This window comes from Limanda limanda, chromosome 22, assembly GCF_963576545.1.
Source record: "Limanda limanda chromosome 22, fLimLim1.1, whole genome shotgun sequence".
Classification (NCBI taxonomy): Eukaryota; Metazoa; Chordata; class Actinopteri; order Pleuronectiformes; family Pleuronectidae; genus Limanda; species Limanda limanda.
Window position 1 is genome coordinate 15,869,201 of NC_083657.1, and position 144,179 is coordinate 16,013,379.

At 41.4% G+C, this 144,179-nt stretch overlaps 1 protein-coding gene across 1 annotated transcript; it reads right to left on the reverse strand.

Moving 5' to 3' along the window:
- Positions 1–4,580: 4,580 nt before the first annotated feature.
- ank2b (ankyrin 2b, neuronal) lies at positions 4,581–90,968 on the reverse strand. The gene is made up of 54 exons (XM_061095885.1): positions 90,840–90,968; positions 68,839–68,940; positions 63,163–63,261; positions 61,633–61,731; positions 61,390–61,488; positions 60,846–61,031; positions 56,566–56,589; positions 55,071–55,079; positions 54,382–54,480; positions 53,092–53,190; positions 52,356–52,454; positions 51,411–51,608; positions 51,145–51,243; positions 50,711–50,809; positions 50,473–50,571; positions 50,164–50,361; positions 47,715–47,813; positions 47,128–47,226; positions 45,870–46,067; positions 45,364–45,462; positions 45,147–45,245; positions 44,529–44,627; positions 44,336–44,434; positions 44,048–44,120; positions 43,774–43,827; positions 41,996–42,137; positions 41,641–41,652; positions 40,884–40,971; positions 40,183–40,286; positions 39,313–39,351; positions 37,814–38,038; positions 35,936–36,034; positions 34,294–34,448; positions 33,980–34,191; positions 33,520–33,724; positions 33,329–33,425; positions 32,989–33,217; positions 32,664–32,789; positions 32,451–32,573; positions 31,574–31,606; positions 31,231–31,252; positions 24,257–28,834; positions 23,679–23,756; positions 23,395–23,526; positions 23,158–23,307; positions 22,785–23,019; positions 21,908–22,364; positions 8,786–9,742; positions 7,843–7,935; positions 7,175–7,258; positions 6,918–7,082; positions 6,159–6,347; positions 5,903–5,994; positions 4,581–4,800 (listed from the first exon to the last, which is right to left on the reverse strand). The coding sequence occupies exons 1-54, from the start codon at positions 90,966–90,968 to the stop codon at positions 4,581–4,583; spliced, it is 11,997 nt and encodes a 3,998-aa protein (XP_060951868.1).
- Positions 90,969–144,179: the final 53,211 nt, after the last annotated feature.

Below are 144,179 nucleotides of genomic sequence, written 5' to 3' on the forward strand. Positions count from 1 at the left end.
GTTTCCATTGTTCTGGCTGCTTTGCATTGTAAATCCAATGGCATGAGTTCTTTGTATTCACTCATCTCCCTCAGGGTTATTTGATGTCATCAAACTCTGTATTATATCTGTCCTGGGTCTATGAATGTGTTTCCGGGTGGACCTCAGGTAATCAAATGATCCTTGAAGTGAATATTTGTGTTGGATGTAACAAAATTAACATTAAACATTCAACCTTAGACCAACATGTCTTTCAGTGTGGTCACTTCTGGCTGAATATGTCTGTCAGGTAATGTTCAAGACCTGTCACACTGTCCAGAAGAGAAAAGGAATGAGTTAAATATTGAGGACAAGCTAGCTTGGGGGATTGTTCTCCAGAGGCTGGTGAAGTATTTTCATAAATCAGGGGCCACAATTTACACAGAGGGGCCAATGATATATCAAACATCCATGTCCAATTCCTGATTCAGTAAGATGCACATTTAAAGATACAGTGTGTAGAATTTGGGGACATCTCGTGGTGAAGTTGCATATTGCAGCTGAGTTCCCCTCACAGCTCGCTCCCCTCCCAGACCTGTTCCCTATGTATAAATAAAGTATTTAAATATAAGGGGCTCATTTTTGGGTAAAAAAAACACAGTAGTGAAAAAATCACTAGGATTATTTCATATTCAATTTCTGCCAATAGATCCTTTCACCTAAATCTTACCTTAGCTCTATAGCTTTAAACACACACCATAAAATATATTGAGAATTTTTTTTGTCGTTCAAGCACATTGTGTTCTTCCAAAAAAAATGGGGAAAAAAAAGCTATAAGTTTATTTAGACAACTGACAGGACATTAACTCAAGGATAAGGCAGCTGAACTGGGTGAATTGTGTGATGCAACAATATAATTTATATTTAAATTCCCATATATTAGTCTTCACTATACCTGACATTCATGGTCTCTATAGCTGCTTCTTTCTGATATCTCTCTCCCAGCTACTATAATGGGGGAAGGTTACAGATGCTCACAGAGGAATCAGGGCTCCTCCTTGGTTTTCACATCTTGTCAATTTTATGCATAAAGCACATTTAAAACCACAAAGTGCCTCACTGGTATAAGATACAACAAGAAGACAGCCACAAATACGGGGAATTGCAGTCGTCCAGATGAGAGGTTTGAAGGCATGGATAACCCTCTCTAGATCTCTTTGTGGGAGATAGGCTTTTACCTCGGCTATAAATCTCAGCTGAAACCGAACAATGGAGGAAATGTCCTTGTCAAATTTATAAACCCTTTGAGAAGGAACCCCAAGACTCTTCACAGAGGAGTCAATATAGATATATTATATAGCTCCTATATATTGATATATACGAGCTAGAGTGTATCCAGATATTTCTTACTCCGGTTCAGTTGCTTGTATTTAGTATTGTTTGGGATTATATGATAATGATAATCGTGGGTGCAGACAATCGTGGATGATTATTATTACAGTTAGATTGAGATTTGTGTTAAACAAATTAAATTGAATTAACTCACTACCCAATTGCATATCCTCAGGCTGTTACCCCACTGGATATTGAAGCCTGCCTTCAGGTATCCAGTATCTTTACAACATGGATGTGTTCATGGAGACACAATTTGCACCACATGTCTCAGATCCAGTCCTTCTAGGCCCGAGCACCAACTCAGCCCCAGCATGTCGTGTGTTTCCTGATCTCAACCAAAAACAGAAGCTCTACAGCAGCAATGCCTGGAAAAATTATTAAAATATTCCAAGGAGTCAACATGATAACTCTTCTTTCCATTGTTCTGGCTGCTTTGCATTGTAAAAACTCTCTGGCAGGAGTTCTTTGTATTCACTCATCTCCCTCAGGGTTATTTGATGTCATCAAACTCTGTATTATATCTGTCCTGGGTCTATGAATGTGTTTCAGGGTGGATTTTGGAAACTTGCTGATTTCAGAATGTCTGCTTTCACAGCAGGGTCCTTCAGGTCCAGATGAGTCCTGCAGCTTCGCTTAAAGAACAAGGAGAGAAAGAAAACAGTGGTACTAGCTTTGTGAAGAAGTACTTGGATCTTTTATTCACCCTGTAAATTGAATAATTTGACGGTATCACAATATCATAACCAGTATATTGATGCTTTGCTGCAGACTGGTGAGATGTGGTCTGAATGGGGACAGTGCAGTGAATCTCATTGGCTTCCTTGTAAATTAGCCGGTGACCTTTTGTCAGCAGCAGTTCGAACAAAGTGCTTTCACCACCTGAAAGAATGACATCACTTCTCAGTTGACATGTACAGTTTTATTGTTCTGCCTTGTACACACTGCAGCTGCTAGGCCTTGTTTAGCGTTTCAGGTTTATTTTTTTGTAATAATTTGTCACACATGCCTGTGTAGATATTTGCACTGTTAATACGTATATATTGTTATCACAATGGACACAAGATGCTCATTTATCGAATCAATGGTCTCTTTTTGGACACCGTTCTTTTATTCTTCCAATGGATCACACTCAAATTACATGGCAACATGAGGATCGTATCTTTACACGGTTCAATTTCCGACTGTAGATCAACACCAAACATACTTTGTCAGTCTCAAAGCAACTTTCAATTCAACAAATCTGTTTATCAATGATGGGGGGGGGGGGGAATCTTTATTTGTCTTTACCGTTAGCTTTAGAATACATTCAAACACACACACACACATACACACACACACACACACCACTCTCAGCTTCAACTGCTGGAGTTCTCTGTACAGGGATCATAAATGGAGGGCAATAAATAATTAAGGAAGTACAGAAATGATAACGGACGGCAAAAGGAAGTCTGTGTTTCCTCGGGTTTCGGGACAATCGGTTGATTCCTTCGAGAGCAGTGATAACAAGAAAAGTCCAATCCACATCAGCAGTTAATGCAAAGCATTTATACGTAAAGTGTGATGACTAAATTCTAAAAGGACATGTCTGGTGTCCGTCTATGTTTTATTAGTGTCAACAAATCTCTTCACAAAACCAAAAGCAACAATGGGACAGTCCGTTTGACCCCCCCCCCACTTTGACTGGGACTCTCAGCTCCCAGTTAAAAACCAACCCACCCACTCACACACACACACGTCCTTTCTGTTTGCAGCCGTTTCCTAAAAACAGCTGCTCAATCAGGATTTTAATGAACGTTACACAAAAAGGAGAAATAGTGCATTTGTTGGGGTCTCACTAAATCTAAAGTCTTCTGCTCAACAGTGATCAGACGTGACAGAATAGTAATTATACGTATATACAATTTAAATGTGACAATTGCTTAAAAACAGATATATAAATAAAAAAACAAAAACCTTGTGTGCGTGTGTTAGTGTTTATGACTCGATGGTGATGGTTCATCAAAGAGACGCTAAGATATCTTGACCTTTAGTATGGGTCATAAAAATGCTCTTGTTCCTCCTACACTTCCCATGATGCAATCTGATTCCATCTTTCGTTAGACCCTCTGGTTCACGCCCCCTGCAGGTCCTTACACAGACTATGATTTCACAGTTTCTGAATTTCACATGTGAAATAAGGTGAAATGCGCCTTTGAACAAAATGAATGAGAGAAAATCAAATCTAAAGATTAGGACTAATATTACATTTAATGTTCTTTTAATTGTTGATGACAGTGTAACACGTGCCTTTAATAGTTTGATTCAACAAGGAAATAAGATTGATCAGGTTTTGATACACACACACACACACACACAACACTCGTTATCATTGTTGTTTCGGGCTCCTTTGTGGGATTTGCTGACAATAAGAAAAAAAAGAACCAGACTCCTCCTGGACAAGGCTTCATAGAGGACGGCAACATGAGGAGAACATCCACTCCTCATCACTGCTCTCTCTCTCTCTCTCTCTCTCTCTCTCTCTCTCTCTGACTCTCTCTCGATAGACACACCGTATATATACACACACAGAGGTGGCAGCTCTGTAAAAGATAGAATGTGAAATGCACGACACACGTTAGGACGGACACGTGAAAAAAAACAAAAGGGGGGGCAGATGCATCATGGGAAGACAAAAGGTGTGTTCACACAGCCATTGTAAACACGTCAGCAGGTTGATGTTTTGCTGTATAAAGAGTCCATGATGATACACTTTCACTCGTCCCAGTTCATTAACATTAATCTCATCTGTACAGGGGCCATTCTCCAGCTGAATCGGTGCATGTATTGTACAGCAGGTTCGGGCGGGCTAACGTATTAAATGCTTAGATTTGTTTTCCTTCCCGGTCCAAGCACGATCTTTTCGTCACCTCTATATACAAATGTTTTACAAGAGTTCTTCGAGAAGAGGCGCGTGAGGCGAAACCTTTGGTGCGTCGTACTTTGGCCACACCGCAGCAGCCGAGAGGTAAAAAGACGTGAAACAGAAAAAAAAGATTCCAACAAAAAAACGGGAGCTATCTTTGGTTACAAAAAGAGCGAAACAACAATGGGGGGAGGGGGGACGTTCAAGCACAAAATACTGTTCCATTGACAAAAAGAAGAGAAACAGGAAGGGGATGTGTTCCATCTTGATCAGCACCAAAGACTTCAGTGGGAGACGCAGGGAGAGGATCAGTGGAAGCAGCTGCTCAGTCTAAGCTCTCCTTCTCCTCCTCCTCCTCCTCCTCCTCCTTCTCCTCCTCCCTGTTGTCCTCACAGTAGTGCTGGAGCAGTCGGTGCAGGTGCTGCTGCAAGGAGTCGGGCTTCTGGGCGTCGGGGGTGTCATCCAACCGCTCCAGGTGCACGTGCTTCTCCCGGGCGTCCCTCACCACAGTCCTCTTCTGGGTTCTCGACTTACGCATGTGGCTTCTGCAAAAAGGAAAAAGGAAAAGCTGACGGCTCATCCAAGCTCACAGAGACTGTTCAGAGCAGCAGACTGAACTCTGGGCTCATTTAAGAATTACCGGGGACGCAAATATCTGCATTTTAATCTGACTGTGGAGATCCAAGCCCGACTATATTAACATGAGATATTTCTATCAAATTAAAATTCTGTAAATTCTATTTGTGCGCACATGATGTGGGGTAGAAGCAAATGACAAAAATAATTTACCGTTTGAAAATGCATATTTGCTGTCAGAGTGACATAAAACGAAAATAATTTTTGGTTTTGTGCTTCATTAGATTCTCCAAATCAAGATGAAAACAGGAAAACACATATTATAATTTTTTGGTGGTCAGAAATAGATATTAAATAGATGAAAATATATGTTATAAACAACTAATCAAGTTTTTGAATTCAAAATATTTAAAACATTCATGAAACAATACTATTTTAATTGCTTAATAACTTCGTTATTTTAATTTAGAAACAAAATCAATTTCTGTTCATTTTGTTCCTTTGTTCCTTTTGGATAGTTGTTAATTTATTTGAAATATTTTATTCTATTGTAATGCGTTCAAAATGATTATATTTATACTTAAGTCAACTTCAAACAACTAATATAATAAGATCTTAACCCTATAGTTTAAGTGTAGGTTTTCCTGAATTTCATTTTTAAATGCAAGTTTTAATTTATCAAGATAAACAGGTTTCAGTCTTTCCGTTGATTTCACAGTTTGTTTCATAATCAGACCACAAACTAAACTGATATTAACATGAGACTATAAATCCAATGAGCAGAGTGAACAGCCTCTGAACACACATCATGCAGAACATGACCAGGAAGTGGAGCTACAGTATCTGATACAACTTATTCATGTGTGAGTGAGTGAGGCTGTTAGTTATCTGAGACTTTGAAAGCCACTTTCTGAAAATTCAACCAGTGTAACACCAACAAAACACCCTGCAAAGTCAAATGTTAAACGTTAGTAGAAGGAAATCCCACCATGCTTCCCTTTTAAACTGGGATAAATTCCCTCTTAATCAACTTCAGTGTCATTTCTACACATTCCCATGCTGCAGTCCGACCTTCTAACCACAGAACCGTCGTCCTGCACAAACTCCCTCTCTACTACATGAGGCAGGAGCTGTTTCCCAAAGCCTCCAGCATAACGCAAAGCCTGGGGGGGAGAATGAAGGAGGAGAGAGGGATCAGAAGGAGGACGGAGGAAAGACAAACGCTGGGAACCCAACAAGGACCTGCTCAACATTTCAAATCCTCAAACTACCTGCTCAATGTGTGATATCAGCTCAGTGGATTCTCTCTCCTATCGGACACACTGACCTTCTCAAAGTCCTCTCTGGCTGAGGGGAGGTCCGCAGCCAGCGAGGCGTCCCCCGTCTGCTTCTCCATCCTCTTGCCTTTCACCACCGTTGTCTTGACAACCTTGCTGACCTTTCGACCCTGCACTGGCTCCATCTCAAACTCGGATGCGGTGGCAGCGCCCGGGGCCCGGGGCTCGGAGAATGTCAGCTGGAGGCAGATGAGAAAATGTCAAGGCACAAGCGGTTATTTCCTGCGAGTTTTGTACTCGGCTGTCGGTTCTCTGCCTCGCTACGAATTGTCGGAACACCAGCAGGTGGACCAGGTTTGAGCAGCTTCTGTACATACTGACATTTGTAATTCTCCTTGGGAGGAATCTGAACCTTCAAACTTATTCAGGCAAACACACTGGATCGTGACCAAACACCAATTTCTTAGTCCAGTTAAATACATGCAATCCTATTATTACTGCGTCTGATCTTGATGGTGGATCATGATCGTGGTGGCTGCTGACCATGGACTATCATTACAACAAGACTGCTTGATATAAAATCTCTTAATACTCTCATTTTATATCAAATTATATGTTTCTATGGATACCGGAGGATAGATGGATGGATGTGTATATATAGATGTAGCTGGGATATCTGGAAAACTAAGCTCAGGTCAGAATTCTGAAAAATCAAATCTAGAAACAGCACAAAAACAATAAAACAAATGCTAATACAGTAATTTAGTCATAAGTAAAGTGCTTCTGATTGCTCTGTAGATGACACTGACCTCTTTCTGATCCCCCTCACTGTGAAGCACAGTTCTCTTCACCACTCTGGACACGGTGTCTCCCTCCTCGATCTGCACCGTCTCCTGGTGAGAGCCCTCGATGGTCACTTCCTGTGACTCCATGCCGTCCGCAGACACGTACTTACGAATCACCTTCCGTGTGATCTGGTGAGGACAGAGAGAATCACATCCCTGTAAAAAAAAACCTGCCATCTGAAAATAAAGATTTGAATGTGCAGTGTGTCAGACATGCTCACCTTCCTAGTCACCATGTTCCCTTGCTCGTCTGTGTACTTCTCCTCTGTGACAGTCTGTGGTGGGATGTCTGGCAGGTTGTCAGCCTGTAGGAACACAGACCACATGCTGTGAGTTCAGACGTATCACAGTCCGGTACATGAGGGTGATGTCGAAGCACATGTTGTCCACATCAAAGAAAGTGTATCAAGCCACATACGCCTCCCAACATTGGTAAATAATGACCAATCATCAAATCTAAAGGCGATTCTAAAGCCCCTATGTGAAGATATGATTACAGCACATTCAAATCATCCTGGAAACTGTTGGCCTGCATCACTGTCTCCCACACAGACAGGGGAGACCAAAGGTGCAAGTCAAATAATTCTTTACGTTGGTGCTTTACATCTTAAACATTTCTATAATAACTCAACGAAGCATGAAAAAAGCCCAAAGAGAGAAAGGAAGACACAAACAACAAAGCAGTGTTTTTCAGAGGTCCTGCAGCACACAAATCATTTCCCGTCTGCAATGCAAGGAAACTATAAAATAACATAAGTATGTTCTGTAGGATGTAATTACCCTGATAGGCTGAGTCCATAAAACAAATGCATACTACAGCTCCTTTTATGCACTAACCCTGCATCACTCCAGTGCACTGGAGCTGCACAGCCACATCATGCTTGTTTACCTGAATGATAACTCTGCGTCGGACCACCCTGGTGGTCAGCACCTCCTCTTCTGAGCTATCAGAGGACAGCATCCCTAGTTCCTCTGCTATCTCCTGGGAGACAGCACACAGCCAGCACAGGTCAATATAACAGGTTCTACACCCCGAGTCACCACAGCACACTCGTCTGGCTCGTCCTCCTTTTCTCTTAACCTCACTCTTATGTTTGCTTGCCCCAAAAGGTTGTCATACGAATGAGATGAAATGAGAGAAAGACAAATCGAATTGTTTGGCTGTACACAAAATGGAATGTGAGATGAAGAGAAGGACCAGTAATGCAACAACTGAAATCAACGTGCAAAAATGGGAACCACCAGTGCACGAAATATGAGGGATCTTGCACAGAAGATTTAAAATGCAAATACAAATCAAAGAATTAAGGTTTATCACAACAGATGTTATATGTGTGTCCTGTATATTACACTGATGTATTCATTTGTGGTGTAGTAATAAAAAAAAACGTCTGTAAAGAGGATAATCATTCAGGTTTTTTCTTGAATTATTAGTTTGTAGTGTTTTAAGTAGACCTGATCTGCACAGGACCCCCAGACTGAGTGAGAGTATTTCTCACACTGATTGGAAAGAACAAGCACAACTCAAAGGATGCAGACAGGGTGAGATGGGAAATAATAATTACATGTTATTGAATCTGTTCTTTTAAACAGCGCATAGATGCCGTCAATAGTCCACCAGTAGCAGCAACAGCTCTTTCAGTCACTAGCAACGCAAAACTCATCACAATTAGGATTTTGATCTTCTCTAAGGTTGAGGTACCCATGCACACAAAAGCACTGCAGATTTGTGTGTTAATTCTCCTCAGTCTTGAATGCAGCACCACAGCAACCAAGCCAAACCAGGCAGGACCCCAGCCAGTGCAGCGTCACGCTCATGCTCAACCTCTTACCCTTCCCAGGAAGTCGTCATCATCGTAATACCCTGCCTGATCTCTTGAAGGAAGTTCCTCACATGCGGGTAGGTCGCCCTCTGTTCGAGAACCCTCAGAGTCGTAGGCAAATTCCCCAAGGCTTTCGCTGCCTGAGGAGAAGCGCTTATAATCTTCCACTCGGAGCAAAGGACGAGAAGTGTACTGAGGGCTCCCCTTGAGGAAAGCAATATCAGGGCTAGTCCCAGGCATTGGGGAAGGTGGCTCTGAGATATGATAGCCTATCTTGTGGTCCAGTTTCATATCTTCTGATTCAGAGTCGTCAGAGAGGGCTTGTCTGCAGTCAAAGAATTCCACATCAGAGTCAGAGAGCTGCGGAGACTTAGAGCCCATTCGAGGTGTGAGGTCTGTTTGTGGCACCTTAGGTTCTTCTGATTCCAGTTCTGACACCATTTTCTCAAATTCTGAGAGGACTCTGTTAAAGCCTGGGGAAAACTCCACGTCTTGATCAGTTTCTGAACCTCTCTTGGTGGCGACTTCAGTCCCAACCTGAGCCGAGTCGCTGAACACTGGAGACGCTGGACTCAAATCGTTCAAGGAGTCTCGGGTACATTCAGAAACTCTCAAGGTTTGATGTCCTGAGAATACTGCTTCATAATCTGGTGTCACCAGAAACTTGCTTGACATGGGTGAGAAAAGCTGACTGGACTGTGCCTCCTCTGTGGACAACTCCCAGTCTGGGTACTCGTTCAATCTGTCTGACTTCACACAGAACGTCTTCTCGGATGAAGGTAGAACTGGAGTGACAGTCCTGTGGGTTGTGTTTGAGCTCTGAGCAGGGAGCTGTAGTTGGATCGATTCCATTGGTGTCTCCTCAGTGAGCAGCACACCTATGTCCCTGATGTCTTGTGCTGCTAATGCGCTTTGCACCTCATCGTCCGTTAGAAACTTTGTGTCTTCCGGTGTCTGAGGAGGAGCCTGTAAGTGAACGTCAACATGATATGTCCACTTTAATCAGTGTAAAGGTTGGTTTGCACCAATGAGATCACATCAACATTTCACCCAGTTAATGTCACTTCACACAGAGGTTATTTTTCAAAAAGCCAAAACGTGCAACCTTAAAAGAATTTCATCACCTGACAGACAAGAGTCAGAATTGGAGGAGGAATGATTAGTGGTATTAAAATTCTATATTTCACATTCTGCTCACTTCCACACATTGTGGACAAATTCTCAACATTAACACCCCTCTTTTTTGTTATCACTTCTTTAAGACATATCCTTGTGTTTCACACGGTGTTATCGCTTCATCCAACTTGCATGTTAATGAGTTTTGTTCAACTTGCTGGATGGTCATGCTCTCACTCTTACCCTCTGATTGGCCGTCTTGCTCTTTACTTCTCCAGAACGAAGGTCAAGCACCTCCTCTTTCTTTCTTTGAACATCTTCAGCTGGTGAGGACTTCACAGCAAACTCTCTTCTCACATCTTCCGCACACACATTATTTTGTAAAGTTGACATACTTTCAGCCTCTGATCCGAGCTGTTTCCGTTCATCCTGTGACAACGTTCTTGTGTCTGATTCTGTCCACATTTGTCCGTCAGGATTAGCAGGTTCTTCCTTAGACATGGTCTCACTAATTTGAATTACTAATGGTGACACAGCCATCTGATTTCTGTTGGCTAAGGGTGAATACTGCTCGGGTAATAAAGTGGATGTCACACAACTCAAAAGTTTTGGTTCAGTATCCTCACAGCAGAAACCTAATTCCTCCTCTGATCCAGCAGCAAGTGGACTCAGTGGCCTCGGGCAATCGTCAATCCAACACTCAGTTGGTAGATCATCAAACTCTAAGTCGGATGAAAAAGACACTGGCGAGTATGATCTATTAAAGTGGGTTGCATCCATAAAGTATGAGGACAATATCCTCATAAACTCAGGTACTGGAGAGTCAGGCAATAGCCGTCTGAACTCATTGATAGAAGAAACAGAGTCAGGTGAGGACGGCCTCTCAGTCTCAGCAGTTGTTGAGGATGTGACCATAAACTCAGAGTATGACTCTGAACACACAGATTCAGGGGACGATGATCTATGTGTAGCTGTGTACTCCTCCAATGACGCAACAAACTGAGGGATGGGGGAGTCCGGAGAGAGACACCTGTACTCGCTGAACTCGGGCATGGATTCTGGAGATGATGCTCTTTGCTCAGCTGTTTCTGCGGCTGATTCAAGAGACATCGTTATGGATTCTGCAAACTGAGTGTCCGAATACAGAGGCACATCATCTATATCTGATGCTACAGTTTCAGGTGAGGAGGATGCTGATCTCAGGAATGCTGCACTTTCTGGTAATGCTAATGTAAATTCGGGTAAGGGGGAATCTGGTGAGAGAGGTCGACTCTCATCAACTGACGTTACAGATTCGGGTGAAGATGCTCTTGATTCTAACAACGTGGCGGATTTAGTGGAAATGGGTCTGTAGTCTATCAAGGATTCTGGGGAATAACGTCGATCATCACCCTCTGTGTCAGACACAGATACAACCAGCCGTTCATCATCAGAATCTGTGGTTGCCTCGAGGGGAGGTACTTCGAATGTGTATTTGGACTCTCTGTATGGAGCTGCTCGTGAAGACATCATATGTTCAATCCTTAGTGGAGGTGATTCTGAAACAGGTATGTCAGACTTGACTTGTGCACTTAAGGTGCAAAGAAAGCCCTGATCTGCGCTGGTGGCATCTGTTGTGGTAAATGCTTCTGTCTCTTCTGAATGTGGTCCTTTGGCAGTTTGATCATTTTCATCTATTATTTTATCCTGGTCATCCTCTGAAACACTACTTCCATATTCTATTGTGCTGCCAATAAATTGCATAAACCCTGTTTTACTGCTGAAAGTTTCTCCAGCATACTGAGAATCACGTACTTCAGAAATCAGCTTCCGTAACTCAGCATCATGAATGAGATTATACTCAGCTACCACAACGTCTGATTTCTCAAGTGAGGTAGGCACTTTGGTTGTTGATAAAACATTGCTATCAATGGATGCTTCAGTGGCAGTTGGGTCTTTTAATTCAGCTATTGATGATTTAGTTGCCAATCGTAATTCCTCTTTATCCGATTCTGCAGTCCTGTCTTCTGCATTAAACAGGTCTAAAGTTTGTGACAAATCATCTGAATCTGAAAATTCCGTTGGTGATTTGTCTCTTACAGTCATGTCATCTTTTACAGCAGTCTTTGTCAAATCTGATATTGGTGAGTCAGGTGACAGGTCTATACATTCTACATCTGATCTCTCAGACTGAGGTGATAGTGTTCTCATGTCAGTGACTTCTACGTCAAATGAAGCTGAACATGACAGATTAAATTCAGCTTCTGAAAATATTGATTCAGGGGACAAACCCTCATAGTATGTTTCTGCTGACCTGGTCTCAAGAACATCTTGAGCAAATGAAGGAAGAGGTGAGTCAGGAGACATGGGATCGTAGTCTGTAATAGATTGGAGTGACGGAGGCCTCACTTCTAAGCTTCCAGATTGAGGAGAATCATGTCTAGTCCCATCACAATAATTTGTGGACATCAAAAAGTCATTCAAAGCATACTCAATGTCTGATTCAATGGATTCAGGGGAGGTAGATCTATACCCGATATTCACAATACCTTGTTCAAGCATTGCTGGTCTGTATTCAGGTATGGGAGAGTCTGGTGACAGAGCCTGGTATTCATCTACAGATGCTCCTGAGCCAGGTGAAGACGCTCTATTGTCATAAACTAGTGATCCTAGGCTAAAAACAATGTATTCTACATCTGAACATGCTGACTCTGGGGATGTTGACCTGCGTCCAAAATTACTATCAGATAATTCAAACACCAGTGGCATGAAGTAAGGTACTGGCGAATCAGGAGAAAGCCTGAGTGATGCTTGAGATTCAGGAGATAGAGGTCTGCTCTCTGAGAATATTGGAAGAGGCAACTCCATTTCCAAATCTGACAACACTGAGTCCGGTGAAGTGGACCTTGAGTTCATGTGACAAACAGTGGATATATGCAGGGCCTGTGCAAACTGAAGTAGAGGCGAGTCTGGAGAGAGAGGTTTAAACTCATCTATGGATGTAGTTGATTCAGGAGATACTGCTCTATCCTCGAAAAGCCAGGGGATACATAGATCTCTCTCTAAATCCCAATCTGAATCTACTGATTCAGGTGATGATGACCTTCTACCTTTAAACCCAGGATAAGTCTCTGATGAAACCTGTCCAAAGTCAGGTACAGGTGAATCAGGAGAAAGTCTTCTGTATTTACTGAGAGACACTAAAGACTCAGGAGATGAAGGTCGGTCTTCTATAACCATTGGGAGTGATAATTGCATTTCCAAATCTGAAAACACTGATTCAGGCGAAGAGGACCTTGAGTCCATGTGTGTTGTGAAGGACTCTTGCAAAGACTGTGTAAACTGAGGTATGGGTGAGTCTGGAGAAAGAGGTTTAAATTCATCTATTGATGTTGTTGAATCAGGAGATACTGCTCTATCCTCGAAAAGCCAGGGGAGACATGAATCTAATTCTAAATCCCAATCTGAATCTACCGATTCAGGGGATGTGGATCTGTATCGTACTCTTGCTAAAGTAGGTGCACTTACTGTGAACTGAGGTATGGGAGAGTCCAGATACAAAAATCTAACGTCAGATTCAAAGATCGCTGACTGACAGGATTCTGCTCTGTCGTCAAAATCAAACAACTGTGAATTCACAGAATCATACTCTTTTTCTGAAGCCTCTGATTCAGGTGATGATGACCTTCTACCTTTAAACCCAGGATACGTCTCTAGTGACACCTGTCCAAAGTCAGGTACAGGTGAATCAGGAGAAAGTCTTCTGTATTTACTGAGAGACGCTAAGGACTCAGGAGATGAAGGTCGGTCTTCTATAGCCATGGGGAATGATAACTCCATTTCCAAATCTGACAACACTGATTCAGGGGAAGAGGACCTTGAGTCCATGTGTGTTGTGAAAGATGCTTGCAAAGACTGTGTAAACTGGGGTATGGGTGAGTCTGGTGAAAGCGGTTTAAATTCATCAATGGATGTTGTTGAATCAGGAGATACTGCCCTATCCTCAAAAAGCCAGGGGATACATAAATCCCTCTCTAAATCCCAATCTGAATTTACTGATTCAGGTGATGGTGACCTTCTACCTTTAAACCCAGGATAAGTCTCTAGTGACACCTGTCCAATGTCAGGTACAGGTGAAACAGAAGAAAGTCTTCTGTATTTACTGAGAGATGCTAAAGACTCAGGAGATGAAGGTCGGTCTTCTATAACCATTGGGAATGATAACTCCATTTCCAAATCTGACAACAGTGACTCAGACGAAGAGGACCTTGAGTCCATGTGTGTTGTGAAGGACTTTTGCAAAGACTGTGTGAACTGGGGTATGGGTGAGTCTGGTGAAAGCGGTTTAAATTCATCAATGGATGTAGTTGAATCAGGAGATACTGCTCTATCCTCAAAAAGCCAGGGAATACATAAATCTTGCTCTAAATCCCAAACTGAAGCCTCTGATTCAGGTGATGATGACCTTCTACCTTTAAACCCAGGATACGTCTCTAGTGAAACCTGTCCAAAGTCAGGTACAGGTGAATCAGGTGAAAGTCTTCTGTATTTACTGAGAGACGCTAAAGACTCAGGAGATGAAGGTCGGTCTTCTATAACCATTGGGAGTGATAATTGCATTTCCAAATCTGAAAACACTGATTCAGGCGAAGAGGACCTTGAGTCCTTGTGTGTTGTGAAGGACTCTTGCAAAGACTGTGTAAACTGAGGTATGGGTGAGTCTGGAGAAAGAGGTTTAAATTCATCTATTGATGTTGTTGAATCAGGAGATACTGCTCTGTCCTCGAAAAGCCAGGGGAGACATGAATCTAATTCTAAATCCCAATCTGAATCTACCGATTCAGGGGATGTGGATCTGTATCGTACTCTTGCTAAAGTAGGTGCACTTACTGTGAACTGAGGTACTGGAGAGTCAAGAGACAAACATCTCATGTCAGATTCAAACATCTCTGACTGACAGGATTCTGCTCTGTTGTCAAAATCAAACAACTGTGAATTCACAGAATCATACTCTTTTTCTGAAGCCTCTGATTCAGGTGATGATGACCTTCTACCTTTAAACCCAGGATAAGTCTCTAGTGGCACCTGTCCAAAGTCAGGTACAGGTGAATCAGGAGAAAGTCTTCTGTATTTACTGAGAGACGCTAAAGACTCAGGAGATGAAGGTCGGTTTTCTATAACCATTGGGAATGATAACTCCATTTCCAAATCGGAAAACAGTGATTCAGGCGAAGAGGACCTTGAGTCCATGTGTGTTGTGAAGGACTCTTGCAAAGACTGTGTAAATTCAGGAATGGGTGAGTCTGGAGAGAGAGGTTTAAACTCATCTATGGATGTAGTAGAATCAGGAGATACTGCTCTATCCTCGAAAAGCCAAGGAATACATAAATCTCGCTCTAAATTCCAATCTGAAGCCTCTGATTCAGGTGATGATGACCTTCTACCTTTAAACCCAGGAAAAGTCTCTAGTGAAACCTGTCCAAAGTCAGGTACAGGTGAATCAGGGGAAAGTCTTCTGTATTTACTGAGAGACGCTAAAGACTCAGGAGATGAAGGTTGGTCTTCTATAGCCATGGGGAATGATAACTCCATTTCCAAATCTAACAACACTGATTCAGGCGAAGAGGACCTTGAGTCCATGTGTGTTGTGAAAGACGCTTGCAAAGACTGTGTAAACTGGGGTATGGGTGAGTCTGGTGAAAGCGGTTTAAATTCATCAATGGATGTTGTTGAATCAGGAGATACTGCCCTATCCTCAAAAAGCCAGGGGATACATAAATCCCTCTCTAAATCCCAATCTGAATTTACTGATTCAGGTGATGGTGACCTTCTACCTTTAAACCCAGGATAAGTCTCTAGTGACACCTGTCCAATGTCAGGTACAGGTGAAACAGAAGAAAGTCTTCTGTATTTACTGAGAGATGCTAAAGACTCAGGAGATGAAGGTCGGTCTTCTATAACCATTGGGAATGATAACTCCATTTCCAAATCTGACAACAGTGACTCAGACGAAGAGGACCTTGAGTCCATGTGTGTTGTGAAGGACTTTTGCAAAGACTGTGTGAACTGGGGTATGGGTGAGTCTGGTGAAAGCGGTTTAAATTCATCAATGGATGTAGTTGAATCAGGAGATACTGCTCTATCCTCAAAAAGCCAGGGAATACATAAATCTTGCTCTAAATCACAAACTGAAGCCTCTGATTCAGGTGATGATGACCTTCTACCTTTAAACCCAGGATACGTCTCTAGTGAAACCTGTCCAAAGTCAGGTACAGGTGAATCAGGGGAAAGTCTTCTGTATTTACTGAGAGACGCTAAAGACTCAGGAGATGAAGGTCGGTCTTCTATAACCATTGGGAGTGATAATTGCATTTCCAAATCTGACAACACTGATTCAGGCGAAGAGGACCTTGAGTCCTTGTGTGTTGTGAAGGAATCTTGAAAATACTGTGTAAACTGAGGTATGGGTGAGTCTGGAGAAAGAGGTTTAAATTCATCTATTGATGTTGTTGAATCAGGAGATACTGCTCTATCCTCGAAAAGCCAGGGATTATACATATCAGTCTCCAAATCCTCATTTGAACACAGTGACTCAGGTGATGTAGATCGATAACTTGCTGTTAATGTGAGAATGCGGGTAAAATGAGGTATCGGAGAGTCTGGTGACAAACGCTGGTATTCAGAAAAAGACAAGACTGAATGTGGAGATTCTGGTCTCTCTTCGGCTTCAAACAGCTGCAACATCAGTGGAGCAAATTCTACATCTGATGCAACTGTTTCAGTGGATGCTGACCTGTAACTACCAGCATATTGAACTGCAGGAGCTTGTGTAAAATCAAGTATTGGAGAATCGGATGAAAGTCGTCTGTATTCACATACTGACGCATACGACTCAGGAGATGAAGGTCTGTCCTCATATAACACTGAGTAAGGTAATTCCAGTTCCACTTCAAAATCTGACAACACTGACTCAGGTGAGGAGGACCTATAGTCTGTGTATGTGATTAAGGACTCCTGTCTTAAGTCTGGAATGGGGGAGTCTGGAGAAAGAGCTCTAAATTGATTTGGAGAGCCAATTGATTCAGGAGAGGATGATCTGAAATTAGAAGTCAACGTCAGTGATGAAGGTGATAACGGTCTATATTCTGATTCAGAATCAGGTGACAGAGGTGTCTTTTCAACTTCTGATTCTAATGACTCTGGAGAATGTGGTCTTTTTTCTCTATCAACGGGGGAATAAAAGAAAGCTGCACGCTCAACATCTGATTGAGTTGCTTTAGTGGTTGTGGACCTAAACCCGACAAATGATGGAAAACGTTCAACTACTCTTGCCGTGAATTGGGGTAAAGTTGATTCTGGTGACAGGTCATGGCTTTCATCTCTGGATGCCACTGAATCAGGTGACTGAGGTCGATGCTCATCAGATACTGGTGGAAATGATCCATCTTCACACTCTATGACTGAATAGCAAACTGACCAAGGGGAAGTTGATCTGCATTCAGCAGTTAAAACAGTTGGGTTTATTATAGGCTGTCTGAAGTCAGGTATGGGTGAATCAGGTGAAAGTGCCCTTAGCTCATTTTCAGAATCGGATGTGAAAGATCTCCGTCGGGTCTCTATTGATGTCATGTCCTGAACATCAATTTCTGTCTCTGACATTATCGATAAAGGTGTTGATGACCTGTGGCCTGCGACTAACACAACTGATTCTATATGTTGGTTAAGTTGTGGTAAAATATAATCTGACAATAAGGTCTGGAACTTGTTACCCGATGTTGAATCAGGAAACAATGTCTCCTCTGCATCTGAATCCAGGAGAACATGTTCTTTACTGGTATAAACATATTCAAGCACTTCAGTTGTGCTGACATGAGCTTCCTCTACATACTGAGGGTCGTACAGTTGACGTATAAGCTGGTTTGGTCTGAATGTTGCACCGGCAGTTGATAGCTTTTCTTCAAGTACGAACGCAGTTGACTCGGTTGAGTCTGCTCTCTGAGCTGTCAAATCATCTGAAGTGGAAAACTGACATTCAATGTCTGAATGTGCTGATTCTGGTGAAGAGGATCTGTAACCAACAGAGGCTGTAACAGATTCATGCACCGCAGGTGTAAAGTCCAGTAAAGGTGAGTCGATTGGAAATGCTGGAGAACTAGGGGTAGAATGTTGAGTTTCATTGAATAAACATGGGTTGCTTAGGTCTGGTAAATATGGCAGAGGCTGTGAAATGGTAGCAAAGTCAACAGAAAGCTGTGAAACAGGGGAGTCTGGAGAATCAGACCTGAGTGTACTTGTTAATGTCCATTCCCTATCTGATAAATGCTTGTAATCTGACTCAGAATTAGGTAGCACTGACATCTCCTCCCCCTCAATCTTTGCTTGCACTGCACTCAGAACATCTGCATCAGCTGGATCTGCAATATCAAACTTCACGTCGTCCTCTGACTCTCCCTCTTTGACACCAGAATCCTCTGGAACATACTCACTTCTTGTTCCAGCATACTTAAAAATCCCTGTTTTACTGCAAAATGTCTCTCCAGCATAGTGGGGATCACATATTTGAGAAATGAGCTTTCGAAGTTCAGCATCATAAACAAGTTTATAGACTGGCACCTGGATTGCCTTTAGCGTTTGACCACTAACTACCAGTACTCTCTCTGTGGTCTCTGACAGTTGGGATGCTGGGGATTCAGGTCTCTGTTGGAAGGAAACTCTGTCTTCACTTGATCGTACACATTCAACACCAGAAATCACTGACTTAGGAGATGACGATATATGGGCACAAACTGTGACTGATTCAGTAAGTGATACTGCTTTGAATTTGAGCATCGGCAAGTCACCTCTGTAGTGATCCCCAGGATCTACCGAATCTTGTGATGAAGGTGCCACTTCAGAGCAGCGTCGTGACAAAGACAAAGCCCCGTGATCTAGATCTGAACAACCTGAAAAAGATGGCAAGGATATTTCCAGTGTGCTCAAATCAGAAACTTCTGGTGAAGAATCCGGGGAAGACAGTCGGCTCTCAGAAAATAATGACGAAAAACAGACAGTCTCACCCTCTAGATCTGAGGTTATTGATTCAGGTGATGAAGACCAATCCAATCTAGCATGGAAAAGGGATTCTGGCAGAGACTGTTTAAACTGAGGAATAGGTGAGTCTGCTGATAGTGCCCTGTTTATGTTTATAGATGATACTGAATCAGGGGATGCTGGTCTGTCCTCAAAAACAGAGGCAATGTTTGAATTGGTCTCCAGTTCCAGGTCTGACAATGATGACTCTGACGACACTGATCTGTGATAAATTTGAGTGGGTCCAGAGAAAGAGATGAAGTACTGAGGAACAGGGGAATCTGGTGATAAAGCTCGCCAACTATCTACAGATCTCTCAGAATGGGAGGAATCTGGTCTGAATGATTCCAGCACCCTGAGTGATTCTAGGGACATGGGTCTATATTCGGCTTCAGAATCAGGTGAAAGTGCTCTTTGGTAATTTTCTGATCGCAAAGCAGCAGTTTCATGTTCAACTATCTCATCTGACGGTGTCTGACTGGAGGTTTTTCCTACATATTGTGGGTCACGGATCGGAGAGATAAGCTTCCAAAGTCCTGCATCATACGATAAACTACAGACTGGCGCTGAACATTCGGTAAAAGATAAAGGCTCATGATGCTGAGGTGCAGACACCGAAGACTCTCTGAGGTTTTTCTGATCTCGAGGGAAAACTGTAGTAAATGTGGATGGCACTGGTAGATCATCACATGCAGTCTCCTGTGGCATAGCTTGATTGGATTCCACTGTGTCTTTCTGTGTTGTTGTGAACTCAGATGATTCATTTTGATGTTTTGTAATATTCTGCACGGCTTCACAATCAGATTTGATTGATTTCTTAGATTTTCTCTTTTTAGAAGATTTCTTCTTCTTAGTCACTTCCTCCTTTGGTCTTTCTTCATCAAACAACACAAGAGATAATTCCTCTGTAATTACATCAGTTGAAAAGTCCACAGCTGCTTTTATATCAGATTGACAAACATCAGCCACTACTGATTGTATCTTGTGAGCTTCAGTTTTACTCTGTTCCTGGGGATTTTCTTCTAAAGATGTTGACAGGACACAGTTTTTGCTTTTTTCTTCATTATTTACCTCACCCTCATAATCGGTATCTGACAACACGACTTCTTTCAAAGGTTCTGATTTAGGATTACATGCTGTAATAAGGAACTTGGTTGACTGTGGAGAAACTGGTCTGTGTTCAGACACTGGCTCTGGAGTGACTGAACATTTCTCAATATCAGAAAGACATATAATAACCCAGTCGTCATCATTGTCTGATACTAATTCCACCGGTGTTGGTGGCTTGTTCTTAACCTCCAACACTAATGTTTCAGGTGATTTTGGTGTATGATCAACAGATATGGAATCATACATTATTTGGGAGGATTCAACTGATTCAGTGGAGGTAACTCTAGATCCAGCGACGGGCAAAACACATTCAGATTCATCTCTGGATTCTACTGAGGCAGGTGATGAAGCTCTATTGTCATGGCTAAGTGATGCTGGAGACATGGAGCCATATTCTACATCTGAGCATACTGATTCAGGTGAACTGAATCGCTCCCCTATCATTACAGTAGCTGTGTCAGGACAATTGGGACTGAATTGAGGTAAAGGTGAATCAGGTGACAATGCTTTATTTTCATTTAAAGACACTACAGATTCTGGGGATGAGGGTCTGTCTTCAAAAGCTGTTATTAAGAAAGGTCTGCTTTCAAAGACCATATCTGATGACTCTGACTCGGAAGAGGATGATCTACATTCACAGGTTTTGACAGACTTAGGGACAGCATGTCTAAAGTCTGGTATGGGGGCGTCTGGTTGAAGCAGACAATGTGCAGTGATCGACATTACGGATTCAGGAGATGATGATCTCGCTGTTACATTCTCACAAGATGTAAAAAGCCACTGCTCAGTTTCTAAAATGACGGACTCGGGAGAGGATGTTCTGTCTCCCATGCCAAAAGTTAAAGACTGAGGTGAGATGGGTCTCTCACTGCTATAGTCACTCCTCAGCGATACTGGCCTTCCAAATGGTCTTTTGTTTGAAACCATTGGTGTTAACGGCCTCTCCTCTGCTTGTGAAAACAGGAGCATAGAAATGCCTTCAGGTCGTCTCAGTAATGACTGTTCCTGAGCAGATGCACTTTCACTGGTTTCCCATAGAAAAACAGGGGGTGGCAGGGGAGACAAGGGTCTAGACTGAGGTACTGCAGGATCAGGTGCAAGGAAATTCAGCTCATTTAGCAAGAATTCTGAATCTGGTGTTGATGCCCTACTCTCTGTCTGTGATATTGTATCAATCACATACTCAGGGGAGCATGATCTGTAATCTGCAGAACTTTGAGGTTCACCAAAGGTTTCAGGGAAGGATTCTGGGGAACAGGATCTATATCTGGATGCGTCAGTGTCTGGCAAAGACTCTACTGAAAACACAACCTCGCTTTCAGGTAGATTTGATCTGAACATTTTCTCACAACTTGAGTCATGTGACAACTGAAAGAAGCCGACTGAGCTCATGACTTCTGCTTTTTGAGATGTTAAACCCAGAAGAGTGTGACTGACATTGGAAGAACCTGCTAATTCTTGAGTGGTTGTATCCTGGTTTTGATTTATGCTGTCGTTGGATTTGACATCAAGGCCACCGGAACATGTGGCCTCATAATCATAAATCTCATGCTCAGAATTTGAAACCTCTTCACTTATCTTTGTGTGTCTGGCAGTTGCCTCGCGTTCATCCTTGTTGACTCCAGCTGGAATTGCCTCTTCAACCTCAGTATCTGAATCTATCAACTCAAAATCGTATCCGTACAGGACTTGATATAGTCGACGGGAAACTTCATCCATGTGTCTTGAAGCCATATGCTTGGACTGTACAGGTTGTGTCGATGCAGTGAGAGAAACAGGAGGCCCAGCAGGAGGCGAGGCAGAAGGGAGCAGCTGTTGACTTTTTGGTCCTTGTATAAAGCCTATCTTTTCACCGACCTCACCGGGTTCTGTGAGCTCCGCAGACAGCGTCCTGAAGTCTTGGTCAGCCTGTTCACACTCAATCAAGCTATCTCCAAAATCAGTCAAAGACAATGGTCGACTCTCGCACACACCTGTTCGAGAGCTGATGGACGACTCTCGCCAACGGGACAGTGACAAATAATCAACATCGTATTCAGCAGGGGAAGTTTGTAGACACTCCAAGCTCCATTCCTCTCCCCCTTCAGCCCCCTCACACCCAGCTGCCCCCTCATCATCGCATGGATCAACGGAGGGGTAGGCAGGGAGGGCAATGTGGGGACCTAACTTGGGTTCCCCTTTGTACACAGGGTCAATCACATGGGATCGAAGGTTGTAGGGAGAGGTGCGGTACAATGTGAAGAAAGGACTTACTTGTTTAAAACCGCCTGTGTGTACCGAGTCCTTCATTTCCTCATATATTCTTTGTGATGAGCTGCAAATAAAAAACATTTTCAGTGTGTAAATTGGTGTTGTGTCTAATTTAAAAACTCACTCATATTTTCAGATGTTTTGTCATAATGTATAAAACAATATATTGCATATAAAAGTAGTTTAAGCGACAGAGAGCTAAGCAGTAAGGAAAGTTAAGGCGTTCCCTCTTTTAGTCAGTAATCAGTGTCGCACTAATTGTCGAATGTATGCCTATCAAATATCAGTTAAGCTCAATGTGCTACAGTTCTTTAGCTATTCACCTTCATACAGTAGCAAACTTAAGTTAGCAGTTAACTGGATATTTTTTAGCGCATTAAGCAAGTTGAGCTGCAGTGCAACACATGAATATGATTTTTGATTATATGAAAACAGCAAAGACAAAATATGTAAGTGTGGTCATTCAACTTTCATGATAACTTACTATTTAATTTCCATTTCTTTTTGTAATTTCTCCTTCCGGGCATTTCTAAGAAGGCCTGTTGCTGTGGAGTCTGTCTCCGAGCGTCCTGTCGTCTCAGGAAGTGATGACATACTGGAGGACAGGTCCTCTGCTGTCACCATGGGTACCTCCTGTCCTGAGCCTGGACTCCTACTTGCTGTCCCTGTGCGCCTGCCTGGCCGAGGGCTGTCAATGTCTTCATGAAGGGCAGAGAAACCTGACAAAGAGTACAGTGCAGATATTTAGTATAGGAAGAGTAAATATACATTACTGCATTTAGCCAGTCAATAATCAATTAGAGCATTATACATACACATAACAACAACTAAATCATCAGCTCATTAGTATTGTTCACCTTCACTATGATCCAGTGCTATTGTCCTCTCAATTTCTGCATAGGTGTGTGATGACGTCTCCTCCTGAGAGGACTTGATAAACTTGGTTTCAATGAGGTGAACAATGTCCATTCGGTTGATCTTTGTCAGTCTTTCGATCAGTGTTGATTCTGTTGAGACAAATAACAATCCAAAAAGTTCCACCTTAAATTCTAAGAAGACCTTTTTTTACGATGACACATCATTAAATCACAAACCTGTGGCGTGCTTCCCCTCCCTCTCTTCCCAGAGTTTCAAAAGAGCATGGCTTTGGTCTTGTAGGGAGTTGGGGTTTTCAATCCTTATCAGGTTTATCCTCTCCTCACTGAACTCCACTTCTCGTGCCAACTCTAAATGGAGAGAATAAGATATAATAATTTTTATAATCAAAATGAACTCAAAATCTTTTGAAATTATGTTTCTTGGGAGCCAGACAAAATTTAAGTAACAATCTATATTTTGAGCACAAGAGTTTGATGACTGTTACCAAGGTGCGACTCACCCGTCCAGCTGAAGCCCAAGTGGTCAGCTATAATGGCCAATCGTTGCTCTTTTCTCTCTGCTTCATCCTGTGGGTCTACTGCAAATACCCCCCGACAGCCATGAGCGGACAGAGATGACATACCAGATCAAAAACAATCTAACCCCCCCAAGAATACAAGCAATATCTGAAATAAATGTTCACTGGCTTTCTTGTTTCTCTGCTATTGTCTCATTGGTTAGTTCCTAGAAATCTGATTCAGTAGCTGTAAACGATAATTTCAAAAAATACATTTCAATCGTTCGAAAATGATTGACGATACATGTGATTGTTCAAGTAATTATTTACACTTTCATCTTTAAATGTTTTAGTTGCTAAATTCCATGAAGCCTTTAAGTCAATCTTGAGAGTTTCTGCACACATAGAAGGAAAGAGAGACGCTGTTACAAACACAGACACAGCTCAAGCGAGACAGCAACATGGATTCTTCGACTATAATGGGACTTAACTACAAGAGACAGAGAGGCAGCATCTTTACAGCTAATATGTGCTAATGAGGCAGAAGAGATATAGAATAGCCCCTTATACTGGGGGGATACCTTGACTTTGGACTTTATCATCTGGAATTCGCTGCATCTGTGTCTCCACAGGGTCGTCCCACAGTGGTCTAATAGGAAAGACGTCTCCTGAAGGAGGGAACTGCATCTCAGAGAAAGTTTCCGTTTCTATGATTGATGGATCAATGAGACTGCTCTCATCATCCGAGTTGGCGGCTGCAGCCTCTTGTTCTCTCTCTTTCTCTGCCTGTGCCAACCTTGCGACGAGTTTCGCCGCCTCATCGCTTATCTCCTCAAAGAACTCAATGGACTTTTTGCGGGGCATACATTTCTCTTTAGTGGGTGCTGGGGAATGAGATGACTGACCACTTTTGCCCCGGACTGGCAATTTGGATTGGAAGCCTTTCGATTTTTTTGTACTAGGCCCCTTAGACTCCCCCTCACAGAAGCTCTTTGCTTTGGAAGATGTTGCCTTGGTTTTGACATCCACAGAGGGACCTGCGTCTGTCTCAGATTTTCTCCTGGAATCCTTTTTTACTGGGACTTTAAGCTTTTTGTCTTGGGTCGATTCTACACGTTTGACAGAAGAATCAGGCTTGATGGTGCTCGACTTAATGGGAATTTTAGATTTAGATTCAGATGTGAAGGAGGCCTCTTTTTTAATAGAGGTTGAAGAGGAAGTTGTATTAGATGGAGAGTGGGTTGTGGATTTACCCTTAGCTTGAGGAGCAGACTTAGCTTGTGTCTTGCCTGGAGTCTTTTTAACACTACTGGAGGCATTTTGTTTAGGTTTGCCTATCGGTTTGGGGGCTTCTATCACTGACTGCGGTTCCTCTGGAGAGGAGTCAGAGGACTCTTGGCCTTGCTCAGAGTAAACAGATCTTGTAACTGTAGTTTCTGCTGTTTGTATCATTTGGTCAGATACACTTGTGTCTACATCCAAGGATGCTTCATTTAGATGTTTGTCTGTTTTAATATCTACACCTTCAGGGGATGTCTGATCTTTCTTTGTAGGTTTGGCTGAAGCTGAAATGCCCATTTTAGGGATTTTAGATTTGGAGGCATCAGCCTTTGAGGCTGTCTGATCACCTTGTGGCGGGGATTGAAGCTGAGAATCAGATGTTTCTTTAGATTTTTCAGGTTCCTCAGTCTTAACCTCTAGTGTAAGATTGAGGCCAACTTCAGGTTCTGCTGCTGATCTATTACCTTCTTGCCTGGCCTCTTCTAAGAGAGGCTCCTCTAGTGGCGGTTCACATATCTGGAAAAAGGCAAAGCCACCCCCCTCTTCCTCATAGCTTCTCTTAGTCATGTCAATAGCACCACTTCGGGTCATCTCAAAGAGCTTCCCTTCTTGGAACAGAAAAGGGTTGGGTTCACTGGTAGGAGAGCTCTCTTCCGTTGGTGTTCTACCAGGTGTTGTGTCTGGAGTTGCTTGACGAGACTGACGGTCCACCACTAAATTCAGTATCTTTTGTTCCTCCTCTTTGACTCGAGCTGCAAAAGTATCATCGTCCTCCCGCATGGCAGACCATGAGTCAGTGTCTGCCTTTGCAGTTACACCTTTGGACTCAGTTCTGGGAGGTTCCAATGCCTCATCCTCTTCCTCTGTGTCATCGTAGATGCAGACCTCAGGTTTGAACATTTCCTTTGTTTGATCTGGGGCAACAGTTGGACCCAGTGTAGCTTCTGGAACTGCTGTATGCTCCCCTGGATCTCCTTTGACTTCATCTGTTACATTGCCACCTGGTTTTACTGTACCAGTCTGTAGCCTGCAGACCCCTAACTCTTGACCATTTGTGTTGTCTCCTTTGCATTCTGTTGACTTCCTTAAGCATTCTTCCTTTTGTTCATCAGTCCTGTTTTCACTGAATGATGTTTCAGCAGACTTTTTGTCTGTGTCACATTTTACAGATGGTGAGAGACTTTGTTCCTGTGAGGTGTCGAGTTCGGTGTTTGAATGATTCTGGTCTGAGACAGGGTTAGGCCCCTCTGAAGTGACACTGGTTGTTGTTGTTGTTGTGTCCTTGACCTCTTTGCTGTGGTATCCATCATGCAAACCTGCTGAAAGAGGAGAGGGAGGGTTCACTTTAATATGGCGATCAACAAAAAGAGCTAACTTTGAATCTTCTGTGGGTTTATCGAGCCCACATTCACTTTGCGAAAGCTTCTCACTTGTGGGCTCTAACGTTTCATAGCTGTCATCCCCTATTTTGGCATCTGCTGAGGAAAACAAATCTTTTCTAGATTTCTTTTTGCTCTTCGCGTCTTGGTCCATTTCATCAAATGTTTTTATTTTGGCTGCCATCTTAAACATTTCCTCCTCTGGAGTGATTTTTCTTTTAGTTTCATAACTGTCTGATGTATCCTCTTCTTCTGGGTCTTCAGGGATGACAGCCGGTGGGGATGGAACAGAGAGGAATGTATGGTCAGGGGGCTTGGGGTTTACCTCATAACTTACCTCTTCAGAACTGGGAGTATCGGGGGAGAGGGGACTCTTACCGGAACTTGTCATCTGAGATGTCTGCTCACAACTGTCATCATCAGCACTAGCCTCATGGTCTCGAAGCAGCCTACCACGCAAAGCATCATGCAGGAATTCTGTGGTATTGATTGGCTCAGGTTGGCTAGAGGATTTACTAGGTGGACCTAGTGCTGATGGGAAGGGAAGGTGGCTTTTTGGCTCTACCGGGCTGCTCTCCAAGGAGTCATGAGGAGGGTATTCCTTGGTTGGGCTAGGTTCAATGGAGTCTGGGGACTTATGCGAGGAATTTTCTTCCATAAGACTACCATCAAGAGAGTCTCTGTGGCTTATTGTCAAAGAGTCATCAGCTAATGGACTGAGAGCATCTGAGTCTTGTTTTAAAGGCAGCTCTAAGCTTTGTTGACACTGAGACAAGGATCTAGAGGCTGGAGAACCGATTAAAGCCAACTCTAACTGACGATCAGGGCTCTCATCATCGCTAAGAAAAGTTTCTACTGTCTCTGAATTTCTCTTTGCAAGCTTTTGAGGTCTAGATGGCTTAGACTCACTCCTCCTAACAGATGTGGACTCACTTGTAATGTGGTCATCAGGAGCCTCGCTGGAAGAAACAGGGAGGGACAATTCTGTTGATAGTTGTTCACCAGTGGCCCCTAAACCAGAGTCTCCAGACTTCTCGCTGTCTTTATTTTGTTTTTTGACTGTTGTGGTAGCTGGTGATGAAGTTGCGTGCTGTCCAGATTTGGGAGAAAGTGACAGACTTTCAGGGCTTGTGCCTGGTGTGGCTAAACCCTCATGTTTATAGCTGTCCTCAGAGCTTGGATGAGTTCCATCTCCAGAGCTAGCACTTAGTGAATCTGCCACCCCCTCATGTTTTGAGCTGTCCGAGCTGTCATCAAGGCCACAATTTCCAAAGTCTACAGTTTCAGTCAGCTCTGAATGGGCAGGAGCAACTGACTTGTTTTCATTCTCTCTCTCTTGCTGAGTCGTGTCCTTCTTGCAGGGTTTTGAGTCCAAAGATAGTTCTCGCTCTTGAGAAACACATGATTTTATTGCTTTGATCATGGATTTTGATGGGACGGTTTCTGATTTTGAGGTTTTCTCTGATCTTGATGTTGTGGATGTTTTGAGCTCAAACAGCCCAGACTTTCTCTTTGAGGGGTCCAGCCCCGTCTGGAATGCTTGCATCAGTTCTTTAACTGACATGGTCTCCTCAAGTTTTTCAGATTCAGATTTAGGGGATTTAGGGGAACCCGATTTAGGGCTTTCTTTGGCTTTGGGAGAGGATTTGCCCTTAACAGGCAATTGTGAAGGCTTGCTTCCAGTGACCTTTTTGATCTTTTGCTCTGCCTCAACTTTCTGTTGTAAAGCTTTGACTTTGTCCTTTATTGACCCTATGGGAGTTTCTTCAACCACTGGGGATACAGGCGATACTGGAGTGGGGGCTGTTGACACACTTAAGAGACCACCTGTCTCTGTTGATTCTTCTGACTGGCCCTGGTCTTTCCCCTTTCTTCTGACTGGTTTTTTAACATCACCAGGAGTTGTTTTTACTTGCACTTTGGTTGGAGTGGTTGTTTTTGCACCTTTACGCAGAACAACATCAGTGAATTTTTCTTGGGTGACTGGCTCTTTCTTCGCTTTTACTTTGGAGATTGGTGCATCCAGGAGGTATTCTTTAAGGTCACCACTGTCCTTTATGGCTTTAGGTCTGGGAGCCCCTCTGTTAGATCTACTTTCCCGTAAAACAGGCTCCTGAATTTCCAAAGCCGCCATATTTTTGGCCTCTTCTATCTCACTGTCTGAAAGGAGAACCCACTCGTCTGACATTCTAGCTGCTTGTGTTGCCTCCTCTGCCAACTCGCCCTCATATGTTCCACTCCTTAGTATCTCACTGACTTTCTCTAGGTCCTCTTTGACTTTTTCTAAGTCCATCTCCATTATTTCTAACGGTTCTCCAGAAATGTCCTCCGCTCCTTTCTCTAGACCACACCCTCCTAAGGTAGGGGATTTCTCTGTAGAATCTGCAGTCAAGATGGCAGTCATTTTGATCAAATCTTGTTTCATCTCTGACACGTCGGATAGGAGGTCGGGCTCTCGAATCAGCTCTGATTTCAGGACTGATGTCTCCCGCTCTTCATCTTCCATTTGGAAGAATAACAAGTAAGGAGTAAAGAAAATCAAAAATTCAAATGAAAGGAGACAGACATTGGAAAATGTGGTCAGGACAAGATCGGAGCACACTGCAGGGGTCATAGGTCAACAGAATCACAACGGGTTCTACATCAGGGTATCAGAGGAACTGGGCTTATACTTTCATAAGTCTCTGGAGAATTGTGGTAAAGCAAAGACTACATAAAACCGATGGGAAAGGACATGGGCAGGAAATAACTTGCTTATACACTCAGCCGACCCACACTCACAAGACAAAACTGTAAAACGGAACTGATATACGTGAAAAAAAGACCATAAACCAACAATGAATGAAACTAGGTGACCAAGAAACCAACATGTATGATGGAAAAAGGGACAACACAGAAAACAAAGAAAGAAACATCTCAAGATTGCTCGGATGTATGACAAATGTCAATGGGATGAGAGGCAAAATGGCTAAAAACATTTGAAAATGTTAATTGTCTATCAAAGAAAGCCAGTGATAACGTAATGAAAATAATATGATTTGCAATGGTTTTCATATAGCAAAAAGCAGATCATTTGTTCTCACAAATTCTAAAGTAGAAAGAGGAGCTCAGGAATACCAGCGAGCAACATCTTACAAGGAGGGAGCGAATTTTAATTCCCTTGACCTTCCGGTTTGCTTTTTGCCTAATTTCACCTTTGAAATATAAATGAAATGAAAACTGAAATAACAGAAACAAAAACAGTGCACAAAACCAAACAAATGGTGTTGTGAGGGGACAAAATCAAAGCAAACCAACAGGGGAAGATATGAACTGTCATTAACAAGCCATTACAAATAGTCATACAGACACACAAGCACACGCATACACATGTATGTAAGGCAAGTTATTTCCATGCAAAGCAAAGGGAGGTGCTGATGGAGAGGATGTGGTGAGGAGAGAATGGTGTCAATAAAAGTTGGAGGAAATGAGGTGCTCCTGTTCGAGAGCTGCCTGTTAATACAGTATGGCCAATCAATAATGTCTAATATCTGTATCATCTAGGAATACATAAATACTGTAATGTATAAGTATTTTTGAAACACATACATGCACTTTTAATCAATATTATTTCATTAATGCATGTACATTGTCTCATGTTAGTGTGTATTATAAGATTAAATAAAAATGTTTAGGCTTTGCCTTTTTTATGTATGTCATTTTGACAATGCTACATGAAGAAGGCATAGGGTTGGGAGACTCAGAGCAGGTAGGGATGTTGACTCGTTTTGCTTTACCATTACACTAGAGGACAACAGGGGGAGGAAGACTAGTGTTGTGGCCTCTAATTTCCTTGAACTGGGTGCTAGCGCGATCATTATTTTCCAGTTTCAGGAACTGAGTGCAAGAGTGTAGGAGCGAGCAACACATTTTTCACATATTTGGTGCAGCAAGGCACAAACTGAGGAAGAGAACAGTATCAGCAGGTGGAGTCCATGTGTGCGACCATGTACCTGTACTTTATGTTATGGCTACTGTTTTTTAAATCACTGCATGGGATTGGAACTAATACATCACATAGGAAGTTGTGAAAAGCTTTCTTAGTAATTGTGTCTGATTATTATATTATCAAAAGTTTTACTTAAAAGTAGAAATTGAAATTGAAATATGTGAGGGTATTTTTATATTGTTCTAGCTATAGTGGTGTGAGGTGATAAAAATGCTTGTACTTTTATGCCTAAATAAATAGCTTAAGTAAAGCTGCATCGCCACGGCAGTGTTAATATAACTTACTTGCTTCGCTCAATCAATCTCAACACAACTGAGGTGGTTTGGGGTAAGCACAAAAAAGAGATGATGAAAATGGCAGGACCGCTGCCTGTCAGGCCGCCAGCGTCAAATTAGAGGCCACTGTGACATTAACATCATCACCCATGAGTATAATGCTGGTGTACATACGCAGAGGGGAGTGTTTAACTCTTTCTCCGTAAGTCCGGTCTCAAATTATGAGGGGAAAGAGTAAAATTGGAGAAATGGATGTGGATGTAAAATCAGAAAAAAAGGAATAAAAAGTAAGAAGTGAAGTTAAGCCTCAGAGGGAACATAACATTGACATGGGGAGGTCTGGGTTTGGCTTTGTTTGTGTGACAAGACAAAAATACACAAAGCTTAAAGGACTTTGGTGATATGGACTGTCTGAAATAAAGCTATGGTGGAGCTAGGTGTGCCAGTGTATCAGTCTGGTTAATCCTATGCACTCTACTGTATGTTCAACTACATTAGTCTGCAACATTAGTGCTTCTCCTATATTAGTTCGATTAATACAAACATGCTTTATTACTACGTAGAGGTAACGATTTTAGTAATGACGATTAAAGGTTATATCAAATATTTGAAAGGAATAAAATCAATCTTACATTTCTCTTGCGTTCTGCTGGTCTGGAAAAATGTGGAAAAGAGGATAACAGTTAGTCTCATGTTCTCTGTTGCATGGACCAAACATTTAAAACCTACTTTAACAGTACAACTTCTACCACATGGAAAAGAAGACACAGGACATATCTAAAAACACCAAATCATGGGATACACACCACTGACAAATCACAATATAATCTACTAAGGCAAACACAACTCTAAAAATCTAAGAGTTTAGAGCTTTGTACATGTGCTTTATTTAGTTCTGGTGGTAAGACAGTGGACAGGAAAGATAGGCAGAGCTAATTAGTGGGTGATGCAGTGGGAAGCGGTGGCTGCTTTTACCTCTTCCTCTTGCTCTTGGTCGGAATCGGACTCCTTTTGGGAGCAAGAAGCAGCGAGAAGCAGAAAGATGTACAGATAGAGGTGGGGACATTAAAGTGGGGGGAAAAGACAAGGGACAACGTGTTGGTTACCACAGCAACAAAGACAACAGGTCAGTGGGATTGTGTGGGGAAGCCAAAGTGGTCTCAGAAGCTGTATAAGGCAAAAAGCTTGAATTTAAAAATGTACATCCATCTTAAATCATGTTAGCCTGAATCTTACTTAGATCTTTTTGTTTCTTGCAGAGGTGGTAGAAGTACACACATTCTTTCAGTCGAAGTACAGATACTTAAAGTAAAAGTATAAGTACTTATTCAAACTCTTAACTCAAGTAAAAGAATAAAAGTACAGGTTCTGAAATGCACTCAAAGCATGAAAGTTAAACATTTTCTTCCTCCTGTATCTGTGAAAAGCAAACAAACAGTAACAAGCTTGTTTTGAAAATGTAAGGAGCGGAAAGCACAGGTATTTGTGCAAAAATGTAGGGAGTAAAAGTACAAATCTGAATTATTGATCCTTTGGCAGATAGCATTTGAAATCCATTATAATGATTTTTTAGCTGGTTGTAGGGTATCACCGTGAAATGTTGCTGAGTACATACCCTGATGTTGGTTCCACAGTAAAGAATATATAACATAAATATAAAGCAATAATGTTGGCAGCTCATTTGCCTCAAACCTTTAATATGAGGTGATAGGCAGGTGATGAGTACTATTACGGAGGTTGCAGTATGGTCCAGCTCACAAGCAACCAGAGCACTTCATTTTGGTGCAACAGCCAGTTTCACTTAAAAGAACTAAGCTACAGAAAGGCTTCTCCTCTGTTGTAGGGTCCTCACCTTACAGTATGATGGGAGGTTGATGTTGAGGTTGCATATAGCATTCTGGGTGATTGACCTGTAGTTCCTGGGTTCTTTCATAAAGGACAAACGGCCACACGGCTCCTGAGTGTTGTCTCTTATCTGCAACAGCAAAACAGTGCAGCAGGGGTCAGTCATTCAAGGTGTCAGCTTGTTTCCGTGTAAAATAAACTAATTAGGAATGGCGCTCACTTTGATGAAGAGCGCTAGACGATTCTCTTTAAAGGCGAAGAAGCTGAAGAGGTGATGTTGGCCACTTTTGGTGAGAGGCACAAGGTTTCCAAAACAGTCTGCATAGATTGGTTTTCCTTCCAGGACCTTTGGAAAATCACAGGGAGTTAAGCACAGTCGCTAAATAACAACTTATAACCAAAAAGAACACTCAGCTGTTCCTCTTCACTTTTTGTTTGAACCCCAACATTTCTCTTTTTCAACTCCCTGCAGCACTGCAACTATTTCTCAAGACACCCTTGCACACCGCCTTTAAATCTGCTCGATCTCGGTCGAGGATTCTCACCTCTACGTCTCGGCTACGGGCCACCTCAGTGAAGTTCTCCTGCTGCTCCAGGGTTTTATCAATCTTGTCGTCCGTCATGCAGAAGCAGCGCAAGCGGGCCTCGATGGGGTCGTGGGTCTTGGCAAAGATGACGAACTTGGCCATGTAAGGGACGCAGATGATCTCTCGGTACACCTGGGTGGAGAAGTTGACAGATTCCAGGACTTGCCGACAGTCTATGAGCCAGAACCTAGAAATCAAAAGGGGGTTTGAAAGGACCAGTGGGGTTAGGCGCTTGCCACATGTGAGTCACTTTACAACAGCTGTGCAGTAAATAAACAGTAAATCGTTTTTGGGTTACCTAGCAGACACATTGGTGGTAAAGGAGACACAGTCATTGATAAATGTTAACGGAGTGGTTCCTGTTATATCCTCCCATTGGGCCGGCGTTGTTCCACCTGCACATGGACACAAATGCGAGATTGAATATTAGCATGTGAGCATGTGTCTGCGGTTGATCTATTCACGTGTGAGTCATGCGGTTTCTCTAACCAGTGATACTGCAGAGCAGGCGTAAGGTGGGTGTGTCCCCTCCAAACCCGTTAAGGACTGGGTCTGAGTTGCTCTTGGGAACAGGGATGGTCATGGTGATGGGTTTATGGAACTTCCTCCTGCGGGGCTCCAGGGTGACAATCGGGCTGAAGGTTGCCTTGTTTCCTAAGTTCTTCCTCACTACATCTATATTCACTGGCTGGGCCTGGGAGAGCAGAAAGCATAAGCAATGACTTAACCTTGTGCTACAGATAAAGAGGGTCTGAGCTTAGTTCATGCACTGGAAATGGGCTCCTGACTGAAATATTGGCTGCATTGAACTTTGCACCAGAGCTGTGCCAGATTGTATAGAATCTATAAAACACAACAACCACCTACAACCATATACATCTTGCCCACTTTGATCACTTACATACACAAGCTAAGAAATATTTTATACAGTGAATCTTTTGCCGATTACCTGCAGTCCGACCCTGATCCTCTTGGTGAGGGCTCCCTCAGGAAAAACTGCCTGCACCTGGGGCACAACTGTGCTGCTCAGGATGCCTCCCTCAGGGCCAATCAGATTACTGTCCTGCTTGATGCGTGACACCACAGCAAAGTATTGTGGGAAATCTCTGCTGATGATGCGGCAAAGGCGCTTCTTCTCCAGCTCCTCCGGTGTGTCCAACTCTGGAGGAGGGAAATAAAGGATGGCTGTTAGGGACATTCAAAACTGGAATGATTTTTGTCCAGATCATGGTGCAGTCTACGAATATCCCATCAGAGACTGACCCTCATCCATGCCATTGAGTATCTGGTTGAGTTCTTCCTGGGTGTGTTCACAGTGATGCTCCTTCCAGCTTTCTCCTGTCTCACTCCTCAGTATCACCAGCTCCCTCTCCTTCCCCCGCAGGGCGGCAAAGTGGGGGATCTCCACGATCACAGGACTGGAGAGGTAGAGCACATGTGAGCTTGCATCACAGGGGAATTTAACAGGGTTGTCATACTTGAGTTTTGGGACACCTTCAAACATGATATTTACTTGAACTTGGACTTAATAATTATTCATGTTCACTTTAGATTTCCTTTCCAAAAAATGTTGAAATAGTTTTTTCCTGACAATGTTGATGGCTTGCAACATAACTACACCTGTGACTGGAAGACACTAGACAAGTAATAAAGAAACCTGACATTGAGGAGATGTCTATTTCTCGTCTTCTCTCATTTCCACACGTTATGTATCTAGATAGCATAGCTTTCACTTCCTGTCATAGTCGGCTGTAAAGTTACTGTTCATCTCTTTCGTGCAATGTATCTATAAATCGTTGATTCATTATTATTTATCGTTGTATCATTAGTTTCTCTGCAAACTGCTGTTTTGCACGAGCTGAAAAAACAACAGTAGCACGTCGTTTAGCAGCACGTTGCTGATATGAAGAAGTGCTAAGTTAGTAATGGATTATGTTAATTATAATGTCTTCCATGTCAATATTTAGGACATTTTTGAGATTTGTACACTGAGCTTTGATCACTCAACACAAAAAAAGTATTTTTTTCCTGCAGCTATTTAGAAGTGAAATATCTTGGATGAGTAAGTGATCAGTGGATTGTCTATATTTACTAATATTACTTACCTGTCATGCATGATCACAACAAGCTAGGTACAACACATATCTATCAGAAACATGCTACATTTCAGAACAATCCAACATGAGACAAAGACACTTCTGAACTTTTCGTGTGATATTTAGATGGTTCTTTGGCCTAAGTACAAGTTAATAATATAGTATTTTAAAGCAAGCACTTGGCAGCTTTGTACTTGCCCCAAATGCTGGCAGGGGAAATTCCAATATATATAAAATTTACATGTAGTTTTGTAAAGCTTTGTAATGGGCTTTGATATTGTGCTTATGCAGCTAAAAGCTGAGAGAATTCTGAGAAAACTGATCAGAATTGTGAGTGGGCAAGACTATCCTGCATTCCAAAATTGTGATTATCATCTTTTAACATTTGAATTTCAGGAAATTAGTATTCAGTTAACATTTACAAGACTGTAGGGGGAAAAAATGGGCTGACCATCAAACCACAACACGCAATGCATTTCACCAAGTTACTCATAGGCCACTCAACCACTTAAATTTCACACCAAAAACAAAAAAAGACACATCTATCAAGAAAATAGGCAGAAAAAAAGTAACTCAGAATTGGAAATGGCTAAGCAGAAAAACAGCTGCAAAGAAAAGTAACAGCAGTGTGATGTCTAGAGGGGATTAAGTATATGGCATAAAGACGGGTGCAAGACAACAGAACAAGCAGGTCAACACAATAGAGTATGGATAAAATAACACTGGATGGGAGGGTTTTAACGGAAAACATTGAGACGAGCATCCATGAATTGTTTCATATGCAAACTGGTGGGTTTTTTTCTCCCTACCCGAGGAATTTTGTCCCCGGTGGACCGAGTTGGAGGATTCTGCTAACCAAACTCTCCCCCTCGTTTAGAGGTGGAGGGGCAGTGGGGAGGTGAAGTTTACTGTGTGAGCAACCAAGCGTCCATATGCAGCAGTGAGGAAGAAAGAGCACACACAATGTTTCGGGTGGGTGCAGAATAGAAACCTTGGGGTCTGATTTGCAATTCTTGAGTGAGGTTATTACACTTTGTAGTCGTGTGTGTAAGGAGGCCCAAAGTGTCCAAAATCAAATAAAGAAATGAGATTCAAAAAAACAATAAAACTGAAAAAAAACAGTAGTTTGCTTTGAATTGTTATTTCATCCTGTTTTAGTTAAAATAAAGTTTAGTTTCATTTCCTTCTAGAATGTTAATCACTTAAATAACCAAATTAAGACAAACAGGGTAGAGCCAATGATTGGCTAGTTTCTATTTCATTCCATTATTGTGAAAATAAACAATTCACAATAATGGGTAAAAGTTTTATACATTTATTAAATGTTTCCAAATGTAATTTACGTAATTTAATCAATTTTGAACACACTGGATCTCTACATAAGCTAAAATATTCTAAGTTGAGAAACGACATTTCTGCAGGTGTGACTATACAGTAGGTACGGTCACGCTCTTGCCAAAAAAGACCATTTACATTCTAAGGAGGGCCAATCATCATTAGGTAAAGTGAGCATGTTTTTATCTAACTTTTTATTTAACAGTTTTATGGACTGCACTGAGCAAATCCTCTGACATAACATATACATATATCCTATGTACACAATAATATCTCTAATATTATCAGCAGAGGGCAGAATTTGTGGCAACATATCAAATCAATCATGGTGCAATATAGTGGAGGTGGAGTTAATTAGAAAGGCTTTTGCTTTATGGGATAAGGCTGAAACGAGTTAGACTGCAGCTGTAATGAAAGAAAATAGGACATGCGGAAGAGCAAAGATTAACCGATTCCTGGCGCTGGGAGAAAGCAAGAGCAGATACAGAGACAGTTTTAGTAAGGCAGACGCAGGGGGAGTAAATTAATCTGAAAGAAAAAGGGCAGCACATTGAAAGCTTCTTATTTAACAGGACACAGCTCAATCAACGGCCTGAAGGTAGTAGGTAGTAGTGACTTTAACTAGTAACTAAACATCTCTCTTACACCGGACATGCATGTCCTACTAATATAAATACTATATTCATTTAATTTGACTATTTCCATCGTTGTCCAGACATAAAAAAATTAAACAGTGTAGATGCATTGATTTTTCCAAAAATATCACAAATTAATCCTGATATGATGCTACATCTTTTTTTTTGTTGCTTTTCTATATGTATATGAACATGGCCCAAATATATAAATAACACATTCTTTTTTATCAGGTTTCTGTATTATACATTTGTAAATGAAACAACATTGCAAACTGAATTAAAACATACTAGAGATTCACTTCTTGACCTGCAGAATATACAATACGACATGTATTAAAATATGAAAAGGCTCTTGATATTATCTAAATTGTACCTGATCTGATGCAAAATATAAAACAAAAATCCAATTAATGTAAATGCTGGTCATATCAGTGTAATATACTTAATCCTTTCCTTGTTAAATATATAATAACTTATATCAATCCAATCATCAGCTGTAGGTATTTCTGCTTTTAACCACTTGCTAGTAATGGCTTTCCTTCCAGCTGCACTCAGAATTCGAAATAAATATCCAACCCTTGAAGTGACGCTAACTCCTCCCGTAGAATCATTCTATTTAACTGCTGCTGTCTACAAATTTGATATTTTCAGTTTAACCAACTCTCTTCAACTTCATCCTTTTGATGGAATGAATGAACGCGTCAACTGTAGCCTTACCCGAGGAATTGGGCTCCGGAGGGCCCCACCTCGATGAGCCTGCTGGCCAGGCCTTCACCCTCAACCATCGGGGGCATGGTGGCCAAACGGTGCCTCTTCACCAGCCGGCACGTCACCCGTGTGGGCGCGCTGCACTTCCTGGGCGGGATGATGATGCGCAGGCCATTATGTCGGCAGCCGCGCATAGCTCCCCCCCTGGCATCGACCATGAAGCTGACCAGGAAGCTGCGGTGGAACAGGAAGTATTTCCACAAATTGAAAAAAAATATTATAATGCCCATGAAGTGATGAGAAAGTAGACACTAAAGCTGTATTGGTTGATTGCACTGGCAGCATCACAAAAGGAAAAGGTGTGAGGGATAAATGTGCCTGAGGTGGTTAAGTAAAAAGTGAATGTTAAGTTATCTGCTGTTACAATACAAATGTGTTCTGCTATTGAAGATGGTGCCACACAGTTGGACGGCCCATTAAAAGTAAATGGTTGGACTTTAAAACTCTCCTGGCAACATCAGGTTTATAGGTTTTTTAAATATGTTGGTGTCTGTTTTCTCAACACTGATTGGACAAGACAATCTAACTGCATTCCATTTTTTTCGATTCATAGCTTGAGACTCCACTCTCCATGCAAAAAGGCGAATACTGTATGCACATGGATCTGAGTGGAGGGAGTGTGGGTGTGATGAGGATTGCATTCCAGTGTGATACCAAACTGTGTCTTCATTTCAATGGCCAATTGGCTTCAATCAAGCAAACATAACAATGATTTTAAACACAAAAGTGACATGAAACACACATAAGTGACAAACGTGTTATTGAATTCAGCAACACAACCAGTAAAAGTGTTAGGAGACAAAGGCAGTTGTCCTCCTCTGCTGTGCTTTCAGTGATTATCTTGCATGGTGAGGAAATAAGAAAATAAAATGAACTTTTCCTCCGTTTAATGAGGTGATTGTCCTGTTTTTGGCACAATAAGCTGAATGTCACTCAACGCCTGGTAGGTATGTTAGTGGAAATATACAATTCACAAGAGACTGAGTGAAATTAAAGGTGCTATACGTAAGTTTTCTCTGCCGCTGTACCGGGTTTCTTTCTGGTAACGTTGCGTTTACAAGACAGGAAGTTATAAAAAGCCTTCCAAGGGGCAGACTGGACATTAACTAGGGATCAGAAAGTAGTAAAACAGACCGCCCAGTTGTGAAGGAGTGGGTGATTTCAGACACAGCATGGCTCTAGAAAGGGGGCATTCAGCATATTCAGTACTTTGAAAGTTCACCAATAGATGTCGCTAATTCCTACAGGTGGACCTTAAACTTGCCATATTCCATAAATGATACATGTTTGGCTGGCTGAACCCAATCAAAAGACATACAAGGCAGGATCGGTTAAGGACAGTAACACACATAAACACCTCTCCACCAGGAGAGCACACTGTGAGGGGAGGAAGAGAATGATGAAGATGAGGAGGAGGACAATGATATAACCAAGGTGCAGAAGGTCACCTGCTGTGGTCTCCATGATCATGGCACGGAGAGGAGTGGCTAAAAACAACAACCAGATCAGACAGAGAGGAATAAAAAGTTAGCCAGAAAGAAGCAGAGAGAGAGAGAGGACCCCGGAGAGGAAAAACAGAACAGACATGACACAGTCAGAATAAAAAAAAAAGGAATTTCGAGCCTGAGATAATAACCTATGCCGCCAATGTTAAACTTGTATTGACCATTTCTACAACGTATGATTAGCAAGAACCACAAAACCATTATTGTAAAGTTGTGAGCTAATTTAACTGATGTGTGATTTGTTCTCGATGCGTTATTTTTGTAAACATTTACAATATATCATGTTTCACTTGGTTACATAAACAATAGATTGATATCCAATAGTTTGGATGTAATAAGGCGAGCTTATTATAATGACGATACACGGGAAACCTAGTCTTTCTTGTCATTTCCTCACTGATGTTTACAGATTTATAAAAAACAGACCATAATCAAAAGATCTCATGCAGATTAAAAATAAAATAACAAAAGTCAGGACTCATTACGCAATAGAAGTATGATAATATCTTGACTGCAGTCGTTCCAACAGCTGCCAAGTGAGAGAAGAGCTTCCGTTCATAAAACACAACTGAAATTGTAATTTCCCAATTAAGAAAATTACTGTTATCAAACGTGATTAAACACTAGAAACATACAAGCAGATCTTCTATCAGGACTCATCAGGACTCTTGGATTCATTGTTTATTCCTATTCAGGAATGTTTCAGGATCCTAATTGGCCTCACTTGACACATTTCATCCACTGACCACATACTTCAATATGTGAGAAGATCAGATTTGTATTATTTGGTTTCTCCAGTCTGACTGTACCTACCCAGAATGAATGGGGCTGGAGGATAACGCCACATTGTCCAGGTTCTCTGTTCCCCAGCTCAGTCTGTATGAATCCTTGTCATTCTCCCTGGCAAGTGATGTAACCTGGAATCCAACAAATACAAATTAGAAATATTGTAGAAATATTAACCGAAAACAATAACCTCAAAGTTTGACCTTTTAAGAGGAAAATTCTCAGTCAATCAGGTGAAGCCCTACGTCAAAGGCAGGTGAGGGAACCACTTTATTATAAATCACATTAGTTCTAAACCAAGAGTAAAACCTATTCAATCTCTGGCGTCTTTCACAACTTAATGCTAATCAAGTAAACTAAAGTATTACAATTCATATAATATACTCAAGTAAGTGTATTAATACCGCAACAAAAATACTCCATGATAAGAAAATCTTAGGTACAGAATTGTTAACAAAATATAAAAAAGTATCAAAGTAGCAGTATATTCTTAAACAAGCAGTAGCAGTAGGTAGTTTTATCTAAAACAGAATGTTGTATTTTATAAACCAGTTATACGTTTTGTATTAAAAAGTATAATATTTCCCTCTGAACTGTAATATAGTTATGCAATACACAAGTGTAAATTGGTAAGATTTAAGCACAGTACTTGATAAAATATAATTTCCATCACTGATTCAAACAGCATAATGTCAGAGAGCTGACATGTCACGATTGTGACACTGTACCTGGTGGCTTGTGAGCATATCCTCCATAATGCCTTCATGTTTAGGGGAGTAGTAGCTTTGGTGGGTGGGGGTGAAGGACCTGTCTGAACTGCAGCAGAGAAGAAGAAGAAGAAGAAGAAGAAAGCAGTGAAGCCACTGACTCTCGGTGGTCGTGACATTAAAAGAGATCCCAGCAGGACAGGAAAGTAATGTGGCATCTATTGCACTTCTGAGGGATCCCTGGCATGTGGCTCTCTTTGGTAGCTTGTCCTGACTCTTGTTAAGGGTTAAGGGCAGAGGATGTCACCCTATGAGACAAATTGTGATTTGTGAATATGGACTATTCAAATAAAACTTGATTGATTGCTTCACAGTACACTCTGAAAATCATTTACAGTTTAAGAAAAAATTATACATGTCCATAGGGGGAAAAACCCGACCAACAGACGAGTTACTTTCCTGCCCTGGGTCTCATAACATGAATGAATGTCACTTTTGGAAACAAAGAGTGATTAAATGAGAGGATTCATTACAAATTAATTGGTTTAGGGCTGGGTATTGTTCAAGAAATGGAACATTGCAGATGCAGAAATGAAGGAGGCTAGGGGAGACATTCAAATATTAAGATTAACAAGGAAATATGACTTAAAGAGAATAAACAAGAAACTAGAAATCCCTCTGAGGTCAATACCCAGCCCCGGAAAGAGGGTTAAACTAGTTACTACCCTAGTGCTGAGGATTTCTCAAGGCCAGATATGAGGCCAGTGTCAGCACATACCTTTGAATTCGACTATGGAGGCATGACAGGGGACACCAACGATGAAGTATGAGCAGGAGAGGTTTGCATAACACACACACAGACACACACATACACATACAGACAGTTAGTTGTTAGGTTCAGTACACTATGATACACACACACACTGATTCCTGATAAAGTTAGAAACAGCATCCATAGTAATTAGACAGGAACAGATATGTTGTTCATATGTTGGGAAAAAATTAACAACCAACAACAGCCGGCATGGAAACACACAACACAATTAATTGTTACACGGAGCAGAGGAAAATCAAACTGGATTATTACGCTTGGTTGTATGAGCCCAGTTTAAGGTGCTGGTGTCATTTGGTACCTGTCTGTGCGCCCTCCCTCCAGGCTGAAGCGGAGGTAGTTCATCCCATCAAGGTACTGCCCGGGAAGGGAGTCGTCTCCGAGCTCCCTGAGGTCCTCGGCCCTCAGGTACTCTCCTCCATCGCCTGTCATCGTGTCGTCGCCTTGGGACAGAGGGGGACAAGCTCATTAGGGGAACATATGAAAACACTTTAGCTTAGAAAGAGCTGAGACAAAATAGGATGCTAGCGATGACTAAAACATAGGGAGCTTGTCAGAACTGCAGCTATATGTCATCCCCTCTTAAATGAGAGAGTGCTCTTTATCTATATACACGTTTCACCTCTTACGTCAAACAGTTGCGTGTAAAAGTTCATCTTAAACTTACAATCTGAAAAACTAACCTAAAGTCAACGTCAACTAACAAGCTTTAATTGCACGCATTGCAACACATGGGGTCTGCTAAGTTGATCAAACTAAGTTCTTCAAATGCAATGAACCCCTTCGTATCATACTTTGTTTAATGACAGTTTAACATCACTGCTGAGTGAACCTTCTAGGCTATGTATCATTTAGCTTATAATATTTTGGATAATGATGCAGCCAGGATTACAATGATTTACTATTGTCACACGTTTTCATTCTAGTTTGTGCATATTAACAGGAAATTGCATTTTCCCCCGTTGTTTACCTTCTGTCGTCTCACACTAAGCAGATGCATGTTAGGGAAAAATCCTCTATGGCCTTGTATCCTAGTGATACTGTAAAAGCTCTACTGCTGAACTGCATTTCAACTACTGTACAGCAGGGGGCAGCATCACTATATGCTGCAGGTTTGCCTGGGCCAAAACACTCAAGTTGCATCAACATGTGGGCATCTACTCAAATGAAGACTTCCACTATCAGACCACGTGCTACAAAAATCTAAACAACTTTTTGGTATACAAAAATTTATAGCGTGTTGTAAACGTTAAAGTAATATACTACTATATTTAAATTAAATTAATATACAATATATTTCAATGTGATTATCTCACCACCAGCAATTGGCTATATTAACTTTTTACCAATTTTACAATTTCAATAAAATCCAAAACACAATGAGATTAATATTAAACACACTTTTAGTTATTGATTCCTTCATGTCTAAAAGCCCATGCATATCATATTATAATGTGCCACTACCTGTAGTAACTGATCAAAAATAATTATAGGATAATGATTTGATGAAACTTGATTTTATTAATGTTGATGGTGGTGTGGCGTCAAAGGCCTGAGAGGTGGAAGCCATGTGATACTATAGAAAATGCAGGGATTGTTGCTGACTTCAGACTTTTGTTCTGATGCCAAAAATATACATTCTACCAGGAGTGAGAATAGTGTAAGAAGGAGATACGGCAAGTTTCTAAATAAAAGATATAATTCATTGAATTATCATGGAGTATTTCAGCTGAATGCAGCAAGCAGAAAATCTGACGTTTCACCCTGACTGAGCTTCACAGCTGCCCCCCCCCCACCCCCACCCCCTGAAGTAGGTCACTGTTGTATTCTACATTCAAGAAAAGCATAATCTGCCATTAAAATACCCCAATTACAAATTCGCCACATTTGTTGAAATAAAAATCTGCCAAAGACACTCAAAGCCAAAACTCAATACCATGGAATATTAGCAGTTAGTATTGTTGTATCCAGAAAAATAGAAGTTACTAAAGGCTCATTCTTCATGCACAACACATTACTCCCAGTCCTCAGTAAAATGGCCACAGCAAGTCCTCACACACAAAGCACCGTGCCGTATACCTTCAAAATCCATGGGGTCGTCTGACATATCATCATCATCAATGGTTTTCAAAGCTGAAGGTGGACAGCACAGTCACTCACTACCTTCAGAAATCTCAACCTTACAAAGCTGTATTTTCAAATGCATAAGGACATCACCCAATGAGAAGATTCACTCTCTTCTTACTCTGTCCTGGTATCTACCTGCTGCAAACTCTCCTTGTTAACTTCAGTGTCTATGTCCACCACTGGGCAAGTAGTGTCAAGTGTTAGCAACGTGTGCAACAGGACTCACCCTCTTCATCGGAGACGTCCAGCACTTCAGTCATGGTCTCTGGCACGTTCAGCTTGTGTTTCTCTGTCACCGTCTGGCAGCGGGAAAACAGGTCCCATTAGCCACAGCTCATACCATCTCCCTCAATTTATCATTATTCACAGATTTACAGTTTCAAAGTATATAGTTTGAAAAGCGTTGTTCAGTGAGAGATCCTTCCATTGACGGAGCATCATTGAATGAGGACGAAGAGATAAAATCTAACTCTAGTTTGAGGTCAGTTGATTATGGTGGTAGTGTGCAACGTACCGTGGTGGTGGTGATGATCTCCTCTGTGACCACCCTCAGCGTGTCCACTACAGAGATGTAGCCCAGCCTCCGAGCAATACCCAGAGCAGTGTTACCATTCTTGACAGAACAAAACAAAAACAAATGAGATGTGTGGACCTGTAGTAACTGTGTGTGTGTGTGTGTGTGTTTGCATGGACGAGTGTTTACGTACCACAGTAATAGCGTTGGGCTTGGCGCCGTGCTGCAGCAGAACGTTGATGATGTGTGTGTTGCCTTGCTGGGCCGCCTGGTGAAGGGGAGTGTATCCATTCTGGGAGGGAACAAAAAGAACAATGTCAAAATGTAAAAAAAATAAAGAAAGACATTAAAAATACATTATGTCCATTATTTATGCACAACTGAAGTTATGTCCCTAACATCCGCTGGTGGCCGCTAACACATGCTAACATCTACTGGTACCATCTTGTCCTATATTCTAAAATAAAATGCACAAAAGGCTTCAGTAAAAAGTGAAGATAGACGTACCTGATGAATAAAACAGAAATTAATGCAATCTTTTTTTTCAATATGATTGCACCAACCCTTTAATAAAATAGGTGAGTATACTTAATTACACCAATAAGATCGCAATGCATGTGCTAGTTATCGTAGAAGACCAATACACAGATCCTGCTTCAATTAGATTCTTTACATTTACATTTTACTATAATTGTTGAATAACCCAAATTTTTGTGATACTTCTAGAAAGTCAGTATTTAGTTATGAATGGTAAACTGCCACATATGAAGCTGCTACATCTACTGCAACCATCTGATTCTGGCTTCAGTACCTTGGTCTTGGCGTTAACACCGGCTCCATTCTGCAGCAGGAAGTTGACCATCTTGACGTTACCATAGTGACACGCTACAATCAGCGGTGTGTATCCCAACTGCAAAACAACAGCAAATCTGATTAAAGCAACCAACCAGCAATGACTCACAACCCAACACTGTCAGTGAAGGTGATGATTACGTGCAGAACATGAATAACAGTATGATTGTTCATACTTTGGTCTGCTGGTCAAGGTTGGCGCTGTTTTTGGCAAGGATCTCGGCAACAGCCACTTTGTCTTCCTGGGCTGCCAGATGGAGGGCAGTCAGGCCGCTCTGCATGAGGAACACACACACACACACACACACACACACACACACAACCGTTAATATGTTTACAGTCCACCATGTCCTCTCCATCCTTTCTTGTCCATGTAGTATTTTTGACATTTAGGGAAACAGGTTAGGTTAATCTGTTGAAGCTGTAAGTGTATCAAAAGTACTGTAATGTATAGTCTGTGAATGTTATGATTGTAGTATTCAGACATACTGTAGCTTTAACAGCAGTAAGGCCTCATAACATATTGTGGGTGAAACACGTTCATACTTTGTCATACAAGCAGAATAAATAATATTAATGCAACTTCGCCCAAAACACTTGCTTGGCATAGTTGATTATTTCTGCAATGTTGACACATTACTGACATATTATTATTATAAACCAACCCAGGTTGCTACAATACCTTGGTGGCAACGTTGACCGTAGCTCCCTTGCTCATGAGCAAGGCGGCCATGCCGGCGTGGCCCTCCTGGGAGGCCAGATGGAGCGGGGTGACGCCCTGCTTGGTCAGGATGTTGGTCTCTGCGCCGTACTGCAGCAGAACTGTGGCGATTTCCATCTGGTTCTTCTTGGCAGCGATGTGGAGAGGAGTGTAGCCGTTCTGAATCAGGAGGACAAGAGACAGGAAGCGATGTCACGGCTAAACGTCTAACAGGACTGCTGGTTGTTAAAGCAGCCTTTGTTTTACTTAAGGTTCTCCAATGACTTTATTAAACTATTCTTATAATCTGCAAATGTGGCTCTATTTTCCCTGTGAGCAAATCCTGTCTGTAGACCCAAAACCAGCACAGAATGTTTCCTGTTTACAAGTGCTGTGTCTCCGAGCCATAGACCTCAACCATAGTGTGAAAACTATTGAAGCAAATCAATGAGCCGCACCGTTGTTCTGGGTGAAATGTTCCTTTATTAGATTCCTTTAGGTTCATCTATTCCCATCAGAGAACAAAAGATGGATTAATCTGCCACTGCAGTCTCTAATAAAGATGTTTGATGAAAAAATTGTCTTACAGTTTGGTATAGAGTAAAAAAAAGTTAATTCTTTCATTGAATACAATAAAATAAACTATACAAATAAAAAATAAACCATAACATGGCTTTTTATGGAGCTTTCAACTGTATGTCAAATTTTAACTCTGCAATCTCAGTTGTCATCACTTGAGCTAAATAAAGTTTTGGCAGAGTTTACAATTCAGTCATTTATAATTCCATGTACTGTAAATAAGATTTATAATATTGAATCAGATCAAATCAAACGATAAAGATAACATCAGCTTTGTGTTTGAAGCCCTTGTTTAGAAAAAGAAGAGCAGGAAGACTCAGATTAAATTCTCTCTGGTCCAGGTGGAAATTAATAATGGAAATAGAACAGAGGGATTTCACACAAAGAAAAAAACAAGTCAGAATATCTCATTGGGAGGTATTTGATTACTTTATATCCAAAGTTGTTGTTAATGTGTATATCAAACCTAACAAAATCTGTTTGTTTACATTTAAAAAAGTCTCTTTGCAATAAAGAGGCAGGGAGAGTGTAAAGCTCAAACTACAAGGAACATATATGATCTGTTAGGATGGGACATTTTTCAGCACATTTTCCCATCCAATCCATTTTCACTCCAGACACTAGCTCTCAGATCTCAGCGGAGTTTACAGTGGGCTCTCACCTTAGCCATTGTGATGGGGGACGCTCCTTTGTCCAAAAGCAGGAGTGCAACCTTTTGGTTATCGTAGTGTGCGGCGACGTGGAGCGGGGTGAGGCCGTTCTGTGAGGGATGGACAGTGAGCACACATAAATTAAACAGCAATCAGCACTGCATGAAGACATTAATACCATACGCACAAACAAAGAGTTAAAAGTATGTGTTAAAGGGGATACGACTGCAGGTTGGGATGAATTAGAGTTATGTCAAACAGCAAAAGCTGGAAGGATCACTTGGTGGGTTCTTAATATGACGCGAAGAAGGCTTCTGTTATCTGTTTTTTCTGGGATAGTAATCGTAGTTAATCCAAACAAAGGAAACGGCTAATTTAAGTCAAACTAGGCTTACCGGTATTCTTGTAGCCAACTTAACCTCAATACAGAAAAACAGTAACAAACCACTTAAATGAACAGGTTCTCTACATTTACAGAAGATGCAGGAAGGCACATTAGCACATTTGGCACACAATAAATAAAAGTAGCACTTGATTCCAAAGTAAAAACGATATGAATAAATACAAATGGTTGTTCATTTAATAGATTTAAGCCTACCTTTCCAGCAGAATCAGGTGGAGCTTGACGCTGGAGCAGAAGTTTGGTCACATCCAGGCTTCCGTACTTGGAGGCCACATGCAGGGGGGTAAAACCTTTCTGTGGAGGGAAACAACCAAAGCTGGGAGATTAAGAAATGCCTTCAAAGACAGTGAAAGGATGGTATCTACACAGAAGTTTCAGCTTCAGGAGAGACTTTAAATGTTAACGAATTTTTTTTCTTCTGTGTACAGATATAGAAGAGGGATTGTGCCCTGAGCAAGTATGAAGTCACATGTTTGATTTTGTGGTGAGGCAGATCACATTCTCATATTAGTGAATCACTGATTCATCATGGTGTGAAAATGACTGTTATCACTTTCCAGAATTCCTTGATTTAACAGGAGAATTCCTTCAATATATCATTTTGTCTTGATGCTCAAAGGAACAAAAAGTCATCACACAGGAATCTCGGAAGTCTGACAGTCAGTGGCAAAAAAAACAACAATTAAGAACCTCCACCTTTCTGACAAGCTGATGCAATTCTAGGTAACCTTAAACCACAAAATATGAAATACAGTTATTTAAGTGTCCATTTCACAATGATGCCAGCAGGGGGAGCGCTTTGCCTGTCTTTATTCACTGAACCACTATAAATCTGACAGAAACCACATGACCAGTTTATGGCCCAGCCCTGCCCATGGAGGCAGCAGTCCTTTGTTTGTCATGCTGGATTATATCTGATGTAATGGGTGTTTGGATAAAACGGGAATAACGACGGAGGAGAGAGTAAGGAAGGGAGGAGGGGGTGAAGGGTTCTGATGGATGGATTTAAAAAAAAAAAATCAAAACATCTGTTATGAGCGTGTTTGTGTGGACAGACGGTGGTACTCTTGCGTGACAACAACTTTCCCTGATTTGGTTTCTGTAGCAACAGCCACACCCTTCCTCCCCGGAGAGTTACCAGCGAGAGAGAGACATCAAGTGGAGGAGAGAACAGAAGCATTGGACCCTGACGTGCACTGCATCACACCGTGCTCCGTCTCCCCATTCGTGCTGTATGAATAAATTAAAGGATTGATGCTAAGGACCGTGGCTGCCTCCCCTGGTAAACACCTCCACAGTGCTGACGATAAATCAGCTGATTGTGCTCGCGCACGATTCAGAGGACTAGCAGCAGCTTTAGCATTTCATCAGCCATTTATGAAAACTGGGTCAAACAGCCAGAGACCTGCTGTTGCCTCTTTATGTCTGGCTTCAAGAGTGGTCACCATAGGGCAATGACATACACCATAAATACACTTTAAGACCTATTTTTAAAGAGCAGCTACACTGGTTTTTGAACATCATTTTCAGTTCAACCATCAAAAATCCTGTGGCGTGCAGATTGAAATAATTGCACCACAAAAGGGTACATTGTATTTTGAGACTCTATCCTTGCTGAGGTGTGAAGAGAACTAAAATATTTATCTGAACATTTTAGATACATTCAGCTTTTATTTTGACCTTTCTTTCTCTCTCAAGCACAATATGTAAAATGTTCTTAGTGTAGCCAAACACAATCAACTGAAGGCAAACACATGAAGGACCTTCTTAAAAGGATTTTTTTTTATTTATTGAATTCACCAATTTCTCCATTTGGTGAAAAACACATTGAAGAGAACATCAGCTCCAATTGTTATAACTAACTGGCCCTTACAGTAACACTGTAGTTCAGTGATTGTTTTCTTATGTTCTAAAATGCGGCTTCTGGCTTTTTCCCACCTGAAAGTCCAGACCATGTTACGAATTAAGGTTCATGTCTTATTGTCTTGTTTACCTTTGATCCTGTTAGTTTTGGTTTCACATTTTACTTTAGGGAGCGCATTAAAAAAATGTCCTGTCATCACCTACGTGCGCTGCGTCTACCTTGACTTGACATTGCTTTGTTTTTAGATGGGTGCGCGTCAGACATTGGCGTGTTGTCAGTTTAGCAAACTTTGTTTTGCATAGTGCGTAGGAAAAAGGTGGCCTTTTTATTTGAACAGAGCAAATAAATAAACCACTTCACATAGTCAATATGACACTGTAATCATTACAGTATTTATTACCAGCAAAGTTATTTTCAAGCCTATCATCGGAGGAAAGCAATCCCGTGAAAGGCTTCCTATTATTATTATTCTTCTATTGATTAATGATGTCTCAGCTTCCAGCGATTGTTCCAAACTATCCAAAAAAAAGGGCTTCCACACTGCAACAAACCATGTTTCGTTTGACTGGGACCCAATGTTAGCTATGTAGCAATACCAAAACGTACAGGTAGCCCCTTTAAAGTGTATATGAGAGGGTTGAGTAGGAAAATACATTTCTCTCCACCGATCATCAAAACATCAACCTCTGAACACTGACTTAGGAGTTAGGTGGTGGAAAAATAGACAAATGTAAAAGATGAAGCAGAACATTGAGACAAATACACGGCTCATCCACCCACCTTGGTGGCCAGGGAATGAGAAGCCCCAGCCTCCAGCAGCACAGAGGCCGTCTCCACCTGCCCCTCCCTGGCGGAGATGTGGAGGGGGGTGTAGCCGTTGTTTGTGGCAGCATCAGGATGTGCCATGTGCTGGAGCAGCAGCTGGACAATCTCAGTTTTTCCCAAACGGGAAGCAATATGTAGGGGAGTCTGGTCCTCCTACATATGATAAAGTGAAAAGACAATGAACACTTTGTATTAAATAACAGGGGCTTATCCTGGATTGTGGGAAAAAAATGTAAAAAAAGGATTCCTAGTGTGTAGTCTTACCCGAGCCCTGGCGTCCACGATTGCTCCGTTCCTCAGCAAACATCGAACCACCTCCACCTGACCTGCCCTGGCTGCCATGTGTAACGCGGTTTCTCCACGCTGTACACACAAAATGCATCATCGTATCGGGCAGAAACAGCTCTATACATCTTACGTATGACATCTAAAATTAACTAAATTGGTTTGGGAATTAACTATAGTCATCTGCACTCAGAGTCGGTTGTTTCTCATTACTCACAATGTTGCTGACGTCCGGCGAAGCTCCGTTCTGCAGCAGCAGCAGAACAATGTTCAGGTGACCCATGAAGGCCGCGACGTGGATGGGAGTCAAACCAGACTGCAACAAACGGAAGATAGAAGAGAGAGCACAGGAAAAAATCTGTCATTTCAAACTCTTATGAGCTCATTAACTGTTGCTGATCAATAATATGAAACAAACTAAAATATGTTCTCAGGTAATTACTCATTAAAATCGTATGCATATACACGAATATAGACACTTTTACATGAAAGCAACTTTGGCTAATTTACAATGTACAAATAATTTCTTTAACCTTTATGCCAATGATCCTATAGTCAGGCGACTTCTGATCTGGATCTAGATTACTCTGTGGTAACACAAGTCCAAAGAACATTTCTGCCGATTTGGTTTCATTCATGTGTGTGAAGTACCTCCGTGATGGCCTGGATAGAGGCTCCATACTTGACCAGCAGCTCCATCACCTTTACGCGGTTCTTCTTACAGGCTATGTGCAGTGGAGTGAAGCCATTCTGTACAGGGAACACGGCACACACATAGAGTAAAGGATGTAGTTTACATAGGTAGATTTTAGTTACAAAATGCGATGACATTTTCTTATAAATTGTTGTTAAACTTCTGTTTTGTTTTTTGTCCAATTTCCAAGAGGAAATGATTGCATGGGATTTCTTTAACGTACCAGAGCCCTGGCGTTGGGGTTGGCCCTCTTGTCCAGCAGCAGTTTCGTGACTCTGTAATGACCACAGTGCGCCGCCACATGGAGCGCTGTCAGGTAGTCCAATGTGACATCATCAACAGGCGCCGTGTGCTGCAGAAGATGTTTGACGCAGTCGACGTGATCCCCTTGCGCTGCCATGTGCAGAGGAGACAGTCCGTTCTAAAAGTGAAAGAAGTAAAAACATTGCTTTAATGTGTACAACACCATGTAAAACCCTCCCAGGGTTAAATGTTTAACTGGGCCTATTAAAGCTGCACAATCCATGCTTTAACATTATCATCAAGTTAGCAATTAGCTGGGGAAGAACACTGCTGGTGGAGGCCAAAACAGTGCTAAAATGAAAGTTGGAGTTTTTTTTGATTTGTAAATTCATTTGACTGCTTAAAGTCTTTTTAAACCCATTAAATAATATGTTAACATGTTTCAAATGTTGAAAATAGGTGAAGGAAACCTCAAAGTGTTCTACTATACTGTTAACATGGAGCATGTTATACTTCCTTAACCAGAATCAGATGAGGACATTGATGTAACCCAGAGATACACTGGGTATTGGCTAAAGTTAAGCACATAGACAGGAAGAATGGGAACTAAGGGGAGCTCTACTGTATTTTCAATGTATAAAAAAAAGCTTTCCACGATCTCCAAAGTTTTGGATGTATTGGATCAATATATACAATAGTAACTTGAGATTAGTTAAATGTAGGGTTCCAAAGTAAACTGATTTTTAAATGCATGATTACATATTTACCTCAATAACAACTGTCTACGGCCACGTCTTGTTTGTCACATATAATCTTGATATTATAATCAGTAACGAGGGCAACATTGCCAACAAATGCATTTCCCAAAATGGCAGCTTCAAGGTGGAACAGAATCCTCTTTCAGGTGATTGGACATGTAACTCACCTTGGTTCTGGCCAATAAGGGTGCTCCTCTCTCCAGCAGCACCTCCACAGCTGGATCATGTCCACTCCGAGCCGCACAGTGGAGGGGCGTGAGACCATCCTACAGAGCACATACACACTTAAGTCCATGAATAACACTCTTCTACATTTTAACCAACCAATCACATCCACCCATTCACACACTCTATAACCCAACATATATTAGCCACCATCAGTTCCGTTTTCCCTCTCCACCTCATGAGGCGCCCCATTATGGCAATCACGTTAGGGGATAGTGGCTTAAAATCAACCTCCAGCCCCCCAACAGGTGCTGTAACATGTGCATATATTGACATGCAGATGCAGCCAGACTAATCCAGGCTGGACCTTGTTTACATGGGTCTGAATCAAATATGGCTAATAACACATGTTCTTTTAGCCACGGCACAGCAACATAACACCAAGCAGATGTCAGGGAAATCCAGTGCGGTACAACTGAATTTAATCCACTGAGCCACTGAAGTCCAGCTCAACTGCAAAGAGCAGTTACCTCCTCTGTTGGAGTTGATGGCAAAGTGACGGCCATTGTGTTCCTTCAGGAATAAGTGTGGAGAAATGGGGCCTGGCCAAGTGAGGTGGAGGGAGGAGAATATGCATTAAGTGTTTATATAAGATTTCCTTTCATATGACGTCAAGTCCAGAGTTTAGACCCGAGATACTTCATCTTTATCTTGACTCTGTTCTTACTTGGTACTTACCCTCGTTTTAGCATCAATCTGTGACCCACGGTCTGATAACAGACGAACCATGTTGGTGTTGCCACGCTTGGAGGCCACGTGTAGCGGAGTAATGCCATTCTGCAGACAGGACGAAAATACATGCATGAAACCTTATGCATTTTAAGGTTACAGAATAATTACAAAATAAAATATTATTCATTTAATAAAATAAATCATTCATTTTCAAATTTTGAAAAATACATATAAAATGATGTGTGTCTCATTGCCATAGAGCCAACAGCAATAATGACCTTACTGAATAAGTCACTTTCCATGGACTTTGGACAAATACTTCGGCATGCTGTGAGATTGGGTGACTTGTTCCATACAGACAGAGAGAGAACACATTGTCTTGCCATGACACTTAGCATTTTGGACTGGGGAAGAGGGGTAGGTGGTGGTGTCTACAGTTAATGTCTGTCATTTTCAAAGACCCTCGCCTCAGTTAAAAGCACTCTGTCTGTATTGTGTCTTGAGTCATGAAAAGAGGAGGCACCCATCTGAAGAGGCCTTTCTTTGTGTGTGTGTGTGTGTGAGTGCTTGTAGAGCTTGAGCCAAAGCTCAGGAGAAGAGGATGACGACAGGGCGGGGGTGCGGGCTGAGGGGGTCAAGAACTGAGAAAGTCTGACAGTGCAATTTAGCACGTTATAGTACATGTAGCTGAACTGTTCAGATGACAGCGAGAGCCTGAAACAGTCGCTAGTGTTACATTACATGAACATACATAAAAAACAGGCAAAATATATAAATTGCCTCAAGTTTTACTCAACCCATGCAAAGTTGTCAGAAATATTGAACAGTTGTAGTTCTTCCATATGCTGCCTCAAACTAGTGAATGCATTCCTCAGTCTACCAGTGTTTCACTTATTTTGATGGTAAAAGCAGAGCGTGGTTTAAGGATTAGACACCTATGGTATCAGGAACAAATCTGGGAGATCCGAGACAAACAATTTTAGAGCCACTTAAGCTGGTACTACTGCAAACAGGATTCACAATGAAGATGGTCATGGTGAGGAGGGACTGAGAGCCGGAAGTCAACACACAATTTGTCCTAGATATGGATTATGGACTGTGGATCATCAGAGATAAATCGAGTAAACAATTCATAGGTATACAGGGCTAAAATACTATAGTGACTAGAGACATAAGACTTGATTCAGGGTTATGTTTTGGTTACGTGCGTGTGTGTGTGTGTGTGTGTGTGTGTGTGTGTGTGTGTGTGTGTGTGTGTGTGTGTGTGTGTGTGTGTGTTTGTGTGTAGTGTCCTACCCTCGCAGTGAAGTCGACAGCTGCCCCTCGGTTCAGCAGGAGCGTGGCCACATTGACGTTCCCATAGTGGGCGGCGATATGCAGGGGAGTGAATCCACTCTGAAAGACAGACAGGAAAGAGACAGACACACAGAAAAGGTCAGAGATTTACTTCATGTCCTTGAATTCAGACCTCTGCCTCTTGATCGAGTCTTCCCAGCATGCAGCAGTCGCACCAAGCATCACAGGTGAACAAAATAATCAGAAAACAAGAAAGATTAAAAAAGAAACTAGGGTAAAGTAAAACAAAAGTATGAAACTAGTAGTCATTGTTTACAAAACCTGAACCCACAAACCCCAAAACACGCTCAGACTTCCATGCAGCTTTTCAACCACGAAAAAAATTAAAACAAAAAAAAGCAAACTTTTCTTTGGCTTCAAGAACCAGTTTAAAAAGAGAAAGACATAAACAAAAGCAGAACAAAGACACACAGATCACAGAGACCGTCATTGAGATTGACATGAAGATGGACGAACAACATTATCTACTGAAAATCAAATTATAGTGAAATCATAACGAGTGGAGGAACATTTCCCACCACCAAAGTGCACTATGTTAACTGTGTAAGTGTTAGAGTGAGCAATGAGAAATACATGAAAGAAGTTAGAGATCAGAGCATTTTGGATTAGATGTGAAATTCTTGCCTTACCTTGCCATTCTGTAAGTGTGGTCCGATTTAACGTGAAAAAGTTGTTTACAAAAGTGTGAAGAACACAGTGACTAACGTGATGGTTTAAAACTTTACACAGTCCAAAGCTTAGAATGGTGCAAATTAAAGTAGTGTGGATGCAACATGCTATGTAATATGCCAGGTCTTTGGCCAAGCAGGTAATATTCCAAAGCAATATGAGCGTCTAATGCCTTTACTGATTAGCATTAATTGTAGTTTTAGAAAGTTACATGTCAGTATGTTAAATACCTTTCATAGAAATGCATGCGTTTGAAATACTTGACTGGGAAGCTGTTAAGTGTGGAAAGCCAGGAATGCCAAAATTAAAAGAAAACCATTTGATTCATTTAAATCTCCCATTAGTGCAAATTACGTATGGCAGAAAAGCATTGCTATTGCCAAAAAGAAAAAGAAAATGTAGTATTCATTTTAAACTTTCTAAATGGCAAACTGTGTTCAATCAAAACATGAAAAATACATTGAATTGTTTCAATTCAAGCTAAAGTCTTGTAAAACTTAAATGAGTATTGTTGGTTTTAATAACCATTTTAAAATAGAATCTTTCTCCCAGGCCAAAGTCAACCATCAACACCTTTTGGAGAAATGTAAAAAACCAGGTCACCATTTCAGTTATTTCAACTATGCAGGTTGTACATTGTACATTGCTGCTTTGAAAATTAAAATATAAAATTTTGATATCATTATGCTAGTGCTATACTTTGGAGAACAATGAAAATTGTATGACAACAATCAGAAATAATGCATTTTTGTCATATAAATTAAAGTCAAACATTTCATTTGAAAATTTCAATGGGATTTAATGTTTTAATTTTTCTCTCGGCATTACTGGGCTTCCACATATGACAAACAGCATTTTGTCCTATTTACGGTCATTTAAACAATGTTAATACCAGGTACTTCGTAGTGCGTCTCTAGAAATCATGCAGCACAACATGAACAGACAGAAGTACGAGACACACTGATAGACAATACACATTCACAGCTGTCCCAAAAAATGCATCGGCACAGTATCCATCAAATCAAAACATGAGAGGAAATAAATGTCTTGCTTAAAATATAATCTTAATAATGATGTAGTTAGAAAGATATTTCTAAACATGAAAAAAGGGGGGGCTCTTTGAGCTTTTCATGTAAACCGAAAAAAGGAAATGAAATACACACGCACATATATATGCACATAAATAGTATGAATAAAAACAGACTGTGTACGGTGCTTGAGTGCAGGACAAATAGGCAGTCGCTTGCCCATCCTTATCAGCCGTGCATGGTGGAGTCTTAGTCTACCAAACACAAACTGTGAGAAATGTAAAATTATGCCAAATTCATTGACACCATGCAGTGCTGCGGAAGTGACAGAAATGAATGGTGGAAGAAAAAAAAGGAATAGTGGAAAAAAACAAAGGGATGAGGCTGTACAGTGAATCTGTGGAGAGTTGAAGGAGGACGTGTATACCTCAGTTGTCCTATTAACCATCATCTGGAGCAGGAGGAATGAGGAAGGGAAACATCAGTTCAGTTAGACTTGTATGAAAATGAATCGCAGTCGGATGCACAGCGGTGACGTGGCTGGTGGGGGGGTCACTCCTGTGCAATGTTCATTGCAAAGGCAGCGATCTCTAGTTCACACAGATCAGTCTAAGAATCCGGTATTAGGTCTACAACTAATAGTTGTTTTTTTTTACTTTGAATTTATCTTTTATTTGTTTATGCAATTAATTATCTGGTAATGGTGAAAAAATACTTATTACAGTTTCCCAGAATCAAAGAAGAAAGGTAATGTTTCTTAGGATTTTCCAACCATCAATAATCAATACATTTTATTAAAATCATCGACAAATTCCGTCAAGTAGTGTCAAGGATTTAGGGGCATACTTGAAAGGTTAAAAGTATAGATACGTCTCTGAAAGAACAATCTACTTAGTCAAAGCTGTTTTGGTAAGAATGTTACATAACTCTTAATTTGTTCAGTTAAATATATAACTGAGTTTTGCTGCTTTTCTTGATCCGGTATGATCAGTATGTGACCACTAGTAGCATGCTAGTGATAAACATTTAATTTGGAGAATCAACCTGCCATTATCTTGTAATTGTCACCTTTTAAGCAAAATTTAGAGATTTTGACTTGAAAGGCAAATTCTGCTTTGATCACAATTTTGGACTCATTACACTGCTATGGTCATCAGTTTTTAATAGATACTACATCGAGTACATCCAAGATTAAAGGTAATAACTGAATTGTTAACCACATTTTATCTTTCAAATATAAACTAGGGGGTTTGTTTACAACTTCTCTATGTGTATGAGATTTATAATTTGTTGTATGTGTTATGTTGTCTAATACAAACAAGAAAAATAGGAACCTGGCTGTAATATATTAATCACAATTAAGTTTGTTTAACAGTGTCTCAATTGACCACAAGGTATCCCACTGACAGCTGCAGCCTTTTATAAGAACCTTGGTTTGGTGAACTGATGTGTGAGCGGACCACTTTAGATGTCACTGGACCTTTGTCTCAAAGTATTTGATAAGAACGGTGCCCGTGTGTGAGAACACTTTGTGTTTTTATCTGTATATATGTGTGTGAGTGTGACTGAACATGCTGCCATTTTGGGCCACTCTCCCGTGGGGCCTTCCTCATGACTCATAAAGAGGAGGGCTGCATCTCAACAGCTGAACAAATGTGGCATTATTCTACATTCAATGCAGATACCCTGTGTTTTGTTAAACAACAACATAATTGCAGCTACTGTATCCTCAACATTCAGGACTGCGTAATGCAGTAAATAGTTTTTTCATTTTAGCACCTTCACTCCAGCCACGTCACTTTAATCCACTATCCGGTATAAGACAAACAGTCACAACGGAAATATTTCGCTTCAATATTGTTCGTTAACTGTTTGTTCTAACCAATACCGGATCGTCACCTAGAACCCTTGCCCTCCCAACAACCATCAAACAATATTAGAAACAACCCCCGGCCCACTGGTTGACATGCAGCCTTAGATATCGCCACCATACAACCTGCAGACAGTGGCACACTCCATGCAGTGGACAGTGCTACACTTAGACACCGGTGCAGCAATGTGGGAAGGGGTGATGGGGGAGAAGTGTGTGAGTGGTAGTTGCATTTTTGAGAAAGAAAGGACAAGAGAGGGAGAAACCCAGTTAGTGGCAGGACCAGGAGTGACGTGGCAGGCACACGCACACCGGATGAGAGAGAGAAGTACAGGAAGAAAGACACACAGAGATGCACAGACAGACTTATGGATACACAAAGGCAACTTCATGGGAAACAGAAACCACAACAAGTAAGTGTCTTCTGTCAAACACTACATCATAGACATATCTTTTCTGCAACCGTACTTACACCTGCTGTAATTGGTTTGCTTTGTATCTGGATATTTTATCCGGACAAGAAAAAACTTGATCTGGATAAGAAAACAACTTTCTATCATGATATCCATTATAGCGCAATCACAATAGCTTTTCGAAGGATGAAGACAAGAGGCAACTTCCCATCCTCTAATGGCTGATGCCTCTGGTTTTTCTCCATCTCTCCCAGACCCAACTAAAACAGTTGTTGCCATGATTTAAGCTTTGATGCTCTGTCTGTTAACTTTCCATCATTAAGTCAAGTGCTGTGTCACAACTGAGCTGCCAATACCTTCTATAAACAGTTAGGTGAGCTGCATGAGTTAATGCAACAGATTCCATCAGTGATTGTCACAGATAGGCCTGTCGCGATATGCAATAAATCAATTAATTGCGCGATAAATTAAAATGAGCGATAATTTTTTGCCGGCTGCAATAAATTCAGGGATTAAAGTTTTCCGTCGCTATGACGGATTTCCGTCAACTCCGCTCGCATAAGGCTAAAAATGAGATCGATGCAGATCCCATCCGGCAGTCGGCCGCGGCTGCCGGTGGACAGACTCTTGTCTCCGCGCTGCCCACGCCCCGCGTGCGTCAGGGCTCCCGTGCAGGTGTGGGAGGATCTCCTCGCGAGCCCTCTCCCAAGCGCTGGCTGGCCCCCGCCGGGTGCATTTCCTCCGTGGTGCGCCGCGCGGCTTGGAAAGGCTCGGGGCGGGAGGACAGCCCCAGCCGCGGAGACACGGGGGTCTCCGAGCGGTCTGACACAGGGGTCTCCGCGGAGACACGGGGTCTCAATTGGCTCAGGCACCAAAGTCAGAGTCACGAGTCAGAGTGTGTCTGTTTTGTATTTATTTTTATTTATTTAAGTATAGTGTAAACTTTTGTTAACAGTTCATATATTATTCATAGTTTTAAGTTAAAAAGTTTTTGTATTTATTTATATTTATAATCTACTTTAAACAGTTCATATATTTGGCAATAAAAAAAGTCTTTCTTAAATGTCTTCCAGATGTCCAGTTCCAGTGTTCTTTAAAAATAAAAGTTTATTGATCTTCGAAAGGGTGTACTTGCATTATTATGCCATTATCATTATATAAGTTAAAAATGGTGTCAAAACGGCAATATTATCGCTTATCGCAATAATTTCTGGGGCAATTAATCGCACAGAAAAATGTGTTATCGTGACAGGCCTAGTCACAGATCTACATTTAGCTCAGTTAGCTCAGGTTGAATATTCCCATTCAGCCTTAAAGATTTATTCAAACACATACTAAATTACCTCTTCCTCTAAGACGTTTTGTAGCTCTCTAACATCATCCCACTACTTCTTTCTCTGACCCTGTCTTTATTTGCTACTAGGCCACAAGAAGCTGCTTTCCAGGAAACCCATACATCTTGATCCTTTGATTTGCAGTGCTACCATGCTTCCATCTTAAACTCCTTTAGGGTAAAAATAAAGATATAAAATGGGGAAAAAGCAACATTGAGCGAAGCTGTGCTAATCTGGATCTGACATGTCAAAAAATGACACGAAATGATGGGTGGCATCCAGCACATAGATTAGTTACATTCCTCTGAATGCTGTCTTATTCTGCGAGCTGTTATTTCTGTTCTATCTAGATCCTGATGACACACTATGACCCAGGAGATTACCAGTCAGTTGTTAAGTATCAAATGGGTGACTGGAATTGTGGGCAAAAGGTGTATCTCTGTGTGTACGCATATTATCTATGACGTTAGAATCATGGTACCAGCAATAGTGACCTTAACAATTCAGATAGAAAGATACAAAGAAATGTCCCCAATGTTATGAGGACTATCTTTCTGCTATGGGTAGACATTTTTGTTGTGAACATAAACATCAAGACCATGGGCAGGAAGGATCATCATCCTTTTGGGCTGGCAGATCATCATGATCGGTACAAACTTATATTACTAGCAGTAATGTGGTTATTACAACTTTTGTCTATTGTCCACCAACTCACCTACTTTGCATGGTGAAATAAAATGAGACCCTGCTACTGTTAAAGATCGTTTTCAATGGGAAAAAACATCAACAGATTGCAGATCAAGAGGATAATGTATCCAGATACAAATCAGATTTTAACAGCAGATGTAAACAAGGTGTTTCCAGTCAAAGTCTCATATAGGACAATTGGGTGAACCCCATTGCTTTCAAGCCATAGCCATTAAAACCAAGGAAGCCTGACTGGTTTTCCAGACTTCTCAATTCTGTACCTCAAATTTCACCAGTGGGACACTCCTTCAGTATGGACACACCGGCAAAAACATGTAAAATCACGTTAGCTGGACTCCCACACATACGAGCTCTTTTGAGTCAAGCAGTGATTCAGACATACCTTGGACTGGACATCAGCGTTGTGGTCGTTCTGGAGGAGCAGGGCCGCCGACTTGGTATCATCCTTGCGAGCGGCAATATGCAAGGCAGGCAGGCGGACCTTGCCTTTAGTATCGTTCTCCAGTAAGACAGAAACCACCTGGTTGTGGCCCTGCTGGAGGGCGATGGCCAGAGGGGTGAAGCCGTCCTGGATGAGGGAGGACAGGGAAGAAAAGGACAAAAAGGGGATTACCAAGATCCCATTTTTTAACAACTACTTATTTTGGGAATCTTTAGTAAACGTACGCTTTTATTTTGCTCACTAATGAGCCAAGGTGAATGGAACTGCATGTTTGCCAGAATAGAGTTTCTTTTTAGCCTATGGTCAAAACAATGCTTTTTAGCTTCGGTTATCTCATTACTTTTCATTGACTATGATTCTCAATATTATTAAAATAACATCAGCCTATTTACACCACGCTGTGCTTAGTGCCTAATTATTTGGCAGTGATGCAGTTTACTGTAGCAGGATGAGATTATCAAAAAAAAATACACAGTACACTCACCTCTGTAGCAGTGCTCTGGTTTCCTCCATTTTCCAGAAGGTATCGCACCACATCCATGTGATTCTCCTGAGCGGCCATGTACAAGGGAGTGAATCCATTCTACAGCACACAGACAAGTACGTCAGGTTAACAAATATACTAGAAGTTAAAATAAATCTCACACATAATCAACAAAACACGGCCCAAAATAAAGCCATGGCTCTTTAACATGATACCAATAATACCATGACTGCAGAGGCTCACCTGAGATTGAGAGTTGATGTCCGCTCCTCGTTTGATCAGGATCTTCACTACTTCAACCTGACCAGCGAGAGAGGCTATGTGAAGTGCTGTGTTTCCTTTCTGGATAAACAGAAAACAAGAAGGAACAGTTACTACAGGCACTGCATGTCATATCCACAGTTCTTCAGTATAACCTTATTAAAATATCATTATTACTGTAAATATAACCTTATTAAAGGTAAAAAGAAAGGGCTGAAAATATATCTCTGTCCAAAGGCATTTGTTAGTTTATGACTCTAACCAAGTCACACACACATATCTTTTTAATAACTAATGTAATGTCATATTTTTAAATTAAATTCCCTGAGTGTCTCCTGAAAATATTCAAAGCCCTACTGAAAACCCCACAACTCTGCACTTGCCTAACTGCAGCGTGGTACATGTTGCATTTTGGAGCAACACCAACATTCAAAGCACTGGAACCCCTTCTAGTAATGATTCGACCTTCTCTAATTGCAGGTGTCGCAATGATTGGCATTTTTTAAGCACCAATCCTCTATGTTTACAACTCCACTCTACATATCACTTTCCTTCACGGCTCCACTTTCTAAATCCCTTCGATCTAAATCATCTAGAAGCTTGTTTTTCTCAATGATTGATGTCAGTTCTAAAGTTGGACCTGATCTGCACAAAAAGGTCATGCTGCCTTCAGCCTATGAAATTATTTCCAAATATGTTTGATGACAAAATCATCATCATTATATTCTCAATATCTGCAATTATTATACAAAGCACAGAACACCCACATTGAGTAGGAGCTCAGAAAGTCCAAATGATTTCCTTTCCTAATCACTATTCCTTGACCCCAATAAGTTACATTACGAGAAGCAGCAAGGAGCTAGGAAAGGAGAACCACGGAGAAGATCAACTTTTTTTTCTATATGCACAAAATGTACAGTAGGCGGTGTTGTAGGTGTTGTAGGCTGTGCGCTGACTGTTATAATATAGTCTCTTGACCAAAACAGAAAGATAATTTTATTTCATACAAAGGAAACATTTATTTATCCGTATCTTACAGAAATAACAACATAGATTTTTTTGAAAATTTTAATAACACAAAAAAAAAGATAATGTGAGGGATATAAGTTTTTGTACAGTGGCACAGCATCTAGATGCATTTTCCATGTGTACATACAGTCATTGGCTGTGACCATTCACTATCCTCAATAACACAGATACACAGTAGCTTCTCTTGTAAGCAGACGTTGGGATCATCAACACTTTGTGTCACCTGACATGACTTTTAGTGACCTAGAACTTATTATTGTTGTTATCCTTTCCTCATTAATGTGCAGATCAATCACAAGTCCGGCCTTTTTCTTTATCAATCATCTAAATAGATTTATTTTTCATCAGCTATGCTTCCAGCTATAACTCGTCAGCTTGTAGCAAAAAAACTAAAAAGGTTGATTTACACTTACACACATATGAAGCAATTTCTTTACAGGTGCTAAAGTTTCCTCAGTGGGAAGCTGAAATACTGTATCTTACCTTAGTGGCTGAATCGACCGCTGCACCTCTGTCCAGCAGTTCCTGGACCAGATCCACATGGCCCTCCTTGGCTGCCAGATGCAGTGCATTAAGACCATTCTGGAAAAAGAGGAGTGACAAAAGGTTAATCTTAAAAAGAAAGGTCCTGAACGACAAAGAACAAAGGAAAATCCGGGTGGAATGACAAAGGTTTACCTCCCTCTCTAGGTCCATAACTATCTGAGCCTGCCTTTATTTCTGTTTATGTCAATCTTCTCCATCTTTTGACCATGTGAGCTGCTGTCCTTCTCTCTTAGTGAAGGGACGGATTGAAATATCAAAGCTGGATATCAAAGTTGGGTGAGATGTTGTGCCATGTTATGTTGTTATGGAGCAGAGCCGGTCCTGGGTTTGAAGTTATAAATAGTTGTGTGTGTGCGCGTGTGTGTGTTGTCAGGTCAAACAAACATCCACCTGTTTCCCCCCAAAGGTGCAGTGCTCTGAGCTTAAACATCACTGTTTCATTTATTTAGGGCAGAACCAATAAATAAATATGAAGGATATGATCTGAAATGCCACAAGAACCAGACAAATATTGTGACAAATATTAGTTGGGTTTTTGGGTTAATACAGATACTATCAACAAATGAAAAACTACCTGATATGAAAATGGTTTCATAGTGGTACAGAGATGTTTGAAGTAAGAGGCTTTAAAACACTTATTAATATCTGCATTAGGCTCATCAGTGTCATGTACTGATTGGTTGGCAGGGAGTAGGGAGGGTGGGGGTTGCCCTGCTGAGAGACAAGAAGCTAGAAAACTGAACGAATGCAACACTGAAACTGTAAATGGTCTTTATATAGTGCTTTTCTAGTCTTGATGACAAACAGTTAACAATGCACGTGTGTATGAAGATTATGCATCACAAGCAATTCCAGTTGCCTGTTTATGGGAAGGGTTTGATAAAGTTCACTTTAACAAACAATGTCGACAGTAGCAATATTGTTAATGCATAGTTTTTTTCTTTGCCACTTGAGAGCAAAGAAAGAAGAAGAAGAAGCTGAAAATCCAACATTTATCGCGTGATCTTACTGACTTCTGAAAGCCAAACAAAGTCCCTTTCAGCCCCCTGCCTTTATGAGGAGTTGGATGCAGCTGCAAAGTGCTAATGCCAAGTGACCAAATAACCTTTCAGTAGTCAAAAGCATTAGGCAGCAGTTTAAACAGAGCTGCTGAACTGATATGTAATTTCCTCCTGGACTGACAGAATAACACTCATCACACAGCACCCTGGGGCCGTGATCCCACAGGACTCCCACGGTCCCTACAGAGGCATCCTGTGGGATCCCAGAGATACTGAATATCATCAGACTGCATTTGAGTTTTCACAGCCTTGAAGTATTCCACAGCTGGCAGGAGGCATCTGTTCAGCAGCAGAGCAGAATATATGTTCCAGCTAAGTCCTGCTGTTTTTGGATCAGTTGACATGCTCCCCAACTTCTTGCTTTCAGCTGGCCTCATGTACAACTTAGCTATACTGGGCTGGTACAACTACTGGACTTCAATATTAGTTCAAAGAACAGAAGAAGAAAGAAATGAGCGCATTGTGCTTACTGAACCTGCCCTGTGTTCTATTTTCAGTGGGGAATTGGAAAAGGGGAAAAGCATGGATTTACAGTCTATTTTGTACGAAGAAGTTCTATCCTAGATGTATCATAATGTGTTATGAATAAGTTGTGAATGAATGACATTTACAAAATAGTTATTTTTCAATATGTATTTGCAGCCAAGTATCTCTACAAATACATTAAAATGAGCTTACATATAGCACTGTAGCTATAATTACTAAAAAAATATGTTTATATATTTTTGACCACCCTATAGTAATTTTCAAACTAATGGATTCTCTGTATGGAGAAACCGGCAGATGGGTAACAAATGAGAGGAAACACAAAAATACTAAAATACCACCACCACCACCACAGGCTGCCAGAACAACTTTAATGTGTATTGGCACTCTTATTTTACAATTTGAACTCGACTGAAGGGATGTAACAACATTCTTCCAAAACACATTCTCTCGTTCTGTGTTTGGATGATGGTGGAGGAGGGCGCTGTTAAACACGTCCACAATTTCACATTGGTGATCATTTGGTTTGAGGTATGGTGAACGCAAAGGCCAAGACATATGATCCACATTACTTATACACATCAAACCATTAAGTGACCACCATCTGCCTCATGGATGGGGACACTGTCAACCTAATTTTTCAGTTTTTTCCCTTTCATTTGCCACCCATCTGTAGTGTTTAACATATTAAGACACTTCTGAACACACATAACCCTAAGGGTCCTATTTATCTTTGTACAACCCCTCTGCTGCGACCTCCATTCCCCACAAGCCCCTTTATCATGCACCCTACCCCTGTCCACCCACTCCTCCATCCAATATATCTGTTACCTCATTCTGTCAGCCCTCATGTGAGCTCAATCACTCAGGAGACGTTTCCAAATTATCTGTTACATCCAACCCACCAGTAATTTTCACGAAATTGCCAATGTGATGCGGTGAAAATTGACTTAAACAGCGGCGGAGTCGTGTCAGGGAGTGACGAGGTTATAGTGAGCAACTACCTGCTCATTGGCACAATAATACATTCATACACATTACAAAGTTCAGAATCTCTTTCACAAGATCTGAAAATTAAGTTTTAGTTGAAAATGTTGTTTATATAAGGGTGACTACTTTAAACGGCTACTTTCCTTGATTCCCAGAAACTCCAGTAATATAGGATTATGTCATATTGTTAGCTAACGCTTTGGACCGTTAACAAGCAAACAGTCGCTACAAACACACATTTAAAGAGAAAATTTATTATTTTATTTTTTGTATTCTCTTGCTTGAGGCCAAATAAAGTCTGCTTCACAACATTAATCAGCCAACAAAATGTTGCTAAAGTTAATGTATTAGGGAAAAACTTTCTAGTTAAACATCCCAAAAAATTAGAAACAGTCCCTGCATAGACTAGCGGGCTGGTTAACTGCTTGACCAGCATAATATAAATGATTGTTACTAGCAATACAAAAATACGCTGTGTTTTGGTGCAGGTCACATGGGATGGGATAATGGTGAAACATCTTAAAAATCAAGACAATACCGTTGGACCAGCTACATTTGCAGGTAGACCAGCACAGTTATGGTGGTCCAACAGCTAAACCAGCACCAAACCAGTCCTACCCAGCTAAGATCAGCATGGAAACAATAATGATATATGTTGGTTTTCAGCAGGGTTAGCATCTACGTTGAGAGACATTTTTGTCCTTAAGCTTAAGTCTAAAAGTCATAATGTCAGTATGTTTATCAGAGATTCATTTTTTTAAATGAACAGCGCTGCACTGCTGGAAACAATGTTGTAAAACATTGAATTTATGGTCCAGTAAACCAAAAAAATCCAAAATATATGTTAAAACACATAATGGGACTGGGGGGGATCTACAGAGTTGAGTTACATATACCTCATGGGCATTGGAAAACTAAATTAGAAGAGCTTTAAGTTAGATTTCACCCTGGAGGGTGTTTTATCTCTGCACAAAGTTAAATGGTATGGTGTGAGTCCAAAATACAAAAGCTTATCGCTTGCTGGATATATTACAGCAGTGAAACAGGAGTGTTCCCTGGGTGTCAAAAAGCATTTACTAGTCAGACAAGTACTTCATCACTGTAATGGAGTCATTTAGGTCCCTTTGGGGTCAACCTGCATGCTAGGCATCCTGCAAGTTTTGACTGATGTTGCATGATCTTTTTTGTCATATATGTTTGCTCATATATGTGTTTAGGTAAGACGAGAATCTCAAGGTGTTCTCATGGTCAAACATCAGTCACTCTGTAACCACCAGTCTGATATTGCTCTGTTCAGAAGCGGCTTTTTAGTAATAATAAAAACTACATTTCTCATCTTGATGGATGGCCTGCCCAACTTTTAATGTGCCCACAACAACATTGGCTATCATCACTGATCACTGAAGTCCACAAGGAAATCCTGTTCATGCCACAGTTTCATTTTAAAATCATGTGATTTATGCAAATGCCATTTTTCTACGTGCATATTTTTCCATAGAGATTTATCAGAAGGAAGTGGGAAGAGTTGCTTTAAATACTCCCTTGATGATTGTATCACTGATTACCTTTGTTCAATAACATTATATGAAAGTTTTGTTACTGAGGAATATCACATGCTATGGATGTGTCATTGCTGATGTTCTAACGTGGGGTTAAAATATTCTGCCTTTAGTGATCTCAACAAATTAAAAGCATCCAAAGGGACCTGTTCATACCTCAGGACTCAATGAGGTCAGACTGTACATGAATGTGGAGTAAAATCTTCTTCTCCACTGATGTCCACTCTGTACGCTGTCATTCACATTCTCATATTGCACAAGCTGACTTCATCAATGACGTTTGAAAAGTCCTGTAGAGATCATCTTGGGGATATGTGTTGACTCAGAGATGGAGAGAGATAGACCCAGGCTGTATAGTTTTTGATTTCTTATCAGCCAAACAGGAAGTGCATTTGAGTAAATTCTTAAAGAAGATTTTTGGCGATTGTTATTGCGTTTTTTCGCTTACACCAAGTAACACCCCATAGTTTAGACTTTCAAAACTTTTACTAAAATGTTCTTGTCAGTGGGACGGAGACGTAGCTTGAGAAAAATACAAAAACACTGGTGCCCAAAATATCTTCAAGGGCACAAGCAATCAGGGCACATCAAGTGACAACAACTACGTCTCCACGCAACACAGAGCCACGAGCAAATGTCAGATTTCCACCCCATGTGACATTTGTTTACAGGGCTATTCACTGTGACTGTTGCCAGCACAGGACTGCTAACATCCTATCAGCTTTCAATCGCTTGAATGTTAATGGGCTTAGAGGAGACAAGATAATGACTAGAACTAAATAAAGAAACTCCCATGGATCCAACAATCCCCTACAGGAATAGAGCCAGTTTTTTAATAAAACAATTATAATAATATGTGTTTCCGTGTAGATTCGAAAGGGGCAACATACGCACATTAGCAATAATACGTGCTGTGATGTGTTAGGGAATATAGTGAAATTATCTTTTTTCTAATAAAGCATTCATGTTTTTCAGTTATGTACATAACGTTTTATATATGAAGCACTATTCTCTATGAGAAGCGGCAAATTGGGGTTCAGTACCCAGCCCAAGGACACTTTGGCTCCTATAGGAAGCAGTTTGCGAACATAATGATAGGTAATGTGTCAAATGTTGTTTTTCTAGCTGATTCTTCTGGCCAGTCTTGGCCAAAAAGTCAGTATGTCCACTTTTAAGGAAGTCACAACAAGCAGTGGTAGAAATGTAATTGAAGAAGTTAATGTGTGCACCTTAAGCTTTCTCTGTACTCGCCCCTTTTCCCAAAACTGAAAAAATCATCACATTTGAACTTTGACTAGCAAGAAACTTGGATTCTGATTCTATTCAAGTGAGAGAGAAGGATAAATGTTGTAGGATTTCTATTGAAGTCAATTTTCATAGAATAGTGTGCTGATGTAAGGATGCCTTACAGCATGCAAGTACAATTTCCTTAAAGTTGCTAGTGTTTTTTCTTCATATTGTACAATCCTTACTTTGTGATATGTGAGTGTAAGTTGTGTTGTACTGTGGTCTCCTACCTGATTGGACGTACTGATGTCCACTCCTCCTTTCAGGTATTCCAAAACTTTGTCGATGTTCCCTGCTCTTGCTGCTCGCAGGAAACTGGTGTTACTGTCCGACTGGAAGAGAGAAAGAGATCAATTATATTTTCATCTTTTTAATACACAAAACACATTTACATTTTCTCATTGGTTGTCATTTATAGACAAGGAATGGTTAACCGCACTGTGCCTAAATAAGTCAGTTTATCCTCCCCACAGATATTTTCTTGACTTGGTAGTGGAAACCATTAACATAACATCAAATCAAACCCAAGAAGGCAAAATCTTATTTAAAACAATAGCAAAACCTCAACAAGAGAGGGGTGTTTTGTGAACAGTGAAAATGATCTGCTCTTATAAAGTGAGTTAATCTCTCTGAAAGACACAAGTCAATCCTCAAGCTTGTCATATAAGTAGTTATTTTGGCTCCTGGTATTGTCAATGCAGAAGTTCACAGTTTCTTCTGGTGATTTAACCTCAAGCAAATGGTGACTGTGTCCCACAAGGATGCATTTCCGGTCCTTTTTAGTTTCATATGCTTCATGTATGTTCAATCACAAACAACACAGCATTGCAAATGACACCCAATCGTACCAAATTCTGCATAATAGTTTCTCCCAAAGGCACAAGTACTGAATTCTACACTGTTCACTGTTCAATCTCAAATTCAAAAGATCCCAAATTGCGTGTCATAAAACATCTTTGTACTCATGCTTCAGTTCGTATTTAGAATATTCACTTTTAGGATAGAATATAAAGCCTTTATTGTAATTTTATGGTGATACAACAAAATATAAAGAAAATATCTACAGTGCAGTATGTACAGTTATGCAACCAAATGTTATAACTTAACTATAGAGACGACTGTTTTGGAATATTAGAATATTATCAGCAGAAATTGTGAATTGATGATTAAATATAGCTTTTTCTAAGTGCACAATAATGTGTTTGTCCCTCAGTGGGGAAGGACTTGTCCCTTGTCTGTGTTTGCATGCTGAGTGAGCTGGAGTTGGAACCAGACCAGGACTGCAAGGAGGTAGAATGATTCAGCATTTTCCTCTTGGTGCCTTCACTAAAGCTAAATCCTGGCTCACACACAGCTTGTTCAAAGCTCCCAGCTCTGTGCTCTTGCTGTGGAAAAACACTGTGTGATGCTTATTTTAACTTCAGTCAGACTGCGCTATGGAGAGGTCAGAGGTCAGACACAGAAATACTGCAGCACCACACTGGACCTGATGGGGACTCACTGTCTTGCTCATGGAAACTTCAGCAAAGTCAGTTATTCAGCTGAGGAACGGTCTCTCATTGGCTCTCAAGGTCATGGTTTGTTTCAGAAATTACATTTTAACTTTGGTCTGCCTTTATGTTAATCCTCTGTAAACCTGCACCCATTTCGTCAGAGATCAGAGAAGAAGATGCAGCAACGATGATGTACAAAACTACTAAGCACTAACACTGCGGCACTGATGTCTTTTCAGAAACATAAGAATAAAACTGGTCCGATGTCTGTGGCCGCAGTCAAGGCTGCTCACTGATTGCTGCAGAGAACTGCACTGCATCACTCCCAGTCACACTCAGCTACAGGAGTCTGCAGCACTGACACAATCACCTCAAAGGCCCATGCTGCTTTTGGATTATTTCAGACCAAGAGTGTGTAGGTTTAGAGTAAGAAAGTACCTGATCAGCATGGCAGTTTAGTTTCAATGAAGCTAGGCTACTTTTATTTATGTGCTAAGTGTAGCTCAACGCACATGCCTAGTGCCTGCTGGCAGAAGAACAACTCTGATATCTACGGTGGCCCGCATGCAAGTAGACAAAACACAAGCAAAGTAAGAAAACTTCTTCATCAATTTCAAAACACAACACAACACAACACATTACATAAACGTGCTGCAATAAAAGAAAAAAACAACAGAAGTGTTTCCAGGGGACAACTGAAAGTGATGGACAGGTCCGGTTGTTTAATTGAGTGTATTTCTTTGTATTTCGTATTTTTGAATAGGCAAGTAAGCACAATGTTAATGCTCAGTTAACATTAGACATCTGCAGTTATATCTTAATCCTGGCATCACTATGTTAAAATAAACCATTTAACAACTCCACACTGCGACAGCAACAACAACCGGACGTTTCCGTCACTTTTAGGTGTCCCCTAGAAACACTTCCGTTGTCGTTTTCTGTATTTGCAGCGCGTTTCTGTAAAGTGTAGTCTTGTGTGTAATGTGTTGTGTTGTGTTGTCAAATTGATGAAGATGTTTTCTTACTTGTGTTTTGTCTACTACCATGTGTTTTCTCAAGTTGCAGTGCGTTGAGCTGTCAGGGCCACTGTAGATACCAGTCTGTCTTTCTGACCGGTGGGTTACACAGGAAACAAAATACTATTTTTTTCAAAATATCAGAGTGCTATTTAAATGCAGCGATAACACTAAAAGGTCTGATCACTTGAACTGAAAGAGCATGAGTCATAACTCTAAAGGGCACTGAACACCAACAGCGTCAACTGTCAACAGTCAACGATAAACCACAGTTGTGGTTGGACTGAAAAGCTCTACAGAAAAAGCCATGTTTGCTTTTCCGTGTCAGAGGAGCCGTCAGCTGAATGGGTGATTTGATTTTTTATATTCCATGAAATAATATTCAGTACCGTTCATTTTATCTTTCTGTCACATTGCAGTTTAAAAAGTGTGAAAGGTATAGCGATAACGATTGTCCAATAGTTTTCAAAACTTAACTAGTAATAGTAACGATTCCAAATAATTTAATCTGATGCTAGATACATTCAAAAAGTAGCAGTAGTAGTCTGAGGTATTAGAAGAACATTATTTTGTTATTCATCGCATTATTTTTCTTACATCATTATATAATGCTAATATGACTAACACGTTATTATTATAGATTTATATAACACTCTGTGGCATGGTTCAAGCTTATGGGGAGGCGTGTCTTTCCTCTCAAGCTCGTGTCGTCTACCAGGGGCCAGGGAGTTTGAGGGTTCTGTGCAGTATATTAGCTGTTCCTAGGACTGCACTTTCCTGCACAGATGTTTCAGATGGGTCACGGCCCCTTATGCTTATCTGTTCTAGATGCTCTTTTGCTACATCTCAATCTTTTTATGCTCCCTTGTCCTGATGTTACTGTCCGTTGCCACATCTATATATAGATGGCCTATATTGACATATTTATATAGCTATGCATACATGCATATTTGCATTTTTTTTTTACAATTTAGAAATACTATTGAATGCAGGCATTCCTTATATACTACAAATATGTAATATATAACAATATAAACTTAAATTAATGTTTAAACTGTACTCACACATCTACCTTTATTCAACATATAGTGCACATACCTTGGCCAGTGGAGTTCTGCAGTCTATCATAAAGTAGGTATTTTATTTGGCTTTTAAAGCTGTATTCAGCAGGCTATTTTATTTGTCATTTACTTCATTAAATTTGCCCCTGACTGTCGTCCTCCCTCCCAGCTTGCCCTCTTTGTTCCTGCAACTTGTAAATTACCCCTCATGGTAGTTTGTCAAGGCTGAAATAGAGAAAGAAACCAGCCATCTCCCGCTCAATTAAAAAGAAAATAAAAATGCTGTGAAGTCCTGGAGAGACTTGCTCATGCCGCCTCGTACATGTTCTCACAGAGTTGGCATTGTCCTACAGCAGAACTGCACAAAGCAGCCATTACCACGATCAAGCTGTCTGACAGTATCCTCACATTGCCCTCCGAGCCGCCAAGTCACATTATGCAAGACCTTGCCTGAATCATCCTTTAGCAACTGGCAGGTTGCTATAGTGACACTTGGACCAACAGGACTCTCAGACAAGTGGAGCTTTTGAATGGGCAGAGAAGAAGTTAACATTGGAGAGAAAGGGAAGATTGAGGCGGCGAGCTTCCTACAGAAATAGTTTCAACTCCTGGTTTATAAGCAGCTTAGTCTGTTTGTCTCTCCTTGATGAATGTGCACTTCACATGAAGGTCGTGTTCGAGTGAGTTGGCGAGAAATGGAGGAAGAAATAAAAAAATAAAACGTAAATAAAGGAACCGTACAGGGATGAAGGTTATTGCGTTTTTACTTCACAATTAAAAAGGAATGTTTCAGAATGCGGTCGTAATCAATGAAACGAAAAATGGGGCTGATAAAAGGGACTGTTAAACATCAACCACATATAATGGTATCATATGAGCCCCTTCTATTACAATCTGTTCCTGCTGGTGTCTAGACTTCAAGACTTGATCAAACCTGCCAGGCGTGACAAAGCACCACCCTAAAGCTCCCCCGCCAACACATTTACATCAAACATTAATTTACTACGTCACTGTCTTCATCTGTGGAGTGAGAGGAGTGGTATCAATAATGCACAACCATCCCCAAAATCATCCCTTACACACACACACACACTCTGTAAGGGACAGGTCCCCATGCAGACTGAGAGCATCCTCGCCCCTCCCAGTTACCACAGAGACAAGCACTGCCCTCTCTGGAGGTAGCCATGACAACATGCTCTTCTGTCTTGCAAAGTAGGCACAGAAAATACAATGGGTTTGGACTCATGAAGCATTGCCTGTAAGGGATATGATCAGCGTGGAACTCATGTGTAAGATACACAGTTACAAGTGTTTTGCGTCATTTTAAAAATATGAAAGTTTAAGTTCATTCTTGACCATGTAAACAGAAATAATTATGAATGGTCAACGAAGGCAATGAGATGCATTTAGCTGATAGAAGCCATATTTACTGCTTATCCTTTATGGGTAGTGGTACCCTTCCCCACAATTATATGAATATTCTACTTACAGACATTTCAAACTGTGTTTATAGAGCTTGTATCTTACACGGACATATCTGGAACTACAGTTCAGTGAATCTTGATACATTCACTGCACTCACCCTCCCTGTGATTCCGTCGCCTTCATTAACATTACGATCAATGTCAGCTGACCTGCATACAGCAGCACCAGCCCTTGGAGGACAACTAAGGGAAATGGTCTGTTTCAAGCCAATCAGAGCTCTCCTTGAGGACCTATCAGCAGAGGGTCCATCAGTGCAAGATGTGGAGGATTATTTCATTCAGCTAAATTTAGAAGATAAAGTACGATGGGGAAACATACAAGCTTTTATAAACCTTTCCCTATAGCTGCACCATATGCTGTATGTGGGCTGTAAAACGTTCAGTACATATACATTATGTAAGGATTATTATGTAAGGAACAAACTCCTTTCGTACTCAGTAAAATGTTGTTTTTTTTTACAGTATTCTGCAAAGGACACATTTTTAAGAAACATCCTGCTCGGACATATGACAACGCTTAAAAAAAATAATCCACTTCAAAACTGATTAAAGCTTTTATTACTTTATTTGAAGTATTAACTCAATCAAGATGAGGTAAAATCTAAATATGTTGTATTTATCACTTTTAAGCAGGGTATTGGAAGTACTGTAAAGCTGCATGTGACCAACTCAGTGACAGAAGGGGTCAAAGGTCCCAGGTCAGGACATGGAGCTCTTCAAAATATGCCATGTCTAAAAACGGAAGGCGTGTGGGATGTGTCTTAGAGAAGGAAGATTTTCACGAGTAAAATAATCATGAAAAGTAACACGAAATAGTCAAATCAACTAAATTCCCAGTGAAGAAATGAGGGAGATGGTAAGGTGTCAGTGGTGATGGCAAACAAAATTAACTACTGGCACGGCCGTGATTTGTTTCCCTCTTCAGCGAGGCTCATCAATAAACGGCAGTTAATTAATTTAATAATCCGTCAGTATAGGAGACAGGATAATGGTAATAACTGCGTTAAAGAGATCAATACGTCTGACCACATCACACACACTCGGAAACAATCTTTGCACACCTCAGCCCCTTTTCTCACTACGTTTGTCGTTTTACAGATATGTCTCTGTTTCTCCTGAAATCCCCCTTTCAGAGAACAGATGTTTTTCGCTGGAACAGGAGATTACCACAGAGGGACAGGTCACTGCCTCCTCCTCCTTTACGATGAGAGCCGCCTGGACCCACATGCTAAAGTCACCGGCTTACACCTATGAAATATACGCTGCGACTTTCTCAGTTCTTAATGTTGATAAAGTTACATATGAAAACAAGTTCACTTTTAGTTGAACTTTACTCGTTTCAAATTTAACTTAACCCTGGGTCCTACAGCTATACATGTATAACTAATTATCATGAGTCTGTATATTTCCTTCACCGTTGACCATTTTAAAAGGACAATCATACATTTTTGCATCTAGTCCTTATCCTCCAGGCTTTAAAGTGTTATGATGTCATTAAATGATGTCAAAAAATGGGTTGACTGATAAGATCACTAGGGCAGAAATAATACCTCCTGAACTTGCAGTGGACCAGGGAGCACTGGAATGATAGGTGACATCTGAGAATGTGGCAAAAAATGGCTGCTCCTCTTCACCATGGATATTGTTAACTATGCAGCTTTTATAGCAACAAGAAGAGTGATCATCATGGAGGCACCAAGTCAGCAGTATACGCACCCCCGTCACTAAACTGAGGAAGTTGATGGAGGTGTACAGCTTGGACGTAGGAGGTGTTAGAAAGATGTAAGGCAGAAAACTGCAACCCAACCTGGACATATTGGCGTCCATGTACCCTCCAGGGTTATTTGTGTCTGTGTGTGTCTAGAACGTGTTGCCTTTACTTTGACATCTCCAATCTGTTGATGTGATTTGACACTTTTATGAGTGTAAAACCTTTTCATTGTGCCCTAATATAACTGCTGCTTTAAATGAGAACTACAAAACAGACAGTATTTGTGCTGCGGCTCAATTGCAATTGATGGCTATGAAGAAACAATCTCCAGGACAGGCATACACTAAATATTGTTGGCCAGCTGAGATATATTTTTATACAGTAGTAAAAGTAAGACATTAAGACTCAGGAGCAGACTAAATGAGGGATATGTTTCGATTTGTATTCCCAGTAGAAGTACAGCAGCAGCATGCTGCTAAAGTCATTACATTGCTTTCAAATTAGACACAAGAGTCCACACGCTGCTGTGCAGAGACACTTTAGGAACAAAAATGTCGCACTGGCCTTTAAAGGGAGAGAGGAGTGAGCCACGTGACCCCTTGACACATATTTACACACCAATACACACACTCTGATGAAGAGAAGAAACCCTAAACACCTTGAAAATGTGTCAGATTAACACGTACTGCAAAGTAGAAATACTGAGTAAGAAGTTACACAATTCAGTTCAATGTAGTGCTGTTTGCTCTGAGAGCAGGAAAATGTATCACCTCCATGCGAAGGCGGTTACTATGAAAAGGAACAAAATACGCTCAAGTTGAGCAGCTTGTTAGTGACAGCTACACAGAACCCTGTCATCGAGGCTGTGACCAAAATAAAAAATAACTCAAGATTTGAAAGCGACACCTGACACTGTCTTCCGAGTGCATCGAGCTTCCAGCTGAAAAAAAGTCACTCAAACTCGTCTCATCTCTACAAATCTCCTAAAATACCCCAAGTAGAGCCAGTCAGGAGCGTCCCAGTTGCCTGAAATTGCACAGTCTGCTCTGCACCTGCCAGTACTGGTTCTTACCCCCGTCAGTGGAGGCTGCTCAGGATAATGCTCCACACAGTAGTATTCTGGGGCAGGGTTCTGGTCCAGGTTGGATTGGCTCCCTGTCGTCCTCAGGCCCTTGTCCGAGCCGCACACCTTACACAGGGCCGTGTTGCCCATGATGCAAGGTATCCAGGTCTATCCCATCAGAGAGCGTAAGGAATCTAAGTGAGCATTTAATGAGTCTGATAATCCACTTCCCCAACCCTCCCCCTCAAGACCTTCCAGGCTACCATGCGCAGGGGGGGGGGGTCCCCTCAGTCCCATCCAAACCTCACTCTTCCCTAAACCCTCAGCACAGCTCAGGTCCCTCTTTGCCACTTGACTGGACTTGTGTCCTGTTACTACTGGCAGCACGGCGCTAGAGCTTCCACGTTGCTAATTCCAACTCCCTGACCATTGACTAACATCTCCCCCCCCCCACTCCACCGCCCCCCCATCCCAGCTATTTTTACACCCACCAGCCCAGCAATGCATGCAGGGAGAGAGGAGAGAGGGTGGGCGGCATAGGGGTGGCATGCCAAAACAGGAAGGGGGAGGGGCCATCGTGGACACTACAAGCATGGACTGATATGAGAACAATCTTTTCCAGCTCATATGCAAGGTCACAAATTAAACCTGTGCTCCGAAAGATTCTTTAAAAAGACACTTCAACTATTCACTGAAACCAAAGATTGAAATAAAAACCCTGCGCAGACGTGAAGAAGGTCACTTTGAGGCCTCTGCTAATGGCCAACCTTTATGCTTCATGAAGACCCAGTGAAGAAAGGTTTATTTTAATTATTTCCGAAGCAAATCATTGTGTATCTGAGTGTCTTGCAGTTGTTTTTGTTTTTGTCTTTGTTGCAAATATATTCAGTATTCCTTGTTTGTTTCAAGATAGAGATGCACCAGGGCAGATCACATTCGTTATTACCTGCATTTTAATTAGGCCCAGTTGTCATGGAGACGCTCCTGTTAGCACACACCCACTTTTATAACTTTGCATCCGTTTTCGGATGTTGTTTAAAGGCTGGGGCAGTTGGAATGACTCCTTTCAGGTTACGTATTCAGCAAGTGTAACCTGCCTCCATGTGACCTTTTCCTAAATGTCTCCCCCCCACCACTAAAGACCAAGCCCTGATTTTTGGTGCATGCTTCCTTAAAACATGCTAAGGAGCTGCGAGAACACTACAACTTAACTTGTCACTATCTTAACGTCTTAGATATTGCCACAACAGAGGCTACTTAAATCTACAAATTAGCTTAAGCTGCAGGTTGCTATGATTTGATGTGACCCCTTCTGGTGACAGGCATATAATAGTATCAGCATACCAAGTTTTTCGAGCTAATCCATCTCCCAAGGTGACTTTTCTTTTTGTCTTGTTATCACTTCCCCTCATGTCATGGACTGTTTAATGGAAGCAGGCATTGTTCTTTGCTAATGCAGATCTGTGTCAGACTGTAGCCCAGAGCAGGGCTGTATTGATTCCGCTGGACTGAATGCAAATTAAAGTCACAGAGACCTTTTCACTGCAATTGATTGGCCCCCCGGATTAATGGAATGCTGAGGAACATCAGCTTCCGCCATCAGGTTCGCCACTTCTGCCGTTCATCTCAGTGTCTGTCTATCTGTTTATATTTGCTCTGCATAATCACATGAGTTTCAATGCCTGTTGACATCAGGGAGGTTAATGTCCCCGTTCTCATTGCAGTCTGCTCTAGGTCAAAACTTACACAATGCTCGTACTGTCGGAAATATCACCAAAACAATTCTCATTCAGTGAGCATGGCAGCGTAGGGAGAAAGAATTCTCATTATTGAGAGCATCACAGCAACCACATGACAAAGCAGCTTTGGTGTTTTCTATGAATGAGATGAATATAAACTGAGTGAGCAAGCACAAGATATTTCTGACAAAATCACCAGTTTTTAGAAAGAACTGAAACCATGTTAAGTCACAGGCAATGAAATCCAGAAGAGAAGGATCAAATCTTTCTTGAATGACTTCTTGCGAATTAAAATACAAGCTGCAAATCAGTTGCATACCAATAAATCCATCATTCACTTGTATTCACTGGTTTCTGGAGTAATTCGAGCAAAAGATTAGTGCACTGTCATGCATGTATATCAGGATAAAAATTGTAATATGATTAGTAATAAAAAAGATCCATAACAACACTTTAAACGGTTTGCTTTCCCTAAGTAAGCCTGTTTTAGGTTTAATTGGACTTAAAAAATGTCTTTCTTAAAATATGGTCAAGGAACAGTCTAGTCTTTATAGAAAATGATGGGAGCAAGTGTGGAACCCTGTTGAACAGCATATGACAAGTAATAACAAATACTTTAAATCAACCTGTCATCCTACCAGTGTTTAATAGTTTTCTATCTTTAGGTTGCGTAAGATGTTCACTATCATTTAGCCATCTGCTGGAACATTTACTGTTTCTAACTATATAATTACTGTCAAATTTCATTTCATTTCCATCTAATAAAGGTCCTCATAATTATGAATGCTGTGGACTTGGAATTTTAAAGGAATTAAAGTATAATATATCTTAGAATACATGACTGAGGTTAGACAGATACAGCACCAAACTGATTTAATATAGTGGGTTAGGTTTTCTGCTGCAGAAAAATGACCTGCTTCTCCTATAACAGGTCGTCTGAACTGTGGTGGGGCTGCAAGTCTCATGTTCCATAGCAGGATCACACACACACACACACACACACACACACACACACACACACACACACACACACACACACACACACACACACACACACACACACACACACACAGATGGGGTTCGTTGAGCTGTACTTTGGTTTAAAACAGGTAACATATCATTCTACATACAGAATGTAACATTTTAACTGCAAATAACCGTAAACATGTTTTGGTGGGGGGTGTCCCATATGTGACTTCACCAAAGGTGGTTGCTAACAAGTGGCTAAATGAGAGTACCAAGGTTATAGGGGAACACAAATCATCACACTGAACATGAAAACCCATCTACTCAGCAGTATGCCTTGAAGGCCTTATTGTGTTTAACTTGTTTTTTTGCTAGAAAGCAATAATTCAAATTACAAGTTGGAAGCGGTGGTTACACACATATAATAACCCTGTGTTTGTCACAGCTTAGTTCAGGCAGCCAATGAAAAGTGTGCTTTCTTTTAAGGAAACCAGTGTGATGCTAACTGCTATGTTAGCCTACAGAAAATACTACATCATGCTTGCAGCCCTCCACTGCCAAGGGACACAACTTGTGTTATGTCTCCTTGCAAGTTTCAATAGTCTGCTTTTAGAAAAAAGTTGTTTTTACATCTTCCGTTCACTTTTGCTCCTTTTCCACCAAAACACACACAATGAGACGTGGCATTCCACTTCTCTGTCACCTTACAGGCTAGTTTCATTAACCTTCTCCATGGTGTAATTTACTTAACGTCTTGTCCAATCTCCTCAATCAAGAGCTGTCAACACACTTATCCAATTAGGGTAGCCAATAGATTAGGGCATGGCTGTATATGTAAAGACGGAAAATTTAAGACCTGAACCCGTCCAAGCAGACTACACAGTTCCCCTAAAATGATCAAGCATAGAAGTCACTTTTCTTCGGTATCTGCATCGGCCACAAAAATCTCCGCCCTCACGTCCAGTCCTACACAAACACGCCCCCCCCCCCCCCCCCCCCGCTCTGCACTCCCTCTGTTGGGTAGTAATCCACGGGGCGGGGCAGGCGTTGACAACAAATGCTTTTAATCTGAGCTCACCATATGGCTCGCTGGCTGCGGGAGGGAGGGGGTTGTTAGGTAAAGCCACTTGTTTATGTTCCTGCTGTTGGGGGGGAAGAGTGCACGAAAGGCTTTATTATAGAAGGGAAAGGTAGGAGAGATGTTTTAATTTTGGCGGTTGAGGGACCTGTACTGGAGCAGCTACATTCCAGTGGTTAGTCATCCAGGCAAACACAAATCTGGGATTTAATATATAAAATACTCCATCGAGTACATCAATGCTACATGTAGGCATTAATCAGTATTAAACATATAAGAACAAATCAGAGATTTATCTATAAATAAGCAACCGATTCCACTATAACACCACAGCCATGGAAGAGGAAAACATGAATTATAGAAGTTGGAGGCTAGCCGTTGCTATGGAAACAAAGATTTGGAAAAGGTTTATGCATGGGTTTTTGCAGAAAATGGCATCTTCTGCCTCCAGGTGGGTCTTGATTCCTTATTATCTCTGGCACTGTGAAACAGTTCAGAAACTTGGATGAGATAAAGCCTATCAGGAGCCTTCCCTGTAAAACATCCAGATTTCTCAAAACTGAGAGACTCCGAAACGTCGTAACCAACCAATGTGCAAGTAAACAGCCTTATGTTAACACGTACTTCTTTCATTAGGGAAAAACACAGGTCAGGAGGGACACCACATAATACGGCACTACACTAAGTTGTTGGTACTGGATAGAACTCTAGGCCAGATGTTAGAGATTTAAGCAACAGTTGTCGTCCTGCAGCCTCTGTAAAGCCTGTGTGTCCAGTCAGAGATGATTGCTGGGGACTCCCTGCTGACAAACAACTGCACAGCTGCCCGTCTAGCACACAGGCCTGTACCCACTGTACATACTGTATGTTGCACAGATAGGCACAGAGTTTAGAGTTACATTCCTCTCACGCATGACACAGATTCGCGGTGCCATAGAAATACCAAACTCTTTTATTTCTATCTATTCATATATGTGATAATAGTATGCATACTGTATTTTTCATTAAACATGTTCTCAGCCTGCTCTCAAATTATTTTACTGTTAGGCTGTAATTTGACCAATTCTTTCTCCTTATGTGTCCTAGTTTCTCCAGATGCAACATTAAATTCCACTGAGGACAGACATACAGTTATAATAATAATAGTAATAATAATAATAATAATACATATAATAATATTTTTTTAAAACTAGTTTTTCCCTTCTTTTTTTATGAATTCATTTGAAAGTCAACAGAAGAAATATGTAGTCAATAACAAATGTTATGGTTATTTTAAGTTTAATCGATCAAATATCTATAAATAAAAATATCTATAAAATATAAATATTGCATGTGTTTAAAAGAGGCTGGGGCAGTGTTAAGAAAAATGCTATCAAGTTGCATGGTGGGAAATGGAGGATCTAATTTGAAGACTAAGCTCACTAACTGTCAGCTGCATGAACCTTTCGACCCTTTTTCCTCAATAAATGATTTACAAATCCTGCAACTTAATGCTAGAGTAACACTACATGGCTGGAGGTTTATAATATTTCAGATCAAATTTAAACATTTAAACAACTTCTTTGTTGCTCATTCAAGTAGATTGAAACGTGTGAAAAGCGTGCTTCTGAAATATACTGCTTCAATGGAATTGCTGCAGTAGAAGTTTTGGTCTTCGCTCACTTCAAGTGAGCAAATATTTGTCATGGAGCAAAGTATGGGGGAAAACAGAAATGAAGGACAAACTGTGAGTAATCAGAAAACACAAACACACACTAGGTAACAACGTTGGTGCCTGGCCCGGATCCAGTGGGGCAAATTAATCTCAGTGAGCCTCTACCCCAGCTCTGTTTAATTGCGTTGGTGTCACTACAACAATGATTTAAGCCCGACAACGAAGCACGACATCCCAAAAAAAACACACACACATAGTGAAGAAGCGAGTGTGTGGAGGGATGATGAACCTGCCTAAAATAGGCGGCCGTACACCCACAGAGCTGCATGAGAGATGAAGAGAGGAAGAGGAAGAAGGAACATCCACATATCGGAAGAATGATAAGGATGGAGACAAATGTGTTTAAACTCACACACCCACACACACAAACAGTCTCCAGGTAGTAGCAGTAATATCACACCTCTTGGCCCCCCCTTGCTGAGTCAGGAGTTACAGGAGTTTGGTACTTTTCAGGCTTGACGTTAAATTCAAATTATCGCCTTTCACACCCCCATAATTGCCTCACTCCATCTTTGCTGATTTCCACCCATCCTGTCATTCTTTGCTATCAAATTTCCAGAAGTCTTTGGTGTCTATATAGTGTGTCTTTGCTGCAGTAAGCAATGATTGCATTTACCTCGGCCGTTTTGTTGTTTGTTGGTTTGTTTGCTCCAAAAGTAAAGGGATGGGACATGGCTCAGGGACAAACCCACTAAATCAAGGTCTGGATAAGATGACAGGGGCGGATTGAAGTTTTTCTTTTCTGACTATCCATAACAGTGAGACAGAGGGTCAAAGACAACTTGTACTTATATGCAACTTGAAGAGACAGATCCACACCGCTATGGAGTTTTTAGCAAGACAGACAAATTTAACAATTAGCTGGTAAACAAAACTCAGGAGGTGGTGGAGACCAAAACTAGAGTTAAAATGAGAGTGTATTTTGGACACACATTAGATTAATGCAATGTTGCTCTGTGTTAGTTCATAGCGTCAATATGGGAATGTTTGCATGCTTGGCACGTCAACTTTAAGAGACACGTTACTTATTTATTGTAGTTAGTTGCAAATACTTTGTCTAGTATTTTCTGTTTATCTAAAAAATGTCCAGTAGTTTCATATTGGCTTCCGTGAAAAAGATGTTGAGTCATTTCCCATGAGTTCTCTCTTGGACAAAGCTCCTTTGGGTGATCTTTCCCCCTTGCATAACTAAGCCACACAATCATCCGCCATACTGCACTAGCGACCAACTTTCAACTATATCAGTGTGACAACAGTGTCTAATGCATGTCGAGCATTTATTTGACGAGATTACTTATACTGATGGATTATTAAAAGTGTGTTCACAAATGCAACACCTTCATGAGTAATGCAACAACCAGCTCTCCTCTCTACATCTATGACTAACACTAATACGGTGCTATTAACCACTCTGTCTCCGCACTTCCAGGGTGGATCCTGCTGCTCTACTCCCTGTAGTGGATTCTCCCTCGCTCGGTTGCCATGACGATAGGATTGGTATCCCTCCTGAGCTGCAGTATAACATAGTGCCACAGCAACCAGATTATGAACGCTCTAATCCAGGATTTTGCCAATCCCAGTTCAGCATCAAACGGTGGTGCCTGGTCAACATCCAAGTACCATCAGCAGGGTGTGTGTGTGTGTGTGTGTGTGTGTGTGTGTGTGTGTGTGTGTGTGTGTGAGTGTGTGTGTGTGTGTGTGTATGTGTGTGTGTGTGTGTGTGTGTGTGTGTGTGTGTGTGTGTGTGTGTGTGTGTGTGTGTGTGTGTGTGTGTGTTTGTGTGTGTGTGTGTGTGTGGTTGGTTGGGGATATTGAAGTGGGGGCATCATGGAGCCACAGTGAAAAACATTTTCCGTAACGTAAATTATGGACAAATATTTTTGGGCTGTACTATTCCATGAGTAGACCTCTATAGGTCATTCACATACATCATTAGTTTATCTCTACTATACAAAAAAAACGTATAATTTATTGCTATGACTCAGTATACCTCCAGAATACCTGACAACAAGAAAACGTTGCAGTAATAGATTAAACCATATGAACTTGTGAACTTTATCCAAAAAAGGTAACCATAGTGGAATGACTAAAATACAGTAACACACTGTGAAGACGATGTACAGACATTCATACAACATAATCCAGCACATCAGAAGAGAGAAGGTGAAAGGGGGGGTGGAGGCAGAGATTAACATCTCCGCCACAAACATTTCCACCTAAATTGCATCAGCTGAGCATCCAGCTGTGGCCTGAGATTAGATGTAAAAACAAACAGGGAGATGGCTTTGCAAGCAGGGCAGCTAAATAATGTAATGCTCCGGGACTTGCACTGGGGCTTGGTGGCAAAAGGAAAGCCTGCTTTTTGCCCAAAAATGTTATACCACTGGTGATATAATGAAACTAGCAGTATGCAATACTTTGGCTTTCCTTCATGCAGGCTTTGTAACAAATAATTAAAGCTTTAAAAGAAAAGACAAGAGAGGAAGTGACACTTATGAGTGCTGTAGAAGTTAAAATCTGTGGTCTAGAGCTCAGTGCTTTGAGTTTGTGTCCAAATCCACTTTAGCTAGTTTAATGGCTTCTCACACCTTGCAATGAAAGCAGTGCGTGTTTTGAAATCTGCATTCAATTTTGGAAGCTCCTTTATGGTCAGACAAACCACACGGATCTAATGAATCAGCAGCATTTTCAGTCCACACTGGAGCTGCGGAGGTGGGCAGTTGTCAAAACTGAGGTGTGTTGGAATTTGGAGATGTGGCTGCTGATTCAGGCGTCTGCAACGTGGTTTATCAGAAGGTTTTTAAATTGAATTTGCTACTGTTGGTTATGGTCCCAACAGACCTCAAGAATTTACAGAAAGCAGGACAAGCTTTTCTTTCAGACCTTGATGCTGTTAACAAGGATTTGCTGTTGTATAATGGTTTCCACTTTTAGACGCTCAGTTTCCTCTGATACAATATGTCAGTACAGAGCCCAATCCAGCGGCCCAGGCGATGGGAAGTGATTAATAACAGTGGTACCAAAAAGGAAAACATTTGCATGAAATGCTTGTGGCTAGCAGAGTTTTAGATGTATATGTTCCTCTCAGGCAGTGCTGCCCACATACCTGAAAGAGCTAAAAAAGGTAGAGTACCCACTTGGACCATCGCAGCTGTTCCTATGAGTCACACAAACACAGAGTCAGTCAGTCTTATGTACAGTAGGATTTTGCACCTGGTTTTAACTGAGTGATTAAAATGTCCTTGGAGTGAATATTGTCTACAAACACTCAACATGATGCTCTTGCTAAGCTCAATGTGCTCAGAACCCGACAACTAATGAAAGGTTAAGACTGAAATGCACGGTGTACAACGGCTACGGCCGCCAAAACAACCCTGACAGAAATGGCAGATGCATCTGAGCCCTGCAGGGGATTATTATTAACAGACCATCAGTCTGCTATATTTCAAAGATAGAGACAAAAACAAAAAGAAAGAGCCTGAGAAGAGAAAGACCGCAGGGACGATTAAGAGAATAATGATGTAACCGTTCAATTCCTTTCAATTAAGCTCTGGTAGGAACTTTGTGTCAACTCCTCTGGGTGAGTCGATCAAATAATTAAGTTTGAAATGTGAGAGCCAAACAAGTTTGCAAGATACATTTCCAGTTCAATAGCTGGCACTGTAGTCAAGGCAACTGCTTCTCCTCTGCAGTCATTTATACTGTCTTTTCAAGTACAAAGAGAAGCAGCAATTCTGGACTGCAGATGGTGGAATACCTGCTTGATTGTACTGCACATAAACACAAATATGTTTTTTTAGTTTTCTACAGAAAAAGCCCACCTCTTAACCAGGATACACAGACAACTAGGTATATAACCTGTATCTTGGGGTATCTCTGGGTCAACTTCACAAGTAAGGGGAGGATGATCCAACCTTAAGGATGGCAACATTCTGCATTTGTCTTTTTCTCCAAACCTTGTCCTGGCTCAGTTTATTTAAAGACATCATAATTGAGCATCCTGAGTGGTCTCTGTTTACTTTACTTTACTTGTTTTAATTTTACAGTGAAATCATAGGAATGCCAATGTCGTGGCATTCCGAAAGACACGCTGGGGTCCCATTTGCTTTGGTCACTTTCAGGACGGATAAAAGGTGAGTGTGCATTTCACTCTAATGCAGACGTAGACAGAGCAGGAAGAGAGAGGACAGGAGGAGACAGGAAGAAAGAGGAAGGGCATATGGAAAGGAAGGGAGGTCTGTCAGAGAAACCGTCTGAGAGAAGGAGAAAACAACCCAGGAGCAGCCTCTCTGATTGTATTATACCTGCAAGGGAGATGGGTGCACTTGTCAGGATTGCACTGCAGTGCCTGAGCAAGTACATGGGATGACAAAGCAGAGAGAGAGAGAGAGAGAGAGAGAGAGAGAGAGAGAGAGAGAGAGAGAGAGAGAGAGAGAGAGAGAGAGAGAGAGAGAGAGAGAGAGAGAGAGAGAGGTAGAAAGTAAACAATCTCAAGGAGAGCCCTAATTCCTCATTGGAATGCATGAATCAGAGTCTGTTAGATAACAAGAAGCTTGTGAGGTGAGTTACTGAGCTATAATAAAAGGAGACAGACAGGATTTGGGCAATAGGGGAATCAAAGTAGGGCTACAAAGATCAAACCCTCATGTAAAAAGGTACCACACCTCTGCAGGGATACAACACAGCAAAGCATCAGCTGTTTCATGCTGTCCCGTGATCGTACAGGTTGGCCTCTGCACAAAAGCACAGACTGAGACAGGAACTACTCCAGTGAGACTTTTTCTCCGACGACTCACATGAACAAGCTACCATTTACATCTTTTAACTCTAGAGTGGAGAGAGAGTACTTGTGTGACAACTGCATTGCAAACACGCCTCTGAGGATAAAGTGCTTTGGCTCAAAGAAACAAACACTCTAGGGGCAAAACTACATTGCTAAATCGTGTTCTGTAACACGCTAAAAATGAACTTGATTCCAATTTGAATGTAACACAGTGAGCTTGACCTTAGCCCTAGCATCTACCCCAAAATCACACTAAACTGAGAAGTAAGCAAGGTTAAAAGTAACCAATAGTGTTAGCATTGAAAAAAACCAGCAGGCTAATTTAACGAGGCAGCTCAGTTATTCGTCTAGCTAGCTGGAACACAAACCACCAAAATGTTAATTTGTAGTTATTTAATTATATAAAAAATTATATAAATATACAAATTCAAATAAACCGAACAAAAAGAAAACTCGTAGAAGACACTGACGAAAAACATCAGGAGAGCTTTAAGTGATAAGAGCCGATGCAAATGTGTTACATCCTGCCCCTGTCAGCTGCACCACTCCTCGCCCGAACGCTCCAGATATTACTGTGATCTCGTGTATGTGTCTGAGCGGAGAATATCCTGCTGCGTTAAACGTGTGTGAAAGAAAAAAACTCCAGAGATAGTCTAGACCCAATTGGTCTGAAAATGGCTCAACTGTTTGTAACACACGTTTTCATCTCGGTGGGATATAATGTGTGTTTAGCTGACAGGGAAATATTAAAGTATATTGTGCAATACCCTTTACATTATTACATATTTATATACAGTAGAACAAACACATTAACTGTATTCATCAGTACATACTTACACATATGTGTGCCAATTCAATTATCTCTCTCAGGACACCATTTTACGCTGAGAAAAGTGGATTCATGTACATAACATGAATGGTATTTTAACTGAGTGCCTATTAACTCACTTGTGTTTAATGCCACCACTCATTGTCACAGTGACTGGTAAAATGTGCATGCACATGCTTAGATGTGTCGTAAACTCCATGAGAGCGTTTGTTATGAATTTCCGTGTTGTCCTCACTCTGATGAGCGGCTGTGATTCCTCTATGGAATGAGTAAGTTGTCCATGTTTGCATGAAACCTGACATGTTTTATTTATTTATGTAAGTATAGTTCCGTTACTCTGTGTTTCCATCCTCACAATAGTGTTTACTCTTTCATAAGGCTTTTCCCAGGACCCTGAAATAGATTCCGTACATACAATTGACTTTTAAAAGTTACTCTATATCCCATGGGACCACTCAAATTTTATATTGGCGGGGTATTCTAACATAGTTAATACATCTGTCAATAGAAGAAGTACTGGTATTCTGTCTATTTCTGACACTAGCTCTGAATTTTTTTTTAACATTTAAAATAATTGAAATTTAACAGATTCATCGCCAATCTGCGGCTTTGTTCTTCGCTTGTATAACATATAAATTGTTCCAGTCTCTTCTACTTGGTTATTTTTTGGAGCAAATGAATGAAGCGCAACACTTCCTGCATGTGTGTTGGAATAAAGGAGTGCCAGGAACAGGAGGGATTAAGCGATTCATTAAGGGTGAGCTTAACTGCAATCAAATAAAAAGGAAAAGTCAGAGCAGCAGAGTTATGAGGATATTATTTTTCTTATATTGCTATGGAAAATGTACATCCGAGTAATTTTATCGACAGGTAAACATCGTAGTGTTGAGTTTGCAGGAACAGATACAATAGCTGTGAGACATTAGAAGGGGTGCAAGCTGGAAAACATTGACTTAACTATGATAAAGACACCACATTAACATAAGCCTGATTCAATACATTTCTATTAAGGCATCAGAGGTTCTGCGGTTGATTCAGCCTTGCTCATAAAAAAATACTGTGTGACCAGCCATCACTGTGGAGCAGCACTGAAGTGAAAATCCTCCTCTACTGCAGATGAAGGAGTTAAAGTCTGGGCTTGGGTCACCAGATGATCCCCTCCGCATGTCTGTTGCATTCAAAGTGACGCACCGTGTTTAGGATGCATTTCCCCTTGCTCTGTTATATAATTGGTCATGCCTGCACAATTGTGAATCCATGCTGACGCATTTCACAGCAAAATCCAATATAACATCCAGGAGGAGTTGCAGCATTTCATGTCAACATGCTTTCAGACATGCACTGTCCAGGCCAGGCCCTCTGATGCCCACTAAGTACTGTTTACACAGGGTTAATTGTTTTCCAGCGGGAGCAGCGATTTGACAGCAATGTGTCTCTGATGTTAATGTCTCCCCCTTGGGCACTCGGTGGACAATCTACAAAATTGAATCTATTAATCACTTTTAGGTGTGTGTGTGTGTGTATGTGTGTGTGCGCACCAATAATCCCATGTGATAATCTGCCTTGCAGTTTGGTCAATAATAACAGTGAGAGGTGAAGGGGACAGAGAAAACACAGCAGTTCCTGGTCCTCAGGGACACAAAGGTCACGACTGGGCCTTTGCTTCCAAAGATACTATTTTGATGCCGACCGACAGTTCTGTATCAGAACGTTACCGTGACTCGTGGGAACAGAGAATGAGTGAAAGGACAGCCTGACACGTAAAATGCAACATTACACACCTCAGTTTAAATAACGATCCCACTTTATGTCATTCTCTCTTTGCCTTTTGTACACTACTCACATGAATCAAACTGGAACTGTGTCTCCTCCAAATTATTTTTTTCTTTTAATATCACCAGTTCCAATGTGACATTCCTATCCATTGACTCCATACAGACATTTTAATGTCACCCTCCATTTCTCTTTCAAAATTTCCTGGAGATTACTCCATCAAACTGACACACCTCAGCAATTAATCTAAAAGGACGTTATTTATGTCTGCTTCACGCCCTGGCCACTGAGACATCTGGATTCTGATTGGCAGTTTAACAGTTGGTAACCGGATAGTTAAACCAACACCCCTTGACACACAGTTACTGTTTGGTTTGCCTTATACCAACTGTTATATACAACATTTTAAGATATTCATTTACATCCGCAAACAACCATTTTACTGCCTAACTCCCGACTCTCGTTTGCTATGTATCATGCAGTGATTCAATCCAACACCTCCAATTGGTTAATTATCACGTTTATTGTAGTTTTTCTTTAAATATCACAAGTTTCCCCATTTGCCCCAATTTGACGTCCCCAATCAAACTGTCATGTCATTGTCATTGATTAGTCGTGTCTGTTGTTTTTTTGCTTTACTCACATCAGGATGAATCATGATCAGTGAGACATAATGTTCCTTCCAGTGCAATTCAAATCCTGTGTGTATCCAGTGTCTACAAAGGTACGAACAGTAACCCTGACCCTGACACTGACCACAAAGACAGAATATCTCAGCAGTACACATCAATAGAGCCTCAGCCGGAGCCTTTTGTGTGTGATGAGAGAATGCAGAAACTGTCCATGAGAAAACACTATGAACACACACCGCAAAGCCTTGCAGTACGCCAGGGAGCGATCTGCGTAGTTACGTCTGCAGGGAGACAGCCGGAGTATTTTCACTGTACACAGAGTGTGTTGGTGTGATGCTGCCCACCCAAGGTACGGCTGGAGGCGTGAGACAGCCACAGCGATTTAGACTGCTGGATGATTTGTGCCGTCTTCATATTGCTGTGGTGGGTACATGATGACATACAGTGGAGTGGAATGAAGGATGGGTGGATCAAGCGGGGACAGCGGCAGGGATCACGCAGAGTGCAACCACGATGTTCTGTTGGAATCCTAGCCTACTGTGATTGGTTCCTCATGTAGCTTGGTGGGCGACAATGGACTGATGACACTGACATGGATCTTGGGTTTGATGCAATAGAGCATGTAATACTTTGATGGTGCCACTGAAAATGGTGATGAGGGTGGAGGTAATGAAGTCATGGGTGAATGATTCCTGTCCTCTAAACTCTTCCGCAGTCTGATAACAGATTGACAAAGTCTTCTTCAGTAAAGGTATTGCGACACTTAGATGATGATGGTGTGAAGGGATGACTGGAAGTGGGATGAAGTAACCATGGCACTTAAAAAAACACTGATTGGTCACATAAAGGGATGAAGAGGTGCATGATTTCCATTGAGTCTGCCCTGTACCTTGCGCTTGCGTTCAGCCCGTTCCCGGGAACGCCTCCTCCTCTCTTTGGCTTTCTCCAGAGCCTTCAGGTCCGGAGGTTGGTCCATCTCGGACCTGGCCTTTTTAATGTGTGCTGCGGCATGAGCCATGGCTGCTCTCTCACCGTTCCCACACGAAAGAAAACTAAAAAGATCTCAGATCACTTTCAGAAGTCCCGTCGTGAAGCCTGCCTCACTGGCGAATAAGCCAGTCATCCAAGAAAATAAGCCCACCTCACCAGGTAACTCTCCTCTTAAGCCCAAGGGCAAATTGTCACTAGATGATGAATATCGGGAGAGGATAGAGGTAGTTCTGGTGTCCTCTAGTCGTCTAAACCACCCGCTCTCTTCACCCATGCAGAGAGTGTGAGTGTCTGTTGCAAGCCTCCCACCATGCTGCCTGGATAACTGCATCTGAGACAGGGATAGAAAAAGACGAGGGGAGGGCCGGTGCATGCCACCAAGAGGTAAGCTAGAAGACCAATGGAGAGGCAGAGATGCCAGAAAGAGGCAGGGAGATAGGAAGAGAGCTCCACCCCTCCCTGTACCACTCTGGCTGCGGAGGGAGCGGCAGATGCTCTGGGAACCTGGGAACCCACCGATCTGGACTCTCCATGTACATGACTTCCCCCGCTCATCGGGAAGGGGGTGGCAGGGGAAGTGGGGGAGTGGGGATAATAGAAACCGATTTGAGGGAGGAGTTAAAGGAGAAAATATGTGGGAGGGGACGCCGGACACGGAAGCATCAGTCTGTGTCCTTTTGGAAAAAAAAGAGCAAGGAAGGTACCACCTCTACTGCATCCAGAGGGGGATACTAACTTTGACTGTAGTATCTTCACACCTCCCCCTATTACCAAGACTGATGTGGTACAGTCTGCCTCTGTGATTGGGAGATTTCAAGGCAAACACATACATAAATTCACACCTTAAAAACACAAATCTGTTTGTTTTCTTAACACCTTTTTAACTTGTAGAAATAAAAATGGAAAAAACTGGACATGTGTGGGAGGGTTGCCTCATTATATTTTTGTATCCGACTGCAGCAGCAAACACACAACACCTCCAAACGCTAACCATCGCTTTTGTACAGTACGATCGAGCATTTGTACATCAGCTATACAATATCTGGATTCCATTGCACAGGCAGTGCACGGCAGCTACAGCATGGCCTGTAACCAAATGTACCACAACCTCACTTCTACAGATCACATCATGTTGTGGTGAGGAAGAGACAGAAGCAGTGAGTGGCACCGAGAGCTCACTAAGGACAAAAACACAGCCTGCAGTGGAAGTGAGTGGACTGTGCATCGTTTCACACATCCCCTGTCCATGGTGCTGAAATCCCAACGCATGTGTTGTAAGAGCCACTGAAGGACAGCAAAGGTACAAATCTGTCCAGTACTATCAGCAAGTGTATATAAATATATAAATATGTGAATATTTTCGGTTAAGAAGCACTATAGAGACGTGCAGTTTGAATACATACAGTGGAATTATTTGCACCAATGTCTTGGTTCATAACGTCTTTAAGAAAGCCAGCTCACATTAAATAAGAACACCTTTATATGCACCAAATAGTGATTTTTCATTTACAATATACAGGTCCTAGCTTAACACTCCATGAACACATCGACTGCATCTTTTCTAAGGCCTCACCCATCTTGCTTTTTGATACCATGGCACCACCCCATGGCCGGACACGGCACTACAACTGAGAAAACCTGAGTAGTGAGAGTGTTCAGTCCTCGAAGAGTTCACAAACAAGCTCCCAGCCGATTAGGTGATGCAAAAACGAAGAGAGGTAGAAAAATGACAGCTCCATTTAAAATTTGGGGGTTTTCAAACAAGCTCTCAGCATTTCAAACAGGCTCAACTTTTGATCAGGTGACACAGACTATGATTTCCCTTTTGATGCCTTAAGAAGTTGAAATTATTTGGTGATTTTTTAATGCATCTCTTTGGTTATGTTCATGTTTCTGCTTTTTCTTCCCAACGGAAGACGAAAACGTTTAAAAAAGAATGGGAAGGTTGAAAAAATACATTTCAATATGTGGACTACCTCTCCTCGACATTACTTTATTACCACAAAGTATTTTTAATTAACAATAATACAAGGCTTATCAATACAACTATTTCAAATGTCCTGGGGCCATATGACACAGATAAATAGATCTTTGTCATTGGAAAATCACGCAGGATTTCCTTCCTTCCTCTTGAGAAATACTAATTTAGGGTATCAGGAGATTATTTAAAAATATAAAAAACATAAATTTCAGAACTCTTAATGTTTCTATACAATTATCTCTGCACTTGTATAAATGAGGACCTTATACAAAACAGCTTATGTTATATTAACAATATATTGTCTTATATATTGAGTGTATACAAACCTCTATTTTTCTCAGTTGAAAGCAAAGAGTCACGAGCAAATATGTTGTTCAAGTAGTAGTTTCAAGTAGTAGTTGTGTGTTTTGTGCTTTGTCCTGGTTTAATCTACAGTAGAAGTACTAGAGAAGGGATGGCTGTGGTAATTCTGCCCGGTTACTAATCTTGTCCAGATCTTCACTAACAGAGAGCGACTGTATTATATCAGTAATCTGCTGAGGGTCTCAGAGATTAGACAACCTCCAGCTGCTCCTGTCTTCCCTGCAATCCTCAATAATGGGCCTTTACAACCTGCACCAAATGCAGACCTCTCTTCTTCCTCAGCCTGACTAGCCTGACAGAGCCTTGACCTATGAGCCTGGTGAGCTCAGGAGTAGTTAGGTCAGGTAATTGGTTCAGAGAAGGCGGCTGCAGTGAGGTTGATAGTCAAGACAATCAGGGGGGACAATGTGGCATTGTGTTGTCAGGTCAAAGAGATCGGAGCAATTACCCACACTGCAGACTTTGAACTGTACAACTTGAGATTTTAGACTATAGAGCGTGGGTCAGCATTACTGCATACAAGCCTTGGTCAATGCTAACGTGAGAAGAAACACATTGACAGGTAGGTGTGTGTGATGAAGACTGTAATGGATTAACAAACAAACAGGAGCCATCTGGCTGCAAGAACTATGCAGACCCCAAATAAAGACACACACACACACAGGTTAGACCACTCAGCTGAAGATGTGCTTATCCAAGCAGAGACAACATGAGGGAGCAGGAGCGTCCTGCAGTCTGAAGGAACGGCTCGACTGTGGCCACAGCACTACAAGGTTTTGAGTTCAGAGTCAATCCACGTCCATGTCAACTTACCTAGAAGAAAAAACACAGAGAGGACTGGGTTAGTATCAGTTGCATTGCTTCGTTACTGTGCATGCACAACACACACATATTAGTGTGAAACAACAGAAATAACGGCAAAACAAGAACAAGTGTTATTTTGATGTCATCATGAAATAAGTGTGTCGCTGGGGAAACGATCACAACTAAAGCACAGCTAACAACCCAAATTTTTTAGTTTCAATAAATAATAAAATTCTGAAACCACAACGCACCATCAACAAACCACAAAACCTTAAGATCTACGCCAGTCAACCTAAAGACAGGAAACCCCGTGGCATTGGTGAATGACTTAATCGTGAAATCAAATGTGACAGCTAAGGGAAGCTAGTTTGAAGTTGGTGCGACAAGAGAGTCAGTGAACAACCGTTTGCCATTTCCCCGTGTACAAAACTGCCTGCTGTCACATGAGCCAAATTTCTCAAATCAGGTGAAGACTAAACAATCTCCATGACAACCGAGTGACTCTGTTTGTTCGTTAATCGCTGAGAGATGTGATTACAGGACTTATTTCTACGATGGAGTGCTGTGATGGAGCCATGTTGAAGAAAAACATTCTGAGATTTCGAGAATAAAGTCGAAATAGTACAAGAATAAAGTTGGAAGTTAGAAGAAATTTGTAATATAATGATAATAAAATCCTAATATATTTAGAAAAAAAGTGAAATCTATTTTACTTCAACGTGACCTTAATACTCGCATATTGCCCTCCATGAACGGAAAAATAATCATCTTGAACAAATACATTTCAATCAATTCACTTGTGATATTTATCTCCATGTATCTACACAGATTTTCTGTCACAGTCCTGCATCCTTGTTTCAAAGATATGGAGCTTGTTGACATGTTTTGAGATGTTTACTCATCTTCACACCTTAGATGAAGTCATGTGCCAGACATGGAGGCACCACATGCGACACAAACATCTCTCCAAGCTCCCGTAGGTGCTGGCTTTCCACGACACGGTTCTTTAAGGGGAGGGTGTCCCTCGAGGGCAGGGCAGACAAAGAGGCACTACTAACCGGGCCACGCCTTAGTCTCGCCGACCTTAACACCACACCATTAACTACATGCTCACCATCACAGAGCTGAGCCTGTCGCTGTCAAAATCTGCATTTTAAAGTGATGGCAAACATATGTGACACGTGGAGTGTTATCTGTTCTGATCTGTGGGATGTATTGTTCCTCAAAACCATTTAGGCACAATCCCTCACTTCAAGCTAGCACCAGGGAATCCAAAGCAGTGGGGGTTGGAGACAGTGTGTGTGTGTGTGTGTGTGTGTCATATATTTTGTATGCAGTGGCCCTGGGGGAGGGTCTTTAATTTATTACCTCTGCCAAAACAGCCAAATGACTGTGCTGCTGCTCAGATTGAGCTGTAACGTGTGTCAAAGTGCCGCTACAGTATGGTTAACACAGATAATGTTAGCGCAGAACAATGGAGCAGTTTAGCGCTTTACCAGCTCAAGCTTCTCTCGGTGGTCACTTTGTCCCTCGATGGCACTCGAGGGACAAATGGAGCTCAGAGTAATAAGCATCACCTTTAAGCTCTGACTGCAAACAGATGTAATATCACTAAACATGTGTCTTTGATTAGATAACAAAATAATTCCCTCTTGTTTTATTTATGATGATAATGCAGCTGTTGGTTTAAGTTTTCCAAAATTTGTAAGATTGTAAATTGCACTAGTTTGAGGCAGTAGCCGTGGATATTGCGTTTGATTTAAATAAAAATCTCTAAACAGGAAATCCAGATGTAAGAAGAGTTAATTCGACAAACTCCATCACTGCTGCCTTAAAATGATCATTACACTCTCACAGCTGCACAGTAAACAGACAAGGAGAGATTATTGTAGTCCAGAGTTTTGTGCCTTGGGCAAAACCACTTTGAATACAAGAACTGGAAGAAAACATACCTCTATATTCTAGTGAAGGCTTCCAAGCCGACATGGAAGAAAGTTACACCTGTAACTGTCATGTTATCTTTCCTTTTTTTAAGTTCTAAAATAGATATTTTTTGAAATTATGCTTTTTCTTGTTTCCACAAGAAGTACAGCAAACTCAATCATTACAGATGGATTTCTAGACAGAGACCTCAACACAAACATCTTGAACATGAACGGACATAAGGGAGATGGCCACAACATGGCCACATATTCGAGTACCGGCTTTTACTTACTATTAAAAGTAGAACATTCAACTACTTTCTCTTAAATGAAACAGTAAATCGACAAAACATAGCTGAGCTTAATGTTCAATACAATTCTGATGGATCCTATCCAAGAGTGAGAACAAAACAACTACATTATCTCATATTGACTTGCTTCATTCTCTTTTTATTTGAAGTGTAAGTCATGTCATTGTTTCCCTCAGATTCCAAATCAAATCCTATATATGCTTGCTTGCAGTAATAATTGCTTCGAAATCAAGTGTGGCTGTAGACTTTATCACTGAAACGCTCCAAACACAGCGGCTGCTCTCTATCGCCCATCACCTAGCAACAAGGGTGTGGGGCGTAGTCAACAGCAGCCGCTGAGCAAGGTAATCTACAGGCTCTCATGAGGTGTGTGTGTGTGTGTGTGTGTGTATGTGTGTTGGATAACCCAGTCTCTTGGGTTTCATTAGCACAACCTTCGCCCACCTAATGAGCTCACACACTGACACACATACTGAAAGATGTGTGTCAGTGTCTCTCTCTCTGTGTGTGTGTGTGTGTGTGTGTGTGTGTGTGTGTGTGTGTGTGTGTGTGTGTGTGTGTGTGTGTGTGTGTGTGTGTGTGTGTGTGTGTGTGTATGTGTGTATCATACAGAAGGCTCAGACACATCCTAACTGTCATTATCTGAATGTCACATGTCATGAATGGAACAATCAAGTGTCCTCATCTCTCCCGACAGTGGAAGCAAAAGGGCGACGGAGGACAGAGAGAGAGAGAGAGAGAGAGAGAGAGAGAGAGAGAGAGAGAGAGAGAGAGAGAGAGAGAGAGAGAGTGTGTGTGTGTGAGAGCGGACATGGTAAGACTCGAGGCAGTCAATTCATCAGCGCCCCACCCAGTTGAGTCAAATGAGCTGTCCCAGAATTCCCCTGAGGGCTTGATGACATCATCCATCGCTGCTGCCCTTGCTGCTTCACGCATTATTCATTTTTGTACGCATCTTTAACATGTCCCAGTTCCTGTTCTGATGTGACATTAGAGGGCTGTGAGTGAATGATACAACTAAGAAACACCCCTCTACACGCCGATTATACACAGCTACCCAAATCTGCCTTAAGTGGAGTGTTCCTTCAAAACAAAGGCTCAATAAATCCCCTGAATGGCAAAATAAGTTCTGGAAATACTGCAAAACCGGGATATACACACGTCTTTAACATAGGAGATTAATCCAGTCATAATTTATCAGGTTGAATCATCAGTCAGTTCAACCAGTAAAAACTGTCAAACAAAAAAATGGACACAAACTTTATTACATGAGTTATATGTCAAAGAGTACTACATCGCTCTATAGGACCCTTGCAGATTGCAGAAAAATTAAAAAAAAGCAGCGAGACTTTCTTATACTTAGTATGGAGCAATTTACTGGATCCTACATTTCCCATAATACAGCTCATTCCCCTCCCTGGTAAATTATGTGTTTTGTTTGGGGGAGGGGCTTAAAGACCAAATAAAACGACTTAGATTTGACGTTGTGCCATCAGCTTGCATTGGAACTCTTAAATTTCAAGTCAGAATATCCGATATCCGAGTTGTCTGGAAAGCAGCGTTAAACCTGCTAGCACCACCGATAATGTTATGATACTGGAAAGCAGAGCCAAGAAGACAAGTGGAAGCAGGCCGACTGCCGTGATTGGAAATGTTATGTTTTAAAGGGCAAACATAGGGGCTCCAACTTGATCAGTTTCCTAAATGTCATTCGTCAAAGCTGCTTCAGAGGCTCCGCAGTTTGCTTTCCAGTAACATGGTATTTACCACTACACACTTGTCCTTTGAAGTTCTCCACCCTCCATTATTCTACAAATGTCTGAAGAGATTAAAATAATCTCCAGTCATATTGGGTTGAGGATTTCTTTGAACACGACTGGGAGTCAAGTGTTGGATCCTGATGCAAAGACCCGCTTAACTAGCCTTATAGCTTTTGTCTGCCTAATGAGTGTCTCAGATTTTAATCCAAGGAGAAAAGATAGAGCAGGGAATCCTGGTTATGGAGGATTAGGGGGAATAAACCCAGGAGGAGCATGGTGGTTTACCTCTAAGAGGGAAATGGGTGAAACCCCAACAACAGGTAGTCGGACTCATCACAATACCAACCGACAACACTTTAATTAGAGGAAACTAATTAAGTGTTAATGCAAATTCTACAAGAGCAAAATTGAGTTTTACTTATCTATTAAATCAATCCAATTTGGTTCGAAATTAAAGTTTTAAACAAAATCCTACATCATGTTCAAATTAGTTTTCACAATGAATTTCAAATCATTTCTACTTTGATTTGAGAACAACTTACAAACAATTAAAATTTCTTCACAAACAATGTAACAACAAATCTGTGCAAATTTCATATTTTACTTTCACTCATCAGCTTTCCACCAATTTCCAAAATAATTTGACAACAAATCTAAATGTTTCATATCACTACATGTGCAATAATTACACATTTGTTCTACATCTTCTCCGACAGATAATTTACACCAAATATTCTGCATTGAATACAGTGGCTTTGTCTTTAAACGATTTGTCTATTCCTCTGTATCTGTATCTTCCCGGACATTGAACCCATCATTTATGTTTTAAAACACTGAACACTTTAGTTTCAGTGACATTTACATGACGTGGCAACAACACACGTAGCTCACAGACCGAGAATAAATTCACCTGACACCCACATCTTACCTGGCCTGTTGCTCCCACCACCATGCCTGCGCTCACCGGTGCTCGCAAGGAGGCTCTCAACACCCCGGGGGGGAAAGATATCCAATGTGTGTATGAATGTGGGTTCACGCCAAGATGGAAGTGTGCATGATGTGTGTATGTCTGTGTCTGTGTGTGTGTGTGTGTGTGTGTGTGCGAGATGGGGAAAGGGGGGAAGAGGCGCAAGTGTGGGACAGTCTTGCCGACAGTGAGTGGATTAGTGTGTAACGTGCTGAAGGTATTAACACACTGTGGCTGACACAGACGCACGCACGCGGACTCATACAGGCACACACACACACACATACACACACACAGATGCATGCACACTGAGGGGTGTGTGCATTCTTAAAGGGGATTATGTGGACCAAAATAGAGGAGTCTTTTCTACTGACCTAGAATCAGAATCTTGTGATAAAGAGACAATGAAGGGCGGACAAGTCAGGGTGCACACATCCACACACACACACACAAACACACACACACACACACACACACACACACACACACACACACACACACTATACACTATACACACTCTCACGCACACACAGTTAAGGTGTTGCAAGCATGGCTACATTCTTATCACGGAGCGTTAATTTGAGATCCAGCCTGAATACCTTCTAAAACATGTTCTCATCAAGGTGAAAATATCCATCAAGTCAGATTTTAGTGTTGTTCCACTCTTGGGTAAAGGGCCTTTCCTCCTCAAAGACCTCAAACCATGTGCCTGTTGATCAACACGTGAAACTCCCTTTGAATCTGTCACTTTTCATGAACTTCCCAACACAGACAATTAATTTAGTGTGTCTCATCAGATGGTTAAATAGTCACTGGGGCTCTGCGAGTCCACTGCAAGTTCAATCTCCCAGTCAGAGTTGAGTGTGGAGAGCAAATACTCTTCCATATCTGAGGAACAGATTAATGTTGAGCCAACCTGTTAATCAAAAACCACTCTTCCTGCCTCAGAGGATTTATCTTCTTTATAAAGCTTGTTGCATCATCTACTTATACCTACATCTGGGGTCATACCGCTGCACTGGGGCCAGTAAAAAACCTTGACTTTCAGTTAGAGATCCATAAGTGGACCTAATGGATCCTTTCAAGTTCATGGACACGATGGAGTTTAATGAATTACAGTTCAGTGCTGTACAGAAAAAAGAAACAATGTTTCAAGTGTAAAATGCAAAGCTTTTCTGAATGCGATGCAGGAAAGTTATTGGCTCAGTTTAATTCCAGTGACTTTCTCTGGTAAAAATGAAAAGAAAATATAACCACAATCTGCCACTTTGATCAGGACAACATTTTAGGTCTGTTAATAAAGCAAAGACAGAACGATTTTCAGTTGAGCAGTTGTTATTGAGAGAAATTAGATCTTCACCTCAGGCTAAATCTGAAAACTAGCCCGATCTCTAATAATCTGGAACTTGAGCCGGACTTAATTAAGTCTGATTTCCCAAATAATCCTGATTCACTGAATTAAATCTGACATAACTGGTCATTTTACTTTATGAAAAACACATCATAGACCAAAGCGGCAGGTTAGTAAATAGATTTTAAGGCACTGTCACTGGAGGAGGAAATAAATCCCTACAAAAGAGTGCACATATGGCCAACTATCAACCATCACCTCCTATAACATATGTCAGATATGAGGTCAAGCTATAGGGACGTACGGGTCAGCAGTGTGTGTATCCGTGTGTCTTTGTGTGTCAGTGCGCCACATACTAAGCTTGCAGCTGCTGTTTATCATCAAAGATTCATTGTCAGATTGATTATGTAATCACTCAGTTTGTAAAATACACACACTGTGTTCAGCAGGGGTCATAAACTCCTGGTAACCGGTTGTGTTACAGAGGTTTATCACACTGCAACGGTTGTATCCACAGACACAAGGACAGGTTTATAGTTTCACAGACTTTTCTCACGGCTTTGACAGGTTTTGTTCCATTTCTTTACGTTCCCTTAACTTACGTAAAACTGTTTTAGTATTTTGTTTATGGCTAAATGTTATACACAACACTACCAACCTATTACCCTGGAGACTGAGCTCTACTGTACCACTCCCCTTGTGTCTGCTCTATAGGGTTGATGTAGTAAGGAGCCTCTGTCAGCAGGGGCCGCCACAGCTGAGGCGATTTCACATTAAATATTTACCAGCCTCAGGTACTCAGCCTTATGTTCTCGGTGATTTAGGGATTTTCAAATCAGCAAATCAGCAAACAAACATTCAAATCCCTGCACTGCACAGTAAACACACAAGTCTTTATCGGGATGACAGCAACGAGAGAATCTGCGTAACTCCCTTGTGATGACCACACAGGGAGGAAGACATTTGGCCCTTCCAACCAACTACAGCCTGTGTCAGCAGCACAAACAAATGTCCGACACACACCCGAGAAAACGGACAATAAAAAAAACACCAATCATGATGCTCAGGTACATTTATACCCACACATGCACACGTATCCTCCATGGAGTATTGAATAATGGATGGAGGCTAAGGAAAGAGGCGGGGAAGGGGATAAGGGGGGGGGGGGTGGGATGATGATTATTCACCATAGCCTTAGGACACTCGAGGTGGGGGTGGGGTCTTGCAGAAGGGATGTGGAGCAGAGACATGTGAACATCATGAGAACACATTTCCACATGCTGCATCCAGGGCTTGGATTTGCATTTCTCGAGACACACCCAGACACCCAGACACACACACACACACACATACCATCCTCTATCTTTCCCCAACCTTGTGATGTGTCGAAGCTCCCTGCTCGTGTCAGTCAGTGGCAGGTGAAGGATTCATAAGAGACGCACAGCAAGAGCGTGTGCATTCGTGTGCGTGTGAGACCAAGGTAAGAATCCAGCTTTTGATGGGACGCGGGGGTCAAAGGTGACTTGATGGAGATTCAGGCAGAGGCAAGAGAACCGAGGGCTGACAAATAAAAACGAGATTACATTTGCATTCAATTCCCGCTTGATACGACCCGTCCACCATTCGTGAATTACTACATCACTGCGGAATGAGGCTGTGATTGAAAAGTTCCTTAACCACGTATTATTGGGAAGGGAGGTTGGTTTTATATGTATATTTGTATCTGTTGTCTTTGGCACTGTTATTGCAACCAGTAATGCATGAGAAATGAGAAACATGTGCTCTTGTCCAAAAGAGACGAGTCGGAATATTTGCTCAAATAAACCTATGCGTTGAATTGTGGTCAAAATAACATCCCATCTCACACTTGGTATAAATATATCTCCATATGATGCCCCCAGATTTATGATGAAACCCCAAATGTGGAGTTCAACTAAGTCAGTTAAGTATCAATCTAAAAAAGAAAATTGGATTGGAAGTTATAACCCCCACTGGTGTATTATACACTAATGAAAAGGCACTGAGGAGGCAAGCTTGGAATATAAATCAGGTAGTTAATGTGGAAAATAAGCTGGGCCTTCAATTGACCGTCTCATTCCGACCAATTAGACTGTCTGTGACCCCGGGCTGTGGGACAGACCCCACACCAGATCTTCTACCCTCTGAACCCTCAATTGGATTTGATCAAATTCTAATCTGATTGCTTCATGTGAACACTGGCACTGACCAAAACATCAACAAACATCTCCGTGATACGGAGGACAGCGTCGCCTTGTCCTTCTTTCCTCTGTGTCACTTCTCAGAAGGAAGGGGCGGAAGAAGGCAGAGGTGCAGTGGAAGGTCTTGCCTAACAAGGCAATCTTTCTGTGCCGATGAATAGGCTGGCCTTTCTGCCTTTTGCTCTTTCTGTCCAGTGAGCTGTCATGTCTCCAGTGCTGCTCTCACATGTATGATGAGCCTTGTCACTAGAAGCTGGGCCTTGATTCATCCTAGGCCAGGCACTTCCTATGAATGCAACCCTGTTACATGCAGAAACTCTGGAATGTGAATCCAGTGACCAGCAATGCTGCCCAGCTCAGACACTATTTTGCTAACTGGATGAACACTTGTTTCACTATTGCATGGCAGTTGAAAAAGGATTCAGAGAATTATTGATGAATCATGATCGATAACCTTTGGCAACAGTGTTGGCAATCACTTTGGTGAGCACAGTGTTATCTGATGGACCTGAACAAACCACATGTGCATATGCATCTCACTATTTTAAAGCCACCCTCACGCACCCAGTTTGTCCGTCGCTCAATCTTTGTAACCTTGTCTCTATCTTAGACCAGTGGCCTTAAATAAGTCCTCACTGGGATGTATAATCGAACAAGAAAAGCATTGTGGTGTTCCCTAAGGCTCTCAGCGAGGTCCTCATCGCTTTCTTTGAGTGTAAAAGCTTGTTCGACCATAAAACTATCTGGGTCATTGCTACAGCAGATTAACAAATTAATATGAATATATTATCTTTATTAATAATAGGTGTGTGTTGGACACAACATTCAGTTAACCAATCAGAGTGCCATCTTGGGTAGTAAGGTAGTAAGAGAACACCACTTTTCAGGGTGTACATCGATTTTATTTCACGAAAGCAGACCACCTGTGTATGTGAGCAATTGGACAGGAAAATGTCCACTGTGTTGGTCTGAAGTAGACACTTTCGTCACACTTGGTATAACTTTGGAAACACTTAGTGGTGGGTGTAAAAATCGGGCATAGATCAGATTAGCAGCTCAAAGTATCATAAATTCTTGCTGTTAGGGTTAGATGTTGGACCTCTTCGCTAAAAAGAAGCAATATACACGGCTAACACTTAGTCAAAGTAGTCTCAAAGCCCAACCCTAAAATAAAACAATCCTCTTTTGCTTCCCTTTGAATGAACAAGGCATCGAAATCATCACAGAGTTCCTCTTTTTTTTAATTTCAGACCAAACCAAACCCCGATCTCCAGTCCAGACAATGGGAGGCTTTCTCTTAACGCCCGCGTGACGATTATCAAAAGCAAATCTGCCATTGACAACATGCCGAGGACACCGCCAACATTCACTGACGGTTGACTGACAGGGTGTGTTGAAAAAGATAAGCAAATCAAACAGGAACTGGGCTTTTGAACGTAACTCGCCCTGTCACACTGCTGCTTTATCATGTTACACAGCAAGAGGTGTCACTCAAGCTTTCTTAATCCACAGTGGGGAGAATACAGTTTTATTGCGAAGGGGCAGATTTAGCAGGATGTCCTGTTTCTCCCTGAGCGACCGTTTGTGTGGATGTGAAGGGGCGAGAATAATATTGAGGTGCATCTGTGTGTGAGTGTGTGTGGCGTGTGGTGAGGCTCTGCCAATGGGATTAGCGGAAACAAAAGGTGATGTAGGTAGTGAGGCACCGTGAATGGCCCTGCTACAGAGCTGAGCTAACTGGATTAGGCCAACCACTGTGGGCTAGACTGTCATTAGGGCCTCATGGCTTCATGCCTCCAAACACACAGATGGACTGCGAGGGGGAGTAGGGAGGGGAAAAGGGAAAGCGTAGAGAGGGATATTGAAGGGAAAAAAACACACAGTAGATGTGAGATGTGGGAGTGAGGCTGGCAGATTTATCCAAAGATTAAGGGAAAGAAAGTAGAGGGCAAAGAAAGCGAGTAAATATGCTGTTGATACAAACGCTGCCACCACTTCTAGACCCAAACCATTCACAAATACATGACTTCTTGTCATCTTTCTTTACCATATTCATCAATACAAAACTGTATTTCTCCCTGAATAGGCATGGTTGACTATTAATTGACTCTTATAGTTCTAGATATAGGCATCCTAGAACTAAGGTTAGGGGTTGGTTGAGTTTGAGGTCCTCGAATGACATCCCAAATTCAATTGTGACCGGAGGGTTAGGGGATGTTGACAGTGAGTGTAATACAAGTGGTTATATTTTCCTTCTAACAGGATTCCCTGTGGCAACTGATGCAAACATCATACTTATATACAGTACCAAAAAAGTAAAAACATTGATGTAAAATGTTCTCAATCAGCTTCTTACTTTCAGTTATCCTGGAAATACATTTTTCTGAGCTTAGACTTGGATTGTTGCTTGCATTAATATTGGATGTTGTGGAGAAACATTTTGTGGGATCTTTAAAACCTTGAAACCTTAGCTCATCAAAATCTGATCAAATTTGTATGAAATACTAGTGATGATTTTCCTCAAGATACAAGAAAGTAAAACAAGGATAGGTGACAATCCACGATCTAGGGGTTTGAAAGAGGCACGCGATGTCCTGAAACACTCAAGTTTACCTCTGCACCTAAGCTCTCAGCCGTGGGCCAAGAGGAGGCCTTTGAACGGAGCAGCGCAGGCTTTGGTGGGACATGAGTACACACATGCCAACAAACACAGGTCGAAAGCAGAAGAAACCGAGAAGCCTGAGGATTCGGACTCAGCTCAAAGCACTGGAAACATAAAGGCGAACAACTGGAACCAGGTTAACAAGGTAAACGGAACAAAGCAGACTGTGGCAGCCCAGAGTCCTCAAGTCCCAAAAAAAAAGGAAAAAGAAAAACACCACAGCAAATCTCACGAAATCCTTAGCAAACCCCATCGGCCTCCACACAGAAAGGTCAATCTTCAATCAGGAAGTCAGAGGGTGGTGAGCTGCTGCAGGGGGCAGAGCCACAAAATGAAAGTCTTTCGATGCAGGGTGGGGATGGTGGTGGTGGGGGGTGTGTGTGTGGTCTCCACGCCTGCCGTCTGTAGTGAAGTCGAGGTCAAACACAAGCACTCACAGGCACGGTCAGAGGCTGATTTGGTGTGTGTGGGTTAGCTGTAGCTGCACAGCACAAAGAGCTGCTGGGTAACGGCCTCACAACTCTCTTGTGTTCTCTGTTCCTGAGTGTCTGCGTTCATGGGTTTGTGTCGCTTCAAGCGTTGAACCTGTATCCTAGCAATCTAGATACAGTGGGCTTAAAGGACCACACCAATATTTTTCAAACTTCCTCAAAATCTTTATTTTCATTGCCTTCTGAACCAGATGAATTGTCAGGGGCTCTATTGAACTGTTTTGGCCTCATTCAAAAGACAAACAAACAATAGTGACAAAATGAAAACTAGAGACAAAATCTAGTAAATAGTAACATATGAATATGAAACTCTTTTTTTTCAAAGTGTCAATGTCACTTAACAGTTACTTCACAATACAGTGTAAGGTCTTTGAAAAGTTGGCAAAACCTCGGAAAAACTCCAATGGTTTGATTTGTTCATGATTTGTTTGTTGAAAACAAGGATGCCTTCGATCACCCCCTGTCTTCATAATAATCGTGTCTATAGAAATAAGACAGAACTGTTTTCTCCATCCTGTCACCCCTTGCAATAAATGTCAAATCTTTTAGTGGAGGAACAAATCATGATCATGTCCTGAATATAACATCCTTCAAAAACGGTCTGCAGTAACTCCAAAACTAATTTGAGTCAAATAGCAGAATTGAGTCTTTGCAGGACAGATGGTTGGATGGCTGGTTAGCAGCCGGCCATATGTACAGACTGAGGCATTGAAAGAAATGATTCTGATTGGCTACATTGAACCTGACAGCCCTCATTAATGTCAAGGCTCTTGACCTCACTGGGTTGACAAAGTGGTAAGAACTCGGTGTACTTTGCGTCCTCGTCTGCTGTAGGTGGTCGAGTGTGACAACAGTGAAGGAGGTGAAGTGACTGATGGGTTCTCTCCACAGTGCTGAGGATTATGTGTCAGATGTGTTACATGAAACTGCACAGAACTGCTGAACAGCATCAGTGTCAGTCGCTATCATCAGGACCATCTAAGTGTCAAGGTAAAATGAGATGCTCTGTGTTGTTTCTAAAACACTGCAAACTTTAACCACAGTGTAGAATTGTCAGAAAAATAAATAACTGCAGAAAAGACAAGAGCTTACCCTACTTAGGCTTCTCACTGCTATTTTCCTTCTCTGTCCAGCTGCAGAGTTAATTGGCTTATAGTCAAAAAGACAAAGGAAAATCGCACAATATACTTAAGAATGAATGAGTGTCGTCCAAGCGTGTTCCCATGAGTTCCCGTTGTAAGAGGGCGAGGCGAGCAAGTCAAAACATGTTCGAACTTATATGACTTCTACTCATTTAAATGGCTTAAGTTAGTTGAGTCAGTAGAGGCCGAGCGAAGATTAATTAACAAAGGCTGAAGTCGTTCAATGCAAGCCCAAGTCCAGGCTGAAGGTTAAGACTAGAGGTCAACTGAAGTCTCAAGACTTCCAAGATGAGCCCAAGTCTCAAGTCAGACCATCGAAGTCAATTAAAAATGAAGGGCCCATTCTAGGTTGAAGAAAACAACAATTCGTACAATTTTGATGAGACACACTGGGGAAACATAATTAGGATTATTGTATATTCAATTTCTGCCAATAGATACCCTCCACCTTATTTTTACACACTGGACCTCTAAAGGATAAGCAGTGATGGATGGATCGAATCTAAAGTCCTTCAAAACAAGTCCCAAGTCAAGACAGGAGTCAAGTCTTAAATTGGTCAGAGCAAAGTCTGAGGTCGTTCATGTCAAATCAAAAGTGAAGTGGAATCTTTTGAGAAAATTCAAGTCTAGTCTCAAGTTTTTCAAGTACCAATGATCTGCAGCAGGTCCAATCCGAGTTTCACGTCTAAGTCAACTCTCAATCAAGACTCAAATATGAGACTCATGTAAAGTCCTAAATCATATGAGAAAAATCCAAGTCACAAGTCTTTCAGAATAAGGCTCGAGTCAAGTCTTATGTTTGCTTATGCTTAAGGGCCATTCCAATTTCACAGCTTTTTCCTCATCTGCCATCTAGGCAGCATGTGTGAGCACATACTCCCCAGGGGAAGAACACACACTGCTGTGCTGAGTCAAATACCAACATCAAGTCTATCCGTCCCCTCCTCCTTCTCTTTCCTCTGCCTTCTTCGTCACACTTGGCTGAACTGAGAGCCTACCCCCAATCTCCAACCCCCTCCTCCATCAACACCTCTACCCTTCTTTCTATTGTTCCAGCAGCTATATCAAAACAGAATTACCTCCAATAATGCCAGGGCAGTCAGCAAACCACACCCATACTTGGAATAATTCAAATTGATTTTTTTGTTTGCCTCTATCGCCTGTCATATTGATTGGTGTATGGGTTAATTTTTTACCACGTACCGTTAAAACCAAATGCCAAAGTCGTCTCTATACACAGCTCTTTATTATTTGTATGCTTTTTCCAAGCTACAATGGTTGACATGGCCACCAGGAAATTAATGGTTTGCTTGAGCTTGGATGTTTCCACGACACAAAACTCAGCAAGCACCAAGTTAGAAAAAATGACAATAAAACGCTATATCAATCACTTAAATGCGAATTCTAAACAACATAAAATCTGGATAATAAAACAAAGATGGAGTGCAGTGGCTCTTATGTCTGTCACAGGATTCTCTTCATAGCTGCGGCCTATAATAGACTTTAAATCAAATGTGATTCATTGAAACCCCACTGCGTTTACAGAATATTTACAAATGATCTTATTTCCTCACATCCTTCATCAGCCTTCCATTTGAAAATGACAAAGTGGACTGGGACGAAAAGTTTTTTAGTACAAACAGTATGTATTACATGAAACACAAGGTTGGATCAGGTTGTACCTGATCCATTTCCTACTGAGCCTAGCAGAATTTGGATTAATTGAAAATGACCTGATAGAGTATTGTCCTGATCAGTTTACACTGTCCCTATTGCCTTGACCTTCTACATCAATGGAGCACACGCCCCTGCATCAACTTCCAAACCCTGCGATCAGCTCGACTACTGCACCTTTTAATTCCATCTTTTAAAGGAATGCTGGAGCGTATCCAGTAATTCTTTCCATTATGTAGCAAATAAGAGATTAGAGAAAGATTTGGAGTGACAGAGATAGCGGTGATATTGAGAAAAACAACAGGATTTGGGGATTTCTACTCTCTTCTTTTAATGCTTTCATGTCACCTGGTATATTGATTGCTTTGATTCCTATAAACACTGTGGTGTTTTGTTTTTATCCTTGGAATCATGGGGAAATGAGGACGAATTTATGTGAAAAAGGCTTTTGAAACGACACACAGAGATTGCAGGGCCTCTGATGGATTCCTGGCCCTGAGATTTTATTGGACGGAAATTAGTTAATGCCGTAAATCTAATAAGTTCTGGTGTATTTGTGGGACATGTTGGCAGGAGTGGAAGATTAATAAACACCACACATAGGCACACACACACACACACACACACACACACACACACCTGTGTACAGGCAAAGGTTACAGTGCGCTGTTTAATCAAGCTGGATCAAGGCCATTTCTGGCAGTGTTAGTTGAAATCTTTCCAGTGGGTAAAGACCCGCACACACGCGCACACACACTCACACACACACTCTCCCTTTCTCTCTTTCCAAACTGGCCTGTTGTAGCCAATCAGCTGCTAAGGACTGAAGAATAATAGGTGAAGCTCCTTATAAGACAAAAAACAAATGTAATATTTATTTTTTGTTTTTCTAGTTCTATTGAATTCTACTCAGCTTTTATACAAAGACTGAAAGAAACATACAAATACCAGACACTTGCCTCTGGGCCAATAGCTCCCTAGTTCCAGCTCATACCAGATCGGAGGCTAAAACATCTTCCTCTCTGATTAACACTCTTGCACTTTCCCATCAAGCTGAAATGACACCTTCTCACTGTAAGATCAACACCCACAAGAGTGTAGACTTGGCTCAGCGTTGATTCCCTGATACAAGGAAGGCAAAGAAAGCAAACCTACGTTTTGTGTTACAGTGTCAGTTTATGCACTTCAGTGCACAGTGGGCACAGCTAATCATTGTCTCCGACCTCACCAGTTTAAATTTCACTGAAGGGCGGTGGTGGGGAACCAAGCACAGGGAATATATATCACGTTCCAGTGGACCTCTGTTTTCTGTGGCTTATTGCTGGGTTTGCTGAATGTGATTCTCCCACCACCACAGCTAAGGTTGAAGTTTTACATTCAATATCAGATATCAGCCATGGCCGTGTGTTAGGAAAGTTTGATTGCCCTCTTCACTCTACCTTTTAGTGGGGAATCATCGTGAACTTCAAACTTTCAGCCCAGAGGAGCTTGTTCAAGCACTGGACCCCATCCCTATGGTGACTTACAGAGAACATATCCACTGAAGGACAATTGGACCGGGATTATATTTGCATTCCGATGTAATTGCCAAATTACTGCAATTCTAGTGTGTTCTAATACAAATGAAATATACATAAAAAAATGTGTTATTGTCTTGCTCAAGCTGCTTTCAGACATGCACAGAACTCCTGGAAATCTCCTGACATTGAAGTAGAGAACATAAATGTCAGTTGTCCCAATTACCACCGCAAAAACCTTTTTGAGAAAGAGGGGCGGGGTTGTTATAACTCTATGATCTCTACATTGTAGATGGGATCAGTCTGACATGATACTGTCAGTTGAAACAAACTACAATCATTCAAACATCTTAATGTCTTAGTGGTGTCAGTGGAATTTAAGTGTCTGTCTATCAGCCACAAAACACATGAATTTGCACAATCTACCCCAATGGCCGCTGTTTTGACATACATACATTTTCTATTGTCAAATGTTAAGGAAAGTGTCTGTCTCTGTGTGTGTGTGTGTGTGTGTGTGTGTGTGCAGGTGTGTGAAGACAGGAAATAGGCCACAAGTGCCATGGAAACAACCCAGAGGGAATAGAAACAGACAAAAGCTTACAAGGAAATCTGAAAGTGAGAAGAGAGGAGGGTGAGATGTGGATATATCGCTCGCAAGGGGAATGATAAGAAAGAAATGCCAACTGTCAGGCCAAATATGTAGCTGCAGTATGATGAGGTGGAAGAGATGCTCTAAGTTCCCCTTTGGGAAAGCTTGAAATTATAAGGCCTCGGAGTGTTTTAACCTTTTCTGGTTAGGTTTAAAAGAAGCGTTTAGGGTTCAATCATTCAGAAAGCTTGATGCTCAAAGACCCCCGAACTACAGCCGACAAGACAATCAAGTTCAAGATTCACTCTGCAGGGGTCGTTCTCCTCCTGGGATCTGTCTGGAAAATGAAACCTCACAAAACAGCTTCATGGTCCCCAGACCGAACCCAAAACCCTCTGGCTTGCACTGAACCCCTTGCCTCATCTGAACCAGAGAAGTCATATTGATCCAAACCCCCTGGTATTACTAATGCTATCGATCCTCTCATCAATAAATAATTCCCGGCGATGGGAGACGCCTGGTTAGTGTCAGACTGAGCTCTCCCACTTACACACATTGTTGGTATTAGATCCATTATCACGATGAATGAGAATGCTAGAATCTAATTAAAAAGCACTGTGCAGATATATGATGAAATATGTCTTGGTTACAAATGTTTCACTTTTTAATCATCGTTTTAACATCTATAAATCCTTTTTATATGAATGTTCATTTTTGTATATTATATTCTTGATATGGATCAAATGGAACCATTTAAATTGTATGAGACCAGTAATTCAAAGTCACAATAGCCGGTATAATTCTTTGTATTTTTACTGACCTGTAATAACTATCACCACTAATTGATATAAAGAATTACTGTGCACATTATTATTTCCCCCAGCTCTATTGTGTAGTGATTCGTGCAGCTAATTGCCATCTATTTTTCTGATGGAAAATTGAAAGTGTCAGGAAACAGCACTTGAGCTAGAGAGGCACTTAATGCTGGCCGTGTAAGAACGCCCGCATCCATTTCTTCCGTTATCATCTGCTCTGGCAGCAGGAGACTGAGCTGAGAGAGATTGATTTTCTGAGACAAGCGCACATCCAGCACATCAACCTCCGCACCATATTGAGATTAAACGCTCATTAAACTCATTTTATCTTTCTTGAGCCCCCCACCCCCACACACACTTTTCCTCTCTGCATCTTTCTCCTCATCTCCCTCTCTTCCTTGGAACAACAGAGAACGACAGGAAGCTTCACCTCCTTTTGAAGCCATCCTGGGTCACGTAGCAACACAACAACAGAATCGAAGGCTATCCAGGGAATAGCCACACCCTGACCTCCTATATACCGAGAGAGTGCTGATTTGTCTATGTCAGGAGTGGGTTAATTATAGACGTATCATATATTGTTGTTGTAATCACACTACTCCTCCTTGTTGTCAGATCTTGGGGCAGAATCAACCAACTGTCAATGTTCAGACATAAAAGACCAGAGGTAGAGATGTGAGAATGTTCTGCCGGAGTCTGACATGTCACTTCAGATGTTTGCAAGTTAAGGTTTTCCTTTTTGGCACCGAGGCATTGGTCGCCATGGTGATGTCCGGGCATCACTCTCACAGACCATCTGTGTTGTTGTTTGCTGTCCAAAAAAACACGAGGCAGCATGGAAGGGTCAATCACGCACACACGCTCACACTGACACACACTACTCAAAGCACGCTTGTAAACACACAACAAACACACAGATTAAGAACAAAAATGGAGATTGATGCTTATTTGTCTTTTTTGTTTTGTTATGATGCACAGATGTTTGCTGGCAGACAAACACGGTGGATACACATGTGAGGCCTATTCACACACACACACACACACACACACACACACACACACACACACACACAAACAACACGCATCTACAGGAAAGCAAAATGATTTAAGAAATCGCTCTCCCGTCAAAATGATGGCCTACAGTGTCTCCGTGACACACACATACACACACACACTCACACAAAACTGCACATTGAAGCTGGAAGCATACTTCAGTGGTTCAAAACAGCTGAATGTGGGACATTGGTCTTTTGGGTATTTTCGCATGAATGCAGCACACACACATACAGGTCATGCTCAATCTCAATCTTAACTCTAACACATTCCTAACTTTCCCTTCAACCCTTAGCTCAACTATTAACTGTGTCTACATGAACATCGAAAACACATCAAACTTATAAAGAATCATATTTGAACTCTGATTCTTTTAGTCACAGTGTGAACAGTCAGTGGATCGATGGGCACACCGGGCCTCTTTATCCTTCGAGTTATTTCCAGACAAATCAGAGCAGACGACAGAGAAGCAACATGATGAATGTGTCTCACAGGTCGATAGCAGTCCTCCTATTACAATTGACTTTGTCTCGGACTTTCCTGACTCAGATCTACTCATTTAAAAACATGCAAAATTGATGGAGGGTCTGGCCTGCTGTGCACTCACTTTTGTTATGAGGTTCCTACACTTCAGTTGCATTGGCATATGAGTCAGAGTAAGACATTGTGATTAACAAACACTTTCATTCCTTCGATATTGTGGTTTCGCAAAGATTAACTCAAGCTGCTAACATTTTGGACATGGGAAATACGAGATATTGAATTTCATTAAATTTATATTTTGCCACTTCTTGCTTGGTTGACGGCAACATTAAGATCAAACTGCAGGCAGCCACAGGAACAAAGAGGGAAGTCAGGTGATGTAATGCATAAATCATAAAAGCCTGCATTAGGAGGAAGTTGACAAATGAGGTTGAAGTAGGTGGGAAAACACAGGACTTTTTCAGAAACCTTGGTTGGACAGTTGAATAAGGGACTATACGTCTTTAAGAAAGTATTTCCTATATGCTGTTCTTCTTGTGCTATTTGGTAGATATGGCAAATAAGCCTTTAGGACAATAATAAATTATCAAATAGATTATTTCATTCATATCTTTGAAAGTAACGAGGCTAGATCCAAGCCTCTGAAAGGTTTGATGGTTCGTTGAAATTTTGCCCATCCTGGTGGGTGGATGGTCTACTGTAGAGATGCCACAGGAAATTAGCTTTAACCATCTGACAGATTGGATATGAGTCAGGAGCCATTTACAGGCCTGCGTCTGGGAGTGGGTCCACTCTGAACAGATTCCAAGATAAAATGTGACAGACAGAATCAGCATGAATTTGCAACGCTGTAAACATAGATTAAGTTTTTCTATGGGCTGACAGTTGGATTTATTGAGTGCCTGAACACTCTAATAGCTAATGATCAGATTGTCAAGCCTGACCCAGGGAGAAGCCGGGATAAATGGCGCCTTGGTATCAAGGCAAATTGGTCTTATGTTGAAAACTGTCAAGTACCAATACCAAAATTGAGTGTTAAATACTGATTTAAATCCAAATGCTGCCAATCTTAGACAATTTAGCAGTTTTTAATCAAAGTTATTGTGTGGCTACATGTGTTTTGACATTTAAGAAGTTTTCTTTTCGAAGCACATTAATTTTAAATGGGTTTATAGAATAACATGGTTACTATTCTCAAAGTAACATATCAAAACATTAACACCCATCAATGTTGTCGGAGTCCTCTACAGAGTACACTAGCTGATAGTCCTGTCCCCATTTTGTTCAGGTATATTGCAAATTTTACTTCTATTCAATGACAAAGTCTTTAGCACCCTGTGCAAACATTTTAACTTAGTATTGAAAACAAAAATTGCATGCATTAAATGCCATTAAATGTATAACTGCATGCAGTAATTGCAGCTTGTGGCACGACGTGTACTCAAATCTTCTGCATGAAGGTCTGATGTATGACATGTCCATCAGACTGTAAACCAGCTGGATACAGAAAATGCCTCAGTTTTTCTCACAGAGGCTTTTACTGCAAAATAAAACCAAAAAGAAAAACCTTAACATATGTATGTTTGACACAGGCATTTAATCATATTGATTACACTTTAAAAACATTACCCTACAGAAATCTGAATCTTATTTGGCTGAAGATGTTTGTGTTCCTCCAACAGAAATAAGCTGAGTCACAGAAATAAATCCCTCAACGCTCTGTCCTCTGAAACAAAACACCAATCTGTCTTTTCCCAACTGTCCTCTGCCCCCCAGCCCAGAGAGACATGAACCTGAAACCATCCTGCGCTCACCAGAAAATTAAACCTGCACCTTCATCATGACCAGAGTCTGCCTCACCTTGACCGAATGTATAGTGTGACTGGGTATGGCAGAGCTGTGTTTCACCCCCTCCTTTAGGTCAGTGTAGGGGGGGATTTAATTGAGGCAGCGGCAGATTAAAGTGCTTAGGGCTTTCATGAAAGAGCTAAGAACACACTGTATTAAACCGGGGCAGGAAAACATCAAGTCAAGTGAGTGTTCTTTGTCCGAAAATGCAGGAGCGCAGCAGCAGACGTAAGCAAAACACCTCACCACGAGTCCATTGGGGTGAGTGTAAGTGTGCTCCAGTGTGTATCTAAGCATGGGGGGAGGGAGCAGATCAATAATTCATCCATTGATTCTGAACGGCCCCCCGCTGCCAAATGCTTCGCCTCCGCTTCCACCGACCAATTTACTGAGATTCAGCATCACTAACGTCAACACCGGCTTTCTTCTTCTGACCCTTTACCCTCTTCTTTTCAAGAGGCTCGACATTTTGACCGCGGAGATCACATGTTTTTGTCAACTCCGGCATCAGCCTTAACAATCAAGAGATCTCCAAACTTGTCATCTTCTCAATTAGACTATTATATTTTTTTTCAGTTTTGTGTCTGTCGCCTTCTGGAAACTTCATCAACACTCCTACTTGCTTGCAAGGAATGCTCCGGATAATCTCCAGCTATGTTCTTACATGGACACACCCGGATATTGTCCAGAGTCTGACATTTGAATTCTCACTTACAGCCCCTCTGGATAATTTCAGGAGAACATTTCCCAAGCATATCTGCAGTTTTATATTGGTATTTTTGACGGCCTAACAAATCACAGCAGAGGAAGCAGCTGGTTTGTGTACTATAAATCAGCAGAGAGAGTGGAGCTGGGGTTTTGTTAACCCAATTTTCGATTTCTCTAAAGATTACCACAGGAGAAGAGCTTTAAGTTATTCCACTTTTGCAGATTTGGTCCAAAATGGACTGAAACACTGTAAATTAATGATTGCACATAGCTCAGTCCTTTGGATTTGATCTCATCAATAGCGGCTTTGTCTCAATGAACTAGATCTTCTTCAATACACATATCCTTACACACATCCCGCGCAGTGCGTCTCAGAACTGGAAATCATCGAAGAGCCAGTCACCTATCACAGTCCATATCAGCACCTTTAAACATGGCAGCCAATGTGGCTCACTTAATATCCTATTATCATACTGTATTAGTCGTTTTGGCCGGAGAAGAAACTAGCTAGCATCAGCATATTCAACACCAGAGCGCTCCTCAGGGCTTTATGAAGCACTATCCGTGCCCATTAAGGAAGCTCAGCAGACACGCCCTAAGGCAGCAGGCTCTCTGGTCTATGAATGGAGGTGTGGCTACATGCTAATCGCTGTGGTGTGTTTTTGTTTTGCCAATTTTTTGTTTTTTTCTTGGAGGGGGTCTTGAGTGTCTGCTCATTAAAGGAGGCTTAGTGTTTATCAGAGTGGGCTAATTACAGTATTTGGACCTGAAATGGTGGAAGTGGCCACGCCCCTTGCAATCATTTAAAACGTTTTCTCAGGAAATCGAATCAACGTAGACCAAGCTCAGGCCGCCAGAGCCCAATGAGCACGACGGCACTGGATCTAAATCTTCCACGAAGAAATAGTAGGTTGATTCACACGTCATTTCATGTAGGTTTGATCAAAGTTGGCCTCTCTTTGGGATTGACTCCACAAAGCACGGGACCAGGGAATAAGACTGGACTGTCATTTATGGAGGAGGGAGAAAAACAGAATCCGACAGCTGGACAGAAACAAGCCATACAGGAATATGAAGACAGGCTGAGGACAGGGACCTGATGACCTTTATATTGTGATCAATATCGAAGATGTCCCAGATATACTTATGTTCCTTAAACTTTACCGTTGTACCAACTGTACTAGGTCTACCCTAATAACATGGATCCACACGGCCTTCACAAACCAACTAAATGATTGCCTACTAGATGTCTGAGCTGATTGATTATGTCACATGTCTCTGTCACAGGGTTCAAGCATGATGACAACTATTCAATGTGAGCCTGCAGCATGGTGGATGAAGAGCTGGGGCCATTGGTGTGTCAGTAGCTCCGAACACACAAATATCTGAAACTTTGTTGTGTCGCGACAATTGTGGAGATGATACGATAAAAATTCTGTCAATCCCCCGGAACAGGAAGCATGTGAGATGAGAGTGTTTTGCTCAGGTTGTTACAGCCCCACTCATCTGTATCTCAAAAGGTTCTGAAGCATAAACAGTTATCACTGACTGTTGTGTTAGCAATCAAAGAGAAACGATAAAATCAGCAGAAATGAATGGAGGTGACAAAGTGGGTCACGTTCTATTAAGCTAAGGATAAGGTGGCGTTCAAAGCTGCAGAGTAGGTGGGATTTAACACACTGATGAGCCGCCAGTGTTCTGTAATCAGGTGCAAAAAGTCAAAGTTGGTTTGTGACCATGACTATGATCTCTTCCAATGGTCAACCATGTAGTTTCAGTAACCCTCAACAATACAGGTGACAGATCAGATAACATGCATATTGATGAAATTAACAATTTGACGAAAAAGTGATCTTGTTGCATAGGTCAAATTAAACTGAATTGGAGCCGTTTGTTAATCGGAAAACAACACAGAGCATTATTGAAACCTTAACGAATCCATTTCATATTATTTTTGTCAACTTAATTATTGCTATGACTCTTTATCTTAAATGTCCTATACAAATTGAAATAAATAAAATTACTGACTAAATTATCCAATTGAGGCAGGTGCTGGTATATTTTTAAAAATCGATGCACAAACATTTTTGTTAAAGAAAGCCAAACATAAACAACCATTTGCAAGACTTATAAAGATGAACAAAATACAAACAAATTTGATAGCAACAGTTGTTCTTTATACCTTTAAAAGGTTTTGGCAAGCCTGATGTGCTATTTTGATGAGTAAGTAATCTGCTAAAATATATTAGCTGTACTATATGACATATTATGATACTTGAACTGAAACAATTGGTTGATTAATTGACAATTTTGAACATTGATTAGAGTGATTTTTCCAGAAAAAAGCAGCAGTCTGTAATATTGTTATGAATGTAATCCAGTTTAATAAATTATATTGTAATGCAAATTGTAAATAAAATATAAATTACGAAAAGCTCACAATATTCCCTAATTTCCATGTCTTTAGGAGCACAATGATCTGTGTGAGTGTTGAGACAGAGGGAGATGGGTGTGTGCGCTCGTGGCAGAAAACAAAACAAAACAAAAACCAGCAAAGTATGACATGTTCTCTGAGGATAACAGGATTAAATCATATCTGCTGATAGCTGATTTCTGTGCGTCCACAACAAGACGCACACAAAGAGCGAGTGGAGCGCAGCCCGGACCCACCCAGTCAGCATGTGAGAGGAGCCTCCTCCTACTACTCACCACCTCCACCACTTCACAACAACAACACTACAGTGACACACAGAGAACAAGAGAGGGGGAATACAGGGAGCAGGAGGAATAAGAGAGCGCCGTGGAGGAGGAGGAATCCGTCAAGGGAAAGAAAAGGTGGGAATCAGCAGAGCTGGAGAGCTCCCGCTGGAGAACAGCTTCTCCCAAGGGGGTGAGGGGGAGATGGGGAGAAAAAAACCAAGTCAGCATTGTGGGGAAATAAGCTTTATCTCAACCCGGCACTTAAAGAAAAACACTTTAAACCAAAAGAGAATTATAATGATAATCTCTTCTACCACTGTTGTCCACCTGCTCCAGCTCCCCTGCTCCACTACCCCCCCAGCTCCCTCACACGCTCTGTATCATGTGGCTCTCCATCTCTTCATTTACCTTTTTGGGTCTCTTTCTCCTCTGTCCCAGCCCATTGAGGCGATCGTTGGGGTCCAGCCGGTAGTGGGAGTGGTTGTCCTCACTCATTCTTCCCCCCTCTCAAAAAACAACCACTTTTCACCCCTGTTTATTCCTCCTGTTTTCTCTCGCTCCTCCACTTCTTCTGCTCTCTGTCCCCCTCTCCTCAGCGAAACGAAGCGAGGCGACCTCTCTCCTCTCTGGTCCTCACTCTCTGACTGTGAGGAGCGGCGAGCCAGGCGGAGGGGGGGTGGTCGGGGAGGGAGAGTCGAGGAGGAGAGGGGAGGGGAGGGGAGGAGGGAGCACAATGGTGTTGCTATGGCAGCAGCTGCCACCAGTGTTTATCTGGAAACCTCGCCGGCAAACCAAAATAGTATCCGCACGCGCACACATGCACACACACACACACACACACACACACACACACACACACACACACACACACACACACACACACACACACACACACACACACACACACACACACTAAGCAGCCTTATGTGTGTGTTTCTCCCAGATTTCTTAAATACTAAGTTGACACCAGAGCAGGAGGGTGAAACAGCTCCGATGTGAAAGAAACATACTGAATTTTAAAAGCGATACAAATGATGAATGAAAAAATTGTGAATGAAAGTCTCTGTTTGTGAGTGGTCCAGGGAAAAACTACCAATGATTTAATAATGATTGATACTTGATACGGCAATGTGATTGGTTAATTGTCATAATCAAGCATTTGAATGGGATTTGCTGAAGAGAATTCAATTTATACAATAATGCTCCTTAATTATTTGTACGTCATATTGTATTTTCTTTTCTTTTCATTGTGTTTTATTTGTTTATTTCTCAGTTTGCAGTGTTTACTCACTATATATACTTAATCCAACTGATAAAAGATGAGTAAGCTTTAGATGTTAGTGGTTTTACTACTTTATACACTATACTGTATATAGCAACTAATAGAACATTATATTATTATTAAAGTAACTTCCACTATTCCACTTTTAACAACCCATTTAAAGTTATGATCCAAATACCCCTGTATATTCTCTGATTGAGAGGCACCATGGATCATCTCAGTGTCTGTTGTGGTGAATTCACATTTAAAATAAAAAAGAATTTTCACGTGTGTATCCTTCGTGTATCCTAGGCGTGGTGTGAGCTTTGCGCACACGTCCACAGTTTACAGTGTACGCTGCAAGTTCACACTTATTGACTGTCTGTTGTGGCTTCAGCCAATCGCCCCTGACCACTGCTTGAAGTGAGGGATGGATGGTACAAAAATCAATTTTTATAGATTACACAGTTTTATGTCAAAGAGTTCAATTAAAAATCACTACAGAGACGAGACATTGTAGAGAAAAGATCAGAAGTTGGGATGATATCTGCTTGAATGGCTGGAGAGATGCGTGATGACAAAGCTGCAGAGGCACAGCCTCATGTTACATGTTCCACTTCACAACTATGAAACAGAACCCAGTGTGTGTGGGTTTCTCCTCCATAGGTTCAGTCGATAACCTTCCAGCCAGTGAGGATTACACACCCAGACACACACACACACAGCAAATCCACAGCACCTTGTCAGTCTTTGTTGTCTGAAGGCAGCCAGGTCTTAAATCCATGTGTACCCACAATGTGCACCCCCTCCCTCCCTCACACATAGACACACATGCACACGCACGCACACACACAAACGCTTTATGAGTTCCTTTGACAAAAACATTGATTGGCTGTATCTTAATGATGGCCCCTGGCTATGGGCTCCTATAGTCACAGCAGGTTGGAGCAGAATCTCATTAACGGATGAAAAATGGAATCTTCTGTTTTCATATCCTCCATCGTCACCTCCTCTTTTGCCCACTCGCACACCAACTTAAGATCCTTTAAAAAAAGAGACAGAGCCTGTGGATATTTTGGCTCATATATTTGTGTGTCTCCATCATGGACCCTCTGTTTTGCTTTGGGTCACTCACTATATTCACATTCCAACTAACTTTATCTTAACTGGTTCCTAAATGGAGCAAGTGTTAACACCTGCTGTTGACAGCCAGTCTATAGTGGAAATCAGAGCAGGGCCGTAGCCAATGCTTTAGGTGTGTTAAGGGTCAAAGTCCCCCAATGCACACTCACCACCACAGAAGAATGACCAGTAACATGAAATTAAGTGAATTAATTTTATACAAATAAAAAAATGACTGAATAAACTTTATTTTCTTAGGAACATCATGTTTCATTCATTCAGTTAACAGCTTCTTTGCATTATAGAATTTAGTAAATCAAAATTCTGGTGGGGGAAATTCAGATTTGTGTATTATTTTTGGTTGGTTTAAAACTAATCATATTCCAAATAATGAGTTTAAAAAACACTAGAATGTGACTTTAAAACGAGTATTGTGTTTTTGATTTCCTGCATTACTTTTTATTGAACAATGCAAAGGTCCCTTGGTTGCTAAAATTCCAGGGAAGGTCGTGACTCTTTAATGGGTTCCATTCAAGCCATTTGGCCTTATGATCAGTTCATCCAACACAGTTAGACTGTTGGTCAGCAAAACGAACGTGAGGACGTTGGCTTCTGGGAGTGTGACAGCTGTTTTTCCACTATTTTACCGTGTTTTACAGACAAAATGATTCAGCGGTTTGATAAATAACCTTTTCAATCGTGCCTCCTTCCAATTGCAAATGTACTGCCATCATAGGTGTGCCTGTTTCTACCTGTTACTGGCATCAGCCTTGCAAATGCCAGGGGACACACCTGGCACCTGCCAGCAGTGGCCAGGGAACGAAGGAGACAGGAGCAGATGGAGGAGAGGATGAGGAGGAAATGTAATGCATTCATGTCGGTGGTTCGGTCGCGTCCAATCTCCAGACCAGGCCAGACTGGACCAGAGCAGATGTAACAAGCTAGAAATACCATCATTACCATTAAACACAGGCAGATATGTTATTAGACCCACAGCATCTGTTGCATAACTGTGCAGCAGACTTCATATTTACATCTTCCTCAGGTCTACCAGAGGGACATTTTGAGCTGAACGCTGTCACACCACATTCTACTGGAGAAAAAGGATTTTCTTCAGATCAAGTCTGCTCCTTCTTTGAGATGTAGAGACTTCAAGGACCCCATGACCTTTCTGGAAAGCTGATTCTTCCTGGGAACCACTGTGTCGTCACTGGTCACTTCATGCTGCACTTAAGTTCTTAACCAAAAGGTTCAACTGATGAAGTAATCAATATTTCAAAACTCCTGCTGTTCTGCCGTTTGTTCACTCTGCCTTTCACTTATTGATCCCTCACTGTCAAACTAACTTTCAAGAATTCCACAATATGAATCAACTACTTAGGACCAGTTTTCATGCAACACATATACTGGAAAATAACTATTCATCTTCTATTTTCTGCAAAACAGGAACATGAATCCTAGTCATGTACTTCAAAATTAATCATGTAAGAGAATCTTTTATTAAAGTAGCTTTGATTTGATCATCCTATTTTGTTATTAGCCCGTGTGTCTTGGTGTTGTCCAGAAGATACACACAAAGAACTTTAATTTGATTACATTTATTTCCTAAGAGAGATCAATTATGCCCAATTTGGGGATCAAATAGTTTCCTAAATAAGTCAAGACAAGAGGTTTCTTGTTTTGAAGAGACAAATTATGTCTGTAAAGCAAGTAAGAGCTATGATGGTCTGAAGTCCAAAGGGTATTCATCATGGACGCGAGCCACCTAAGTTATCTTCTCTGTTCCTTCCCTTGTTCCATGATGACAAGCCCTTGACTTCTGGAAGAAACTCAAGAGTTCAACTGCTGCCACTTCCCATTGAAAACAGTCAGTTGAAGTTATTTCCGGGTCATTAGTTTTGGCCTGGTAGTGATGCTTGACCTGAGGTACAAGGAGTTACCAAATACAGATTAAAGCAGCGCTTTGGCAGAGGATGCAGAGATCATCTGCTACAGACTTGTTGAAGGTACAGAAAGTCAATAACTGCCATTCCACGAATATACACTGAGCAATTATGTCTGATCAGGGACTGCAATGGCTTGTATTCATTGATCAACACTTTTCACTGAAACACATTTGCTAAGTCTTTTGTAGCTAATGGAACAGGACACAGCCTGTTCTTATGATGTAACGCAACCACAACCTCATGCAGTCCCCTACTGGGTTTGATTCAATAGAAATGCCACATTTTGTCTCAAACAATGCACTCTTTATCTACGTGAGCACTTGAGCAGGCTGTGATGTAAGTAGGAAAACATTGCTACTGCAAGAAGGCAAAACACTCAGGCAGGCATGTGTTCTCAGTCGATTAAGAGATCCTTCAGACCTCAACACCCTGGAAATCAGACACTTTTTCAGTTCATGTACAAGACGTTCTGCTGGAGGTTTCTTCTGGTTATTGAGGGAAGCTTTTCTCTCCACAGTCGCCAAAGCTGCTCATTGTGGGAACTGTTGGCTTTCTCCAAAATGTTAAAAGGTCTTGACCTTCTATGTAAAGGGCTTTGAGATAATGTATATTGTGATTGATGCTATACAAATGAAATTGACCTGAATAGGACAGTTTTGGAGCATTTCCCTAGCAGGTAAAAGATTAGGTTCTCTTACTGCACACAAGCCAAAATCAAGCACTTAAATTAAAAAAAAAACTTGTGGATCACCACTTTCTTATCAACAAAAACTCATGTCACCAAGACAAATGGCCAACTATACACAGTGTGCATTCACTTTTTGGACATTTATGTGCAATTCCGAAGAACGATTTACCAGAATGTTATTGCAAACACACAGCTCAGGAGCACTCATTAAAATTTAACAACAGCAATATGTTTGTGCACGCAAAGCAATTATTTTCTAATGAGACACTGTCAGCAATTTGACTCCCCTGTGGCTGATGTTTTCCAGCAGAACAAGACATTTCAAGTATGTACAACACACACACACACACACACACACACACACACACACACACACACACACACACACACACACACACACACACACACACTCAAATTACACTTTTCTATGACGTAAGAGAACATTGTCTGACCTAGCAATAATTAAATATCCATTCATATACAGGTGTTGTATTAATTACCACTGACATGTGTCCTGTTGTGACATCTGTAAATTGCTTTCCCTACATTTTATTTTCATCCAGCAAATGTTTTTGGTTTGTGGCCATGAGAAACAAAGACGAGGGTGGGGTGATGTTAAGGCCCCTGTAAGCATCAGACCAACTAGTTTGTACCATGCAGCCTGTTTTCTGACCACGTCTACAGGCCAATGCTCTTTATGCTTGTTGTAAATACCAACACACACGAGGTAAGTTGAAAAGCCTGCTGCCACAGCGTCCTCCTGCCTACATCCCACTGCCACAGCCCTGATTACAAACTATTGAACCAATCATTACAAATAACTGAATTGCAAGCCCACCAACATTTCAAGAGACAGAGATTGGGTTATTGTGGAAGCATATAGCTGTATGTGTTTGTGGAACCTGGTGCAAGAGGAGTAAATTGGATAAAAACTGTTGAAAACATATACTGCCCTACCCACTCTTCTATCATACCTCTACCTCATCCAGGTTATTCCACAATCCAACAAGTATATTTGTCTGATGCAACCTGAGAATAACCCGGACAGTAAACAGACTTTAACCCTGCCAGCTTATTTGAGCCCATGTGTGAATAGAACAGGTAGAATTCACACTGTTGGGAAACCAGGAGAATAATAACATCTGAGGTCGGAGAAGAAGAGTCACTTCTAACTGGAGAGACAATAAGATGCAGGACTTGAGCAAACACCAGAGTCAGTCATTGAAAAAAAAACTGAAATATGGCTGTCATGAACAGAACTTTATCTCATTCGCTTCGCAATTGCCATCAGTGTTGTTATGGGCAAGCAAGTGCAGTGTCGAACCACGGCAACCGGTGCTCAATAGCAGCGGTGGCTGGGAATCGTCAGCGATAGTGACGTCGTTGGCCACAACACACAGCGCATTCAAGACAGCAGCCGAGACAACTGATTCTCCAGTTCAGGGTTCTGCAAACTTTAAGGAGCAGGCGAAGAGCTCTTTGTGCAGCAACGGAGGTCAGGGTTGTTTTGACTGAGTCCAGCAGCAGGTCAGGCATTTGCTGCAACCAGCATTATCACAAGCACCAAAAAACAGCCCATTCCAAAAGAGCAGGTTTAGAGCAGACCCTGCTATTGTCAGACAAACTCAAGGAATTATAGAGTTTTTATCCCCAAACGCAATTTCTGCAACAACTTACAGTAAATATGGATGTGGTGAACTTATGTATCGATGTTCATGGGCTTTACGATATAATAATGCTTCTAGGTTTTCAAAAGTTACCTAATAAAGTTCTCTACAGTGTCACGCTTCGACCAAGCTTAACCAAGCAAGTGCACATCAGCTGGAGAGTGTGTGTGTGTGTGTGTGTGTGTGTGTGTGTGTGTGTGCGCGCATGGGAACAGTGTTCTGAAGCCAAAACAAGGGATTTCTCTGTTCTCCGCCTATTAAATTAAAACACAAAGAGGAAACCAAGATTCTTCACTTTATGACCCAAAGAAGAAAAAGTCTTTTCAAACTGTTTGAGAGAGAGAGAGAAGGAGTGAGAGTCAGAGTCAGGCCTCAGTGACACTGACCTGGCCTGACACCACTTCCATTAAAATGCCTGGCTGTGATGGGCTGGAAGGAAATGGCCTTACACACATACAAACCAAGACAAAAGGAACTCCTACATTCCACAATGTCAACGAATGCCCCCCTGTTCCACACACACACACATACACACACAGAAACACACATAGAAACACATGCATAAAGGTTTCCCAGTGCAATCAAAGTGATTTAGCCGCACATGGCTGAGAGACCTGAGCAGTGACTTTGAGATGCTATTGTGGACACGTATGCCTCAATAAACCAAAGGCCTGGGAAGAGAGAGAGATAGATAGATCGAAGCTTTAAGTCAAATCAAACAGAAAAGCTGAAAAGCAAAATAAAGGAAAATGTAAAAGGATCATTTTTATACTTAATATCATTCGCAAAATAGGATTTCGTTATATTTGAATCTGTATCTCAACACCAGAACAAAGAGGTTCAGTGTTAGATTAAACCTGTTTCATGTCTAAGCTTGTGTTCCTCCCTTTCTGTAGCACTTGAAGTCTTCTTAAGGAACACAAGGATTAGCTTTCAGGAAAAGGCCTTGATTATGCACAAATGTGGATTACCCAAAGGGCAAGTGGGCCAAATGCCTTTGGGCCTCAAACCATGAAGGACCCTGTTAATCCGCTCATTCAACCGCCCAGTCTCATTTTATACCTACTGTATACTGGACACTTCTGCAGATTTAAGCATGGGAAACGCAGGAAGTTTTAATGAATGTGTGTACTGTATGTCTACCATGGAGACAAAAGAAACCTCACTTAAATCAATAGTTATTGGGATATCCACTGATTTTACACTTATTTCTATACATGTACTGAACTCTGGATAATCTCCTGAAAATCTCCTAAATACATGAACACAAATGTCCGAGTCAGTTGATGCAGACATTTTTTGTCCTGCCTTGTCCAGTAAAAACTCCAGATGATGTCCGAATGAACCCTTTAGAATACAGCAAAAGTATATTCTGATGATTTACAACGTGGGAGGCAGCGTGTGGATAACATTTCTAACTCGCAACAGACACAAAACAGAAAAAATCTAAAAAAAAGAATACAAATATCTGAGAATAAAAAAGAGGAACCACACCTGTGGAAGACACTGACAAAACTTAAAAAGACAACAAGAGTTGAGAGATTTTGGTGATGAGGGCTGATGCCAGTGTCGATGTGTTATCTGCCTCCTGTCTGCTGCACCACCCCTCACCTACTCGCTCCAGAGATATCTGTTTTATAGTGAATGTGTCAGAGAATCTCATTCGGCGTTCTTCATATTCGAAAGTTAATTTTCCAGAGTTCATGTCTGAAAAGAGCTCACGTCTGTTTCCATGTGTTGGGAAGTAGTGGAGCATATGTGAAAGCAGTTGTGTGTAGTGTAGTGTCTGCAGGGGGAGCTGTATGGACTCGTCGAGTGATGTCCCTTGAGTCAGCGTGTGATGAGTCTTAAGACTGCAAGTTTGAAAAGTAAATAAATCTGGAGGATGGGGATTTAAGTGAGCTGCTAGCATGAAACGTTTGATCTGAGGAAGGTCGAGATACAGATGAAGATGCAGTGCATTGCACCGAGGTTATAATGCTGGTGATCACAGGAAAAAATGGAATAGGAGAACGTTGGATGTTTCCACCCCAGGCCGTGATTCTGCATGTTAACAAAAGGATTTGTATTTCATTTGAGGCTTTGTGACGTCAAAGAGAAGCACTTGGGAAAGAGTTCAAGGCTCTATTTTGTAATCCACAACGATCAAAGCTGGAATGAGGAGACCTTCTCGGTGAGGCTGCTGGACGCGCTGTCGGCCCATTGGCGACAACACAATGACCAGGATCATTATAAGCAGTCGAACATCATGAAAACCTCCCAGTTCTGCATTTTAAAGGCCGACCTGCTCTTTGTATCCCCGCCCTTTGTGCCACTCGGGGAGCCGCGTGCCCCGTCAGCTGGCTGGCTGCCTGGCAGAGAGGGAGGAGGGCGTCTGGCTGAGCACCAAGCTCTCTGAATATTTTATGAGGGGTAGGGGGGGGGGGTGGAAGGGGGTATCAAGGGAGGGGTAAATGAGCTGAGAAACCAAACGGACATTGTATATCAGGTTTTCAGTGCTAGGATGTGATGCACTTCATGAGGCTTTTCGTCTCAACACCAGATTAACTGTCTTTCTTGAATTTGCATATCCCATCATCGTGGATTATGAGGCGGTCTGATCCTCCACAGGTTGTAAAACCCATTGAGACAAACTCCTCTCAAGACTGAGTGGAGCCATTTTAATAACACAGGTCCTGAAGTGAGCACCAGCCTCTGTGCAACAACAGTCTCTCCCATCAAAATCCTCTTCACTCCTCTTGTAAAACCCTCTTCACTAGAACTCTTCTATATGAATTTAGCAGCAGCAGTACATAAACCCAAAGAAAGTAAATAAAAAGCTCCAGATCCTGTATATTTGTTGTTGTGTTGTGTATCGTAGCATAACCAGGTTCACTGTCAATAAATCATTTGATTTAGTCACTTAAATGTAATGGAGAACCTTTTCAGATTCAAAGCTGTACAAATTGATTTTAAACCAAACTAGCAGCAGGACTTGGGTGATTGAGGGTCATGTTGGTGCCAATGTTGGCAGAACGTCAACATTGAGTGAAACAGGGGGAACCATAGACTAAGATTGAAAAAGATGGACAACATGACTGTGGCAGAGGGGGTAGAGCGGTCGTACTCTAACCAGAATGTCGACGGCTCGATCCCAGTCTTCCCCATCTGCTTGCCGAGGTGACCTTGGCCATGAAACTGAACCCAGAATTACCCCTCATAGAAAAAAAAAATGCGTGAATGGCAAAAAACTGTACTGTAAAGCGCTTTGGCTGGTCATCAAGATTAGAAAAGCGCTTTATAAATACAGATCATTTACCATATATCTATGTCATAAACTCGACCTTTTCCATGTTATCAGATGGGGCATGGACCAAAAAGTCTAGTATGCATCAAATAATTTTTTCCAAAGATGCTTTCTGTAATTTTAGCTTATATATAGACATTTCTTGATTCTTATCACATCCATGTATATTTGCTGTTGGATGCTATAAAACAGTATCAGACGTCACGGCTCCTAATTGGTCGAGCATGTGTTTTGGTGGGATACAATAAAGTGTTTTGGCGGCTCCACTCAACAATCAGTGGTTCACTGACACTGGCTCCAAATTATGTCCCCAGTGCAAGCACCCGTGTCAGAGATATTTTGGCTTTACGCTACAGTGGGAGGAAGTGGAGAAATGTCCATTCTGCATATTCAGTTCATGGGGATGTTTTTTTGACACAGTTCAACACAGAATGTGAAAACTCAACAAGTTAGTCCCTTCAACAGTGTGAATACTACATGTTTGCTACACACTCTATGCAAAAGCATTAGCTCCGGGGTCTAATGAGGCTATCGGCAGCTGCTGATGACCTGGACAGGACAGTGGCTAAAAAAAGCAGTGATGAGGAATTGATTGGGCTAACAGGCTGATCCATAGCATGACGATGTTACATCAGATCCAGCCTCGGACACTGCTGATCAGAAAGCAGCAACAAGCCTGCATCTACTGATCCATCTCAGAGAAATTGAAGGAGACAGTAATAAAACTAATCAATAAGTCAATCAATCAAACTTCAATTTGTGTGGCAACTGCAATTCAAAGTGCTTTACAGATGACTGACATGCTCAAAAAACGAATGATATAGAGCAAAGAAAATCAAGCCAGAATGCAGTACTATAATAAATTAAATTAAATTCTAATCCAATCGCCTTCTTTGCCATACGAAATGTTATGATGACCATTCTGTATATGTGTGTGTGTGTGTGTGTGTGTGTGTGTGTGTGTGTGTGTGTGTGTGTGTGTGTGTGTGTGTGTGTGTGTGTGTGTGTGTGTGTGTGTGTGTCTCCAGCTGGACTCCCGCTGAACCACTTCCTCCCCGGCTCTCGGAAACAGCGTTGCTATAGTAATTGTATCTAAGTGAATAACCATAGCAACCACTGCGATGCTCTTGATGGCACAGTGGCAGCTACTGGTTTTCAGTGCTGGAGATCAAACATGCCTGGTGTTGTTGGAGGAAGAAGAAAGCAGTGGAGAGGTAAAACAAAAATACAAAAGCAGGAGAGGGGGAGGAAGAGGAAGAGGAAAGGGAGGGAGAAAATAAATTGGAAGAAAAGAGATGAAAAGGAGACGGGGAAAGGACCAAAAGCAGAAGAGATTCCCTGAAGGCAGTGCCACCCCTTTCAAATCCCTCTGGTCTAATAATTACCTGTCAGAGCACTGCGTTAGTAGAGCAGCTTCTGTTTCCAGGTTTGGAATCAGAGGTAGTGAGCAGTAAACGTTTCACCCTGTTTAATTAGGGTTAGAGCCAATGACTTCCAAGGGAGATAATTCTCTTTCAAATACCTTTGATTCAGCACGAGAGCCATGACTCCAGCCACAGAGTTTAGGACTATGACTGCTTTGATTTAAAACGCCAAATAATCTTCATGAACGCCTCTACGACTGTTTTCAGACCTGCACTAAACATACAAGTGCTCCAGATCGTTTCAGGAGATTATCCGGAGAGGTCTTATGTATGAATGCAAACATCAGAGTCACTTGGTGCGGATATTCTCAGCAATTCCAGCCCCTCACCGTGAAAGTGGGCGTGTTGACGACGTTTCTGACACGCCACAGATGCAGATTCAACTCTCAGCTTCTGGCAAAACAGCAGGCGATTTTTCACAGCCCCCCCACTATCTTCCAAACAACCATGTTTCAACCATGTGTCACTGCAATGGTGAACATTATTCATGAGCATAGAAGTATCAGCTTGGACCTCGAGCCAAAGCTCCACAAAGGGTAAGCCTCGAACCAGTTGATCTAAATTCTAAACGAAAAGGAGAAACAATAGATATTTGTATTTTTCATTCTTAACCACATTTACATTCACAGGTGTCAAACCAGAGGAGGAGGCGGGGGAACCCTTGTCTGTCCCGTCTCTAAGGAAACCCTCGCCTAGCTGTCTGTCTGTTGTCAGGGCAACAGGGCAAGAGGTAACGCTGGAGAGGAAAATACCAATGGAGATGAGAGTGGGGGGCCAGACGAGGGCGGCTGATGTGGCGATGACAAAGACACGCACATGCAGTCAGCTGAAACGCCTCATGGCTTCACTGTTGGGAAAAATGTACAGACTAAATATGAATGAGCAGCTGTGTAGGAGTGCATAATATATATATGCATAAAATATCGCTTGAAAATGGGGTCTAATGCCTCAGTTGCATTCTCTTGAACAAAAGCTGCATCGTGGAGATCATCACTGGAGACCCAGTTCTCTAAAATGTACTATTCCCACTTAAATACGATTAAATAGCTTTATTGTGCTGTGCTTGTCCATCTTGTCCCATCGTTAGCCGCCTCCCATCCCGCCCACCCTCCGTCCCCAGACGTGTGTTAAATAATTTCAGGAGCAGTACTGGTAAAAGAATGAGCCTGCACTGGCCTACTATAAGAACTGAGGGGCCAAAGAGTAAAGAAAATAAAAAAAGAAGAGAGAAAAAAGACAATTTTCTGTGTCAATTTATTCTGTCATCTGATACTATGAGGCCAGGGTCTGGAAAATAAATGAATTCTACCAATCACACCAAACCTGCTTTTGTGTCACAAAATACCCACAGATTATCAAAAAAAAAAACTTTGGCTTCAAATTGGGATCTACATATTAACAATGGAGGAAATGACTACGTGAGAAGGGAAAGCTGTTGCTCGTAGTGACAAATCCACAGAGAGTTATTACTCACTCTGCAGCGTCTCATACCTTTGTAGTGTTTTTCAATATACAAACTTGAAAGGGAAGCTAACATGAGGAGTATTCAGTTGGTTGGATCCACACCCTCACCAATAGATGTCACTAAATCTTGCAGACTCATGCTCCCTTCCTTTGATTGGTTCATTTAAAAACTCCAGTTCCTGATCTTCTAACCACCTTCTTGGTGGCAAAATCATCCCAAATATTTGGGAAATGTCGGCGTTTGAGTAAAGAGAGGCAAATTGAGCAAGCCACTTAATATTAACGTTAACAAAAGTAAACAGTGCATTAACAACATGTATCATAGGCTGTTTGTGTCGATAAAAGTGGTATATATGATCCACAAAGTTTACAATTGGTACAGAAATTCAATGGGATGCGGTTTGAAGATTCAACATAGGCTGCAAACTTGAGTGTTCAAAGTGACCAATTGAAAGAGGGCTTCAGCGACTGACCCCGCCTCCAAAGTCTTTAAATTCAACTAGACGAGCAAGCAACTGCTGGGTGGTGATGAACAGTTGCAAAATAAATGCCACCCGATATATTACAACGCAAAGCATTTATATGTGATATTTTGTATGGAAGCTGGAAGTCAGCAAAGTAAAAAAAACTACAAATAGTGGTTTTAAAGTTACAGAAGCATTACATTACAAGCTGAAGCTTTTATCCAGAGCAACTTACAATAAGTGCATTCAACCATGAGTGTACAAACCCAGAAAAACAGGTATCAAGAAAGTCCAGTTTTCTTAAAGAAAGCCAAAGTACAAAGTGCTATGTAAGTGCCATAGAAGTGCTACCAAATAGCTTGCAAAATTGTTTTATGTCCTGTGATAACTCAATAGAAGAAGATACGTTCAGACCAGGTTCCCATTCGAGTGAGTGGAGCACAGTGAGAGGACACATGCGATGACTCAGTTGCACTCCTCTGTAGCTTTTAAAGAAAAATCTACATACGAGCAGGTGCAAACTTTGGTTGGAATAAAAACTGACGTACTGAGCTGTTGACTCATCGCCTGAAGCTCTCAGGTTCACTGAAAATCAGAAAAGAGATTTGCTCCTTAAAATGTCAGAAGTGAAGGGAAATTGATGCAATGTTCTTCATGCAAACACTTGAATGTTTAATTTCCTTTATATTACACCAGTTTCTGATCCAATTTAGCACATATGTTAAAACCTTTATACTAGCATTACTCTACAATGCAATTTATAATTATCTTCGACTTATATTTTTCTTGACTTTTGAGCGATTTAGTGGAGCCATTAAACATCTCAACAAAGAGAGATGAATGTTGACAACACCACACCATGTTTACCTTCCTTATAAATATAAATTAAAGTTTAGAATTCAAATGTTTATTTCTAATTCAGACTGATCTGAGGCTCTTGCACTTCAAATCTTTGTATTTCAGTTGGTGGGTGGCGCCCTCTTTTGGATACTTACTAAAACTACATATTGTACAATCATCAAAATCAAAACAGACATGAATGATCTATTATGTGTGATCTTAAAGACTTATGATGAGTAAACAAGGATGTAGGAGACGGCAGCTTTCACAGAGTTCACTGAGAAAACCTGCTCACATGTTCATTGTGTCCTCTTCCTCTCCTGACCTTCTCCAACACTCACACCTTGTGAATGTGCTCTGCTATTCCTGGCAGCAGCTCACATGCACACACACTGTGTTGAAGTTTTCTATCACACACACACACATACACACACAGAGAGAGACAGAGAGAGAGAGGGGAGACAGAGACATTGAATGTCCATGTCAAAAATAACTGACAGTTTGCCATAAATAAAAGTGTGCAGCAGGGAGGAGGTGTGTGTTTGTAGTGGCAGCATGTGACTGGCATCAGCTGGCACTGACCTGGTGTCAGGTTACTGCAGCACAGTGTGACACAGACACAGCAACAGTAAAACACCTTTAGTTACACGGGAGGCCAGGCACAAACATACGAGCCGTCAAAAGCTGTTGTTTCTATTAAAGGGGCCCCCCCACAGACTTTCACATGATGGGCTGTTTGCTCAAGAGCATTTTAGGCATGTCCAAATTCCCCTTTGCATATTTAATGGTGGCACCTTGGCACATTGTGATTATAATGGTGGATTTGCAGTGGAAACAAATCACTTACTGGGTCTGGGTTAAAGTAAAAACGTCAATGATGTTGTCAGGGTTACCCAAACTTAGGCACCACATTGTACATACTCTTATATATCAGCTCATTAAATATGCCTGAAGATCCATGCAGATAAAGATCTGCTCGTTACAGGGCTTTTTTTTAAATGTTCTTAAATTTTTCCTGTATCTGTTCCTAAATCTCATTGCAACTATCTTAAATAAAAACACATATATTTTCCTTAATCCTGCTACCAAATAAATCAACAGAAAAACGTACCATTGAAAGGGCAAGTGAAAACATTACCCTCTTTCTAACCGACATCACCGCAAGTTGACAAGAGAAAAAACACAGACTTAAGGTAAATGAAATTCAAGCTATTTTAACAACTTGCCCACAGTGCCCACAGATAGAGCGAGTTAGTGCTGCCCAGAAGATGAACATTTTGTACAGCATGTATATATAGATATAAACCTTTTCGTAAAATAAAAATGTACATAATATTGACCCCATGAGCTTCCCAAAGAAGAAGCTTTACGTTTCATCAGTCGTACACTCCTTCATCCTATCAAAATATGGAAAGGACATAGTGAATTATGTATGACACCATGGGGAGCAGCAGACACATCTTAGTACAATTAATATTTAACAGGCCAAGGAAATCATTGAACGAGGTAAATGCAACATGTAAGACAGTTAAGTACAGTGTGGCTGAGCTAAGGTACCAAATAACAGCCTCAACAAGAAATTTGGAGTATAGTGTGTCAGCAGTGCCCCCTGCTGTTTTTATATCGGTAGGGTATGTATTAACAAATTAATTATGACTACTTACAATAAGGCACAAACGTTCTCTGAGGGCATCTTCATAAAAAATGCATGTACCTGCTTAACAGCTGCAGTCAAGGGGAAGAGAGCGCACACACACAATCAGCAGTGTGTGTGTGTGCATGTGCGTGTGTGTGTGTGTGTGTGTGTGTGTGTGCCATTAGCTCGACTGCTCTGTGACAGCTCGCATTGGCCTCCAAAATCAGCTCGAACAGTGAAAATAAGAAAACTTGACGGATCCGAATGAGGAGCTGTTGTTATCTTTGGCTTTGTGTCGTATCACTGCCCCGGCAGTTGGATGACTGACTGTCGTGTTCATGAAACCACGATGCAAGATGCATTCATTGTGACTCCCCGACGCAGTGATACAATGTGTTGTGGCGAACCACAGGCAGCCTGGAGCTGAAGCAGTAAATGATCACTGACTGAACTGTTTCTGTAGCTTCTCCCTGCAGTGGGAGAAGCTACAGAAACAGTTCTGTCGCTTCCGACTGACTCCTGGGATCAGGTCACATGTGACGCACACTGCTGGTTCTCCCTTACTGGTTCGAAGCCAGACCAACAAAGCTACAGGCCGACTAACAAGGTCGATGCAGCATATTAGCTGTTGGCAGATAAGTACCAGGACATTGTGGGACAAAAATAGCAAAAGGTTATTTATAAACAGTGACATTACATAGCTTGTCCACCAGGGAGCACTGATGGGCTTATTTGGACACTGCATAAAAATAAAAAAAAACTCAACATAATCACAGCTATGTACAGCATTACAGCACTGACAATTTTGAATTCACCAATACATGTAAAAGTCTACCTACTCTGTTCTTTTTTCATCTCTCTAATCTTCTGTTTTGCTATATGAGACTCTTAAACATCAGCTCAGTTTGCTCAGTTGTCTCCAGACACACTAACTCAATATAGTTTGTGCATCTGATCATGAAAAACAAAGATGCATCAAGAGAGTCATTAGCCACTTGGCACAAATCAGCACATGATTTTGATTTGATTGGAAGCTATTACATGAAAACAAGCACAAAATAATGAATAAGTAACATGAAAATATACCAAGATCTTCTCTGTGCCTTTGACATAAAAAAAATACCGAAGTAATATCAGTATATCCCTGGTTTAGATCAAAGTACGATTCCTCAATGCTGGACTAGTTCTGTCATCTGTCTCCTTCAGAACACCACACAACACTGCTGCTGTATGATGCTCATCCACTCGCAAGTTTTCACCAGATCTCCAAGGCGAGGCTGTAGTCTCCAATTTGACTTTGTCGATTGGTTGGTCGCTATGCTATCGTCTAACCAAATTCTGATAGGTCGGACAATTACCCCTGTTTATGGTTTTCGCAACAGTTGCTCAGACTAATAGAGCCGACTACTTATTTAACGTGTCATCCACATTTACTTGGTGTCATCTCCTTAGAATTCACATCATGTCAAACAAAGTTGATCGACAGATGACCCAATAGTTGTGTACTTTGCAGACAGCATTTTACATGAGACCTCTCAACAGTCAACATGATATGTTGTCTAAAAACAATAGGATAACTTCAAAACTGTTTAATATGCAGGTAATGCTAAATAGTTAAGTTTTTGTAAAGACAGAGAGATAGGCTACTCATGGTGGCTTAAGTTTAAGTTGAAAACAAGCTGGTGTTTATATTAAATGTCTGCAAATAGATCCCTTTCACCCAAATCTTACTCACTGAACCTTTAAAGGAATCATCGGCTTCCAGACAATTCAGCCAGTGTGGACCTGTGAGTTAGTGCGAGTTAGTCAGCACTAAGCTGGTTAATGGACTGAGTGCTTGAAGCTTCACTGCTTCATAGGAAATTATGATATTGGAGAATTAAATTATACAGTAGACAAGGAGGAAACATGATAACCGCACAGTGCCAGAAAATGCATCTTATCAAATCATTCCCTGGTGTACAAGGAAATGTTCTCTCACATGAAATTGCAGGTGAGTCAAATTACCTTATGTTAAGCAAGTTTACAAGATTGAATTTGCATTTTTGAGATAGCGAGAAAGGTTAAGTTGAGTTTCTCTTGTCAGATTTAAAAATGCTCTTTTGTTCATGGAGGAAAAATGACTCCTTCAGATCTTTGTTTCAGTTCTGTGTTCAGTTTTATCGAATATTTATAATATATAATAAACATGTATTATATTATTTAAATATCAAATAGTGTCTGTTTTTTCCGTTCACTGACATATACTATTTTGCCAGTAGCAAGCAACACAAATTGTCTATTATAAACTGCTCCCATCCTACCTATGAATCACGTTGAAACATGTCCTCTCTCTCCTTACTAACTGCATTTCAACGATTTATCTCTGATGTCACTATCTGTCTCCGTTTGCTTCAGTCTGCTATACTTCATGGGGAGAAGCTATGTATTTAATTTTATTTATCAGAGGCATGAGGCTTAGCTAACATATTAATGATATTACCTCCCTTTTCATTTCCATATATGTCATCATTCTACCCCATCAACATGCTTTACAGTGAGTAAAACCTTTGATCACGTAACCTGCTTCTATCTTTTCAATTTTGGCCATAAAAATCATTGTTGAAACATATATTTAACTTTCATGATCAAAATTCAGTTTTGAACTTTGACAAAAACATATTCATGCAGCTTGTTTTCCAGGTTGTACACTACTACTACTTTTGAACCTTGATTTGAAAACCGAAAAGTCGGTTCCTAGAAAAATTATAGCAGATCAATTCAATTCAGATTCAATTCCAAACCCTGACACCATCAGTGGACATGTAATATTCTAGAAATTGTGAAGAGAAATCATCAAAAATTTAAAAAAGCGTACAAACACTCGCAGGTAGTGATCCGCCATCTTCCTTCTATTGTCCAGCTCCATTGCATTGTGTTTATAATGCCCTCTGATATGAACTTTATTTGTATAGAACTTATCTTACCAATTTTATAGAACCGTCTACTGGCTTGTATGGCATTAGTATGAAAGCCATGTGGCCCGCTCAGTAGATCAGACGTCTTTACCTCTATGCCTTTTCAAACTCTCAAAAGCTCTCCCATTTAAGACACTACATACAATTTACTTGCAATAAAATTAAGATAAAAAGGGATATAAGGTATTAAAATGTTGTAAATAATAATAAGTAAGTGTGACCTGAACAGACTTGCTTTTAATGACAAATCTCTCAGCCTACTTAACAGTTTTTCAGTAAAACAGCTCTCATTAGTCACCTTGCAGACACACAGTTACCACAGTGGAGCCTTTAGCAGATAAAGAGAAATACAGGAAATGTAAAAGACAGTTGCTACAGCAAATTAACAAATATAAAGCAAACCAGTTTGATTAACTGCATGTTTGTACAATAATGATACAATGATAAATTGTGTAGTAAATAAATGCTTTGTTGCATTTAAATTATGGCCCGCACATTACAGATCACATGACTAAACATTCAAGTAAGATGCTTCGTTTGACATTTTTGAATGGGAGGAACAATATAATATACTGTACGTTGCTATGGCTACTGATTAAGCAGGCAATGCATTTTGTCACAACATAGTCACACACATACAACCCAACATGCTGAACAAAAGGAAGTTCCACTTGCGCCCCTTTTATCACACACCCTTCTCCGAAATCACTTTTTCCCTTACACCACCACCACCCCAGAGAGACGACTACAGTGGCATCAACACACGGGTCAAAGGTCAGAGGGGTTCTTTCTCTCCTCTGTCTCTCTCTCAGCTTTTATTCCCTGACGTGATAGATGGGCTTCTGCTGCAGAGTTCACACACTATTGAGAGAGACTGCCAGGGGAAAAAAATGTGTGAAACAAAAAGTTATTTAGTTGAGCTGAGGGAGAGAAACCCTGATTCCTTTGAGAGGTTTCACTGAAAGAAAAGGGAAAACATTAATGGTGGGAGCTGTCCCACACATCCTCCCTTGTTATTGGAATGTAACAACTGAGTTAAACTTGTAGCTTTTACATTGAATAGACTTTGCAAATAAGGGTTAGGATTGATAGGATCCAGAGCTATTTCAGAATAATTCCTTCTTACTCCTGTCATTTGTGTGCTGGACTTCGTGTGCAGAGCTGCCGATGGCTCAGAGTGAAGTTAGAAAACTTTGTGTTCATCCTACCTGGTTTATCTGATTTTAGATGACATTTTATGGTGAATGTTTTTCATAAAATAAAACTGAATTTGCTTTATTAATGTTCATGCGTTTGGTTTGTATATAAGTTTGAATGAGTTACTGAACTGCTGTTATATTTTCATACATGTCAGCAATTTAGAAAAGGGACAGATGGACACTTGTTTGCATGAAAATAACCGTGTCCATGAATAATCAGACTAATGTCAAGAAAATCAAGGGTTTGGTCAATTTCCAGTATTTTATCTGTGAATTGATATACGCTTGATTTTTTCAATAGACTGATCCCTTAATAAGCCTGAAAAAAGTGATGCCTGAAGTGCGATGTGAAGAAAGAACGTAAAGATAAAAGGAAGAACATAGAGGACTGGAGAAAGCGAAGAGGTAGATGTTAAAGAGCCTGAGTGGAAAGACAGCTCAGTGACAGAAACCAAAAAGACAGAGGATAGTTGTTGTTTTCCGTCGCGGACGTTCCCGTCCTGAATAGTTACCACTGTCGCTGCCTCATGCTGAGAGGAGACAAACACCAAGGACAGAGTGACATCCTAGGAATTAGGACACAAGCTTCTCAGGACTCATGTGGCTTTAACTAGTGTGACTGAGCAAGTGTGTGTGAGCTGAAGACTGAAATAAGAAAGACGGTTTAGGGAAAACCAGATTAGTGAAAGTGTGTATGTATGTGTATATGCCTGTATGAGTGTACAGCAAACCTAAATTCTAACATAAATACAAAGTTACTCCTTTATTTCTTATCAGCAACTCAGGTAGGATCCTCACTCGTCAGCCCCATGTCCCCTATCCGGGTCAGAAAGGAAGCCGACTGTCACAGATGTGTTGCATCATGCATGGTCCCTTTAAGTAAAGGGGTCAAACCTTGTAAATTACACTAATAAAATGCAGTGGAGTTATTCTTATAGTAGTATTTGCAGACAGTATCAGTTGCAAATCGGCTGTTCCAAGTGACAGATGGTAAGATTAATTACAGTACTGATGTAAAAGCTATAGTAAAAACATCCAATAACTAAGTGACATTGTGCAAATACATAAATTAAATTAAGAGTATACCCACTATACCCTTCTCCTGGCACGATTACACCAGTGCTGGGGGGGCTGTGGCTGAGGGGTCGTCCTCCAACCAGAAGGTTGGCAGTTCGTTACCAGTCTTCCCCATCTGCATTTCGAAGTGTCCTTGGGCAAGATACTGAATGGCCCAAGATACTGAATGGCCCAAGATACTGAATGGACCCCTCATAGAAAAAAGGGCTACCAATAGATTGGTTGTTTGAATGGGTGAATTGCAAAACTGTACTGTAAAGTGCTTTGAATGGTCATCAAGACTAGAAAAGTGTCATATAAATACAGTCCATTTATCATTCACTGTTCTTCACAGCACAGTATCATATTTAGTTCACACCTCAAAAAACACATTTAAGTGGGCAGTATCTCTTTAAAGAATGAAAAAACTAATGATATAATATATTCTGGAACCTGAGCTAAATGACTCATCTTTTACTCTTTAATTTGGGTCAGTCCTGCACAGACTGCATTTACTTTTGTATGTTCTCCAGTATCAGTGAAACCTCCTCCTATGTTGACATTTTATGAATTCAAGCTGAGAAAAATAAAAAAGAAAGACAGTCTCTTTGTTATCCAACATCTGATGTGATGTGGTCTCGGCAAATAGACGAGGGCATCATCGTTCCTTTAGTCATCATGGAAACGATGGGAGCGTTGCATGACTAAAAATAAAGCTGAGCAGCAAACAGAAAGCACTATTTCTATGACAGGAAAGGCTCAGAGAAAAGGGAAGAAAGAAGCTCCAGTGAGCGAATAACATGAACCACTTTACAGCAGAACGTAATCCAGCACTACAGCACCTCAGCAGGGAAATCTAAATAGAAACCAGTAACAACTTCTGGCTAGAATAGTGTCATGGCTGAAGGATGGCAATGTTGGGTTACATCCACACTGATATTTTAGCTCCATTTAAGAATACAATGCATGCCTATGTCGATCCACCTGAAAACACATATCATCATATGTCAATTCACATCAGTAGGCATGTGCCTGCTAGTGAGGACAGGGAGAAGATAATCTCCTCTGCAGATGGTTGAAAGAAAAGAGAAATGGCGTATTATGGTGGGTAGTATGTAACATATACATTTTGCTGCATAATTATTTTGTTTGTATGTATGGCAATTAGAATGTAGCCTCCTCAATGTCCTTTCTGAGGGTAGGTTATAGTATTATGTTCATTAAAGGGTGGAGGTGATTTTTTTTTATTAGAGGAGAATACAGGGCAGAGGTAATAAACGTTAATAACCTTTTACCGTTTATTTCTTTCAACTCTTCAACTACACCACACGGACGCTGCTAATACATCTACGCACAGCAACAACAACCCGTATACTTGTCCCGCGGTAAAAGCATAGGGTTATAGGGTAAAACTCCTTTCCCGTAAAGCACATAGTAGAGGAAAAAAACATGTTAACAAGGAGATCAGCTTTATTGTTATGAAGACAGGTTTTCAAATTATAAAAATGTTTTCTAGAGCAAGGAAGACATTTAATATCTACGCCATTCCAGGGCCTTGAGCTTGTTTCCAAAGGAGTTTTATAGGTGTTGGACATGGGCCACACTACAGCTGCTACTAAAAGACTTGACACAACATGTTACTACTTATTTGAAACAACACCTACACTATGTTTAGCACACAGCACCAACACAAAGACACACATATTTTTTTAGTTCTCCAGCAGCCAGTGGTAAATATGATGTAGCATTCCTGGAGCTTTAATGGCTTCCTTCAAACTGTACCACAGTGGCAACACTTCACCAGTCATTCCATCATCATCGTTTCCATCTTCACAATCCTGGAAATGGCCACACTATCCTTTTCCACATGGAAAGTACCTCAGCAGCAAAACCATGAGAATGATGGTGGAAGTAGCTGCGCATGTTGACACATGATGCTCTGGTCAGCAACGACATATCGTCTACAAGAGTGGTTTGGTTGTTTTTGGTTTCTGTATTTATGTAGAGCTTTTCTAGTCTTGATATCCACTCAGAGAGCGCTTTACAGTACAGTTTGCCATTCACCCATTCACACACACATTCTTACAGTGTAAGTCTATTAACAGCACTTTCTTTTTCTATAAGGGGAAAGTCTGGGTTCAGCATCAAGGGCACTGCGGCATGCAGATGGGGAAATGTGGCGGCCAGTCATAATCTAATTGGTTCCACCGATTTCATAAGGATCCAAGACATGTTTACACTTGACAGAGATTAAAATGAAATTCCCTACTGATATACTGAATATTTGAGCCAAATGTAAAAAGGATTCCCTCAGGTCCCTCTGTTATGATATCGCAAACACAAGGCATAACTGTGCTTAGCGAGGTCACAGTGACATTTTACGAACAAATTCTATTAATTTGAGCCCAAGTCAATGTTTGTGCTCATGTCAGGAAAATCCCTCACAGCGTTCCTGATAAATTGCCCTCAAAACAACGCAACGTCATGACCTTGACCTTTGACACCAACATCAAATCAGTTAATCCTTGAGTCTAAGAAAATGTGGTAAATGTGAAAGGATTACTAAACAGCCTTCCTGGGATATCACTTTCACAAGGCTACAAATCTGCTTTTGAGGTCACTGTAACTTTGACCTTTGACTACAAAAATCCAATCAAACCATCTTTGAAGTAAAAATGGGATGAACGGACGAGCAACCTGAAAGAATGACTCATACGACTGTTGTCCTCATTTGCTATCTGTGCCAGGTTTAGGCAGAAAAATAACTTGGTTAGATAATGGTTTTAGTGAAAAATAACCACTTGTTTATTTTGGGTACCTTCGTTGTCAAGGTTAGAAGAATCCAAAGCTTTTTTTCCCCCAAAGAACACGAGGAAAGCCATTATGATGAATGAACCCACACTGTGACCCAGCCTGCAGCACAGCTCTGAGCATGACGGTGGCAGCGTTGTGACGTCTCTGCATTAGAGCAGACTGTCTCGATGAGGGCCACGCCTAAAGCTCCGTCTCCCCTTCAGCCTCACACCCAAACAGAGCTGGGAACCTGTCTACCATTAAATCCCTAAGGTTATCCATAGTAAAGACACCGTGTTCTTTCACCCTCGTGAAAATTGAGCAGCAGAGTAGCAGCAGCCTCCTTACTCCTCCTGCCCTTGTGAGGTTGCTACATGGTCTTTCACACAGTGTGCAGAACAGCACCTTGCAGCGTATCACAGCACAAGACATAAGGCTCCAGTATGCTTCTACGTATCCATTTCTCGGAGAGGGCTCCACGAGGGGCGAAGAGTCTTTTTGATTTTTACATCTCCGACCACTGTACGTCGAAAAAAATTCACCGCCAAACCCATAGGTGGCGCAACGGAAGACAAGCTCAGAGAAGCCTACCCCATTTGGGAAGAAGAAGTCCACGTGTCTCTGTTTACCTCTGTTAGCTTGCCTCCCACACACTGAACCATGGCAACTAACAGAACTAAATAAAGTGACACCCAGCGGGTCAAAATGCTGATGTTATCGTTTCTTAGCGCAGCGGTTCCCCGGTCTTGTTTCCGAACTGTGTTGCTGATTCCACAGCTTGAAGCTCTGTGTAGCTTGAAGCTAGCTCCCCTCCCAGCTAGCTTCCACACACAGTCAGCAGCGACTCCCGACACTAACTACTACTACCCAGTGTTTGCTTCTAACCTGGCGGTATTATAGAAACAGTGTCATGATAGAAGTGGAATTAAAGTCGTGACGACGGGTTTTTGCACTGTTACCACCGCAGTTAGCATGGTGGCTAGCCCGCTAGCCTAGCCCGCTAGCGCCGTTTTGAAAGCTCGTTATAACCGTATGTGACCGTGCACGCATGCCGTCAGTGCTCTAACGAGCCACTGTCAGCCGGACAACTCCGCTGGCTTAACACACACGTCACATTAATCGTAGAATCGTAGCTGTGTTTGGGTTTATTGTCAAGCAGGACGTTTAAGGTTCCGCAAATGTGAAATCCGGAAATTACGTCGTAGGGAAATTATGTAGTTCGCGGACCAATCACAGCCAAGGTCTGTCCGTGGGCTCTCCGACATAAACACGGACAAATCAGAGGTGTACGAAAAGCTCTCCGAGGCGCTCGGAAAGGGCGTTCCACGACGGATAGGGCGGTCTTATCTGTCCGTAATAGAAAAGACGTAGAAGCATAAATTGGCCTTTAGGTGTGAGCTTTTCTGTAATGTGCATAATGATTACGTTACAAGCAGACGTAAGCAACAATACAAACGATTACTTTGCTTGTAGTGACAAATTCACACAGAATTATCAGCAAACCCTGCGGTTTCCCTTGTAGCCATACAGAGCTTTTTGAGCATCTTTCAGATCACTGTTTTGCTGTTGTGGCCTAGATTTTTACTGCTGTAATTTAATTGCTGTTGTAATAAAAAAGAGGAGTACAGCTATTTTGCTCAGGAGACCAAAACAGAGCAAAAGTAGAGTGAATATTGGATTGACATTGGTTGGGTAACCGGAGACTTTCCGTTCCAACAGGGACAGCTTTTCAAACAGATAAGCTATAACTATAAAAGTAAGAGTATCTCAGAACTGCAGTCGACACAGATCATTTCACATATCTTTCAGTGCTGTCAGAAACCCACTAGTTTGTTGAATCACTGATATTCAGGCTTGTAAAACCAGGAATACCACGATATAAACACACACACACACACACACACACACACACACAGACACACACATTCCAACAAGGCCAAGATCTTTGCAGCTGCATTAAAATGCCATGTAATGGAATTAATCCATTCTGGTTCCACATGATTCCCAGTTTCCTAAATCTCTCTTGCTGTTGTATGCGACAGGCTACTTTTCCCACAGTCACATTCCTGGCAGATG

Bases quoted from the DNA above. Each gene is read 5' to 3' on its own strand.
- ank2b (XM_061095885.1), bottom strand. From the start codon at position 90,968: ATGGCTCATGCCGCAGCACACATTAAAAAGGCCAGGTCCGAGATGGAC. The intron at 33,725-33,979 runs GTAATCGGCAAA...CTGCTCTCCCAG, and splicing joins GGATCAGGGTCGGACTGCAG to GCCCAGCCAGTGAATATAGA. The intron at 22,365-22,784 runs GTAAGTTATCAT...TTTTATTTGCAG, and splicing joins AAAGAAATGGAAATTAAATA to CTCATCACAAAGAATATATG.